Here is a 144,179-nt window from a genome sequence, read left to right on the forward strand (position 1 = left end):
AAAGATAAAGGGAAACACTAAGGAAGTGAAGAGCAAAAAACACTCATGCACACGAAACAAAACTACGGCACAACACCGTCCAAAGTGTGCGCGGAGAGACGAATGGTGTGATATAAACAATGAGGGGAATAAAAATGATCATGAGCCAAATTAGTGTCCGCTTCCCAAGGATTGTCTGCGGGTTTAGCAGGCAAAACTAAGACAAAAAAAAACTGGCGTGCCACTTGATGTAGGTAAAACCGTTCAGCCGTCAAAATAAAACCAAATTTATGGCACGTACCAGGTGGCCAGGTGACGAATGGGCCGCGAGAGAAAGCCGTGTCTGTGGATTTTGATTTCGTTTGGCACATCTACCGGAAATGGAAATAATTAAAATTAAAGATGTGATAAAACACGGGTGCAACAGTATGTTCTCCTATTGCTCTCTTAGTTCATACTCACTTATGGAGCTGCAATTGAAGTTAGTGTTTGTTTTAGTAGAAAACCCCATTTTGCTTACCGGATTATTATTTTTTATTACACTTTTGTCATTTCATACGAGTGTGTGCTGTTTTCTCTACTGCGCGAACCATAAGCGAACGCACTTTATCACTGTGCCTTTGGCTAAAAATCTGGCAACAGCCGCAAGTGGCTGTGCGCCCACATCCGGTGGCAGTAGAAATGGGAGAAAATGTTTCCTTGTTTTTATTCAAACAAGTTTGCAAAATATGCGCATTTTCATGCGTATTTATATACGGCGTGGGGATAAAGTGGGGATGAACAAGGGAAAACAAAAACCGTTTACCCTGGCTGTATGTTTATCACCGTTTTATCTGATTATACACGTAGAAGGAACGGTAGGACAAGCAAAGATTTACCTTTCCATTGCTACTGTCGCTCGGTTGTGCAGAAAATTATCTCTGCCAAGAAGTGAGTTGGGAGCCTTTATGGCTTCCCATTAAATGAAAACGAATGCCGTGGATGTTTTACCTCTTTATTCTCCTGTTTTCTTGTAGCATCTTCTTATTTCTGTAGCCATAAAAAAGACATCATAAACAACGGGGAAAATAATGAAAACATAAACATTATTAGCTTGCATCATTGATAGTTGGTAGAATTTGTTGCCTTTGCTTTTAATAAGTTTGTTGGTATTTTTAGAAAATAGTGAAAATAGTGCATGCTTCGTTTTCTATGTTTATATTTTTGTTTAGTTTGTTCGTTAACGGTCTAATAAATCTTATTTTTTTTATTTTGTGGTTTGATATTGTTCGTTACTAAACTTATATTTAATTTTAATGTACACTTTTAGTATTTATTCGTTGTTCTCGTTGTCTTCTATTTATTTTTAAATAACTTATTTTTCGTGTACCAGAAAATTAAGGCTAATACAATCATCTTCCAAATAGATCCAATAAAAAGAGCTTGGTTATGCAGCATGTAACGAATGGAAGGAAAATGCACTTAGTACACTACACTTACCTTCCGTTCTGCTAATACGCGCTCCTTAATGCAATCGTCCCGTTTATACGTCTTGTAATTTTCCTATTCAGATAAAAGCGCGAACAAGAAAAGAAGCTGATTGAAGCCACTTTGCGTCCCTTTTTTTTGCATTCAGAAATTCGTTTGAAAAAACGTACGCCACGCGAAAAAATTATCATTCTGCTAGGAGGTGGAAAAACATGGCAAACAAGTGAGGAGAAAAAATACACACACAAATGCACGATTTTCCCTACCACTTTATCCAGAACGCGCCCATCAATCCGCGATAGCGTTTGGCAGGGCAAAAAACAAGAAATCTCTGCCACTAAATTTAGCCCATTTGTATTCGAGGCACATCGACGTACAACCTCCGAACCGTTGGCGCGTTCCGCTGCCCTGTCCCACCGTCCCACACTGACTGTCTGTTTTTTTCCTACAGACGCTCGGTGGTAGAAATGGATGCTGCAATATGCCGCTTTATGTGGCCGCATAATATGCCGTATCTGGTTCTGGATGGCGCCTCACTGCGAGACGATATGAATCGAAACGAATCAACGCAATTTGTGCTGGCGCATCATCATCATCATCATTGCCGTGCTCGTCGTCAGTTGCAGTGCAGAAACCAACAGCCAGCAGCACTGGTACAGTTTGGTGCGTTTTTGGGAGGGGGGGTTTGGGTGCATAAGGAAAAACTACAATTTTGTGGGCAATATTCCCTAGGGAACGGTTGATAAAAACTGAAAGTAAAACATTTTCCCTGTTTTTCCGCTGTGCGTTGGAATGGGGCATTTTCTTGTTTGGGTCTAGTCGGTCTTATCACCGATATACTTCGCCCCGGAACGAACATCCATAAACATTTCCTGCGCTTTAAATTTAAGTTTTGTACGCTGAAATAGTCTTCCAGACAATGGAACACGTTGGGACAGGGCTCGGATATTTTGGGAAAAATCGATGCGAAAATCGAATAGAAAACATTGTGCAGTAAGCTGTATTAGATGAAAGTCCATTAAATAACCAACTTCAAAATATTATCAAGTGGGACAATTTGACTTTACTTACCGTCATTCTTCGTTTCCAACTAAATTCTTCCGTGAATTTCGTACCGTGCAAGTAATTTAAGTACGCTGCAGTGGCGCCATCTAGATGTCCAAGGGTCACAGACTAGAAATTTGAGGATATTTCCCAAAAATTGCAGTATCCGCTTATTTGTTCTGCGCTGTCCCACCGTTGTATGCGAATAGAGCATGGTTGGAAGTTTTGAGTGGCAAAAGTTTATCAGCTTTTTGGAAGGTAGATTATTTCTTTACTTTCATTCTTACTCCACGCGCTCCCTAGTTGGAAGGTGGCGTCGTTTATGTAATAAAGCCAAATAAGAAAGTCTCACGCTACGGCAGCGGCTCCATCTTTTTAAGCGTTTGATTAAGGGTTCACTTTTAAATTCATTTGAGAGCAAAACTTGTTCCACCAGTTGATGAACTTTCAGTTAGTTTAAGTGGTTTGGTTGGTAATAGTCACATACCGCACTGTACGATGCAACTTCTTTGAAAGGATATAAGGATCACGAAACGATCTGGGCAAGTACCTGCCACAAGAGTTAATCAAATAGGTTTTGTCTGCTTTCACAAAATAAGGTACTTTCAGCCATTTTATTTCAATGATACCGAGTGTTGGATCTAGCACCAAATAGTGTTACATTACGAATAACATTTTTGCAACACCGTGTGCAAAATCCTTCTTAAGTCATTTGATAGCTCAGTCATGCCGGAATGAAATCTAGCTCGTCCCCTGCTGCTTGAAGCCATCGAGTGTCATTCGGAAAGGCAAGTCCACTGGTTCGTATCATATCCCACCTTCCTCCCCAAATGGTTGATAAGCTAGATGTCTACGGTCGTCATCCAACCCGGACGGCTCGCTCTATTCCGTACGTTAATTGATACACTGCTTTCCCACACTCTCGCTGTGGGGCTGTGCATGGAGTTGACATCCCCGGCAAACCGGGCGCGCCACGCTCGAACGGTGTCTGTGGATGCTCCATTATCCTGCTGCAAAAAAAAAAACAAAATCGACACGCTACGACACCAGCACTTCAAATCCGATTAAAAGTAACGCTTCGATTGATTTAATTAAAGTATTACACCAGTGAATAAATCTTCGCACCGCTTCGTTTCGACTGGGCGCTGGCGATGATGGCGGCGGCGTGGGGTTAATTAATTTCGCCTACCAGTATAAGCCTCATCATAATAGGATGGCACACGGCGCATCTGAAGCAAGGACGGGAGGATTGGAGCAGTTTGTTTTCAGCTGAGGGTGTTGAAAAGGGTGCGATCTGTCTGTAACGACTACTACCGTAATGTCTCTGTTGGATGTCTTCTGGCAAGGGCTATGGCTTGTCGGAACTCGGATACAATGAAGTGCTACAAAGTATTTCTAGGACGCGTGCTAGTTACATCTTAATAAATGCATAAATAGAAAAATTCTTTCCTCTATTGTGCAGCCTACCGCAGCATGGTACAAAGCTTCGGCATGATTCTTTTCATTCCCCAGCACCTTTTGTTGGGCGCTCCTTGAAGCGAACGTAATTTCAGCATTACCGACAGGCTGATTCGTTCTGGCTAACTTCATCCGTCTTTCGTTGGGTTGGTGGGGAAATATTACATTATACTGAAAGCAGGATGGGTCTTCTGATGGCGAGCTATTTTTCGCGTAGTAACAGCTCATCCATAAGCACACGCGTCCTTCAAGCGGCATTATTAGCATTATTAGAGGCTTTGGACGACACGGACATTAGTCAACGGTTGAACGGTGGCACATCATGCACATCGTCACCACTATTCATCACTTTAATCATAGAGGAGATTGGGGTGGAGAAAGCTTATCATTCAACATGGTGTGAGGAATCTCACACCTTTGCGAAGCAGAGGATCTATCCAGGCACCTGGATCAAGTCAAGATCGTTGTTTTTTCTTTTTTCAATCTTTCAGGCCTATTTGGCATTTCGGAGGTTATTTTACACGTGAGGAAATCATTATACAAGGTGTTAGATAATAGGGAACATTTGATTCTGCTGGTGATGATGTATAGAGCCTCTTCAAACTGAATAAAGTGCTGATAAAATTATGAAGCCCTTAAATCAATCCACTTATCAGATGTTTTTCGTGGTACAAAACTAACAGGTGATCACCGAACTGGATCGATTTTTTGTGCTTCGATTTCGAGTGCCTGAGTTTGAGGTTTTTGTTTTGCATTCGATTTAGTGGGTCATTGCTTTGAAGTTCAACTTCCCCTTTTGCACAAAACCGGCAGATCGGAAGGTTCTCGCCGCAGGTTCGCAGATATGCAAATGGGAAAGGCAGTAAGCGCAAAAATAGTGAAAAAAAACCGTTTAAACCATTTCAACCACAATGCTATGGGACTCGAACCAGCAGAATAAGCGTTGAGACTCAATAAAATATCGGAACCGCAAGCATAATCCCTGCTGCCACTCCGTCTCGTTTCTGTCCCTTTTTCGATTCAACCCATTCGAAAGGATTTCCGTCTGTTTCTATCACATTGCCCCCCCCCCCCCCCCCCCACACACACACACACAGTCGATTGATTCGTCTATTCGCTTGTGGATGTGGTTAATTGCAAAATATTTGCATTTTAAATTGCACCCAGGGTGTCGCAGGACGGGATCGGGTGTTGGCACTGGCGTGGAGTGCAGATTAAAGGGAACGAGTTTACACCGATCGACGCCGGTGTGGTTCGGTACGGTTGGGTGGAGAAGAATCGCTGCGCCAATATTAGCCACGATTGGGGCTTGCACGAATGGGTCGCAATCGCGCATGAAGGCTCATCGATGGACAAACCGTAAATCAACATGGCGTGCAATAAAATCACCATCAACGGTGATGGGGGAGTGTTGGGTGGTTCATAAATTTAATTAAATCTAAATCTCACTTTTTTGTGTTTGTCAAATGTGGTAACAATTTCGAAAAAGCTCGTTTGATTGAGCTTTTAAGTGTCGCTGCTAATGGGAAAAAAAGCATTGGAAATAAACATAAAAACTGTTGATTTAGTGTCTTAATAAAAAAATTATGCAGATTAAAGAAATAGTTTGTAGTTTTTTGACAAAAAAAACTTGCGATGAAAATGAAGTTCTAATGTATTTATAATTGCTTTGTCAAAAGGTTGACAGATTTCGGCATATCATTACAACGGCATTACACAATAAATTATAATAATTTTTTTCTCATTACAACGACATTTCCCCACGTTCAAGACCACTGGCAATAACATATTTGAATTTTCTTTTCTCTTTACAGTCTTGGTGACATCGCTTGCTGATCTTTTTTTTTTCGTAAACGACCCTCCTTAGAAGGAACCAACAACAACGTGAAGGACATCGACAATTTCATCTCCGGATAGCTCCACAACCCAAAATCCGAAAGTTGCCCTCTCATAAAGATAAATTATTGGCTACGCATTCCCGGCATGTGGAAGCCGTGTGTACAGAAAAAAAAAAAATACAACAGTCGAACACTGAGGGACTATAAATACATGCCGGAACGTGTGCCATGATTTATGACCGGTTGCCCAATCGACGTTTGTGGTCGGCGTCATCTTGAAGGAACGCGTGAAGGAAGAATTTGTTACGGACGGCAAATTCTTCCCTTGACAGTCACGGGGAAGACGGGGGGGGGGGGGGGGGGGGGGTCAAGACGCTTCCGGGTGTTTGCGTCGATGCGTGACGGTGAAGGGAAAGTCAGACCGTTCTACTTTTATCGGCTGACGATTCCATTACTGAAGTCGAGTGGTGTACGTACCCATTGTGCATTGTGTTAGAATTGTGCAATAATTTATTAGTTGTAATGTAATGAAAGTATTGTGTGTCCATTTGAGTCAAAGGAAAATATGTTTCAAAGTGAATCATGTTGTGATGAAATGAATTTTAAAATTCAATCATTTATAAGAGGAAAAATATTGTTACTTAATCGGACGTTTTTTTTAATCATCTTTTAGGATCATCCAAATAGATCGTATTGTGCATAATTTTTCATTTTCTATCACCTTTCTCCAAAAGCATAACCGAAAGCGTCCCAATCGCTCTGCTGGGTTCGCATGCATAACAAGTGAATGTAGTAGTGTGTGTGTGCCTGTGTGTATGAAAAAAGTGCTATCCTAACAACAACGTAACGAAAAGAAGAGCAAAAATCTACATCGAAAGTGAAATCCATCCAGCTACCAGGTCTAGCGGTCGTCGGGCCGCATGATCGAAACGTACCGGAAGTGAACCGAAGTGAATCGAACGTTGGCGCTTGGTGCAGGAAACTGGCGCTTCACCCCACGGTTGCTGTGTGGGAAAAAGTTAATTAATCCAAATATTGGTTCGCTGGTTTGTCCAGCACAACGGTACGGAGCAGCACTGGCAGCGGTGTGGTCGAAGTTTTAGCACGAACGAAATCGATCCGTCCACGTTCCGGCAAGGGTTCGCAACGGAGGACGATCAAAGTTTCCGATCGGTCGGTGTTTAGTCGACTTCTCAACGGCCCAGCAGCAGCAGCACACCGGCAGCAAAATGGAAACGGAGGAAATCATCAAACTGGTAGACGGGATCTACAAGGTAAGCTTGTGATATTGAGGGAAAAACCATACCCAACGACCAAGCGTTGCATGGGAAATGAAAAATTTCCCTTTTAAAATGTTTCATTTTTCTAATTTTTATACGCTGGATGGTTAAAACTGTCCACAAAACAATCCTTTGGTAAAATTTCCTCCTCACAGTGAACCAATTTTGTGGTTATTGGTTATGGGTTAAACCACAGAGTTTGTGGAAAACTTTGGATAATACTTAAAAAAAATCGTACAATATTTCTACGCGAAATCCTTCCTCTGAACTTTGTAATTATTGAGCAACGAATTTAACGAATTAAATGAAAATTATTTTCTTTATAAAGCAATTACAAACATGCGTCTGACGTCACGTTATGGGACGATTGTGTTTCATACGTTATTTCATTCTTCCGGCATTCCTAGTGAAACGTTACGGGCTTGGTCTGTAAACGCGTTGGAATCCACTAGAGAAGACCATTCCCGTCTAACTCGTTCACACACCTTGGCGTCACATACGAGAGAGAAAGAGCAGTAACAGAACTAAACCAGTTAACCGGTTATGCTCCACGCTGCTCCACGTACCAGAACGCCAAGCATTGGACGAGCGTGCGGAATGTGGGTTAAAGTGGATCAAACCCGTCCCGTTTGCCTCCGGTCCGCCCGGCAAGATAGCGTGTCGAGGGCAATTGTATCGTTCGCTGCCCGGTTTTGGTGCACTACCAAGGGTGAAGGGTAGAGATCAGCCACGTCAGCGAACCTGACCTGCAGGATTACAGGTGTGGCTCGGTCCGTAGAGCGTAACTATTTATGGCGCAACAGTCCGGTGAACCGATTCCAGGGATTGATGAAGGACTGGACACCCATTCGCATGAGCGGGCATGAGGTGATGCTGTGGCGAGCGTAGCGTTAGATGCCTCTGGTGAAGACTTATCAAACAAATCCCGAGAAGGTAATGGTTCCGAGTTTGACGTACAATCAGTACCAACCACTAACGCGCTGGAAAGCTCCGGAAAGCTCAAGTACCTTGCAACGGCACCTGCGGACAATCTAAACAGTTTCAAAAACATTCTGATTTCACCTAGCGCACGTTGTTGCAGATGAGCATTAGAATGGCTTCCCGGTGCAACAAACGGCCGACTGTTTGGAGTTCAAGCTTTTGCATGGTTCCGTGCACCTTACTGGTACACACCATTGGGATAGCTGGTGCACTCAGCTTTCGGGACTGATGAATTGTGTCCGATTTGTTGTAACCGGTGTTACATCCCGTGTCCAGTTTGTTCTGCTCACACCCACCGGAGTCCTGTCCACGCTCTTGGTGAAGCTGGTCCCGGACCAGTTGCCTGGGAGTGACAATGTTGTGTAACATTTTCAACATGCAGCGTACACGGGATAACGCACACGGGATAGGTGCATGTGTTTGCATGGTGATTGTAGTTTTACGGGAGCTTATGCAAACGGTCGGACCCACGATGGTCGAGATAAAACGGCATGTCGGATGAGACGCATAAAAAAACGCTTGCAAGGAATTTATGCTGTCCGGTGCAGCTTACGCTTAAAGGCAGACGTTCTGGCGAACCATTGCCGTACTGTTGAGCACAATGGAATTTACGAACTGTGACAGCTTTGTGCGTTGATTTGGCTGTAAGTTGATCAGTTTTATAGCAGAAATAGCCTATTACAGATGTTTTTGTTTGTGTATTACTTTTAATGCAGATTATTACGATAAGATGTAGTGTTGAGAATTATGAAAGCATAGAAAGCGTTCGTTTAATGGAATTAATTTTAATGTTTTATCTTTTCTTCGGCTATCTGTTTTGCTATTCATCACAAGCAAAGTAGCCTAGTTGTCCTCAGCAAGCACATTGCTTGAAGAAATTGCCTACTTCGTTATCAGGCTGCCAGATTGCCTCTCGTACTGCAAGATACGTCTTAAAAGGCTAGTGCCATTCTAATGATGTGACCTGTCTTCTTAGCTTTAGCTAGTTCATTTCGTTCGAAGTCAAAAACCTTGACTTCCTTCGGTCCAAATTACATTTCATTTGTTTCATCAGATCATTTCTCCAATCAAGCAGAGTGTGTATCTTCGCGGAAGGTAAAGCTAAGGTTGACATGATGCGATTTGTGAACATTAAGGATGGTTCCATTTTCTTTGCACATTCCAAACAAGACATGACAATGTTAAAAAAGTGCTTACACTTTGCGAATTCCGAAACAATCGTTTAGCACGATTGCCGTTTAACTTTTCAGCTTGAAAAGTGAAGAAAGTGGCTGTATGTTTCACTCCTTGGTTGATGTTGTATTACCATTTCTTGTTCTGAGGGGTTGCGTTATGTCACGAGCGTTATTTAGACAAAGTTTATAGAACGATGATGCAAAAGACCAGAAATTTAATGTGAAAAAAGTCTTATCTATGACTTTGTTGTTTCACTCGCAAGAACTCGTGCAAAAGCTTCGCAATATTGCAAAAAAAAAGCGTCTCCGGTTTTTGTTCTTTCCAGCATCGGGTTTTTGTCTCAAACAAACGGTGGTTAACATTTTGGACGTGGTTTTCGACAGGCAGATGATTTTTTGTCTGTCCTCCGCGAGGCTTTTATCTGTCGGGAGCACAAAAAAAAAGAATCTACAAGACTAAACAGTGAAAAAGATTCAGTGGTCCTTGCACTAAACTGCGAGCTGCTTGATTGGGTAGATTATGCAACACACCGCGTTGGGAATTATGTCGTTGCTATCTTCATAAAACCGTTTTCTACTTGACCTAGATTTGGAAGAAAATGGATTAGAAAGGAGAATAAAACATGCGTCCTAGCACTATGTCTTGCTCATAACCTCACCAAGGCTGATTCGCTTTTGGGTGAATTTAAGCATTTTTAAAGTGAAAGTCGGTTTGATACTGTTGGAATTTCAAGGTTAAAGTTCACTAAGCCACTGTTTAACTATGCTTAAGTTGTATGAGCTCCGCGACATTCTGTCTACTGCGCATTGGGACTATCCGTAAAGGGATTAATTTTGCTTTTTTGAAGTTTGCTTCACGTTTACTAAGGTGTACGCTGTGTCAAAACAATCCATTACCAATTGACTCAATCAATTTCCCATACAGCCAAATTGTACCCAGTAAGAGCTCCAGATATCTTCGTACCATCAACGCGTTTTCGTGCCTCTCCATCATCACATCACTTACAGACTGCTTTTGCTAGTGAAATGAATGATGATGACTGCATCTGGCAGTATCGATTCACACATTCCCCCAAACTGTCTGCCAACCGTGCGCCAATCAAGTTTTCAACTCGCAAACCACTCCATCTGCGTGAAATTTTCCCAGTTCCCAGTACCGAGTAGTGCACATGTCACCTGCACACTGTACCCAGCGCCCATGGCTCGTTCGTTTACCCACGCGCCCACGGTGGTTCTGATGGTGTGAACTTATTCACATCACACTACGCCAGCACGACACCGTACCGTCTGACGGTGGCGCCAGACGCGAATCGGAAAGTTTTCCGAGTTCTTCATCGCGGCTACGAGATGCGTGTAACGTTGTGCTACTCACACATTTACTGTAGAAATACTTTTTGTTCCTCAGAGTGACTGAACGGAACACTGAAGCGGCTGACATACCAAAGTCAGCTAGACATCTGCAAATTATGAGGGTTTGGCTGCGAAAGCGAACGGGCTGCATGTGGCGGTGAAGTTGAAAGATAAACTAGCATACTTCAGACATCAGGACGCTGCCAGTATGCCAAGTTTGTCGTTCGCTGTGTCGTGTGATTTATGAAGCGTGTCTGTAGGCTGCAAGATGCCGCGGGCAGGGGTCGCATTTTTGAGATAAATATCTTTCAGTAGAAAATTAGCATATTCTTCATAGAATGTTGGCAAGTTTTGAAGTTGCACGTGCCTAACCGGTAACCGGCCTACTGGGTCTACTTGTGTCAAGGGAAAATTTGTACATGCACGCAGCTTCATGCATGTTGCACCACAAAGTTTAAGAAGACATCTTTGTTTCGGCAAAATAAATCAGGTGTAAAATGTTGTCCTGTTCGTCGCTCCGGAGCTCCTTTTCCCTTGGAATCCATTTACGTTTTTCTTCCCTTCCAACCGATGGCAACGTAATGTGATTATAGTAGTTCCTTCGAATCGCACAAAGAACCGTCTTGGTAAATCGTTTCTATTCTCGCTTACTTCCGGTGGAGGCTATCGATTTGACACTGAACTGAATGGAAAGCAAATGGAAACAGCAAACATGCTGTTTCCAAATCGTATTGTCACAATTGTCCCCCCTGTCTGGCGTGCCATCGGGACGGCCGTGTCGTTTTTGGGATGGTAAAACCTGGGGGGGGCGACTTAAGAAACAACAAGACACAACCGTGAATTCAACATGACCGAAATGGGACGTAACCGTGTCGGATGTTGGAAGCGTAAGTGTACGTATGTGCGATGTTATGCGACATGACAGAGGTCCGGAAGGAAAGATCCTATTTACTACACACTTCGAGTGAGCTACACCACGAAGCGTTGGCCTCACGTTTGACACCCCAACCCGGAAAAGCTTGGGCCCTCGACGGGTCACAGAAGGCAGACGTACGAGACAGTTTCCTGGTTGGTTTCATTCCTTTCCTGTGCTCGTGTTTTCTTCGGCATTCGAATGTTTTGCTGCAGGATATGCTCGGCAAGCACGTGACAGTCAATTGGAAGAATGTAGATAAAATTGTCAATAAAGTTGACAAGCATACACACACCATCTTGTTGGCAGTTTGCTTGTTCCTATTTGCGATTTCCTGTTGTCACCTTTGTGTTGGCAATAATCAACTCTCGGTGGTTTCGTTCAACAGGTTCTGGGAAACTTTACCGGACATCTCAACGCAGAAGTTGTAAATTCGGTATGTTTCGGTCTGGTAGATGTAAGGATTGCATGAAAGGCTTAATGATGATTTAGAAGATCGTTACTGGAATCTTTTACCACTTGGCTCTATAGTGGTAGCTTGTCCTAAATGAAGTTGATGGAAAAACTGGAAAATATTGAGGTTCTATAGTTTTAATCTGGGGCGACCCTGGGAGATGTATTGGAATCAGCACCGGTCTCCACACGACCGAACCGGACCGGTTATCCGAACTACGGGTAAATAAACAATTAAAGTATTTCTATCAGCACCAAACCTCTGAAAATGAGTTTTCCCAACAAACACACGAACGCTCACCGCCATGAAATCCCTGCGCGATGCGATAAAGCCCAATCACAATCGAGCAAGACAAAAAAAGCGAACTAATCCTCGAGTTATCGAGAGCAAACAAAAAAAAACAAACAAACAGAAATCCTTGCCACCGATGGTCAACCGCTCGGTAATCCGCTTTCGATCCTCGACGATGTCCAAAGCATCCAGGGGCACAGCTGGAAAATCCCAACCATGTCCCCGGTGTGCGGATTGCAGGAAAGCATTATGGTCGGTCGGTTGAACCGATTCGAAATGGTTTTTATTTGCACCCCGGCGCGAAAGCTGTGGTGATAGTCCTTGGGCAGAATCGGTTCACACAAACGGCCACACCAGAGCCTCCACAGGCGGGGGAAGGTACGTTTCTTTGGGCGTGAAAAGGAATGACCGCTTTTACGCCCCATCGCACTGTTTCGGTCTAGTTCCGGGTGCCAAAAAAAAAATCAGACCATTGTCGTCCGGCATGTGCTTCCTTTTGGTTTCGAGATTTATAGTTCTTGCGTGAGCTCGTGTGTGTGTGTGGGCTGCTGTGGGCTTGCGGCACTCTTGATAGGAACGACACTTGACACTGTTTCCGCTCGGACAACCCGCAGCGACATGGCAGTAATCCTTGCCTTCTTTTCCATTGCCCACTCCCGGGTAGGATGGGGATTAAACGCTCTTCATCTTACGATGTCGCCCTCCGTGTAATGTTGGTCGGTCATTCACATTTTGGCACGGGTACGGACGTACGATATGGTCGGTGCACCACAACACTAGCGCACTGGCAGGCCTTGCCAGAGCTGCACAGTTTTTCAAACCATTCCTAACCACCATTCGTGGATTTTTGTACAGTTTTTTTTTTCCTAGCCACCTTACACCAAGCTAAGCGCCTAGATTCTGGTTGCCAGTCAATGACTGCATCAGGTTGTAGAAGGTAAGCTTCCGACACCGAGTGTGAAGTTGCAACTTTATCCGACACCTGCTGGTTGAACACGGAACACATATTTCCCGGTGACGTACACGTTCAAGCTCAGCCCATGTGTGGCCGTAAATGGGGTTGGGTTGGTGGGGGTCTGTTCACAATTTCGGATGATCTGGACGTTAGAATTACATGTACGGTCGGCAAGTACAGCAAGAGATGATTTAATGCTCAATGTGTTACAGCCACAGTGCTGGAGAATTGTTGTGGGATTATGTGTGAAAAATGAATAGAGCTTAGCTAAAATTAATGAAGTTTGCCTTTTTGTGTGGCAGAAAAGTTTGAAGGCATTTTGAAAAGGGGGTACGAAGTTGTTGTTCAAACCTGTTTTTTTTATTGTTACGATCGCACATATCCAACCCGTGTCCTTCACACTGTTGTCATTTGAAAGGAACGGTTTAATTTTTATGGTTGCTCGTTTGCTTTGGCAGCATTTGAATGATAATGCGAAAGATTTAGATTATTTTTATATAAACGGCCTTTAGTAAATGCTCTACCAATATTTTTTTCCACAAAATAATAAGGCATTTTTGTAGTATTAAACGAACTGGTGGCTGAAAGCAATACTGGAACAATAACATATTTCCACGCATTAATGGATTACCTCCGCTCACAATGGGAATGAAGATGTTGAACCACGTTCATTAAAGCATAAAACATTGTAATTATTTTTGTTTTATAAACGATGTGTATTCATTACAGCAAGAGATGCAGCATGGTGGCCTTGGCCTGCTGTTAAGCTACTCCATCAACTCCATCCAACTCCATCACATGTATGTTCATTCGTGACCACCACGCCTACTCTGACTATGTGGATGGTCTGTAAAGTATATGCTGGCTAGATCGCCCGGAGTCATTTTAATGACGTGATGAACCTACCGGAACTTGAAATGATTATTTTGATCCATTTTTAGGACAACATAAAGCTCTTGGAGCTCGGCATTCTGACCGCATTCTGAAGTCAATGTATTTCAACCACAATTGAGTGGTTGTTTTTTGCATCAACCTACTTGAACGTTCCGGACACCTCCAAAGCAGTAATCATTCGATCACTGTGACAATAGTTGTAACATCGAAAAGCCGTTTAAACGTGATTAAATTAAAGTGTCACAAACAGTGGCAAAAACAAATGGCTTGTGAAGCTTTCCAATCATAACAAGCTTTCCGCAATAGTTTTGAACGATTCCACAAGTATGGAGTGAGATTATTCTATTCCTGGCTTTAAACCCGGTTACGACAAAAAGTGACAACTTTATTTATATACTCTCGCAGTGTTCACGCGGCAGGGATAACAGGGGCTTCGCTCCAAGAATCGAACCGTACGGGGAAGCTGATGTAACATATTTTTTTATTCTACGAAGTGCACAACAACAACCACCAACCATGGCCAGGACTCTTAATGCTATTAGAAGGTACCGATTGTTCACGAACCGTACCCAGTTTGTAATCCGTACAGCTGAACTAGGAAAGGTATGGTTGCTGCAGAACAGACCAAATCGTAAAATACTATTCGCGCACGTTTGCTTCTAACCGTGGTCAACTCAATTTCTCAGAAAAGCGCACGTTTTGTATGTTTCCCTTCGATGGCTTCCGATTTGTTTTTCCACACATGATGGACACCTTATACCGGTTGACGGGTGAGTTTATTCGATACACCCGGCCGGTAGCTTGACCGTGTCCCCCAGGGATAGCACGTGTGTCAAGTTTGACACTGTCCGACAATCCTGCTGTAACCCTTTAGCAAAAGCAAAAAAAATCACTCGTTTTTAGGGGTGGACGAGATTTTCATGCATATGTGGCTGCCCCAATGTTGTGGCAAGGCCCTGTGGATACTTTTTGCTTCTACAATTTACATTGTATGGTTGAGCGGAAATGATAATTGTGTGTGGGATGTGTGGAAAAAAAGGATTTTTTGTTCTGTTCAGTCGTGTTTTTCCCACTTTATTTGCAATGTCCAGCACATTTTCCGCCCACCGAAGGTGGAATGATTTGCACTGGGAATACGTAACGGCTCGAAAGCAATTTCTGATTTCGAATTTAAATAGTGTTTGCATAAAGCGTTACACGCTCGGAATAGGACGAACGCAGTGGGACAGCGTTACACGATGGCAGGTTCTTTAGAATCGCACATAATTCAATGCATTGAATTTGCATGGAAAGGAAACCCCTTTTATATTGCGTTTTAATTTTTTATTCCGAAAGTACAATACATTTTACGCCGAAATGGCATAAAATCTATTTTTAGCAACGGAAAAACATATTCATTGGATTTGTTTGTTAAACTATGTTTTCCTCCATTTTTTTTGTCCTCAATCCCTTCTCGACCCTATTAGCATAACAGGCTCACCCTCTTATCTTTGCCACACCACACCCCCGCACACCACCCAATCTGCGCCCAATCGCTGTTGCCTTTTTATGGGAATTATTATCATAACGATCATTACCGTCCCAGTCCCAAAATGGAAGTCGGCAACCCAACGGGGGTACGGAAAAGTTTTCCTAACGCTAATTACAATAATTTAGACAACTTGTAGCTCACGTTCCGCATCATCCAAAGCCCGAAACCGAACCCATCATCCGCTTATCATCTCTTCGATAAATAAGCATTATCAGCCCTAACGACGGGTGGGGGGATTGTATTGATGGCTTTTCCGTTTCCACGATCTGAACGGGGGGGGGGGGGGGGGGGACCGTTTTTTGTGAGGCTTCTTGAAAGGTTTCTCCGTCTCTGCTCCCTTTTTCACTTTGATGGCCTCCCCAAAAGGGGAGTGTCCCCTCCTATCCAACACGTCTTCTCTCGCCGGTTGGGGTCGGGTTAGGTTTTACCATTCGGTAGCACTTCCGGTCGTCGCTTTTCCTCACAAAACTCTATGGATTTTGTCTTTTTTTATTAGTAATTTTTCTTTAGGCAATCGATTGCAACCATTCGTTTCCACTTCATTCCATTTGGCGAAGAAAATGTTGGCCCAAAAGTGGTAAAAAAAATATGTGGCAACAAAATAAGTAAACACAAACACATCCTTCCGTGGCCGGCAGGCTACTTTTTCTACACTCGAAAGGGCGGCACAATCGGATTACTTTTGAGCTCAGCCGTCTTGCGCCTGCCGGTAGTGTCCTCCCAGGGGTAGCATAAAGCAAGGGGTTGCGTTGTGTTTTTTTTTCTGTCTGGGACGTCGTTGCCGTTGTGGCTCTGGATGAGCCTTTTTCTTGGTGGAAATTCTCGCAACACTTTTCACCGTGTACTGGTATGCATGGTGTGTGTGTGTGGTGCTGAAATAGAAATAAAGCACCTAAGGGGGATGTTCTCTTCCGTTGCTCTAGATATTTTCTGTGGACTTTGGTCTTGTGTACATTTTGACTTGTGTTTTTTTTGTACCTCTCATCATTCTCAGTATTGTTTCGTACTGCGGCAAGAGCGAAAGGTTCGACAGGTTTAAAATTACATTACAAAAGTTATCCCATTAAAAGTTGTTGGCAGTGTGTTGGAATGAGCGTTTCTAGCAGCAGATAGCTTTCAATATATGGAAAAGAAGGAACAAAAAATGTTATTTCGAGACATTCATTGTGGATCGAAGGGCAAGATAAACATAATGTACCAAAACATTTCAGTATTAAAACACCTATTATAAGTTGTATTATCTATTGTCCATCTAAGAATGCAGATTACTATTGAGTACAGTGTATTATCGAATACGTGCAACGTACCAATCAATCATTGAACATAATGAAATTAGGATTGAATCAAACGAGATACCCTTTGGTTCGAATTGTTCATCTATAAAAATTCTTTATTTCTTTTTTGAGCAATTTAAGATTGCGAGCTGTGATATATAAACGATTGGTCAGTTTTTTAATATCTATCATACATTTACAATAAATATATATGATTGATTTTTTTTTCATTCTGGTCTTTAATAAATTTGTGGACAAATTTTATATCTTTGTGAATCTAAAACATGAAAACATATAAAAATATTGGTAAAAAAAATAAAACAAAAGAACTTCATCTCTAATACACACTGTTGCATACAAAGACACTTTATGTTAAATATATTCTTGCTCCTTTCTACACGATAGAGTCCTCTGGAAGGTTATTTTTTCCCCTAACCGATAAGAGCAAACACAACTTGATTCCCTTCAACAGCATTGCGTTCCCCAAACACGCTCCAGCCATCCGCGCTACTTTGCATCTCGACCAAAGCTGGGCAAAAATGTCGTGAATGCCGGAAGAAGAACGACCATAAACGCTTGACACGAACCCGTGAGCCCCGTTGAGATGCTGTCGTCGACGTTGGTGGCGTTTGATTGATCGCGAAATCGTGCATTATGACAATTTCCATAAATTGTTCATGTCCATGGCGACCAAGCGCAGATCATGCGAAAGCCAGAAACGATGTGCAGTGACGTACGTGACTGATAGCATCGCATCTGAGTAGGGTAAAATAGCTAACGTTGATAAAATAAATACCTTTTGCAGTCGACTACAGCTTTGGCCATTGGCAAAGCTTATTTTGAATATAAAATTGAATAAAACGCGACACTGTCTGCAAGGTGCTGCTCAACATTTTGCATGGTTTCATAGTAAACGATCACGACTTTTACAAGCTTTACGTTTGAAAGTTATCAAGCTTATCGAAATGACTGCTGTGCAAAAGTTTATTGCGCCTCCGAAAGCCTTCCCAGAGCCCGCTTGTTTCGAGTCACGATTTCGATCTGAAGATTACTTCACACGACCTGTAAGCTTCGATCCTCGAAGATCCCGCAGCCGGGCTGTGAGTCACCCAGCCATAGATGATCTCCTCGGGCGCAAAGATGCCGCCCATTAGTATCGATATTAATGTCAGCGGTAATTGCAACTGACATCGACACTGTACACTGTTCGATTCGGTAACTTTTGCAAACTTACCTATCGACTAGTGGGAGTTTAAGTTTTCCCGGGTTGATGGACTTCACGGTGCACACAATCGTTAGTGGATGTTCATTAGCGCGTTTGGAAGTTTTGTGCTGAATGGCGATGCGTTTCGACGAACGATTCAACTGAGACGGAATGGTGGAGACTCTTTGCGAAGATGCTTGCCCAACAACCCAAAGCTCCACGCAACCCGTCGACGTAATAGCAACATAATCATATTTATTTACGATAGATAGCAACTGCCGTGCATTGATGATGATGCGTTTAACGTTATTGATTCTTGTCCGTTTCTTTGCAGAACATATTGGAAAAGTTCAATCCCGGAGCACGACAGTTGATCAGCGCTGGCAAGGCGTACCTGAAGGCACTGCATGGAGCGTCCACCGCATCGAACGTTTTCAACGAGGCGCTCGCCAAGATCGCCGTCAATGCACAGCAGGGAGGAACCATCGACATTGGTAAGTGCTCGCGGCACCCTCGTGGGCTGGCACCCATTTCAAACGGCCGGGTTGTGATTTGTTCACGCAATGAGATTTTATTGTACCGCGGCTGGAATTGGAGCTTGAAGTGGAACTCCACAATCAGACTTATTTGCCGATCATTAACGCATTGGTAACACATTGATTCGTCCATGGCCGGAACATGCGACGCAACTGCTTCGCTTCGTGTCGATCCCACCAGACGCATCACTCGGTTCGATTGAGTGCCGCTCAACCTTTTGATATTATCCCCCTTGCTGCTTAATGTGCTCGCTAATGTGCAGGTCTCGTTTGCGTGTCCTTGTGCACATGGAGGACCCGTTTATGCAAACATGCCCTCACATCGACGATCGCCACGAGCTGCGAACAGGTTGGTTGGGAAGGTTAGTCTTATACGTTCGCTCTTTTTTGCCTATAAACCCAACCTGAACGGCTCATGGAACTGGAAACAGATTATGCACCGCTGCTGACGCTTCCGGCAATACATTTTAATTGATCGAAAAGTCTGTTGGATTCGTTAGTTCACTTTGTGGGATGAGATACAAAATAAGCTTGAAATCTGTAAAGTGGTTTATACGTTTAAGATAATTCGAAGAAGTAAAGCTTACTGCTCGACGACCATTTGCAAACATTCGGAAGCTCTGAGAATCCAATATAACGATGCTGCATTTAAATGAAAAGAATTTCCAAGTAAAGCACATAAAAGATCGTACACATTTATGCTATTAGCATTTCATTAAAAAGATACATACATTTGCAAATATCTGCATCCCAATCATTCAGCTTCCAAAGATCACCTTCGAAGCAACGGGCAGCTGAATTCTGGGAAATGAATTCAATTTCACCACTGCAAATGGGATCACATCCCAACCGACAGTGCCCAATCCGGTACGGTGGAAATTAAATTCATTTAGAAATGGAAGAAAAAAAAACCAACATCCCGTTTGACGTCTAATCTCATATCAACCAATATCACGAACGTTGAGTCGTTCCCCATCCGTATCTTCTCGCATACGTCGATGAAAGAAATCCACTTTCCACGGTATCGCGCTATGCCTAGTAGCAAATTAAAAGTCACCTGGCAAGCTGATAAGAAAGGGAAGCAAAAAAAATAAACACACACACACACACTCCTGTTCTAAGAGGAATGCAAATCCCGCTCTCTTAGGCTTCACCGATTCAGGCGCCTTAAATTGAAAATGAAAAATTAACAACACTCCTACCATCGTTATGCACTCAGCATCCTGGCGATACCTGTAGAACTGAACTGTGTGGTGTGTGTGTGTGTGTGTTTTTTTGCTGTCACTTTCTGCTTCTTTGGCTTCGAATCGAGAACGTTTCCAAACATCCTTTCGAGCGCTGGTACGATTTGCCGTACATTTCTTTCCACTCGATCTATGTTTTCTTTCCATTTTCAGCTGCGTTTTCCCTCATCCACTGCTTATACTGCCGTTTGACTTCTTTTCTCATTCAATTTCCCCTCACTATATCCGATTGTGTGGTGCTGATGAGGTGGAAAATTCAATGAATCCTCACCTCGCATATGTCGGCCAGCTTGCTCCTGGCGCGCGATGCTCTCCCGCCAACCAGGAGGAAAAAAAAAGGAAAGAGCAAAAGCATAAGTATCCCCGGGAAAAAAATACCCTACGATAACCAAATATCACCTCGTACGATCTCGGTTCGATGCGGTAAGGTGTGTGTGTGTGTGTGCTTTGGTGATTTCGGTACACGCTAGCAGACCGACGGAAGAAAAATGGAGTGCAAATGAATGTTTGCTAGCGTTTGGGGTGGTTCGCCAAATGGGGGTTCGCTCCGTTTTTGGTGAATGAACGATTTAAGCATTATGCAGCTCGATTTGCTTTACCCCGGTGCATTTGGTACGAGATTTTCATCGTCGGCAGTCGTACCCGTGTGGTGTTGCTGACAATGCTACCGCGCTGATGTGCAGCGAGTAGTTAAATATATGCTCATGACTTCAGACTGCTGAAGTCAATGATGCAAAGAAGGAGGGAGTTTTTAGCATGCAAAATGCATTTTATTTACGTAGAGATCAAGAGAAATGCATTTTACAGGTTTTCTTTTTGCACATCCTATTTGCTTGGGTATCAGGATACACAAGGCAAATTAGAATATTTGCCAGGATTTTAATTCCAATCAATCCAATCAACGGAAGCGGGAAATTAGAATATTTGCCAGGATTTTAGTTCCAATCGTCAACGGAAGCGGGAATAAATTATATGTATTAGTGTAATTAGTGTAATCTTCTTTCCGTTCATCGACATTATTAGCCCCCTTGCCCCACGGTCCCATCACGGAAGAGCCCCATCCCATCTCTCTAATTGCCCTGCCTGGCAAGAAACAATCCACAAGCTTTCCCCGCTCCTCAAACGCCCGGTTATGATTTCATCAATTAGCTGCATCTGCTGCAATCGCTTGCATCGATATCATTTGCGCCGATATTATCGGACATCATGCACCGATTATCTCACCACCATCACTTTATTTACCCGCTTATCACATTGTGCTGGTGAGAGATGGCGCATCAAAAAGCTGCCCTCGGGGTGGCGGACGCGTGGAAGGGCGATAATTTGTAGTCTGTCATTAATGGGACGCCTAGTGCAGAGTGAGGTGTGGTTGTTTTTTCCCCCCATTCCGGAAGCGATGGCCCGCATACTGGATAGTGTTTGATAACCGTCGCTCAAGTGGACGATGTTTGTCTTGCCAGTTACCCTCCATCGGTGCAAAGTTTTCTCTTTCACTTCACGCGTACAGTGGGCAACATTCCCGGCCATCACCTCGATCGCTGGCTAATCCGTCCGATCGCGTACGATGTGCGTGACAGCATCGGCTGCCGGAGCATTCTACAACCGGCCCGAACGCACGTGGCTAACGGTGGTAAGCCGCTTCAATCAGTGTCCAATTACTGTCAACGGCCTAACAAACCCGGCCCGGGACTCGGCACGCAGTAAATACCGGGCGAGCGAAAGTGCAGCGTGTTTGTGGCGTGCCGTACTTGCAGAAGAATGCATCAAACCACTCTCACTTGTTCCGACTGCCGAGGACTGCCGATAGCGCTGATAGTGATTCCTGCAGAGGTTAACGCTTTTCGCTCCTTCGCCTGAATCATCCCTGTAGCGTTCGCTTAGAGCTTTTTTGTTTGCTTGCCGTGTTTGCAACCGATTCACGTCCCACCATCTCCCCGATCGGTGGATTTTGATTGATTGGCCAGTAAGCGTGGTGTAGGCAGCGAAAGGAACCAATCTGTGGGATTCAGCACGAACCGAATCGAATGCAAATCGATGGGATCGTAGGGATGAAATCGGAATTTTAGATTTGTTGTGTGCGGTGCGGTGGAGATATGGTGTATTTTTTATTACTATTATGTGTGCACTTGCAAATTTGCATCGCGGAGTATAAAAATGCACACCGCAAGCGCTTCCGATGGCGATAGTGTCACGGGCAAGCGCTAGGCGACGGATTGCATCCAACTGCATATAGGAAAGTGGTGTGTGTTTTTTTTTGTGTTGTCTGCTATCCGTTTGCACTCCCATTTGCTACGTGGTGCTGGTGGAGCCCGATGAATCGAACCGCACCGTCCCAAACGTCGGGTAAAGGGATGCAAAAATTTCACATTCATTTCCCGTACTCGTGCTCGATTGGTAACCCTTTGCCATGGAGCGGAATAAAAAAAGGGGAAGAAATACCATAAAACGGAGACTGTAGAGCAAAAAATAACACCCGGTGCCAGCTGTGCTTTTATAGCACGACAATAAAGAACCGTATTTACGGTAGCATAACCTCACGGGGTGCTAGCGAAATAAAGCGAGCTTATTTTTCCAACCTTGCTTCATTATTAAAAACCGCACTTTTTATCATTGAATAAACACAAAACCCGGTTTGGCGATGGGTTGGTGAAGTTTGTCACATACGAAAAAAAAGGGATGCTTGCATTGCGTACTCATCGATCCGTGTTTCGTACCGGTTGGAAGGAGTAGGAGTTTTTTTTGTTGTTGTTAATTTTTTATACACCTTCTCCGCACTTTGTTAACAAGTGCAGCACAGTTGTGTTATTAAATGCAGGTGGATCTTTGCTGATTGAATTTTTGCACAAGGTGTGGACGGAACTCTTCGCGGATGCTGAGCTACTCACGCATTTTGTGAAATATGTTGAGTCGGACGGATTTTATCTAAACTTTACCAATATTCTAATAGTTGTGATGGAATTATCTGATAATTTTTAGCATTTTATCTTATTTTTATAAACGTTAATTATTGATGTATTGTATAATAGGTTAATAATTCTAATCAAATAATTTAAAATAATATAACCTTGTATCTTGTGTTGGGTAAATTTGATTCAAATTCATTAATCTGAATGAATCTTTTAATTGAATAAATGAATCTGCATCTCTATTCAAAAGATTCACGAATCGCCAAGATTCATAGATTCAAGAATCTCGAGCATTCATCTCGGGATCGACTCCTCATTAAGGATTCATATGAATAACTCTTAGCAAAAGATTCATTAAGCACCCGACACTACTTCTGTCCATAACAGGAGTAACTTTTTTTTGAAAAGTTTTCCCCGAAGATACTCCAAACTGTAGGACATATCGACGTAGTGCCTCAATGCACGATAATTAAAATAAAACTGACATTTTTGGTGAATAATTTACGAACCACCACCAGCATCGTGCACGTTTGATGTGTTTCGTCGTCCCGTACATGTGTTTTTCCACTTGCAAGGTTAAAAAGAAATGTGATACAGTTCGAAAACTGTCCTTCCAGCGATGGAAAACCCTTGCGCATGAAAGTCCTTTGACGGTTCGATTGGAAAAGCAATGTGTGCTGTTGCGACAACAACCTGCGACAGGAAAAATAAATAAAATAAATGTGCCAAAAAAAAAAAACATTCCGATAATAATGATAATGATGATGCAAATTGGTGCATATTTGCATGTTGCTGTTTTATTTTCCATCCTTCATCACATGAAAAACCAAAAAAACAAAAACACACAGCCTCCCGCAAACGAACGCATCATCAATCAATTTTGGAGCAAGTTTTTCCGCCCGAAAATGGGAACTCAGCCGTCCTGAGTCATTAATTTTATTTATCCCCATTCCCAAATGCGTGTGTGGGTGTCATCGGTTGTGTATAATGCTGAATTTGGGGTGAAAAAAACCCGCCTTCCGCGCACAACCCATCGGGACGGAACGCGGGTGGATGGAAAATTTAAAATTTCCCCAACCAATATTTATCCGACAAGGCTGTCGGGAAGGGCACAACTGCAGTGCATGGTGGGAGTCAATTGAAAACCAAATAAATAATCAATTGTTGCACGTGGTTACAATTTCACGATAAGTGGAGGAGACGTTTTACGTACAAGTTGGTTACAAAGTTAATGTAAAGTATTGTGTGTTTTGTGTAGCTCATTGATATGTGAATGATATGTTGCACATTTACGTTTCAACAATACTTCAGGCACAGGAGAAAAATCGAGTTACACCATATGTAATTACAAAATAGGTGAAGTGTAATAGAAAGGAAAGCTTTATGCCTCTCTACTACCAACATCCTTGAGGCATTTTTCTAGCTCCCCAAACCGATTAAAGTAAAAGCAAACGCGGAAGCCAGCAAACCATACTTACACTCAGAATAGAATCACAAGAATCAACCATTTCAAATCGCCCGCCGCCAGCCCAAAACACAGGCGCACGGAACGCGGAACGCAACCTTCCATTTTCATAAATCAACGTTCCGCTCGGCACGGCACTACGATTAATCGGGCAAACGGCATACTGTGTGGTGCCAGTGGCAGTTGTTAACCTTCCATTTAATATCCACACCCCACCACGGCCGCGGTTGGTTGCAGGACACTAAAGCCCCTTTTCTTTTACGCTGATTACAGGTTCCGCCTTGATGAACATTGTCGGTGTGTACAAAGAGATCCAGGATCAGCACATGAATATCGTAAGTTTCGCCATCGAAGTAGATTAGAAATGGGTCGTGCGTTAACACCTTTTGGTTGTTTTCGTTCTCTGTGTGGTTTGCACGTGCAATTCCACAATTTCTCTCTTCCCGCCCACAGCTGAAAGCATTCTACGTCGATCTGCTGGTGCCGCTGGAAACGAATCTCGAGAAAGACACCAAAGTGGTACAGTTCGAGCAGAAGAAGTTTCTCCAGCAGCACAAGATGCGCTCGGACAGCTACAGCAAGGCGGCCGCTACGATGAAGAAGTACCGCAAGAAGAACTCGAAAAACACCCCCAAGGAGGCGGAGAAGGAAATCAAGAGCATCCAGGCGTTCGAGGAGGAAAAGCATAAGCTGGACCAGTTCTGCGAGCAGAGCCTCAAGAACGCAATGACACAGGAACGGCGCCGGTACGGGTTCGTGCTCGAGCGCCAGTGCTCGCTGGCGAAGCACTGGATGGCTTACCATCACTCCGGGCACATGATCATCGAGAAGTCGCTGGACAACTGGAACGATGTGGCGGCGACGCGCGAATTTTTGCCACCGAACGTGGAGAACATGTTCACCGCCAAGCAGGCGTTGCGCGACGTGGAGGATGACGATGACGATGATCGGGAGTCGATCGCGTCCCAGCTGCGCAAGACACGTTCCATCGATGCCTCCTGTCTCGATATGCGCTCGCTGGCGGACGTCGCCAACAGCACGCTGCAGATGCCGCGGGCCAAGTCGGAGTTTAATCTGAACAACAACACCGGCACACTGCTGGGTGGTCACCATCACCATCACCACCATCACGGGATGATGATGATGGGTGGGGGAGCGGGTAGTATGGTGGGCGGTGGTGGTGGCAGTAACGGCAAACCGGACATTTCACACTGGGAGCGGCCCACGGTGAAGGCACTGTATGCGTACCTGTCGTCGGGCGAGAACCAGCTGAGCTTTCTCGAGGGGGACCGTATCGCGCTGGTGGGCGATCGGGCCAAGGGCTGGCAGTTTGGGGAGAACCTACGCACGCAAAAGTTTGGCTGGTTCCCGATAGCCTACACCGAGACCGAGCGCGATGACAAGGAAAGGTAAGGGGCAGTAAGGGGGATCTATCCACCCTAGAAACGATACGAACTGGGCAAGTAATGAGCGTATGTTCTTGTTTACGTTTTAGCATCAGCGAGTGGGTTAAGGCTCCACCGAGCGACATTGAGCTGGACCATACGCCGGACACTTCGCTCGAGAGTACGCTGGTCGACGACAGTCTGACGAAGATGTCGGGATCGTACCACGGTGGGGAGGATGCATCTCCAACGCGCATGTTCGGCGACACGATCCAGTACCGGCAGTCGAAGCAGTTCCGTCGTCTGTCACGCGGTGAGAAGCCACCGAAGCCAGGACCACCGCCCCAGTTGCCGGCACCCGTACCGACACCGGTCGTACCGAACAGCTACAACAGTGGCAAACAGCAGCGCCACGACGGAGCCTCCGGATCCGGTGGTTCCGGTGGAATTCCACAGTCGAACAGCTTCTCGTCGGCAGGTGCACCACCGATGTCGTCGGACAAACGCAAATCGGGCTCGGCTACGATGAACTTCAGCAAACCGGTAAGATTTCCTTCGGAAACGACCCGAATAGACAATGGAGCTTCTAATGTTTTCACCCTTCATTGGTTGTGTGTAGCCATCGAGCAGCAATCCGAAGCAAAAACGGCAGAGCAACGGAATGGCCAGTGCCTCGCTGCATAGCAGCAATGACAGTGGATTCTCCAACGAGCCACAACCGCAACCGGAAGCCGATCTGTATTCGGACGAGGAACCAGTGAATCGAGTGCCAATAAGGTAGGCGTAGACAACTCTTTACTTTGATGGTTTCGGTGAAGGTGATCGCTATTGTTTGGTTTCACAGTACTATTACTAATCCATTTACTAGCCATTTGGTGTTTGAATGGGTTGGTTTTGTGGAGAGTGCCAATGGGATTTAACGGTGGCTGTTACTAATCTTAATCCTGAAAGTGTGTGGTGTTGAAACGTTATAACTCTAATAAACTAGCAAACCCCAATAACCTCGGTGGTGATAGAAACCGCATGTTGTACGTTCGAAACCCTCTGGCTCACACGAAAATATGCTCCCCAGATCTGCCCGCTCGGAGAAGAACTTGCTGAACGATCAGTCGACCATGACACGCCAAGGTGGGCGTGATAGCAGCGTACCTTCACCACGCTACCACGATGAGGATGACATCTACGGCACGATAGTGCCGCCCCGACCGCGGCACCAGAGCCAGATGATGATGCGGCAGGCCAACAGCTACGGCAACATTGCGGAAAGCAACTCGGGTACGCTCGAGTACGGGTATCGTTCACGCAACCGGATGTCCGCGGAAAACCATCCCAACCAGAGCGACTCGCAGAAGATAAAGCGCACGAAATCGTTCTGGAAGTTCTCCAAGTCCGAGGACCACATCCTGGAAGGGATGGCCATGTGGAAGCACAACGACATCATACCGACGGGGCGTGAAAAGCGCGAGATGGAGAAGAAGGAAGCCACGCTGAAGCGTAACATGCGCAAGAAGGAACAGATCGAGAAGCAGAAGCAGAAGGAAATGATTGCGGCCAAGGCAGAGGAGGAACAGCAGCAGCAGCAGCAGCAGCAGCAGCAGCGTCGTAAAGATAACTCCCGAGGTAACGCCAACGGCATGATGGACACCGAGAGCAACACAAGCACACTCGTTCGGAGCAATAATCGGGAGTCGCGTGAACGCGACCGAGATCTTCGTGAACCGGCACGCGAACGGCCGCATAGCATCGCACTGATGCCGGAGCAGGAAAAGTTCCCGATCACCAAATCGGACATCGACAAGCGCATCTCGAAGATTGACCAGGAGTTCCACCAGCAGCAGAAGAAGGCGAGCCGTGGTGGACAGGATGAGGAGCGTGGTGGCCGTACGGGTCGCGATCGGAGCGGTGGAGATCGCAAGCAGTCGAAGGGGGGTGGTAAAAATGACACCAACAACAACAACCGCCATAGTTACGCTGGGGAGCATCTGCACCGTCAGCACCAGGAGCAGGAACTGTACGGTGAGGCACCGATGGGTGGTAAGCAGGGCAAGCAGGACAAGTACCGGACGACGGAGCGCGAGACGAGCAAGAACCGGAACAATGATGCACTGAACAAGTACTACCAGGATCAGACCTTCGACGACTTCTCGATTATTCCGGCTGACTCGATCATGATGCAGGACACAAGCTTCTACGATGATGACGGCATGATGGATGACATGATGCTGATGAAGACGGTGCGGCGTAAGGAGATCCTGAAGCAGTACTACTCGAGCGGCACCGATACGGAGCGCAACTCGTCCAGCTCTGATCCGTACGATTGTATCGTCGTGGACGATCATCTGGTGGCAAAGTCTGGCCGGGACCGGAAAGCGAACGGTGCCGATGGTTCCATGATGCGCATGATGACTGACAGGCGCGGCGACAAGAAGGATCGCGGTATGTCCGATGATAAGATGGCGTTCTCCACATTCCGTGGCGGTGTTTCGGGTGGCAATGGAGGCCGGGGACAGTTGGACGACGATGACGATGATACGATGATGGCTTCGATGACACTGGATGACGAGCTGATGGAGGAGGAACAGCAACAACAGCAGCAGCAATCGCGCCAGCAGCAGACACGCGACCGTCGCACGAAGAGCTCCAAGGGTAATCTGTCCGAGGCGAAGTATGAGTCGGAGCAGGAGGCTCGCATCAGCGCCAAGATGCAGAACAACGGTCAGCAGCAGCAGCATCAGCAGCAACAGCAGAAGCGCAAGTCCACCAAATCGATCGCCTCGGACGGTAAGGCGTACGGGCCGTGGTATGACCTCTGGGGTGCGGATAGCTCAGTCCACAACCAGAAGCTGTAAAACCCGCGCCCCATCGTTTTTTCCCGTATGGTGAATCGATCTTTATCGCCGGTGTAAAGATCGCATTTCAGCCGAATAGCACAGCAACACAACGCACCCAATCAGAACAGCACTTCAAGCACTACCAAATCACCTTAACTCACCCTCATGCCACATTCTAGTGCTTGCGATTGCAACAGCACCACACCATGAAGACAACGGACACAGGACATGGTTAAAGTACGCCAAAAGCGATACACAGTTTCAGGAACACACTATTTCGGCAAAAAAAAACACATGACCACCACCGAGTCGTGACACCGGTAGTCGTTGGATCGATTTGGATGGACGGGACGGACGGACACGGATATGTAGACATGATTACCACCATGCAACCATTCCCAAATGCATGCAGCGAGCTGCGGTAGCAGTTGCGGTGCGATATTTTAGTCTTACTTAGTCGATATTTAAATCGTTTCGTTTTACCTTCACCTCAGCAGACGACCACGATCTAGCCACTCGGTAGATATGTTGTTAGGTTACGCTAGTTGTAAGCGATCAGTACCCGTTCGGTACGGTGGGTATCGCGCGCCCAGATGAAAGGTTTCAGTAAGGAATGTAGGATTAGACGGCTTTACACCCGTTAATGTTACTGTGGCTTTAGGCTCATTTCGTTTTGTTTTACACTTTTCACCTCGTTTTGCATGTATTATCAAATTTTATTAGTGGTTGCGGGATGTACTCCAATGTTATTGCTGTATTAGTTTTGTTTTTAATAGCGTACCGTATTATTTCGACCTTCTTCGTTTCTCCCCAAAATAGTCAGTATTGAGTTTTTACGTATTACCCATTTCCCGTACTTGAAACTCGTTGTGTACACAACACGTTCGCCGTTGCTGCAAAGCAGGGTGAATAAGGATTTCTGCTCAAATAATCGATGTTATGAAATGATGCGAACCAACTGGAGCTGTTGTATCGCATTATGCTAGGATAAGCTTTGTACTTTTACCGCAAAACGAAGAAGTTAATGTGCCAATAGTGAGAGGAATGGAAAGCGAAGTTAAAGCTTGAAGCGGAGCGCGGGCGTGAAAGAATGGGGAAGCAGTTTAATATTCGTCCATTAACATTAGAGCTAGCGTAGCACGATAGTCAACTATTTCATAACCTTATGAATGTGTAATTTAAAACTAGAAGCAGAAATGTTTGAACTTGTTCAAAGGAATCGGTAAACATCCGATCGTTTGCCGGCACGGATGGTTTTTGAAATGTTTTGTGTTTATGAATGTATTATCCATTACCGTCAATAAAGTTTATGCTAGTTTAGCAAGTGCGTTCTTGTTGTAAATTGTTGAATTGACGAATAAAACCGCGAGATCAATATTGATGATAAACCACTCAATGCGCCTGCAGTATATGCAATCAGCGAAACAAACGCGTGTATTCATATTGCATAACGAAAGGCGTTGAAAATTTAATGCTTCGTGCTGCTATGTGAATTTGTGCTTGTTTTTCCAGTTTTTACTCATGATAATACAATTTTATGTTTATTTCCGAGAGAACAGATAGGTCGTATAATTTAATACCAGAAAATTCCACTCAGTACATTGCGAATAAATGAATTTAAAATGAGGAAAGCAATTTTTGCTCGAAATTTTTAGTGGAGATTTAAGTTTTATAGGATCAATAGTTCATATTGATGTAACTTTTATCTCATGATATTACAATTGAACATTGAACAGATCTTTTTTATGCAAAATAAGTTTCCGATATGGCAGATGGATATGATGAGCTATGATTTTGCCATGCATTCAAACACGCCCGTGCCCGTGCCGTTCGCTGATAACGCGCAAACGAATCCTTCCAAGCATAACAAAAGCTAGAAAGGATCTCCCGGGGGTTAAGCGCTATCTCCGGCAAAAACAAACCTCGAACCAAATCATTACGGGAGCACAAACAGCAAATAAAAAAATCGTCTCAATATTGACTTCGCAATCATGGTTAAACAAATGGTTCGTCCTATCAGTAGTGCGTGCTGTCTCGGTCCAAGTCTGTCAGTGTAAATTTTAAAGTAAACTTCTATTTACAAACGGCAATACAAACAATTTATTTTTTTTTCTTTAGCTCTGTCGTGAATAAACATTCGAAAAAAAAACCTTCACCGAACTCGCATCAATTCCTCATACCCCAGCGTATCCTTATGGTAGCTAACGATTTTTATCTTATCTTTCGCAATGTTTGTGTTCGTAATGTCACCGGATGTCCTTCGGCGTGTTCGGTTTCACCCATCACACCCGGCCGGCCTGCTGCAGGGCTTCCCAGTTTGCGACGGTTAAACTGCGCACGACCAAGACGAATGACCGGTCGGCACCGATTATAAGATAATTAAAAGCCATCGGAGAGCTACCCTCTCCGGAGCCCATCGTCATCATCCGCCCATCCAGCCGGGGTCCGTCGGTAACGGCCGGGACCGGAATCCCATCCACCCTGCTCCCCGGCCAGTCCGCCCCATCGCCCTGCCACCCGTTGGACCATCAACCGTCGCTTCCCGTTGGGGTGGAGTGGCTGCATCAGGACGCGGTCGGTTCATTCGTTGTTCCACTGCAAACGCCCGATGGAAAGGAAGTTGATCCTGTGATGGTTGGTGGTAAGCAGACGGTAGGACACCAACCACCACCAACACCATCACTACCGGTCGCTGAACCTTGCACCGACGAAGGGATGCAGCATTAAATGCATCGATGCACATCGTAAGGAGTACCGACCGGTGTCTCGACCCGTTTGGCCAGTGATGTCCTTTTCGGTGGGGCGGACAGGAGCAAGACAGTTCGGTCCTTTTACTTCTCAAAACACACTTTCTCCCTTCCTTCTACTCTCTCACTTTCATCACACACTCCGTCCATTCCCGTCGAGTCCCGTCGCATACCGACGCAACGAAAGGCGGGAAGAATTGCCGGAATGTCCACGGTGACCTGAACCCGACACTGTCCAGAAGATCAACGCGAAATGTCCGGACGGGCTGCTGAAACGGTGAAGAATTTAATTGGAATGTTGTACCACTTTCAATCGTCGGTAGGACCACTTCTTCACTGCCGCAAACGACGAATCACACACACACGGACACGAGCAGCAAACAGCATCGATGATGATTGACTTTCGGGGCAATTAAGTGTCCGGGGAGGGAGCGATATAATTAAATCGAGCCGCTGCTGCTCGTTCGACCGTTTCGGGAACGATTAATCTGCTCTACTTCGTCCTGTGCACCGCTACCGATCGATCAGACGGATCAGACGTTAAAAACACACTCACCCAGACATCAATGAAACAACGATGCGTAGTTAATATTCGGTCGAGACACGGGTATTCGGAAAGGATAGTTTTATGTAAACATGAAACGAAAATCGACGGAAAGGCCGGTGAAAACAATTTTTCGGCGACGAAGCACGATTATTATGGCACGCTAGTCAGTGCAGGGTGGTTTAAGCGATTGTGCCGGGTATGATTTTTTTTTTTTTGTTAACTCGATTCCCTTATCTTCCCGTACCCGTCCGCCTTTCCAGCGCATTTGGTCCGTTTGTTATGTAGAGACTGGATTTTAATTCTTTCACCAAAGACAACAGCAATCGAACAAAATCGATTGCGACAGTGGGGGCTAATTGAGTCGGATTAGTCACGGTTTTACATAAATATGGACGGTGCAGGTGGAATCAAATAATCAAACTGATTGAAAACATATGTTAACAAATAAAGATAAAGTATGAACAACATCGTGTGTTATTTGTTTGCATATTGTACAAACCATCTATTGTTTAATGCAAGGTAAGCAATGTTTCTTAATAAAAATCGAACTGCAAGATGCAGTGGCAGATCAATCCCCCAGGAGGATTTGGGATGGTTGGGTCCCCTATTTAAAAAAAAAATCCCGAGTGGGGTGGTCATGAGCCAGTTTGAGCTTAGCTTTGAGGCCTCTTTTGGGCCCATTTCTGGTATAATTCATACATTTTTTTCCTATTAAACAGCTTTTTCGGGGCTTCCACACCCTTGGCGGTCGCCTACTTCGCCCACCGTTAGACCCGCCACTGTCAAGATGTTTCGAAGTGTGACTTGACTAGTAGCTTTACCAATTCCCACGATAAGCTATTTGATTATATTATAATATAATTTTATTTTATTTTATTTTATGATTTTCGACCGTGTTGGACTTAAGATCACATAAATCTTTTCTTCTATAATTCAACATTCGAAAACCATACCGAAATGAGGACTGTTGGTATCATCTCATCTACTTTCAAGATAGGCTCCCATAACTAGGATGAACCCATAAATCCAACAGGCAAAGTGAAAAAACAAGAACATTTAATTTAAAAACTTCATTTATTTATATTGTCCCTTACGAATTGCTGGCTCAGTACGACCCTCTGAAAGAGAATATTGAGATAGTCCAACTTTTGGCTGGCTAAATTTTACTTTCATTGACTCTGAGTTCGTCCAATGTATGAGAATTAACAGAATTGTACAACATTGCTTTGGCAAACATTAACTTACTGTACATTTTGAGGACTTTAATCCAGATTCGTACAACAAGCTCTATGAGCTGTAAGGCGAACTTACTGTCGTACAGCGGATTAGACTCGCCAGGTGGACTGGTCAAGTCATGAGAATGACACCGGGCGACCCAGCTCCTTTAAGGTCGTACATATGGACAGAAGAGGCGTGGTAGGCCCAAATTGAGATGGCGTGATGGCGTTGATGCTTCCAGGCCGGGATAATGGATTGGTAGTCGAAGGCGCTCGACCGTGAGCGGTAATTCCGGAAGAGGACTCCTGCAACAAGCCAAGATCGCGAAGCGTTTGTATCGCCGGATAAGTAAGTCTCAACCCAGATTTAGTAGTGACATTAACCGAGAAGACAAATCAATTCCTATCACCAAATTCATTTAGATGCGAAAAAGAAACCTTCTTCACCAGCGGCACAACAACCTCAAGCAGTCTAGGACTGATGTTTCTGGTTTTCCTTGACTTTATTTCCCGCTATTTGGATAGTCAGTCCGGTGTAGGATCCTGATCGCTTTCTGATCAAGTGTTTTCATTAATTTTGAAACTATGAGATGCTTGTAAACTCAGCTCGAATACTGTCAACAATTGAACAGTTTTTTTTTGGTCATTATTCACGAAGAACGGCCAGACCATCATTTATTTGATGTATGTCCTCAAACGAAATTTTAGTACTTTAATTACTCACACAAAAGTAATAAATACAAACGAGAAAGAAAACAGTCGGAAGCCGCTGAATATTGAATTTTAACAGTTAATTGGAAGGATATGCCAAAGATGGTCGTAAGTAATAGCAACGATCATGCAGTAGAGTTCACAGAGCTGAGTTCATTCAGTTCCAACCTGAGAACTGATTGGTTTCAATATTAACCTGATAATCAAAAGGTGAGATCGATTACTATCACAAGATCTTTCTTTTTATTTCGATTTAAACAGGTTAATACCATAGCCAACACAGTCTTCCTCCACATCCGATGACTTGCATTAGGATGGGGAGAAAGATTATAAAAAACAAAACAAAACATCAAACGGATGCTTTTAATTTTTACGGTTTCTTACCAGGTTATTGGTGAGGTTAAGACCCTTCCGTTCACAACCCGTTGAGTCAATTGGTTCGCATTAAAATTAGTGATGTGCGGTTCGATCCGAACCTACCGGGTCGAAGTCATCCGTAAGGGACCCGAGTAGGTTCGGACGAGCGACCCATAGGTACAAGTAGGTTCGTTGCTTTGAGTGACTCCAATCCGTAGGTGCAGCGAGTTCTGGTCGAAGTCGGGTCGGGAATAGGTTCAGTAGATAATGGGCGGCCCGATGGCATGATGGCAGCGGCGCCGGTCTTAACACGAACGGACCGAACCAAAATCCCATCCGGACCCATCCCTCGTAGTAAGGACTGAAAACTTCAGTAGGTAAAGTAGGTGTAACAACTCCGGTAGGAGCAATCTGCCATAAGGGACCGACCCGTAGGGGCAGCGAGTTCTGGTCGAAGTCGGGAAGGGAAAAGGGTTCAATAGGTCCAGTAGGTGCAAGATGCCATAAGCGATTTCGACCCGTTTGGCGCAGATATTCTAGCAAGGTTCTTTGAGTTTTGTTCAAGCTTTCCTGCAGGAAACTTAAATGTGCTGCCTTTTTCTTTATTCCCCGTAGCTGTCATTGGAAATTTGTCTGTTTTACTTGTTGTACGACCACACCTTCCCGCTACCCCCACCTTCCTGACTCTCCAATACTCGCTTAAAAGTCCTGGAGTTGATCCACAGTTAACCGTTTACCTGCTGCACCCGCGGGTTCGAATCGATCCCGATCGGTTCGCACCCTAATCCGGATCGCATCTTCGAACCGTATTGCACCGTATGGCACATCACTAGCCATTACACAACCCCCTTGAGGACACACACAGCTTGCCCGGTTGTTTGTGGGTCGTAATTAGCGCACCCGGGCTAACTTCTGAACTGATTTCCAGATCCTGAGATCCTGGTCACGATTCGGTAATTCACCGCTGAAACAGGCGTCCGGATCGGATCGTTTCCTTCCAGCCGAAGCCATCGAGATGGCCATCAGTGCATCATCCCTCGTTTCCATGTGTTCCATCTTATTAGGGGTTTTTTTTTCACGTGAGCGTTTCGTTCTGCACCGCTTGTTGCAGGTTGTTGCACTAAAAACATCGAGACTCCACCAACATGCCCAGAACTGGTTCTTGTGGTCCACCACCCGACTAGCTGTCTCGTTCGTTCTTTATTGTGTTCTTGGTGTTGGCTACCTTCGCGTTCGCAGCAGTAGCAGCAGCGACTGCCTCGAACGTTAATCCGCGCCTGTATCAAACACCACTCACCACTCACAACTCCACCAGCGAGAAAGCCCAGAAAGGAGGTTGTTGTGTTACGGACTGCAGATGATAGGTTATTGAAAAGAGATCCCTCCCTTCCTGCCTTTCACCACGCGGCTGTCTCGACAGTAACCGTCCGCCTGAGTGCACTGATCCCGGGACCTGAAACCTTTCCACCCTCCCGGGGTTCCAGGTTCCCGGTGCGGGCCGTTTGCGTTGTAGCGTTGTCTGGGCAGCGTCTGGTACGACGACGACGCAACCAACAACCGTGCCGTGAGTGTGTGTGTGTGTGTGTGTGTGTTGTTTCTTCAATATTATTTGTCATCAAATGTGAAGCCCCCGTGTTAAAAATGGGTCCAGAACTGGATGGTTTTGCCTCCGAGTTTGATCCTTCGAGCCAGCGTATCTGTGCGGTAATGGTTGCCGTGGTTGTCGAGATCGCGGGACCATGGAGGCATGGCAGCGCTCCGGCATGGACAATTAGGTCGGATCGGAGGCTTCGATCGCGGTGCCCCTGGACACGGGACGGGGTTGGATGATACGGAAGGCAATGATTTGTTTGCGTTGCGTCCGGTCGGTCCATCTCACTCACCCGCACGCGTGTCTTGATTTATGCCGCGTTGCAGCTCTTACTTAGGGTCCAATTTTACCAAAACCGTCTCCCTTGAAGGGTCCGGGACTGATATCTTGGTCTGCGTCTGCGTTCGTTTCGTTACGGCCGGCCCTTCCCAGGCAGGGCCCTGTGTGTGAGATTGTTTTCGTGCCATCTCGTTTTGGGCCACTGGTTGATCGTGCGCTCGGCATTCGACGTTCCCTTTTGGCGTGTCATCGTAGCTTCGAGTAAAGCGAGGGTACCTTGATAAATCCATTTGTCCAGACCCATTTGTACTGGTTCGTTTCTTCCCTTTGCTGCCCTTCGCGTTGGATTGGATTTTCCTTTTGGTTAGTTTTAGTCACATTATCATCATAATTGCACAGTAGGTATCGGAGCGAGACCCCGCACAGTATGACTTCCTCTTCCTGACGCGCATACGAAACAGGAGGGATCCCAAACGAACGTGTACCTAGATCATTATGCAACGCTTCAACCCGAGCAGCATTAGGATACATATTGTCTAAATGTGTTGGTGCTGTTCTCCAACACATCCTTTTTCGACACTGGCAGGATTTCGCTGCGTTGGTGTCACTGGAAACAATTAGTCCACTCGTACTGCAACTGCATTTTTTTTTGCTCTCCATCTAATGCACCCCTACCCCCCATCCGGCTATTGTTTTAAGCTTTCGGTCAACACTCTGCCCAGCGCCGTATCAATTGAGAACATACACATTGTGACCGGGCAGATAAAAAAAAAATGGAGAAAGTAGTTCAGCCGGACGGTGAAATAGCGACAAAACCACAAAACCATGTCACGCGAGGGATGAATCACTTTGTTCTAGGTTTTTGCCTCAGTTTCGGTACCCACAGGAGTTCGTTGTTGTAAAGCGAGAATTGGTTTTGTATAAACGTGTTTTCGGTTTCTGCCTACGGTTCATCACGCTAACTCCACGAACAAAGTTTGAACGTAAATAGACAAAACCATAAATTCGTGAAGATTTTCGTACCTTGTATTTTTATGTATTTACTTTTGTTTAGTACTTCGAAGTACTAGTAAAGCCTCATTTCTTAATAATAAATAAAATATATAAATAAATAAAATTAATTAAGTGTGTAAATAATATTCAAATTAAATATTTCAAGTTTCATTTTTAATTAAAACACAACGACACAAGCAGCTATGGATCGTATGACGTGTGGGAAAGAATATGGGAACTCATTAAAAATAATCAAATGAGCAAAACAAACATTTGATAAAAAGTTAAATAAAAATGGTAATTTTTCTTCTTTTCTGGATATTATTTTACGGAGATTACATACATTTTTCCGGAGAAGATATTATTTTACATGCAAGATTTACTGGACAGCACTGATAAAAATATGTTATTTTTGGTTGATGTTGATGTTGCAAGCATGTAAACTTTACCGAAAAAAGTATGATTTTTTCCGAAATTCATAATATATTAATCAAGATGTAAAGAGCATTCGCAAGCGTACACTAACTATCTCTTAACTTAGCGGAACTTCTAGTTTGATATGTTAATGTAAATATATGGCCTAACTGCATAGATAACTGATAATAACCAGATGACAGATAAGATACCAGATGACTGTTGATGAAAAAATGAATTATTTAAATCTTGTGGTATACACTAATTTACCTTCACTAGGTTCTTTAACGTAGTGAATCTGTCGTACAAAAGGAATTTAAACATTATTGATAATATTTTCGATAATTTTATTTACATAATTTTTTTTTTTTATTTTATGTAAATAAAATTATCGAAAACATTATCAATAATATTTAAGTTCCTTTTGTGCGACAGTTTCACTACGTTAAAGAATAAATAAATCTCCTTTGCTACTTTTGATTCGAAACAGTTTAAAGAGGCACTCAAAATCCCCACAAATCTGTATGTTATTTTTGTTTTCTTTCTAGGGAGCAAAACTAATTGATTATACTTGTTATACTTTTAAAAACAGTTTCCTTAAAAACCAATTTCGGATCATTCAACAGGTCAACTGTAGGAACAGGTGTCTGTTGAATGTAATGATATTGTGTTCTTTTATAATTATTGGAATAAATAACCCTCAAATGTATGGCTCATTCCTAAAAATTAAATATTGCCTTTAGTGCCAGACAGCTTCACGAAACAACTTCAGCCCGTCTTTTACCGCGTGCACTTATCAGTCCATCAGTAAACCAATTAATGTGTGCCTAGTGATTCGGTGACTCAAGCGTGGCATTGAATAATTGCTTTATCGCAAATCCAGTGTGGCCAAAACCGCCGTACAGTAGGTCTCAAACGCTACCCCGTTTGGCACCCTACAGTCCCCATTCCTCCCATGCTTCATTCAATCGAACCCCAACAATAGTCAATCCGATTGCATTCAAAAAAATCATTGTAAAAACTGCGCAAATTGCGGACCCCGTGAACCGACGGAGGAACGTACTGATAAGGGTGACACACGAATCGGAATCTACCGGCGTGGGAAAGTAATGTACGTGCTGGAAATGTAGTTTACAAGTGGGAGTTAGTTTCGTTACATGAAGAGCAAAATAGTTGTAACGCAAGTACCTACAGCTCAAGTTCACACGGGGGGAAAGTCCGTTGGACTTCTACTGGCTTAAGGACTCCCGTCTTAAACCCGTACCGGAAGATGGGTTTTGCTTCCGCTCACGCGAACATTAATTACTACGCAGCTATTTATCGCTAGTGAAGAAGGAAGGAGTCGCTTGTTGTACACCTCCCTTACACTCTCCAGTTCCTAACCCTTCCTAAGGAGCGGATTCCAAACGTTGATAAGCGCAACTGATGGCACGTTTGGCTGGTCGTGCTAACCGCAACTGTTTTGCTTTACTTCACACCAACAGTAATTGGACGGTGAATCAAGTGTGCAATCTGTAGCAAGTATGAGTATGAGTTTTGCGAGTACAAATATTTGCTTATTTTTTACAGTCGTTCGATGCAGGCACGACATTCTACCACAACGGACGAATTGATTAGACGCGGAAGCTACAATATGAGGCATTAATTGCAAGAAAAAGGTCTGCACTACAGGATGATGAAATTAGCTGTGCTATTAAAATAAACACAAGAATGCTGTGACATGCGACAAACGAAATGGTACGATATCAAATATGACCTTAAACCCGCGGCATGACTACTTGTTTACATGATGCAGTGTAACACTTTTTACAGCAACGCCGCCGCCATTTCTCTACGGCCGGATTTTCTCACAACCGCAGTTCAATTGCGCGCGCGCGACAGACTGACCTCGAAACTATGTGTTGTGCTCTGAGCGGCAAGCGAAACACAGCTGTAGTACCATAATCTCCTGGAAGACAGGCATCAGGTTTCCCTGCCCTTATCAGATGTTTGTTGACGGAAGGCCGTTAAATTCGTGGCGTGTGATTTGGACCGGTTGTGGTTTTTGGGACAATCCATATACAATTGCGCAGTGAATGTTGGGTATTTTCAAAATGTGCTAAATAGTAGCACTTCGTTGTATGTGTATTTGTGTTGGGGGTACATCTGAAGATTGAGCTCTCCTTGAGAATCCTTGAGGTCGTCGGAATTTCTGATGATACATGCTTTCACACATTTTGTTAATGTTCGGCCTCTGCTGTGTTGGGAACATGACTAATTCCGCTATTTAATTGCAAACTTTCATAACAATTGGACAAAAAAGTCACCAACGTTTCGGACGATCACTGTAATTTCCTTATTCGATAATTCGGATAACTCTTCCGTGAAAATTCAAATAACTGGCACTTCTAGAAAAGCAGCAAACCATATTGCCATGTTGGTGAAAGTGTTAATTGCTTGTTGGTATTAAGGGTATCCAAATCGAAAAAATAAATGTACAGCAAAGCAGCAAATAGAGTTAGTCAAATAGTCTGAGCTTATAATCTACAAAATCCTGAATGCTAAGACATATTGGAGCGGCCTTAAAAAAACTAAGAGAATTTATTTGAATGGTTTTTTTTTTCGAAATAAAGCTGACCCATATCTTTTGAATATGGATCACATTGCGTAAAAAAGCATAAACATCCAAGAGAATGTGAAAAATATAAAGAGTAAGTGTACTAATAGTGGTGTTAGTACCGATAGAGGTAGTAGTCGAATAAAATACCATGACTACGATAAGCTAAACGAAATAACGATATATATATATTAATACGAAATGTTATCTGGTCTCATCATCATCTCAAGGAAATTCATCTTTTTCTTAAAGCTATAACTGACAGGAAAATCAATAATCAATCGTATGAAATCTTCACAAATATGGCAAAAAAGGTTGATTTTTGCAAATAAACGATCAGTGAGTGAAATTTCATCGTTTTTTTTTATATTTTGGCCATTGTGCCACTATAAGAACCAAAAACCAGGTATGTGCCTATTGTGATCGTAGTACCAATTGCATAGAAATCTCCTGTCAAACAAAACGAAGCGACAAGAGTAGGCTATTAGGATTGAACGTAATATACAAATCAATGGATGGGATAGGTTTTACGGGATGAAACAGTCTCGCGTTTCTTGCCATTTGAGGGACAAATTGACCTCAAGAGTTAGGAACATAGTGCACACAGGACCTACGGAAGATGAAGAACGAATCTGGTGTTAGTGATATAGTGATGAACAAAAAATAGCACCACAATTGTTGTACAATACCACTACAAAAGGACGAACCATATCACCATCATAAGTACAATAGAACATGTACAAAAAAGAGATTACTTTAAATTAATTTAATTAATTTCTTTAAATTCACTATGTTTAATGGTGGTTATGGTTGATTCCTAAAAGTGAAACATATTTTCTGTCATATTTCGTTGAAATAACTAAATTTGCTCCTTCCAAACAGCTTCAACAAGTTCCAATCTTGCGTATGCAGACTAATTGCACCACTTTTGGTACACTTTCCCTGTTCAAAACGTGGACGAAGTGGACGTATTCTAAGACCTTTATCCAAATCGCTGTCAAAACATCAAATTCTAGATACTCATGATCCTTGCGTCAATCATTTTATGATTCAAAAAGCTAAATTCAAAAGAAAGCATACTTAAATCTAATACTAAATAAACCTGAGTGTACGTTTAAATTAAACAATATTAAACAATAATAGTATTAGCATTAGAATTAGAAGACAATCAATTAACAAGAGCTCTTTTGGGACGTTGTATAACACGTTCTAAAATTTGCAAATTTGGAATATTTCAAGATAAATAAATCGCATAGGGATGCCAACCCTTTGGTCCATAGCTTAATTACTGGCCATTGTGTTGATTTGAATAACTTTATCAGATATACTTGTAAGATGGTGTGTTTCAATAGAATCACAAACACGTTTTCTTGTTAAATACTAAGACTACATCACTCTTTAATTTAACTTTAATTTGACGCATGTGTTCTTATATTCACCATCGTAATCTTTAGCAACATTGCCCTAGATAAGGATTTAGCTAATCATCACCGGCCTTCGCGAATATGAGCTCATTTGAAAGATTTCATCATCATAAAAACCCACAACAAAACCGTTCAGGTGAGTGGTGATAATGTGTGTGTATTATCAATGAAGTCACATGATCGTTCTGTCAGCCTCGAACAAAACACTCCACTATCGAGGATTCACTATCGCCTCCCAGGAATAGATAAACAGCGTTAGATTTGCGTCACAAAATTATATATCCTCGTGCGTATCAACATTGTGCTGACATACCTCTAATCTATACTCGGTATCACAACGGTGAATAAAATACAATGTTCCATAAAGATGCCGCCACGTAATGCTCGACGAGAACTTTAACGCCCATACGTTACCCCAGTGCGTTGTAATTCGATCCGAAAGGTTCACCAACCGATCCCCCGGTACGCACTCGCATAAAAATGCATCGCAAAGCAAGTTGCAGGCCACCTGCAGCCATGGCATCACCGTACGCTGCATCGCATAAAGCTAAACCGCCCGTCCATCCGACCGACGCATCGGAACGACAACAACGAAAAGGGGTTTTCGCAGCCAGCGAACGATACGATCCCTTACAGGGGGTGATTTCATCAAAACTCTGCGCTGGGTTTCGGGGACTTTGCGTTCCAGCGGACTAAGTTTCAATCCACTCGATGTGCACAATTCATCACCGTAAACTATTAACCTAATTTTTGAGAACCCTTCTTTAAGGTACAGTTTTCTTTTCTCCGTTCTTCGATGGGAACTGGTTTTTCACAATTGCACAATAGCATTTTTACCTTAAATGCCAAATGAATATTTTTATTATTAAAAATTCGTTATATTTTATTATTTACCCTTATTCTAATCAGGGTTTATTAATTAGGGCTTATTCACAAAGGTTTTATTAATGTACTTTAGTGTCCAATTTTGAATAAATGACTTTTGGCAACGTAGAGTCCACCGTTCCACTCGTCACAGCACAAACTACATCTGCTAATATTGAAATCGAACCGTTCGGCAAGTGCTACCGAACCGTGCGCTGCACAGCGGCCAATGATGCGATGATTTGTTTAATGTTGTCGGCACCTCCCAAGAAGCGAAACAGCCCTCCCGCCTTGGTGGTTTGAGATTTTTCGGCTGAATTATTGCTTCCTTACCGCCGATGGAAAAAATAATACCCGCTCACACAAATGCCGACCAACCTCAAGCGAATTGTAAACGCACCGTCGAAACATTCAACCAGCATCATCATAACGATAGCTCAATGGGGTAAAGAATCTCTCCCCAAAAAACGGTGGGGAGGGGCGGGGGGGGGGGGGGGGTGTAGAAATGGCCTGATGCTGTCGTTGAAAGTGATCCTCAACAGAAGCCAAACCGAGCAGATTGAAACGCGCATAGCGGGCTGGAATGGAAAATGCTGCTCGTGCTCGATCGCGAATCCGATCCTTCACTCATGCGAACGACATGGCGCTAATACGTCACTTTCATTGCGGTTATGCTGTGTGTGTGCTTTATTTTTTTATTTTTGGTGAATTCTGTTGGTTTCGGTTCTGCGTGGCCATCCGTGCCGCTTGGTGCTGGTTGATGCAGCCGGATCACTTCATCATCTGGGCAGAGATTCGGGCGGCCATCCAAGCACACACATATGGTTACCATTTGACGGGACTGTCATTTAAATTATCATAAATCGGATCGAATTTCTGTTCCCACTCTGCGCAGGGGCAGGGAACCATCGTGGTAAAAACTCGGACCAACCGAAACGGATGCATATATGCTTCGAGTGTATGTGTGTTTTCTTTTTGTGTTGCTTCACTTGTGCTGTTTTATTATGCATGCCCTAAACTCTACTGCCCAAGCATAAAAAAATAAAGGACCTACCGATTTTTTTTGCCCATTTCAATTGCATGAAAAGTAGCAAACATTTGGTGTTTCGGGTTTGCTTTCCTGGCCTGGCTAAGCTGCCGGTTTTTTGGGTGTGCTTTTGTCCCTTTTTTCCCCCTTTGCACACAAGTGCACTTCAGTTTTGCAAATAAAGCATCACGATCGACGGCAATCGATCCGCAATGGGCAGTGCGCACGGAAGTAGCAAAGACAGCGAAAGATAGAAAATGATGTGGAAGAACCAACAAAGCCTAAAAGTAAAGGCATGAAGGGCAAGAAGAAACGAAAAGTACACACACACACACGCACAGCAAATAAAATCCAAATTATTTTGCCGTCCTGCGGACTGGAAGGATCGTTCGGGAAGAAGGTACGAAGCAGTAAACGAAGGAAGAAAACAAAGCAAAACAGTGCTGAAACGAACAACCCACATGATGGTTGATTGTCAGTGCGAAAGCGTATATGTGTACACGCTTTGCATTGGTAGAAAGAAGTACGGAAATGAGGAAATAAAAATTAATACAAGGAAAAGCGAACGAAAAGATGAGTAAAAGAACCATAAGACCGTCGGGAAGGAAAAAGGAAAGAATAAAACAACACAAAAAAAAAATCATACGAAATTGCACAAAAAAGGCAAAATCAAATTATCAAAAATATAAAATCGAACGAAACGAACTAAGGAAAAGAGAAGGAACGAGCAAGATAATGCTTTAAGTCGAAAAAATAGAAATGAAACATCTTATAGCAGTGGTCGTCAAAGTTCGGTACCGTGTGCAGCTCTTTAGTTTTTTGAGTTTGTAGTTTTTGGTCGATTCGTTTTTACGACTTTTATCACGTATTTTTGCTACAATTGAACTACATTTCTCATTCGTGAGAATAGTTGATAATTACTAGCATTTTTCTCGGGAGCAATGGGGACTAGGGATCATTGATATTGTTTGACTGTCTCTGTTATCTAGGGGTTGTGCCTTACTGCAAGTTTGATAACATATTGCAAGGGTTTACGTCATTACGTCTTCTAAATAATTATTATTTGGAAGGATTAAGCTCCTTGAGATTATGCTTTGATAGGAACAAACATTCCAAGAGTTGGTAATACCTGTTGCCTGTTGTCTGACAGGAGTTACGAACAGGAGATCGACCTTCTATCAATTCGTCAACATTTGTCAGTAGGATATTGTGACAGGCATTTGCACTTGATATACACTCAGAAGCTCGAAAACATACCATTACAATATAAACTTCCGCATACATTGGAACAAGAGTACGTGTTTTTATAAAATATTTATTGAACACAATATTAGAAGATTTTTTTTTGATTTTCTTTATGTGTTTTTTGGCTTCACCTTTGGCGGCAACAACATCGCATAGTTTGAAAAGTCTAAATATTTTTTTGAATTTTTGCGTTACTTACATCATTTTCGTTTTTATTATTAACAAAATGTATGCCTCAAGGGCTGAAAAACGAACTAAACTAAACTTGTAAACTAGGACCAAGCTTAGCTTATCTATTGTATTAATTTAGGACTAAATAGCAGACTTTCCACGCTCAAAAGGTCTGTTTTTGGCTGTAAGTTTGAGATTGCTTTGTCTCTAAGGCATAGACATTGATTTTTATTAATCTAATCCTTCGAATAGTACTAGTAAATTGAATTCCAAGTACAATGTAGGAATTCCAGAACATGGTTTACAGGTCTGTAAAAAAATTTTGATTTAGCCAAAATAAATCGGAATTGAAATCCTTAAGCTTCGAGGAGATGCAATAAAAAACCAATAGAAGTTTTCAAACATAATGATTGTATATTTCCCTATAACTACCAACCTCCTTAAGTACCAAAAATTAGGCTCCTTCCTCCGGAAAGTTTGCTCACCACTGTCTTAAGAGGAAGTTGTTGGTCAAATTACTCCCACCTTATCTTCGCTGCCACTCGCTGCAATGAATTCGCGTCGCAAAGTGCAGCCGCACGATGCAGTCGAATGCAAAACTCGATCCACACATCCACACAATGCCGCTCGTTCTTGGTTGGCTTTGTACCATGGCTACCCCCCAAAAGCGAACGCCAAAGGGAAAAGGACACGCGGGAAGACAATCTGCCGGTCGCCGGAGCGAAGGAAGGAAGAAGGAAAGCTGCGGGAGGATGATTTGATGAGCTGGGCCGTGTACCCAAAAATCGTTCCCTCCTGTGCCACGAGGCTTGCTTCCAACACCCTTCCCAGATCGGAACAAAAAACCGCACGCACACAGACGCGATCGATCGGGCGAGGGTTGGGTTTTTTTTTCCTGAAGCAAAACGATCGAATTCATCAAACGTGGATGGAAAACTCCGAATCGTTACAGGTTTAGGGTGTGTGTTTGTGATTGTTTTTTTTTTTCGGGCCAGCTCAAGATCTTCTCTTTCATCCACAATCGAGGGCAATTTTCGTTCTGCCTTCTCGGAGCCTGCCAGCGATGGCTCCCTTCACGCGAGGGGATGAAACCCCCCCCCATCCCCCTCCCGTCACCATTGCCTGTGTCACTTGGCCCGTTTCAGTTCGCTTCCCTTTTATCCATTTATCTTCGTCTCATCCCGTCCCGTTTGAGTCTTCCGTTTCGTAGTGGGAGAAGGTTTGTTTTGTTCCCTTTTTATGTTGTTGTCTACTAGTGCGTTTTGCGTCTTGCACCTTCTTGCACTGGCGTACGGAAGAGGACGTGTGTGTGTGTGTGTGTGTGTGTATGCATTTCATGGGCACACACATATGATGCCACATGATGTGCCCAGTTCGCAACGGTTCCCGGTGCATCATCATCCCACCGCACCAAGGAACCGACCCATCGGATCCCGTTCTGGATGTGAAATAAATGAAGCCGGCCGCAAGAGGAAGAATACAAGCGAAAACCAAACCCAGTTCGGCGTGCTAAGGAAGCGGACCAGCGAACCAGGGGAAATGAATCTGTCTTTTCTCGAAACGATTCCGTTTTTTTTCCTGTTTCGTTTGCGTATGTTTTTATTCCACCCTTTTTGGTGTCTCCCTAACAGCAGGCTGTGTTTCGCACTGTTCCTGGTTTATTTTTATCCACCCAAAAAAACTAAAAAAAAAAAACCCAAAACGCAACACTTCATTCTGCATGCGAATAGCGCTGCCCGCATTCGCCCATGTTTGTAAACATTATGATTCGTTCGCGTTTGGAGCATCGTCTTTTTGCTCCCTGCCGTACGGGAGTGCACGCAGATTCCGTTGCGGAAACCTCGACTGACCTGGAATTATGGCACATTGCGCGTAAATATAAATATCCCTTCCATCAGACACATCGCATCCTCAGCGTGCAGCAGGTTCATCCCTCAGTGCTGGTGTTTCCTTTATTGTTACGCATGCGAAAGATGAACGTGATGGCCCGAACCGCGCTGCGAGCTAATTGTCATCGGGCGTATTATGGGCTGTGCAGCAAGATCACTCTGCACTGCCTTTAAAGCCGATGCCGATCGGTTGGAATTATTTTTGCACATCGTTGCAAGAATGTACCAGCTTCCCTGCGGGATAGTGCAGATGCTTCCGCCTCGTACTCGTATGCCGGGGACAGAGCATGGCATAAATTATGGGACTCTATTCGTTCGTGTTTGTGTGATGTAATGGGCATAAATTTAGCACCGGGGACACCACAACACTGTCCGTACAACTTCTTTTGTAATATATTAGGCTAGTAGTTCTCTTTTTAATTTCTTTTGAGGGTTGTTTTATTTACTTGGTTGCTTATTTATCGATGCATTGCTCTAAATATTGCCCGACACTAATTGACGGATGGGATAAGCGAATGGTCATTACTCATTGCGCATGTTCCCTTAGAATCATTTTTATTGTTAAACCTTTTCGTTTGTACTTGCTTCATAAAACATCTCCCATTTCAAAATATGTTCCTAACTGACACTTTAGCATAAATCATATTTTCGGATATCGAATGCTATCATCTTCCAAAGGATCGGCTACGGCAAGGAGTTTCCACTCCTAGAAGCAGTTTACGATCGCGACATTAGAAATATTATTTTTCAATCGTTAATACGCGCCTAATAGGATTATGTTTCCTCCCATAAACGGGGGCATTATGTTTATGGGGGTTTCCTGTCTTGTTACTTGAGCCACCGTTCTGGCCGACCTTTACCAACCCTTAACAGCCACTCGCTTCTCCATTAAAGTTTTATTGGCCGGTGTGCTAGGGATGAACCAAACCAAAGGGTCCATCGTTATCGATGCCGGATCATCTAGTACAGTTCGAAGGTTAAACGAACTGCGCATGAAAACTGTGCGTACGAGGCTTTTTTCTTTAGTAAATAAAACCCTATCATTCCCTAGGGTGCGTGGGGAAGCTCTACACACCCGCCGAGGGAATAAGTTCTCGAGGTTCTTATCTTACACCGTACGCAAACAGTGGCCGCGCTGAAGACAAGCCTCCGCCTTGATGGTCCTGACCAGCCTCGCGCAATCGTGTAACGACAGGAACGGACCGTATTGCATCATCTCGCGGCCCGCCGGTGGGGTTTGTTTGTGTGGGGCTCTTACACACAGAGTCACATTCGCGCACACAGAAGCATAATCGCGATTTTAGCTGTTCCATGCTCCGGATATGCTTCGACTGGGGTGGATAAAGCATCTCAACGGAGAGCAAATACACGATAGGGGTTGCATCTCACCATAGTGAGCAGGGCGCGGTGAGAAGGTACGGTTCACTTGCGAGCGAAACGATCAAGTGCGTTCTCACTCGCTCTCATCCGCTTTGCACCGTACGTCACCGTTTCTTTGTTATCCGTGATCGGGGCATTAAAATGTGATGCGTTTTATTCACACCCATACAGATAGACCCCCCGCTACATGCATACAGCACGGTATCGATGAAATCAGATAAACTGTATGCGGTCGCGCGCGGTAGTGTGCGCGCGCGTACAGTGATGTACATGCAAGTAGCCGATAGGATTTGTTGGATGGTGTACGAACGAAGTGAAATACACTCCTAATAACATTAAAAAAATGTTCACTGCCCTAAATTATATTCAAAACAGAAATATTTTAAAAAGAAAGAGTGAAGCGATTTCCGTATGAAATTACTATTCTTATCTGTGTTATTTTTTGTTTTATTTTATGGCTTCAGTCAACAAAGTATTACATAAGCAAATTAGACAAAAAATGTCTATTTTCAATTCAACTGATTGTTTTTATATAACAACATTATATTTAAATAATAACACTAATTCAAAGTGTTTGAATTCATACCAAATTAAATTATAATTTTTACAGAACAGAACCTTAAGTTTAAATATTGTTCATAATTCAAGCACGCCGCACATGTTTCGAGAGCTGCTGTACGCATGTCGCACGATCAGGTTTTGTTTGGTAAAGTGCGCTACCGTGAGATGAAAAGCAGTCATGCAAGCGAGAGCGAGTAGGAAGCCACCACCGCCCCTCCATCTCACTCACACTCGCACTCACTTACGATTTGTTGTTGTGCGTTCTCCCTTGCACACGGTCGATCATGCGAGCATCTTATCTGGTCGCGGTATGTGTGTGTTGCAGCAGAACGCGCTCAAGCAAGCGAAGTGCGACGTTTGCCCGTTCTATCGTTGTGTTGCTTTTTTATCTCTCTGTCTCCCACACGCTCGGGCGGCGTACAGGCTCCCGTGTGTGTTTTTTTTGTTCTTGCTTGCGTGTGAGTGGTGCTTTTTTTTACATCCCTCGCTTCTTGCTGTGTGCGATCGCAGCGACCAGCGCAACTGAATGCAGCAAGCAGAGCAGTGCCGCATTTGTATAGGAGTTGCACAGCGCGTCGGACGCACAACCGGAGAGACAGCGCACCATACCTGGCTGCCTAAGAAGGGACTCAACACAACACAGCTCGCATTTGGACGCCGCATCACCAACGTTACTGCGTGTTCCGTGGGCACAGAGCCAAACAGTGTGTGTGTGTGTGTGTTGCGTAGCCTGTAGAGCCTAGCCTGGTGTTTTGGGGCAGTACCGTCTTCGAAACGTCTTCCAGAAGATTGTGCGAAACGAACCAAACGAAGAACGATCGAATATCGAATGAAAAGCTATGTTGCATGCGTGTTCTAAATCGTGTCTCGTTACGAAACATAACTACCGGTGTGGCAGGTGCCAAGTGTACGCCGAAACGAAAGCCAAGTGAGACGAAAATCTGACCCTTTGACACCTTTCCTCCACGCGAAAAAGGAGGGTGTTAATCGTGCATTGCGTCAGTGTGAAATTGTTACGAGTGTGACCGGAGCCCTAGTGCCGAACCCGCGACCCACTAATAAACATCAATTGAGGGGTGCAACAGCCGCTTGTTGCAAGTGCAATCAACAATTGACAGCAATTGAAAGTGGCCTGCAGGGTGCAACCAGTGCGGATAAGCCAACGTGTACCGTGCGGGACGACTCGCTACCGATGAAGATGCCATTTTTGTCGATCTTTCTCGAGAGTCCTGATTGATATGCGCTTTTGTGCCGTGCGTGAGAATAAGATAGAGCGCGAGAAAAGGTGCAAGATTGTGTGTTTGTGGCAAACGTACTGAACAACACAACCGGTGCAGAAGGTGATTTTTTTTGTGTGTGTTAATCTCAAACATACTACTGCCAATCACCGTGGCCAAAGTGTTACAAGTGTTCAACCTAACGATTCAGTGATTTGAGGGAGACCAAAGACAACGAAAGCGACCCGGGAACAAAAAAAACATCCAACCTCGAAGGTGCTCCCATTTCCAGTGCCGGTGTTGCGTGTAGTTCGTAATGGCCAAACCGTTTATGCTGCCGGAATCCGGCCCAGGCGGAGGATCTTCTTCGTCCGGTGCGGGTCCTCCTTCAAATGCGCCGTCTAGCGCCAACGCGGCTGCTGGCAACACTGCGCCAAGCACTCCCGCTCCGATTGGACCGGGCAGTGCGGCCACTGTGCACGGTTCCGGTGCTCCCGGCCATATACCGTCGGCTCCAATCCCGGTGGTCGGTGCGAACTCGTCCCAGCAGTACCATCTGCAGCAGCTGCACCATCATCACCAGCAGCTGCAGCAGCACTACCAATCCTACCAAGGATCGCACGGGCCGCTGATGACCGTGCCGGGACCATCGATCGGTGGTAGCCTGCCGGTCGAGTCCCACCTGATGCTGCCAATGACACCACCGGCCAGTGGTTTTGCGACAGCCGTCCAGACACCTCAGATGGCACCCGTCAATGAGCAGCTCGTGCAGGCCCTGTACGAGGCCATCTACCGCTGTTCCCTGGGAGGTAAGTGTCCGATCTTGATCCGACGATGCTGTCCTTTAGATTGTTCCCAAACCGTGGTTCGCATCCTCTCGCGACTCAGCTGCGTTGTCCGCGAGGGCGAAACGAATCGTTCGTGCGGTATACGAACGAAAGTGAAAAACAAAGTTGTTTGATTCGCGGCGTGACGAAGCTGTGGGTCGTTGCCTGTTGTCTGTGGTCGATGCGGTGAGACTCAATGTCGACTGATGGATGGTTTGACGATGACGTACTAGCATTGCGCATACCGTGGCAAACGCTTGTTAGATTAGCTCCCGATAATCCGCGGATTGTTGTATGTTGCCACAGATAAGCTTCCGATTAGGAGTGTGTCAAGAGTACTTTTTTTCTGGACTTAAACGTTTGTAAAAAGTCCAATGGGGGCACCCAGAGCTTACTTAATTGGCACAGATAAACCGCAAGTAATGATAAGAAATGTGTGCTGTTCTACATCTAATACCTCAGTTGACTCTAAAAGAAGTTAAAAATTAAAAAGATAAGGAGTTGGGAAATATAGGGAAGTAGTCTTCAGAAATAGACATCAGAACATCCGGAGGGTGAGGTTATTTATTTGGGCGCTTAAACGTGTCATCTATACAAAGACTTTGTTGACTAATGTATACCATCCAGTCTAATAGTTTGTCTTTCCTAAAGAGTTACAAATGAATCGAATATTGTTGAGAGTTAATTCAAAACTTCACTTCAAACTTCAAAAATTCACCAAAAGACCAAAGAATTGTCCTTTTCAGATATTCCGACAGATTTAACTTGCATCATAAACTGTTTCCCTATCTCTATCATCAACATTGAGGTGACTTGTACTAATTAATGCGTAATGCGTGTACATGGAAATTCAATTTCGACACAAAAAAAAACTCCCATTCGATTTCGTAATGCTAAGCAATCGATAAGTGATTACAATTCTCCCCGCTTGCAAGCAACATCTAATCGCTTACCTGCTTCAAATGACGCTCATTACACAACCGTCGGTACTGCTTGGTTCTACCAACATTTTATGAAACCTCGTTTTTACGTCTCGATCCCGGCCCGGCCATCCCAATTGCACGCGCGATGGTGCATCGGGTCCGTGGAACGAATGCATTTTCCATCGCTTCCCCCACCAGAAGCTGGTGGAATTAATCATATTTTGCGTTATTTCTAAATATGCCACCCAAACACGCAAACGGAAGCGCATGTAGTTCCGGTATGTGGGTCGCTTTATGACTGATTGGTTACCGTTCGACCGTTCGATGGTTTGATAAATTAATCATCGAAATGTGTGCGTCTAGGACGCGCGCGTTCCGATGACCGATGGTAATTTTGGGTGATAGTTTTATTTGTCCTCCGTGTGACTGCCATCCCTCCATCCCCCACCCCATCTGGAGGCGTAATCGGATTTTTACGAGTCCGCCGGACTCGCTGCTTTAAGTGATTAGAGTTGCAATAATGGTACCGTTCCCCAATGCAAACACACCGCACCGCTGTCTGGCCGTGTAAGATGCAAATCCGTCCGCTAAACGAAAGCGGGGGAGGGGTTGTAACGAATGGGTTTTGCGAGCTTCAAGCTCCATTCAACCAGTTCACACTGGATGGTGATGCGTGACGGGGGGGCTAGCTAAGGGTGGGGGCGGGTGTACTACGTACCACACTCACACACCAAGCTCATAATATGCTAATTTATTCGCCTTTGTCCTGCCCGCGTACAGGATCAGTTTCATTCTGGCTTCTAGCTGGTCGTGTGATGTTTTACGACTAATTTAACGTTGCGCTTGCGTGCCCGTGTTCACGCGCGAAAGCCCGGGGTTGGAAAAGGCATCACAACATCATCATACCCGTTACATAAATATTTATATTAGCCTATCAATCTTCTATTAACTAATTGAACACTCGACGACTTTTTGTGCTCGATGTGACGTCGCGCAGGCGCCCCGTGCCAGGCGGGCATTTTTGGGACGGTTTTTGGAGCTGTTTTCGTTGCTTGCTCCGGTAATTCGAATTTTGTTCCCCGCCCGGCCGAAGCAGCATTTTGTTTCGTGTTTTACGATCGTTTCTGAAAGGACGGCGAATGTGTTGAAGGCTGTCCTGTACGGTTTGCTCGCCATTGGCCTTAAGGGAACGATTTTTTATAGCTCTTTTATCGCTCCCTTCAAGAGTTTGGTGCGTCTTGCATTTCTGAGGGGTTCACGAGTGTCATTAAGCCACCCGTTACGGTGTCTTTTGTTTCCGTTACGATCTGGCGCATGTCAAAAGCTTACGGAACACCAATGCCGGTGTCGGCCACGGTGGGGTTATCGCGTCTAACAGCGATAGATCGGATTACGCTCTGCTAGCGCACCAACACAGCAACCTGCCGTCGAGCTGTCTGTCTTTCGATTGTAACGCATGCGGTAACGCTGGTGCGGGCACCATTTTCAAGGCTAACCGGCATCGATCAGGTTTTTGCAAAACATAACTTTGTATACCTGCGCACACCAGAACTCCGCACCCAAGAACTGGATGCATTTTCTTTCCTTCCTTCCGGAGTGTGTGTTGCATTTCCCATTTGCATTTCCCGTGCCGTAATCGCCCCGTCGTAGACGAGTTGATGGAAATTAATTTTCGATAACCATACGGGTCGAGATGACGTAAAATGGCTCGCTTTGTTGCAGTCCGGTGCACTTACCCCACCCTCGACCACGTGCCGGACGGTGGCGTCGGGTCGGTCTACGGCTTTGTTTGCGCTCCGCATGCATGTTGCGAAATCGAATCGCAAACGCGAAGTGTCGACGGTAACGCCCCCGGTTGATGGTCGATGACGCTCGCGATCTCAAGTGGAATGTCGCAGGGTTACTGTTAAACGCGGTTGAAAGTGAAGAACCGTTTGCTATGGTGGCTGCAACGGAAGCGTGTTCTGTTTGCTTCCGTGTGGAATGAGCGGTCGGAAGTGTTTTTTTGTTTGTGGTTTGAATTTTAAAGTGCTTGTGGAATTTCGGCTGAAAGGAAGATTCTTAAGGTCAGCAAAGTGATCCAATATCATTAGGAATGGCTTAATGGTGGACCTTGACCTGCAGCAAAAAGAGTAAATTTGTGGACAAACTTCAAGTGGCTAATATAAGCTGCAAGATCGCCACAACCGAATCTCACTGCTAGACTCATGATTTGCCTCCTGCCGTTCTTTATTCTGCGCACAATAAATGACTCAAAAGCGTACGGCAAATTCCTGACCCAATGCCAGCAACCCACCCAAAGAGGTTGAGGTTGGTTGTTTTGGGAGAAAATAAACATGAATATACATATTCATGTCGAGCGGAGTTCGATAAACAAACCGATTGGCGAGCGCAATGCAAACAAAAAAGCAAAACCACACTGCACACAGAATCAATCATCCAGCATCGAACCGAGTCAGTCGGTCAGACTGTTGCGCGAGACAAATTTGCTTGCCGGTTCCCGGTGGGGGAACGTTTCAGTCATCGTGTGCCCCCGGGTTTGGCACACGCCCGGCAAGATCCGGTGCCAACAAGTCCGCCGGCGAGTTCGCTACTCGCGCTACTTGGCTAAACATTGCGTGCGGTGAAAGGAGAAAATATTTATTTACGTTTGTTCCATCCATCCGTCCATCTGCGATCAAGGGTATCGTGATGTTCTGGTGCAAAATGTGCTGTTACGGTGCTGTGTGCGCATCGGTTTCGCCTGCTCCTTTGTGAATTGTATCGGAACGTTCCCTAGCGACAAGTGTCATGGGCCGGGAGTAAACGGATGCTTCGGCGTTGAAGATTAATGATTCAATCAAGACACAGCATGATCGGTACAAAAGAGCAAAGAGGACGATGTTTTCTTCTAATATTTGCTTTGGGATCTTCGGTTTTGCTTCGGTTTTTTTTTTTGCTGTTGTTTGCATTGAATATTCTATTCTTTAATACCAACACATCTTGAGCTGGGTGCTCGTGGGGATGGACCAAAAAAAAAATGGGAAAAGAATTACATCCTCCGTTAACAAAAATCCCTCGGTCAGATAATGTATTGGAATATGCCAAAATGTATACACCCAACCATCGAGAACGCATCGATCCGCATCATCTGCACCGTAGAACGTAAAGCATGATTGAAGGGATTTTCCCCGGAAATGCCTCGGTCCCGTGTCTTGCTGTCACTCATCGGTTTTGGACGTATGGCTATTTGTTTTTGTTTTTGCATGTTCAACGTTCTTCAACACCCCTTCGGCTGGGTGTGAAATGTGAGCCATTAGTTTAGATTTGTTCCTGGTCGGTGTAAGATGGTGCGGTGGCCTGCACAAGAGACTCGAGGGCAAACCTTCTGCACTCTCCCGTACGGGAATGGCTTTCGTGCGTGACGGCGAGAAAGGAAAACAAATCAATAACTAGATGCTGTATGTAGCGACACACCAAACTACATGGCTGCCGGAAGGGGGGGGGAGGTTCTTCACACCACCGCGTGGAGCCAGAAAGTTAAATTTTAATGATTTTCATTCATTACCAAAGCTTCGTCAGCCGCGGCGACATGGTTGTTTAGCGTTGATGAGGTGCGGGAAATGGGATTTAAAAGACACGCTCGTGATCAATTGTTGTTTCTTCACGGTGACATTGGTGAGTGGTCGGGTCGGGTAAAGCAGATCCCGCAGGCGTTGTTTTTCGCCTTCGCACATTACGATAATTAACGCATAAATTATCTAAGAAAAGCAACAAATTGATCTGTTTATAACGAGCGTGTGCCGGTGAGCGCAACAAATGGGTCCTCCCGTCCATATGAACCCCTTTTTCTCAGACAACCCCCGTGTGATTGGGTGTGTGTGTGGGGGGGAAATCAATTCGTGCAACGGTCAATTTAAATTAACAACAAGCACACGAGTCCCGATTGCTACCGAGGCGTGGCGATCTGCTGCCTCGACGTTGTAGCTGTAAATGAATACGTTAATTTCCATCCCATCACCCAGCACAAAGACATCTCTCATCGCTTCTTCGAGCACTAATCCATTCCTGTGTGAGGGCACGTACACCGCATCACAGGACGCTAATCGATTTCTCACAAACACACACACAGACACTTCGTGCCAAGAAGGAAGAGAAAAGTCTCACCAGAAAATGGTTCCAAAAAATTCAATTTCCAGCTCCATTGAGTGTCGAAAATGTAATCGTTCCCTGGTTTTCCATGCACCGGAGTGTGGAAGCTTTCCGAAGCCGGTGAGTCCCTCCCTTGCCTCTGTTTTCCGCTCGTGCATCCGAACGGGCTTCGGTTTGTAGTGGTTTCGAAGGAAACGAAAACTTACACCGTCACCGTGTCAAAATTTCGTCTACGAAATCAAGCAATCATCGTTGGTTCTGTGCGGATGCTGCGTCATTCCGATGGCGAGGAAAGTGTAGCCGGGCACGTTCTGCCGCGTATACTAAGAACCGGTGTAACGCAAAACCGAGCCCCCTTTAGCAACCTGTACCATTCCATTTTTCCCGTTGCAGTTTTGGCAGGCTCAAACTTACAAGTTCACTGGTTCCATTTAAAGAGTTTAGTCGATTCTTTACCGAAGACTATTCTGCTCACGCTTTCAGCTCGAAAAACTCATTTACCGGTCGATGTTCACCTTTCCCTGCGTTGCAGAGAGCGCGGTGAAAAACATGCCTACGTCATGTTATACTTTTCCTTTAACGTATCTTCACAAACACCCGCCTTGGGGGTGAAATAAATTCTGCCTCCGTTTGGTTAATATTTTCAATTTTTAAGCTCACTGCACTAGTTCGATGCAGCCTCGTTGTTATGGGAGCAAGTTGAAACGAACGGCACGTGCACGTGAGTCAGAAAGCTGTTGCAAGCTCATCTCACCCCTGTTCTTCGAGGTGTTCGCAAATGAGCAGGAAAAACTGCTCACTGATGAGCGTCGCCGCTCACACGCTGCCATCGTACTTTCATCGAGCAAAGACAAGGGACTTGCATCGCGCACAAGCGACAAGACTTGGCTGTTGTTCTTGGACAAACATCTTCTGGACCTGTCGTATCTTCTACCCCCGTTTTGCTTCCTCCCCTCACGATTCGATCCCCAACTACCCAACTGTGACTCATCTCTTGTCGAGTGACGCGCGTGTTTCATTGCTACGTTCCCGATCCAAGCCCTGTTCCCCGATCGACGCTAAAGATCGTTCGATTTAGTTTCCTGCACTCTCGATGAACTTTAGTTTTTTTTCCCACCGATGCACCCCCCCCCCCCCCCCCCCCCCCTCCCCCTCAAGACCCCCGAGGTTCATGCGCTACATTGCACCTTATTGTGCATGCACTGCTTATTGCGTTGTTCTGTGGCGATGGCGATCTAGTGGAGTGGTTTGTTTTTTTATTACTCATCGCTCCTCTGCTCAGCTTCCAATCGGTCCAGCGTACAGGTTTTGCCAAACGGGGAAAAAGGAATGATTCTTTTTTATTTTTTGAGCCACCTTTTTACGAGTGGTATGAGATGGGTGGAATGCGAAAAATTAAGCGTCCATCTTTATGCGCGCCGGAATAAATTAAACACTCAAATCTGTCCGGCCATGTGCACCGGGGGCTGCCCTTTCACCATGGTGAATCTGCACCACAGCAAAGCCGGGCGAACAGCCAGCACCAGCTCGTCGGTTCGGATTATCAACTCGTTGGCCGGCAGTGGGGTATGAATCACTTCAAACCGACGGTACTGGGAGCGACGGCAATCAATACAACGGTGCCGATTTGATCCACACATCCGCTTTTTTTGTTTCCCTGCACCGGTCGAAGGTACATCAAAACACGCAAAGCTAGCCGCGTTCCGCACGCCAATAACACCAACAAAAGACACATTTATTGCACTACCGCTCCTGCCAGTGCATCTGGCGAGCAAATCTGGAAAGATGTTGCAATGAAGCGTAAAATTAACAAATGATGGCACCTTGAAGTGAGGGCGAGGGACTTGGGCTAAGGGCACCCTTTTCTGGCAATAAAGCGCGTGCGATGTACGGCTTGTTTCCCACGAGTTCGATTAGCATTGACCGTGCTGCTGGTAGAAAGGGTGAAATATTTGTGTGCAATAAATTTAATTTTACAGCACCGCAAGAAATGCCGCCCGAAAGCTGTTTAACGCTCGCACGTTCTAATTGCTAAGCGGGAAGAACGGTTCTCGCGCAGCCCGGACACCTCTTAACCGGTTCGGACGTCAACCACCAATAATCGCTCAAACAAACATCATCTCCGTGGGCGCTCGAATGTAACCTTCACGCATCCGTGCACTTGCACTTGAAACGTTAACGGCGGAGAAATGGCGTACACTATGGACGAGTCACCCACGGCGTGCCGGGTGCCGTACGAGGCGGCCAATGTCAATGCAATTGCGCTTATCTGGCCAACGCCAGCCCGCACTCAGCACCATTGCCCACACCGGCACGGCCGTGTCGGTGCTAATTAAAACGCACCCGCGGCCAACCGTTGCAATGGAAGTGCATTTTGCGAACGGCGATACCGTCGGGGTACGGTTATCTTAATTAATTTCTATGCCCGGTGGAGGATGTGTTAATGACCGGCCGGCCATAAAAGGAATTCTTTTGTCCACGGTTCGTTGGGACAGTGGTTTTATGTGGTTCGGGTTTGCAACGGTCGAAGCAAGGTGCGAGAATTCTTCCAGCAGATTTAAACTATATTTGTGAAGTGAGGGAAATCGGCAAAAGCAGTTCAAGAATGATCTTTTCCTCCAGAGGAATAGTTGTGAAGTCGGCCATTTTTGGTTTTTGCATATATTATGAAGAATGGATTTATTCAACAATTAAAGAGTGGAGCAAGTACTTGCATGATTTATTACCATTGCTCACCGCTAATTAGCTGGCAGTATAGCACCACACCGAGGCGAATACGTCGTTCCATATGCGTGCGGACTGGGGATCAAACAAAGGATCAATCAGTCATTTGCTAAAGCTTCTGTCGGTTCCACATTTACCTTTTCCATCGCGTCACAAACAGCCCTAATCTACTGCGAACTACCCGGTTTTTGACGAGTGATTAGTGCGGATTTCCTTCGCATAGTGTGACCGGTCAGCGAAAACCATTCTCACACACCGAGAACCCACGTTCCCATGTTAAGCTTTCGATGGCTGGTGGAATGCGTTCATGCGTCAGCATGCCAGCCCAGAAACTTCCGCATTTCCATGGCCATTCGTGGCTAATCCTTCGGCAGCCAATGCCTAAACTGATCGAACCCGCCATTTGACGCCATGCTAACGCCATCGGGGTCCGGTAACGGTGTTTCCCTTCACGCGGCCAAACATGCCAAGCACCATAAACAACCGAACATAACCCGCGCTCGGACGTACGCGTGCATGGATCGAACTTGACATTGACAACTCTTTCTATGCTGCGGCCACCCCAGCACGGGTCACTCACGCCGTGGCACTATCGTGGATGTGCGGCATCGTGTGTTTTTTTTTTTTAATTCAGCGCTGTTGTACGAAGCGCAATATCTCCACCTTGAAGATCAATCAGTCGGGTGCATCCTTACATGGTGTCGGGTGCATGGTGTGGTATCCATTTTTGCCTCTGTTTCGATCGTTGCCATCGGTGCACGCTTATCGGATCGGTTTGTTGCACCGTTAATGGCGGTGTAAAAACCGTTTTAATTAACCAACATGGTGCGATCGGGTGATGTTGGTGCCGTTCCATGTGTCCCCGAAAAAGGGGTCCGTGCGGACGTCCGTTTCAAGATTCGTTTCGACCTCAAACACTTGACCCGCAGTGACCCTGTTGCCTCCACCATTGGAGACAATCCTTCCGTGACAGATTTAAAGGGTTCATTAGTGGAGTGCAGTTAGATATTCGTTCGTAGGTAAGGGTAAGGTAAGGTAAGGTGATCTTGCCGGCTGGTTATGTTGGTGATTCACGGTATGAAGCGTGAATCATAAGCTACGTGTGGTCGGAGTTTATAGTGTGGGCATCGTTTGACTGCGGTGCTTTCCCAAAGAAGCGTAGCCTTGTCTAGTTTTTGGACAACATGAAACAACTCCAGAGCAATCCTTCACATTTTTAAATCACGTCAATTTAATTTTGACGCAAGTTGTCAACGAAAACTCCAAACTTATTTGTTCTTTGGACCATTCTTGTTTGTTTTCTTACATCTTCAAAAAGCTTTAATTTAATGCACATTTGTTCCTTCAATCGCATAAAAGTTTAATGGCAATCGTTCGACTTTAAAGATCGCTGCACAACATACAGACAGTCGGAAGTGAATGCTGCATTAACATCAGTTGCATCAGCGCACCAAGTGCAGTACACTTTAAACAGGACGCAATCAAACAGAAAGGACCGTGCTCGGGTGGCAAATATGATTCACCCCGATGGATGCGCTGCGGACGGTGGTTGCATCAATTATTTACAGTTGCCAGCACGTAGCAACAACCACACGGTACATCAACCCCTTGACACCGCGACACCCGCCCCCACACCTACCTCCACCATCAACAAAGCAAGAAAACGCATGCAACCATCGGAAGGGAAACCAATCTTCTAATGCTTCCGGTACGCCTGTCCAGGCGTCAGTCCGTCTGATCGGGCCGCGTTGGGCAGCCAGCTCTTCGAACAGGCGTAAATGATGTGGTGGATGCTACGAGGCTTGCATTCAGCGAACATGTTAATTACCTAATTAATTGCCACCCTTTTGCGGAGGGAGGTGGCTACCGAATGCAGTGATAAGAAGAGGTCTCGCGCGTAGGAATCCTTGGGGAAATACAGCTTCTGCTCGACAATTCACGCAGCAACACAGCATCACGCGCCAGGTTTAAGGTGTTAAATCATATTTAACGAGCGTCCATCGAGTTCGGGCCAGCACACTTCCACCCGGTTGGCCACATCCGCATCGTCGTGAAATCGAGCGGGTTAGGTGAATTATGACACCGTGGGCATCGGTTCGATTAGCAAAATGAAGTCCGCACGGTTGGGCACTTTGAGTCAGTAAACAAAGCTCACACCGGGGGCGGCAACATAGCGGAAGAACCTGCCTGCGGAAGGGGTCAGGAAATGACAATTTAAACGGTGCATGATCTATGACCGAAGCGCGACTCGGACGAATCGAACCGAGAATTAAACCACCACTTGCATGTATGCGTGTGTGTGTGTGTGGAAATATGACTCACAGTGACTCCGTTCGCGGTTTGCCTACACGCTGCGCCACGCTGCAGACCATCTCCCTTCAACCCGACCCGAGCACCATCCACCACGATTGGAAGTAACACTTGCACCGTTGCGTTGGTTCCGCACTAACGTTTCTTTGTTGCACCGGTTTGTCGGTTTTGGTGAGGAATTTGTTCATTTTTTCTCTCTCTCCGCCGCTCTGCAGTGCCCCAGCGACTTTATCCGCCACGGGCTGTGTTGGGTGCCGTACCGGTTGCTGCGGTGGAACTATTTTTCCGCACAACTAGGCTCGGAACACCCGGTTAAACACTCGGCGGATCGTTTGCGTGGTGCGCAAAGTTAATTGTGGAACCCACCACAAAGCAAAGCGTTTTCGATTCCCCCGTCTTTTTTAACACCCCATTTTTTGATAGCCGTACCGCAAGGGCTGCTAGTCGTGCGGGGATTCGTGTACACGCGGTGAAATAACACAACCCGTTGTGATAGTTGCTGGAATGGATAAACTGCACCGTATGCAGCTTAGAATGGACGGATAGGCTGTGTTAGAGCTTCCAAAAACAATGCTTAACGTGAGTGGTCTAACCACTGTTGAATTATTACTGCAGGGAAACGCTTCGTTTTGCTTACTGGACTTTATTAGAGTTGAGATATTTACTCGTCGATATAACGAGGAAGAAATTAACTACGCTTTGCTTTATTTTTGATTTGTTTTCAAAACATTTTGTTTAATGATGGACTCTGAACCATTATGAACTATGTCCAATTGGAATTTTGTTTTGTTATTATAATTGTACTATTAATCAAAGATCGATCGACAAAGATCGAACTATGCTTATCCAGTCCGATCTCCGGCAGCCCTGTATTACCATACGGTGGCGGTGGCAAATAATTGAATTATTTGCTGTTCCTCTTTTACATAAATGATGCATGTGATGTGCTCTCTTTTACAATTGCTAGCTCTACTAGTTAAGACACCTGGAGAATGTTAAAACATATTGTATCATTTAAAAAAAATGTTGTATAAAAAAATTTTAATTGTTGTATCATTGTAAAAAGGTTGAAAACTTACTCGTAGGCCACACCTGACCTGGGCAGTAGTAATTGATCACAGAAACAGAACACTAGTTGTAAAAGTTGAGTAGTTCAAAGACTTTGAAGATCTTCTTTTCTTCTTCTTTTTCTTCTTCTTCTTCATTCTCTTGCTTGCTGATTAGATGTATTTGACCTCTTAGCTGGAAAGTCAGTCAGTTAAATTTAAATATTTTAATATTATATAATAAATATTTTAATATTAATATTATTAAATATCATGCAATATACTTTAATATTAGATTATATTGCAGTTCAGATATACTGTATCTAAACGGCTCAAATTATGGCTCTTTTGTTTAGAGCCCATCCATGAGCACAAAGATAACAGATTATGATAATTCAAAACTTGGCGAAACCTAAACAATTTACCCCATAAAAACTGCTTTCATGGTACTTTCCTAAAATTATGATAAAAAATCAAAGGGACCAAATTTAACATCTCGACAATTAAGAATATTCAGTGAGCCTTGAAGTAGAACATACCTGTAAGTTTAATGCCGTGACAAGCATTCAAGCTTACTTTGACTTTACTCTACGTACTAGCGACTTGAAGGACTATGTTCATGGAGAACTAACTATCGGATAGAATTGAAATATGTATCCTGGTACTCTCGAAAAGTCTGCTTTGCATATGGGAAACAAGTTTTTTCATCAAGAAACAATAATAACCATCGAACCGCACGTGTAATCAATGGCAGCACTAAAAATAACCCATAACCTTAATCGAACGTTATTAGCATACTGCAATCCACCCATGATTGATGAGCATACGGTACAAATTGGAAAACATGCTTGGAGATGATACATTTCGATTAAAGAGCTTGCAAAAAAAAATATCGAACGAAGGTTTGATAAATACGTATCCAATCGTTGCCATTCCATTACTAACCATCATTGCTGCATGCATCGGTCCATCTAAATGCGCACTGACCGAGTCCAGTGGTAATAGTGTAAAGCTTTGGCTGATATCATTTTTACCACTTCATCGCAGCAATGATAAGCAATAAACATTTCGCATCCCATCACTCCGGATGGAACAGAATTTCGTAGGAATCGATCAATTTCGTACGGTTAATCGTTTGCTTTACCCACAACAGGGTGCGGAGATGTATTATTTATGCTGCTTGCATTCGTTCTCAATGCTGGTAGAAAAAGTCCCGTACCATTCAATCGGCTGTTGCTAATCGGTTTGGGTTTCCTCAGCGGTCAGCAACTAGTCAGCGGGAATGATTGGTTATGGTTAAAGCGTAGTCTTGCCATGGGCACTAGTTGAAGCGCATAGAATTGGGCCTTATTGATGCTTTGTACCCCGTTGGTTAAAGATGTGCAGAATCGTGGATTTTATCGTACCAAAGAACACACAGCCAGCGGCGAAGCGAAGAAAGCGAACAAATCTGGCACGAGCCATGAAATAAAAGATGTTATCGCGGGGTCGGGAGAAAGGTGCGTTTGTAACTAAAGGGGAGGCATTAAAGTGCCCAACGCGAGGCGGGAGCTATGATTCATTTATTTATTTCTTTCTTTCACTATGGAAGTTGCTCACCTACCTGTCGAATAGACGACATCGAATCGGATTGATTGTTGCTGCACTCACTGCTGAAGGGTGGGAAGGTATTTACAAAAAACCGAGCAAGCGACGAACCTTCCATAACCGCAACACCAGTAGCTCAATTTATGTTAAAACATGTTTATTCCGTTTGCGTTTTTTTGTTTTTATCTCCTTCACCCGCGTTCTCACGCGTGCCCAACGAGTTGCTGAAGGTTCAGAAGCGCGCGCGTGTGTGTGTGTGTGTGCACGCTTGTTGGTTTCTTCTTCTTGTTTATCTTTTTGTTTTTCTTACCATTTTCCATTCGGTTCGAATGTTGCTTTCGGTCGGACGATTTATCTTGTTCATTGCTTACTTTGCCACGGTTGCCACCCAGGCCCGGCCACCGTCGGGAGGCTCTTTCACCTGAACCAGCTCAAAACTCACGGATCGCATCATCGCCGGCCGATTTATTCTTGGTTCTTTCACTTCTGCACGTCCTACGCTACGCAAATCTCACAGCGATGGGTTTTATTTTTCCTGCTGGTGGTTGCTTTCTCGCAAGCGCAAAACGGTAGCCGATATCATGATCGGTAAGCTACCCAATAGGCCAACCCCCCTGGGAGGTTGCGTACCGCGAGTGGGAAAGATAATGGACGATGGCCGTCCCGTGGAGCGGCCGTTCTTCCCGCACGCTTGGTGGAGCCCTGTCCACCGCGGTGTGTATAAACGGCGCTGTACAGACGGCCGACGATTATCAACCGTCGTGGATGGATAATCATCGCAAAAGCTTCGGCAGCGTACTGCGGCAAGAAACGTCTACAAGAACGAATTGTGGCGATGGATTGGATATGGTGTAGAAGAGAAGAAAAAAAAAACACAAGCGGAAAGCAAAGATCCAGATGCTGCCCGACACAAAAGATTCGCTGTTGAATGCTGAAGAACGAATGCAGAAGCTGCTACCGTTGGGGCTGCTGGCTACCATCGAAAAAGGGATTTAATGTACATATTTTTTCTTATAATGCTGCTCACCTTTTGCCACCCGGTTATACCCCCCCTTTTGTTCCGACGCATAATGATTCATGCTGCGAACATGACGCTCGTTGGCAGGTTCATATCCATGAAGCCTGCCGAACGAAACGTCATTAGTGGGAAGCGAGCATGAAATTGAATTCTGCGAACTATGCGAGTTTTGGAGTACTTTTTTTTTGGTTTTGTTTCTGGATCAGAAAACCATATCGACAGCCCAAAGAGATAAGTTTCACCAGACTAAGCAGGTTTCAGGGAGTATGGGTAGAAAGGGACCTTGTAGGAAACTCAAACCATATCTGCTTTCATCACGCACATCTTGGTTTCAATCACGGGCAGATGAATTCAATAATAACCAAGAACAGATGTTACAGACATGCTGACATTCGTGAGGGGCAGGTAGGGTGGATGCCAAACTTTGAAGCAGTAAAATACGTTCATGTAGCTTTTGCTCCTTAATCCGAAGAAGATCTCCCCTAACCTTCAACTCCCAGTGAAGATGGGAATTATCCAACTGATGGGCGTGATGAAGAAGCACGTGCCAATTGTACCTTTTAGAAAGGAATGATCTGGTACGATCAGACATATCGGAAACCCGGTGGAATTGCAATTGAATTGAGCTGATGTAAATGCTTTGGATAGATCAACTACTTTTCCTGCTTTTCCTTTCCTTTCCCTTCTCGATGCAAACGGTCCCATTTGTGCAAAGAGCTTAATTGCAATGTAAAACATCTACATCCACTCAACAGAGCAGATTTTGCCACACAAAAAAAAATCATCTACATGTGCACCATTAGTCACGCATCGCACACTGTCCCGCGTTCGTTGCCTAATCATCCAAAGGACCACAACAAAACCAACGAACGGTACCGGTGGAATGTGTCATCCGACAAACAGGTTCTCTGATTCGGCCTGGTGCTTTGGACTCTTTTAAAAGTAACGAAGTCGGAAAGGTGTGACTCACTGCACCGAGTGCAAACAGACGCATCCAGGCGAAAGCAAACAGACGGACGAAACAAAACGAAATGTTAATCCCAAACCCCGCGCCGTGGGGTAGGTTAGTGACCATACACACAGCCACCGTCTAGTGGGGCTGTATGATGGATCCCCTATCTGGCGAATGTGATGGGCACGGCTAATGTTTCGCATCGCTTACTTTTCACACTGCCAAACGCGGCACCATTATTTGTGCGCATGTTGAGTAAGATCAGTAATTTTAGGTAAATAAAGGCAGACAATGGCGATCCCTAACATTAATCCCGCGTGTCAATGGAAGCAATGGAAGCACCTCATCCGTGTCATTGCCATGCCGCTATAAATGACTTTAAAGGGATTAAGCTTTATTGCGCTTCTTGCCGTACACCGCATGGCTCAGGTCCTTTGATGGGGCTGATCGTGAGTAAAATGGTTGAAATAACAGACAGCACGCGCCAGCAAGCACTGCGTATTGAGCTATCGCGCAAAGCACGAATCCTTGGTGAAATGTTTCCGGGTGACCATTCACGCCGCTTCACCCAAAAACGGTCACCCCGAGGTCTCGGAGACAATCCTTTAAAAGGATCATTAAAAATGATGCCCATTCTTGGCGCGCACCATCCCATTGGCGGGTGGCTGGGTGGAAGATAATAATTAAAGCGATAGTATTATTCGCTTCGCAGCGCGCGGTCATGCACCTGGGGACGCGCTTTTCCTTCCGGCCCATCGGGTGTGGGAAGAATTTTCCAAGAAGCAACCTCCCCTCCGAACGCTTTCATTCTGGCCGACACCACACTTTCGATTATTTAATTACCCACCCATGCTCCAAATGCTTGACGAACCCGGGGTTTTGTTCCAACGCTTCGCCACCAGCATCGGTCATTAAATTAGCTAAGAAAATGTTTCCTTTTCTGTGTCCGTCCAACACCGAGCATCTTGCCTTCGTTCTGTGGTCATAATTGTGCGGTAAATCCGCTTCTTTTGTCGTTTTTGTTTCGTTCGTTGTTTTTGTTTCGTTCGCTTTTGCGCTTCGAGTGGAGCTGGGTGCACCGAATTAAATGTCCGTTTCGCGTGCGTTCGACGAGTCGTTCGTGTCGCCAAGTGCATCGACCGTGCGTTGGAGTTACTGTTTTTTTTTGCGCGCGTTTTTCTTTCGCTTTCGTGGTTGGATGAACGGAAGTGAGCTGTGTTATAGTGTAATTTGTGCCCGTTGGGATCTCGTGGGACAATTAAGGTGGGTTATTTAATTTTGTAACGCAGCGCAGCTGGTGTACTGTTGAATAATTGTTGATTTTGTCGAGCGTCGGTTGAAGAAATCCTTCTTGAGATGATAATTTATTATTCATGGACTGATGGAAACAAAAACGCGTTCCGTTTGGGTTTTCCATAAAGCCTTTTCCTTATCTCATTTCCATTTCGTTTCTGTTCCGACCATTGTTACGTCAACGGTTTGCGGGTGCGTTGTCTGAAAATTGATACGGCCTGTTTCACTGACACGATTCTAGCTGATGAGTGATGGTTTCGATAGCACCTTGATTTGCCTTGCATTGCCCCGGGGGCACCATTCGCTCTGGTTGACAGATTCAACCGAAATTGAACGATATGATGACACGTTTACATCACCTTTAACCCGATCTCCGAACCCCAAAAACCTTTCCCATAGAAAAGCGGAAAAATGAAGTATTGAGTTGCTCTTTCTTTTCGTTCTTTTATGAGATTTATCTCACACATAGTAATTCCTTACCTTTGCGTGCTCCACTTTGTGAGCACCCACAGGCGAAAGGGAAAAAGTATCATTATTACGGACGCCCTGGGAAAGGAAACATGGCTATCGATAGTCAGATACTCAACTCAGCACCCTCAGTGACACGAACACTGGCAGCAATGGCAACATGTTCGGCCGAAGAAAGCTCATCAAATGTAATCAAGTCTAATGTAATTGAACACCGAACACCATGGCGATGTGAATCCTGAGAAAGGCCGCGAGCAGTGGCTCGTGAAAATAGGAAGAAAAAAACATAAAACAAGTGTATCCTCCTCATTTCCATACGGTTCGGTTCGTGTGCCGGATATATATGCGGGCCAGCGAATCGATACTTGTGTCGAGAAGGGATCGTATGGCTTCCGTTAGTGATAGGGTTGTGTACCTTTACGTACCTTTAGGTACCAGTTTATCGTAAGGCTTTGACGTTAAAAAATCACTGGCGGCTCTTTGGGGAAGAAGTTATCTAAGGTGTCTAAGAGGACTAAGGTTAAAAGAATATTTGAGGATTTATGTCATGAACTTGGATGTAAAAATTACTCAACCACTTTACTCTGTCTGATTTTAGATTATTTACTTAAATTTGATGTGAATTTAAATGATATTTTTGTGAAGTACTAAGGATCGAATATTACAGAAATAGAATCTCTCTGCTTTACATCTTAGAATTTTCTTCGCGCCTAATTTTAGTACAGCTATTCATCAAAATTATTGAAGTCCCTGGCATGAACCTTACCATGTACTTGCAATCCATATGCATACTTTTCTTAATTTCCCTTCGCATTACCCGCCTACAGCACGCCTCGAGCTCAATATCGTGAAACATGAAACCATCCTTCGCTATCAAATTCTCCGCTCGTACGACAAACAGAACAGCGCACACAAACCTTCCACGGTGCAGCCCAACAGGTACGAACCTGCTGAAGCTTGCTCCGCTTCGGGCCGTACCCGGGGTGGAGCCGTAAAGCGCGAGGTACGATTAAACATACAAGCATAATCATCCCGTTTTGTCCAAAACCCTTCACCCCACCAAACTTCACCACCTCACCGAAGGCAGCAGCAGCAAAAGGAAGAGGAAGAAAACGGACCAGAAATCATAACCTCGAAAACCTCTTTGCGTGATCACTGCCAACCGAAAGCACGAGTGTTTCTGCCTTCCCGGCAGTTGCTGTTCTGCTGGTGGAGGAGATTCTTATCGATGCTTGTGTGGTGCATCTCGTGTCGTGATGGTTGTTACCATCCGTACATGTTACATCGGTATACTTCCACGAATGCATTAACGCTTGAATTTGTTATCATTGCTACTGTGCTCGGGTGCAGAAGTTTATGCGAAAGTACTTTCTTCGGGGCGGTGCGCGCTGCTACCCTTCACTCATAAACCTTCTCCCAAAACTACCCGGTACGAAACAAGATTTTTTTTGTTCTCCCTTGTTTGCATTTATTTTTTTTTTTTCGCTCACCATCCAACCCCGCGCTGCTCGTAAAATAAACAGAAAATAAAAGGAACGGACAAGAACACCAAAAGGCGGCTGAGCAACATGAAACTTAAGCCCAACCAACCCTTGGCAATTGGCTGGTTGTAAAGTGAACGATAGTAACATTTTAATTCGTCATTTGAATAAATAAAGACGTGCCTCTTTCGGTTCGCCATATCGCGGGCTCCAAGCGGTGGGGGGGGGGGGGGGCTACTCATCGGCCCGAATCACCGATGAAGCGCGAACATAACGCATAACGCGATAGCGAGCATACACCAACATACACACAGACCGATTAACTATCGGGCGCAAGCAGGCAGAACAAGGGACGCCATTGACATGCGGTGGTGATGGTGGATGCAAACGGTCATCAAATCACGGTGCCCATTTGGCGCTGGTTTTAGTGCCCAACCGTTTTAGTGGAAGACATTGCCCTTATTCTCCCTTTTTCCCAATGTTCCACTGCTTGCAGTTCGGGGAGCTGCCCCGGGACGCTTTCTTAGCCAGGGGCCCAAGAACAACGGCGCGTCCAGTCGCACCATGTTGGGCTTGGCCCGGTTCGGTGACGGGGACGCCCTAGTACCGTTAGACTTTAAAATCAATTAAGCTTTTAAGCTGCACAGTCTATAGGTGTCTACGCATCAACAGTGTGTGGTGCATTAGCGTACACGTGCTGCTTTCGGTGAAGTTTTCCCCGTACCACCGTGATGCTTTATCTTGACGAATCCATCGGGGTCCGGTTCGTCGATCGGCTGGGGACGGTGAGTGGAGTTGTTAGAAGGCTGGAGAGGCAAAGCTGCCAAACACGTGTTACGCATTTAAGTGAATTTCTGTAACCTTTTCGGTTGCTTACAGGAGGTGGGTAAAGCCCGCGAGCTGGCATTGTGAGAGAGAACGAAGCGTGGATGGCTTTTTCATGGCGTTACCAAGGTTTGCCAATTCTGGGAAGCATAGGGTTTAATGAACTGTCCGTATAAGGAAACACGGGTGAAGACGATATGCGGATTACCTGTTGCACAATTTAGGCCCTTTTATACCTATCTACTTCCTGTCTCTTTGTTTATCGTGATTTAATAATGATATTACAGTGATGATCTACAGTGTGCAACAAAACAATACCAAGACAATACAATTAATAATACAAGACAATACAATTTAATATCAAATGGTTAATGGGGAATTAATAGATATATAATGTTAGTCATTTGAAAACATAACTTTTTACAATTCAAACACAAATCTTAGAATTTGTTCATAAATATAATAAGTATGAGTGAAGGAGATATGATTACTAGTATTGGTATACTCCAAGGATATTGTTACATCCGCAAATACAAGTGTCCATGCAGTTATGTTTCATGCGAAAAACATGTCATAATTAGCTATTTCAATTGAAGAATTTTGTTTCTATAGCAAGCTTTGTATTTATTCTTGGAGAATGAGCTTAATTCGATAACAAAACCATAAACTCGTCCTACAGTGCTTCGCTGTATGTCTTCCTACTCCAGGAGCAACATTCATACTCACTCCACTGTCGTATCCAATCCTTTGTTTTCAATTATGATATTTACTGCTAGCTACGTACGCACAGCATCACTACAATTTACCTCACAATAAGCGTCCTATTATTAATCTCCACACAGCGACAATCTTGCATCGCAGTCAAGCATCTCTGAGCGGACTTTCTTCTGCCGCAATTAAGTAACACATATTATCCAACGCAAACCCCAACGGCCCCCTGACCCTCTGCCAGCGCTGCAAAGATAATCTGCTTTCGCCTTAAGACGAACCCCGGCGAAGATGGCCCCAACCGACCATTATCATTAAACGAGACGGACAAATTGCATCCCAAGAACACACCATTGCGTCTTCTCGCATGACGTCGCCTCACTAGCCGGCATTGTGGCAGCACTGTTTAGCGGCTTGTCCGTGCAAGCTACCCACCCTCGCCGATAACTATGTTTTAATAAGCGATATAACAATCAAGTGAAAACGTTATAAACGATTTATGTTGCGCAAAACGGCTGTGGCAGGGCTCGGCGGATGGATCACTTCGCCAGGCTCTCCCGAAGACTGGTGCGCAGGAGAAGGCCACCGTAATTGTCACTATTTGGTTGTCGTTTTGCATGATGTTACGAACACGACACCACCAGATCAAAGACCGGTATGTAAACACGGGATGTTTAAGCTCCACTTCCAGCACCGGGCTCAAGCGTTACCATCAGTTCGGATGTCAGTTACAAGTGTATACACAACACCAACAAAAAAAAACCTATAAACACACTGGAACACAACGTACGAAAACAAAAAACAAAAAAACAACAAGAGCAAAGGCTTGGTTTTGTGATTTTCAGTGGGCTCGTGCCTGTGCTCGCGGTGCACCATTTCCGCTCGTGCAGCCAATTCTAAAACTCGTCGTTGACTTCGGCCAAACGGCAGTGCCCTTCGAGAATTGTGCCACGTTTGTGTGCCCGCGAACAAATTATTATTATATCTGTGTCAAACACACGTATTACAATTATAATAAAAAACCGGTCCCACCTACCCTACCGAAAAGGGGATGCATATTCCACCCGACCAGGGGAAACGGAACTTGCACAGCGCACTGTGCACGTTTTGTTCAGTGATTTTGTTCTTTTCCCGTTCTCGCTGGCACAGGATAATGTAGTGTTTGCGGGTATGCTGGCGTGCGCCACACCAACACCCGAGGTTGCATATTGTGCTTGTGGTGACTGTGCAGTGCTGTTTGGGGTGCTGTTTTTATTAATGCCTCTCTGCCGCAATCATTTATTTATAATCTTTTGCCAGTTCAAGCCGGTGCAGATAGTTTTGCTTTGCGCGCATTCATTGTGTCTTTTATGCGGTTTGATGTTTTCGTATGCCGGGGCTGTTATTTGTTTTTTTTTTTTCAATTTTTTTTCTTGATTGGATTGTACTAAAATGTTATCACTTTTAAAAACTTAACTTCCCTGTAAAGCAGACGTAAGAAATCCGATGTTATGTATGAGAAATAAAAACATCACAGTATTAATTTACATGTCATGAGGTTCTCGTCTAGTTTTCCATTCATTCATCTCTAATAATTACTTTTCGTCATTTTAATCCTCTGGTTTATATTGTCACATTTGAATTGATTAATTACAACAACAACAAAAATACTAATATGTTACGTTTTATAAAGTTTTCTGATATTTTAATTTTGTTGTTGTTTTAACTGTACCTTCAATCACTTGAAAACTAATAATTGACGCACTAAAAATACATCATTTGTCTGCTCTTAAACTTTTTTCTAGCCATTTTTGGTAGAGATCACTTGATAGCACAATTGTACCACATGATATCACGAAGCCAGTAAGGAGACGATGCATGTTTTAAGCAAATGATTATTTTTTATGTATTTAGTGCATTGAATAGAATGTATTGTAACAAAAATTGTAACACATATTTCTTCAATTCAAATCATTAATAGTCTCACTGTCAAAGTGTACCCTGAAAACAAATGTTCACTTCACTGACACCACCTTAGTGGCATCGTGTGCTATCATGTGCTGCGAACGTGTTATGTCTGATGCGCTTTCCATGTCATCCGGCGGCCATTAAACTGTCATCTGCTGCCATTGTTTGCTCAGTCGCTTGCTTTGTTCTAACATTTGCAAAACTCCTGTAATAATTCCACTCCTTACGACACCGGATCGAATCGCTCATCCGGGGTGATCTGTATCATTCGGCACACAGGCGTACAAAAACGAGGGTGAAACATGGCGAAAGTACACCGGTGCTAAAAAAAACAGCAAAAGAGCGAACGAATCCGGAACACACGGAACGGAAAATCAAAGGACCGATCTTTTAGCAAGTTGTTTGGGATGATGTTATTAGATTCGAATGGCAATGTGCCGTTTTGTTTTCTCTCGTTCCACAGCCAGAAAACGCAATGTCAGTGAACTTTGGCACGTTCCAACTGCGCCTCATTTCGTGTGGTTTCCAGCAGAACGGATGAATGTTAGGGGCGTGAAATGATATGCTTAATTTTCCATTTCCTGCCCTTAACAGCTAATAATCAATTCCGATCGGATTTGTGTTGTTTTGGAATTGGGTTGTTGGCTTGTCGTTGTACAGAGCGTTACAGCAAGCGGGATGGATTTGTACGCATGGCTCGAAAGATAGGTGATACTTAACCTCTCTACGGGATAGGATAGTTGGAACACAAAACCAGCCAAGCTTGGTTTGTACAAACCCTTGACCCTTGTGCAAACCACAAAGGAAGCGTCACAAAAATCTACCAACATGGCTTTTTTTTTACATACAGTGCGCGGTAACACCAACGGTGATCACCATCGGTGGCATCATCTGTTCGAAGGAGGGGAAACATGTCCGTGACATTTGAAATCATAGCACGAGTGCTAAAATGCAACAAGCGAACCATCTGAAAACAGCAGCAAAAAAATAGTACAACCGTCAAATAGGGCCGCGCGGTATCGCATCGTGATGCAGTTCGAAGGATGCTTGCTGCACGTGTTGCATCCACCGTTTAACACTTGCAATCCCTCCGCAAAACAGGACATGGCTGGGTGTATTGCACTTTCCTTCCCAACGCGACCATCTTCCATCTGGTTCGGATCGCGAGGAAGCAAAGGAAGATCAGTAACACAAGAAAAGGGCAGATTCCTTGCACGATCAATTTAAGCCATCCCCTCACTGTGTGGCACCTGGTGCCCGAGGAACTCCAAATTCATCGGATTCATTCAGTGCACCGATAAGGGCATGCATTTGAAAAGCAGAGCTCCCTGCATGCAAGCTGCATCGCAACAAACACACCCTCAAGGAAGGGGAAACGAACTGCAACGGGCGGAGTTTTATTTCTATCGCGAATATCCCGTCGTAATAGGATGTAGTTTCTATTTTGGATGATGTTTCGGTGCGTAACATTTCCGAGGGCCCCCCCGTCAAGTTTATTCTGAGCTTCCTGGTGTGGTTTCGGTCGTTGCACGGCATGTGCCCCCCTCCCCTTTGCCCTAGCGCTGGAAATGTACCACGCGTACGGGTTGTGACGGATGCCACTGGAATGAAGATGCTCCTCCCATGTTTCGCTTTCAGTTGCTATTTCTGGTAACCGCCAATCTACCGGATACGATCTGCACCGTCCGAAGTGTGCATCACGAAACACTCGCCCGCCTGTGTCAGCTTCCATGCGGAGGAACCTCCTCGTCCACATCCGAACACGGCCGTTGTGATGTGTTGTTTTTCTTTGGGTTGAATTTAATTTACTGTGACAAAATTGCAAATAGCACACTAGGCTGCTGGCTGGATGGGAAGCGGCAAGAAGCAGTGGCGTCGGGCTGGGCTGGGTTTGATTTACGATCGTGGAAGGTGAGGGGGTGATGGGGTGGTTGGCTATGGGTCGGCGGGTGAGCCGCTAGTGACTTCATTGGAGTACCGTCAAGAACCGTTTCAGCAGCAACAGCAGAAGGCATTAAACAACTTCGTACAGCGTTCGCCCCTGGGGCTCGGGTTAGCTGCAGTTAACCCTTGCCACCTTTCGGGGTGTGCGAGGGTTAATTAAACCGTAACCGAGTCCGAGGAGGGAGAGGAACCTGCACTCGAAGCACGGAACAGCGCAAGGACTAGGATAGGGAGGTTTTCCAGTTGTGGCTGTATTTTTTTTCCCCTTTTCTTTTTCGAAATAATGTTTCACTTTCTTGAAGGCTGTTGATATGCAGGCGAGTGCATACTTTTCGGGGTGACATAAAACGTACTGCTGCGCACAGCAAATAGTGCAGAAACAGGCGAGAACGTGGAAAGTGGAATGTGTAAAAGCCGCAGATAATAAATCACCCATAGTCAAAGGCAGCGTTGAGAGACGGTAACGATACCGTTTTCAATGCGAACGCAGCTATTATCCAACGCTACAACAGTGCGATCTTTGGCGTAAAGTCTTTCTTTGACCGTGTGTTTGTGCTTGTAGTACACCACCAACCGGGTGTGCAGATTAGTGTAGGGGTGGGCACTGCTATTTTCCGACATCCTCCAAACGTAACGTTTTATCGAACAAGCGGAGCCGATCGCTTGCTGCTAAAATAATACAACAAACCCACCAACCCCCACCCGGGTTGCCATCTTTCCGGGGTGTCACACGTGCCTTCCAGCTGCATTGACCGGATCGCAAACAGATCCGCAACGCACGGTACTAAGTTCTGCATGCGATTCCATGCGTCCTGTGCGCGCACGCCTCGCTGTACATGAATGGGTGTCACGGTTGCATCCGAATGCGACGGTGGTGATGGTGGGTTGGTTGGTGGGTGATTAAAAATAAATGTGTGTTTTATGCGTTTTTCGTCGTTCTTTGTTTGCGCGTAGGCACGGAAGACGCTGCACAAACACACGCTGCTCTAGGAATGCTGGTGCTCGGTGTGGTGTATGCACTTGCAATAATGTGCAGCATACGGGTACTGCAACACCCGGCACGGAAGATGTGGCGGATATATTGATTGCGCACCGAGATAGCGATGTTTGTTTATTTATATTTTGTCAATATTGCAGCAGTTATTGTTCTTCCATTGCGTTTCAGAAGGGAAATGGAAGATACGTACTTCAAAGTGGACTTGCATGTGTTGAGCGGTAGTTTCATTTGAAGATGTGGGGAATTTCATATCGAAATTAGAAACATGAGTACTGTTTTATTGAAAGTTACCATGCGTCTCCATAAACAGACCCAACATCTAATGATCTTGTGCGTGAGCTTGAACCGACGATTAACAATGGGAAAATGGATATTATCCCCTCTATTTCATTTAATATTGCTATTAACATTCTTCTTTTACTGTATAGAGTACCCGCAGATTTGACCGCAACTTCATATAATGGTAGAAAACCTCTACACATTGGGGACATTTTATGATTTAATAGCTCAATAAAAATTAGGGTTTTAAGCTATTATGTTATGATGAATTTTAGTATGAAATAAAAATATTATATTCATTTATTATTTATATTTATTTTTTTTATTCGGCCCTCAGCCATATTTTCAGTCCCATAATGCCTGCATGGAGTACAAACTCCTCAAGGCATTTCCTCTTTGTCTACTGCCTTATCCCGGGCATGCTCAGTTAAATAAAAATATTAGATACACTTCATTTTTATCAAATTAAATTTTGAGGTTAATAAATTGTGCCGTATCTAGCTGTTACATATCTTTTCTGTACTAAGAACCCCTAGAAATATGTAAAAATATTCAATGAAAAACGCCTTTGGTCTTCAAGATTCGAATCATCTTCGCTACTTAATTTTAAATGAGTGCCAATTATAAATGTGTTCCAATCTCGTGGTACAGTGCAAAAGAACAAATCACACAATCACACTCGGTCGGCAGTGTGTATCGACGAAAAGTCGTTCTCCAAAACTCGATTCCAACGACTCCCTGCTTGCGTACCGACACCTACCACCTGAAACGATCCAGCACTAGCGGACGAATATCTAGCCCCCGTTTTCCCCTGTTCACAATTACCTCACACCGTCCGTCCGCACCAATCACGTTAAGCAACGCGCAACAGATGAAACCGAACGCAAGTGTGCAAGTGCTCCGTTTGCAAGAGTTTCCCCGTTTAACAACCGACCGAAAAACGGTCGTACACACGATCCGTGCACGGTTCGATGGCGCGTTGCAATGAAGAAAGAAACACTCGCAACTTGTCACTCGCCGTCATTAATCACTTCGCTTAAGATTGGCCGCAAACACACACACACACACCGCACAAGACTCCAGGGAGGACGGTTTTTGCACCGCGTCCACGAAACACTTCGCTCCTCGCACACATGTGTGATTGGCTATGATGAGGTTATTTTTCTGCAGTTTATAGCGCCCCCTGCCGGCCAATCCTTCCAATCCTTCCCCGCCACTTCCAAACGGACATTGTCCCGCGCTGTAGGGCGCGTGGATATGGTGGCGACGCGGATAATGGTGTGGAGGGTGTCCCGGGTGATCGTTAGCGTCGGGTGTGTCTCGATTCCGCGCGTGGTACGATTTAATCGTCGGTTCATCTCGCTGGAAAAACGGCCGGGAAAGCGGGTGTCGCGGATGCGCGGTGTCCAGGATTGGCGGAGGATGCTAATAACCGTCCGAGCGCGGTGGACCAGTTTTCCGTTTGCCGTTTTGTTTAGACTTCTGGCGGTGAAACATTGTGCGCGGAACCGATCAGGGATAGCGAAAATCCCTGTCCGCTCTTTGTCTAGCGTGCACATCGGCGTGGTGCACCAAGCGAGGGCAAGCTATCGAGTCGCATGACGGAGACGACTGCAGTGTGGCGTGGCTGACGCTGTTCCCTCCCGCCCATCGAAAGCCCGAAGCCTAGAAGTTTGAATTCTACGACGCAGTTTCTTGACTGCCCCCAAGAATACCCCCCTCCCCAGCCCTTCCCCCTTTCCGAAGGGGTCTTCGAGTCCGCGTGTCGCGAATATTCCAGCCGTCTTACACAGCGGACGGACAGCGCGCAGTGCGAACGTGCAATTCTGGTTTTCTGGTGTTTAATATACACTACACACACACACCCACCCACTCGCGCACACAACCAACCCCCTGTGAGTGTGTGTGAGTGGTTGTATGCATTTCATAAATTATTCCCGCTGTAAACATATGCTTATTATAGGTCTGTTTTTGCTCACTGCTTCTCTTTCGCGCCCGGCATGCTCTCGCTCACCGTGAGGACTCGAGGGCTTCGAGGCATCATCGTTCCAAACCCTGACCACCCGGTTTCCCGGTTACTCCCCTCGGTTACCCCCCCTCGGTCACCGCGCGTTGTCGGTGGGGTGCAGTTTGCAAGCCACAGTTGCAGCGACCGATCACTCGCGGTTTTTTTTCGCCATCTGATTCGCGTTTCTTGGATAGCGTACGTATGGTTGGACCATCGTCAAGGCCTGTTTAGCGTCGCGTTCGCGTTATTGTGTTCGCTGATTGCACCCTGCCCTCCACCAGCTCGTTCGCTCCCTAGCACACCCCCGTACGTTCCTTTTTTCCCTCCCTGCCCGTGCTGTGCTGTTCAAACCGTACGAATTGATGTATTAATCGGACGAGATGGGTCGCCTACCATTGCGCTCCTCGGATGTGTGTTTATGTTCGAAGACTTTTTTTTGCCCTCCTGTCGATCCTCTCCCAATGATCACGAATTGATCGAACGATGGTCGGGCAGACGGGAAGCCTCCTGTATGGGGGTTTTGTTTTGCTTCCTCATCTCCAATCGATCAATCGTTCATGGTGGCTGTTTTTCTTTTCAACAGAATCCAACAATCAACCCTCAATTCACCCTCATCAGGGCGCCCTTCGGTCTATCCCGCCGGTCGTCCCAATAAAGTCACTCATTCTTTCCTGCTCTCGCGAGCTTAAGAGCAGCAAATTTCCACCAATTTGCCACCTGATTTGTAGGCCAACGCTCAAACCCACCGCTCCGCGCCCTATTTAACAAGGTGTAGTAAGGCGTGCGTCGGCACGCGGGATGCTGAGACAGATCATATTGATCACCCGCACTTACGCGGATGGCTTTGGGTTGGAAGCGAAATTAATGGCCATTTGCGTTGTGTGTGTGTGGTGCCGCGCAGATTGTTTTACAGTGCGTCGGGCATCAGGTTTCGTAATATGGGCAATAAATGCCAGTTACAACCCTAAACAAAGGTGTCGGTGGGTAAGAAATGGATCGTATAATTTGTAACACTGACCGACAGTGGTTTTCCATGGGTGTTTATGAGTGTATGGGTCGGTGTTTAGGCACCAAGATTGATGGGTGCCTGTTTCGATTGGGCTTTCTTCTGCGTATAGGTGGATGTGGAAACAAAAAAAAAACCGCCAGTGGGATAAACAGTTTATCCTCCACAAACAAATAGCACACCACGATTGCTGTCGATTGATTTTCTACCAAGCGCACGCCGATACGGCGTACCTGTCGATAGTCAACGGCCGACTACCACCGTGTCCTATTCTTATTGCATAAGTTCACGCTGCAAGAGTTCTGCGAATAGTACAGCGCCCCAACCGCACCAAACGCGGTGGCGAAACGATGGTTGAGATGAAATTAGTTTAATTTTTCTCACCCTCCGCACTCGGTTCCTTCGCGCGGACTACCCACCAACGCGGAAGAACGCAATGTGAAAGTGGTGTTGGGGTGTACGCGTCGGTGGACATCCCGGCGGTTGTGGAGATTGGCCAAATCACTAGCATTAACAGCCGGCCGTACCGGTGCAGCAGGGAAGTCGAGATCGGCTCATTATGCTGGCACTCGTTTGCTTTGCACTGCACCCTTTAGCTGGTTTTTTTTTTCTTGCGTCGAACGCCCAAACGATCGCCACGGTGCGTCGTAGTCCGCGTGCTGGGTTTCATAATTTCGTCTAATAATATTAATTACCCGTCGATTTTCGCCACCACAAAACCGGAGCGACCGCGTTATCCGGCAGGGTGCACTGCAGTACGGCGATTGGAACGGAAGAATCGGAAAAGTTAAAACAAACTTTCGCGAAAATTAGACCAGAATGGTAGTTTGTCGGTTTGATATTAGAAACGCAAGAGAGCGAAGTCAACGAAAAAAAAAAATACGGAAAACCGGTAGCGAAACACTGCTAGCCGTCGATCGATTAATTAATCAGTTTCACCCGGCTCGCTTCATACCGCGAGTATTAACTGTAGCCCCATCGGTAAGCTAATCTGCATGCATTATTCATTGCATTTTATTCCTTTTGCGTGTTTGTGATGGTTCGCCCGGGGAAGGTGAATGGGGCGAGATGTTTTGTAAATCCTTACATCGAGTTTACATCGTCGTTGGGCCTTTCTTGGAGTATTCCATTTTGCTACTATTGTTGTCACGTTTTGTTCCACGCCGGTATCTAAAGAACTATCGGTGGCAGTGCGATTTGCTTTCCGTTGTTTTTGTTTTAATCGATGCAATAACTGATTTTAGCGGTGACATAACATGATTGAGGGATTAAAGTTCGTCGCTTATATGAATTATAAATTTGAAGTAAATTAATAACTATAATTAGAAGACTTTTTTATGAGCTCTGTTTTTGATAATATACGCCCAATACTCGATATGTTAATTAGAAGAATGATCTAAATTTAATTATAAAACTCGCTTCCCGACATGCAGCATTGTGCAAACGAAATTTTCTAAACCCACGCCAACCACGCCATAATCATTAGGACCCGTTCGCTTAGGAAAAATCCAACCCAACCCAGCATCGCTTTCGGACTGGGTACCAGAACGCCGGTTTGATCTGCGTTGGTTGATTAGAATGAAAAATTAACCGCGCGGCCAGTATCGTGATGTCCTCGGCGGAGAGAACCCACTTACAAGCCGGAGCTCATGTTACTGCTGCACACATAATCCGTTTCTGGTGCGCTTCAGCGGTACGAGTTGCCGCTGCACTTGCACCGCCACTTCGCCTCCTTCTCCGGCCAACCATTTCACACCCGGTGCGTCAAACCGTGTCAAACGGTAACCTCCCCCGTAGCAAGTTCTCGAGCAATAAAACCCAACCCACCAACTAATGGTGGCCCGGAACAGAAGCCCATATGGTCGGGAACTCGTCCGGACGGTCTAGTTCGGTTACATTTTTTCTCGCTTCTTACACTTAATTGTGATGCCAAAAAAAAAAGGGAAAATGTCCCAAACAGATCCTGTAACTGTACGCCCGTGTGTCGTCTGTACGGGAGAGATGTAAAGTATGAGAAATTACACGCGCGTGCATCGTAAAACCCGAAAGTTGCTCAGTGAACTAATCGAACTGTCCCACTGTAGGAAAGGATCGTACGCACCAAGGACACGCGTGTTTCGATGCGTAGAGAGTTTCACTACGAACAACACCAACAACAACAAAAGTGGTCCTCAATCATCTCCAGTCACGTTCGGCAATCGGCAGTCGAGGCTTCCGTACGTTCACGGACGTATGATGGGTTTTTTGTTTCACGCTCATCCTTTTTTTCATCATCCTCTTCGCTTTGGTTGGCTTTTATGGTAAAAGTGTTCCACAAGAAAAAAAAACACACACGGATGATGAGCATAGATAAGAAAGGCTCCCAAAGGCGAGATTCTGTGATTCAGGTCGCTGTAATATGAGAGTGCCCTCGGGCATGCTTGGTGCGCTTGAGCTGTTGCATCCAGCAAACGGATAGCACAAGGATTCTGGGCCTATTTTGGGTGCTGTACCCGACAACCGGGCAGGACCTGCCACGCCAAGTGAAGTGCGTTTTCCAAGTGGCAGTAAATTAGGGGTTCAATGCTCAACGCTGTGCGGATTGGTACGGCGATGCGGAACATCTGGTTCAGGTTTTTTTTTTTTTGGAAGCCACATTCGCTCGTTTGCTTGTGCTGATGGTTCCTTTAACGCGTTTATCAAGCGTGTTTCGTTTGTAGCCTGTTCGTTTCTTTCTATCGCCGTACGGTTTTCCAAATGGATGGTTTTGAGGACCTAGTTCACACATGGGTGGACCGTGCGCTGCGTTTTGCGTGTACGCTTCGATATAGGAAGTGAAGGTTACGGGAGGATTAAAAAATACAACCTCATGTATGTTCACCTGATTCTGATTCCCGCCGGCTGTATTATTGTGTAGACTTTTGGGTTGCATCCATCTGCTTCGTTGAAACTTTCCATGGGGTATTCAGACAAAAAGGACTGTATGGATAGATTTGATGCTAATCAATTTATGTTTGCTCTTTCTTTCGTTACAGGTACGTACCACTTCACAGTTTCTCCGACGTGGAAAAAAACACGATTGAGTTAGGTGATGTCGTTGGTAACAACAAATTCAAATATCCTCGAATGTAATGAATTGCTTCTTAAAAGTTTTGAAGGCTTGAAGGTAAATAGTCGATTATGTGTAGTTTTTATTTGTTTTGTAAAATGGACAACCTAAGCGATGGCAGTAACCAAATTACATGACATCTGATGAATGCGAATTCGTAGATATACGGAATTTGAATTTTGATTATGGTAATTTCAAATAATGATAATGAAAATGGCGTTGAGCTCGATCCTCGGGTGAATAAGAATCAGATTCAGCAATCTGAATGCGTCTTTGAACCTAATAAAAGAATCAGCGCAGAGGAATTATAGGATGAAACAGAGAAAAGAATCAGCGCGTCCAACTTCCAATCCGCTTAAAGCCTCAAAGGAGCAAGATCCGCGTCTGCCTTGTAGATTCATCAATATATTGAGAGTCGATTCCTGATTTGAATGGCTCCTTACTAAAGATTCATATGAATGACTCTTCTGAAAAGATTCATTAAGCACAACACTAGAGCAAACAATAGAAGTTGACTCCATAATTGAATTTATAATTCTATTATTAAGGTTTTATTTACGCGCAAACCAAAGAAGTTGATTCTTTTCAAGTATCGATTAGTAATGGGAAAGAAGGAACGAACCTGATTGAACGGTTCCGCTACTTACCTGGAGTGAACGACACCAGGTGCAAATAATTTCGCTCTGCAATTTCTTTCTGATACTGCTCCAAATATCGCTCGACGCTTCAAATATCGTATCTTTGGAACTCCGCTCCAAATGTTGCTCCTTGGAACTGCGCTCCAAATATCGCTCATGGGAACTGCGCTCTAAAAATCGTTACTTCGAATGATGTTCCAATAATCGCATTCTTGAAACGACGTTCCAAATATGGAATGACGCTCAAACTATTGCTCTTTGGAATGATACTCAAGCTATCGCTCTTTCGAATGACGCTCAAGCTATCGCTCTTTGAAATGACGCTCAAAATATCGCTCTTCCATAAGTTCACTGCTTTCAAAGAGTGAACGGATTCGCTCCGCTCCTGATTTTCGGAACTTTTCCCATCACTAGTATCGACATTGCACCTTATGCCGAGGTAATGCTCCGGTATTCACTGTTTACCGAGTGCATCTCGAGGACTACATGTAGTTTAATTATGATTTTACAGCATCGAAAAGCTGCAAACGCTTTATCAAACAATATTTACATCGCGGGCCCACTTAATCACGCAGCAAGTGGTGTGAATAATAGTGCTTGACTAACAAACTGTTTCTAAGTTGCAATTTGAATGGGTCAGGATGGTAATAAATTAAATCCGCACAGTGCAAACAGCAGACAATGCAGCTCGTGCCAGAGACACTGTGGCGGGGTGCTACCGTTTCCGCCGGGGCCATTTAGCTAAAGTACACCCTTGTTGGTTGAATTTCGTTTGTTTTTTGAACGCCTTCCAACGTTGGATGTGGAACTGCAAGCAGAGGGACACCAGCCAACCCACCCAGTCTAGTTGAGGTGGTCAAATATTCAATTAGATCAAATTCGTTACCTTCTCCCGAAGTTCGCTACGGTCTAAACCGGACGCAGCAGTTACGGGAGAGTACAGCCAGGATCGAGCATATGGATTCGGCACAGAAAAAACCCTCACCTTGAAGCAAAAATTGTTTCTCGCCGTGCTGTGGGACACACCCACGATGTCATGCGGCACGGGTCATAACGAATTTTAATGCACGAACCGATCGGACCGCGGTTCGCTGGGTTCGGTTGCGAAAAGATTGGCCTCCAATCCAGGGTGCTGCCGTCTCGCTTACCGCCGTCGGGTCGGGTGTTATTGTGGCTAAGAAATTGGTTGGTTGTGGTTACGGGCACTTAGGGAATTGGTCAATAATCGATTATGTCTTTTCGTCCACGCGATTCGAACGATTTTTGCGTGATTTAACCGCGCTTCAACGTTGACCTTAGCTGGCAGGATGCAGGGAAAGATCTGCCCGTTTGTTTGTGCTGGCACGGAACTCTTGCGGTCTAATATGACGCAAGGAAGTAATAGGGATTTCTATTATTTTCATTAATCGAAATAGAGTGTAGATAATGCTTTAAAATTGTAAACCTATGAATAAATTGATTTCGTTTGATTGAAATGTTCGTTAAGCGGTTAGTGAATGATTCTACAATTATCGACCCGAATGAAAACAAATCCTTGAAAGATGAAATTTCTTTATCGAGGCCGATGTATCGTTTTATTGCACGCGACTGCTACCGCTTTGTTGACGGAAGCCAGTACTGTTCGCTTGGTTGCTGACCCGTACCGTTTACGATACGGGTTACAAAATGTGGCCGAAGGGCTTACGGCGTACGGCCTGCTGCGTACACGAACCAAACCAGCATTGATTATTTCTTTGTGCAATTTTATGCAAACCGGCTACCCCTAAAACCGCAAGTTCTGTGGCCCTTTGGTCTGCAGCGATCGCGGCGCGAGACGGTACGGGTGACGGGTAACCCTCCCTCCACCCCACCAAATCGTAAACAACAAAACCTCGCCGCTTGCCAACACGCGCCGCAAACAGCTGGCAACCCTGGACACTGGTCACGAACGCTCGAACGCGCCACGGTGGTGGGTGCATTTGCGCGCCAAATGTACGATGCCCCCTAACGCCTCGATGGAGGGCTTTTGAAAGAAGTAAACAAAACAAAAAAAAAAAAAACGGGCAAACGGCAACGCCATAGCTTAAAGACCCACGCCACACGTCACACGGTACGCGAGTAATCGCAGCGTCGAGATGCTACTACGCAAGCCACCATTTCCAAGAGCCTTCCCGCCGGTGGATGTGTGCAGCCTATGGCCGAGCACTGTGCAGGAGCCGGTTTTTCCTTCCTCTTGTCTTTTTGTTTTTTTGCATCACAACTCCCGCTGTTTGCTGCCGTTGATGTAAGGAACTTGTGTGGATGTAAATTTGTGTGTGGAGCGCGCGCAAAAAAACCAGTTTCCGATCGTCACCACCGATCGTCGTTAGAATATCGCGCGCTGTTAGAATATCACGATTTCTTTGCCTTGCCTCAGCAACTGATCGCTCGGAAGAAACCAAGCCACCGAACTGTGTATACAACTTCCCGTTGCACCATCTTCAAGGATCATCGCGGTGAGCGGTGGGGCTAGCGGAACCGTTTAAGACGACGGGATATAACGGCTGGGCAAAAGCATCATACGAAGCTTACGTACGCTTTAACAAAAACACAGCTGTAGGGATCCCGTTCTGCGGCAGGAAGTTCTAAACGTGAATGTCGCCCAAGGGACACAACGCTAGGGTGCGATCGTGCAACACAGTATCACCCTGCTGCAGCTCACCGATCCACCGAAACATTGTAACCAACGAGGTTCCTCTGTTCGGCTACTGACAAACATTCGCGCGGGACTCGAAATGTTGGGAAGGTCTAGAAGCACCCGGGGAGATCTCGCAAATGATGTCAAACGGTCGGTTCTCGCACACAGCCACGCTCCATACGGTTAAATAGCACACGACCTGGACCTGGCCTTCCATTTGCGACCAGATCGATATAGGACAAACGGAGAAATCTCATCAATAGGGATGTAATTACGCTTTATCGTAAGTATCCCTTCCTTCAAAACCGACACATGCAAGGCAAGATCGCGTGTCGGAAAGCCAAGCAAATCCATCCACCACCATGAGTGATACGGGATTAATGGTAACCCAGCGCAGGTTGCAGATGCATCAGCATTGATTGGCTAGCAAATTATCAGCTACTCGATGAGTTAATACCGTCCTGATGGTCCGTCGCATACTCATGCGACCCTTCCCCGGTTGCAATAAAATCATCCGCCCAGGTTACGATGTTTGCATAATTATTGGCCAAGCCCTACGGGTAATGTGTTGGTTGTGCGTGTGGTAAAGTAGTTGTGCTCGTAAAAGTCTGTGAAAAGACTTTATAGGCGTTATAGGCGCGGGTTCTTGGTGAGCTTGTTTATTGCAAGATAAAAAGGGATGTTTTATGATGAGCGTATGATGCGATCTTATTACGTATGATTTATGACGAAGACAGGAGCGTATTACCAACAAGTTGTTGATGTTCTTGCATTTCGTAGCAAATGATCATTTATTTTGTTTTTATCTGTACGCTACTGAATTCGACAGTTGTTTCACATATGGATCACTTTTGACTTTTGATCACTTTGAGTTCTTCAATTCATTCAAAAACAATTCTCGTCCATTTCACATATCGGCCACGGTGCGCCTCCGTCTGCGACGAGTTCTGGCATGTTCTCTCGCACACAGCAAAACAACTCGCCGTGCCGAGTTGTTCCATCACCCGTACGGTTCTGCTGCGACCCTTTTCCCTTTCCCGCAAACCGAGAACCGTTTGCCCGGGGGCAAGTGTTTGTGATTATAATAATAAAATATTTACACTTGTACACAGTGCCGCGACCGATTGCATAACATCAGCACTTGCACAAGCCACACATGCACATCGCGGCGTCCGAACGATAATGGAGACTGCAACGATGGCTTGAGCGCGAACCATAAATTAACCATCCGTTTCAATTGGGACCCCACGGGTCAGCGGCACGGTCTGGTCGGGGATGGTGGCGGATCGGGGGCCGGGAAAGGGACCTGCACACTAGAACGAGTTGTACTGCGGGAGGTGTCGTTAGATGCGGTGTAACGCACATGCTGATGCACATGCACGTACACAGTCCCGCAAGATCGACCCCCGTCCCCAATCCTTTTGCTTCGCTTCAGCTCCGCATTGCGCGTAGTGCACACTTGGAGTGTCGTTTCTTGTCTTACTGCTTTCAGGCTAGAAAACTCTGCTCTTACATCTCCTTCCCCTTGCCTGCTTCCACAACCTGGTCCAACCGTTTGCTCACCCTCCTTCTCTACTCTCGGCAAATGCGATCGCGAGTGCATCGGGCAATGGTTTCCGTAAACAAATCGTATCCCCCCTACGCTAACGTTTCCACATCGGGCGACACGCGATACGATCGCACGATGCGTACTGACCCCGACTTGCATACGCAATGCATCCGAGAGGCACGGGCGTATCTTGCGCACCAACCGGAGTCGGTGCTATTTTCGGAGCGCGCTTGAACTTCAAACTCAAACACGCTTTGTGAGTTCCGCGAAGGCGTACGGCAGGCGATGGCGCTTATCATGTTTCACCGATAGCCGTCGAGAATTCGAACCCGGCCAGTTTCGTTTGCTTGGTGCCGCTTATCGGGTGAGCCACACCTAACCTTTTTCTCTCGGGTGGGGGCAGGCGATTGAAGATATCGCTGCGTCGGTTCAAGTGCGTTGCTGATGGTTAATTTGGCTTTTGATCGCAACGGGTACGTGCGGTATGATTTTACTCTTTCGATCGATGATTTTATGATTCTGAAGAAATGTTTTTTTACGATCATTTGTATGCGGTGGGAGAGTTCTGGTAAGAGGAGGATTTTGTCGAAACTCAGTCATTTACACTATCAATATTCCTACAGATACTTGACGTTGTCATTTTTCGATTGATAAAAACGTAACAATATGGGCATTTTGTAGGTTCTTGAAACATAAAAAATATTAATAAATTAGAAGATGGTAAATTACTCACTTACTTCCTTATCCGGCGCTACAAACGCTACGCGGTCTTGGCCTGCTGCGCCGCCGTCAACCGACCCATAATCCCGGCCTTTATGGCGGACGCTTCAACGCCATCATTCCATCTCAAATTGAACCTACGCCACCTCGTCCCGTTCATGTGGAGGACCTTAAAGCATTTTATAGGCTGGACCGTCCAGTGTCATTCTCATGACGTGACCAGCCCACCGGAGCCTGGTGGTTATAATCTGCTCTACAACAGTGCGTTCGCCGTACAACTCATAGAGGTCGCCATAGTATCGGCTCCTCCATTGTCTTTTCACACCTACGGGGACAAAAATCCTTCTGAGGAACTTCCTCTCGAACGCGGCTAAGAAAGTTTCGTCAGTTTTGGACGGTAGAAACTGTGATCCGTACGCAGGACTGATTATCCAGCTATGGGTGAATAAAGTCTAACAAAGCCATGAACGGCACACCTAGTCCTCTTAAGGTTGTTGTGCCGATAAAGATGAAATCAATATTCGTTTCATGCTTATTCAAAGTTTTGAAACAAAAAACCAATAAAAAAAAAATATTAAAATAAAAACAACTGATATAATATCGTATAAATATTAAATAAAAAGTAGCAATCGCCACTCTAATGGATCATACTGATAATGTCAATCAGATTTAAAAAAAAATAGGAAGAAATACATAAAGTCACACTAATTACATAAAGTCATCATAATTACCCACAGCTAACATGAATTATGCACATGTTTAGTAGAAAATCGTTCTGTTCGGTCGTGGCATTCATTTGCTCTGCCACTTCTCGGAGGCAAACTTTAACCTTTTATTTATGACTGATCATTCCACACTCATCATGATCCACTTTATCCCCGCGTGCGCTGTATGTTTTTCCTGCCAACCTGTAACCTGTTTACTTCTACCCCGAGCTAACCGGGGCACTGTAATTTTTCCGATCATTACACCAACCTTGACAATAGCGAACAATTCCAGTACGTGTGTGTCTATGTTGTATTTTTTTAATGATTCGTTGTTTAATTTTCCTATGCTTTTATCCGATCACCTCCCGCCAAAGCCAGCTGCAGTACCAATAATGCACTCGCTGCAGTGTAATCATTCCGGTCTCCAGATCACTCACGTATCGATCGATTCGTCTCCGCTCGCAGCCCGCCGTGCATCGAGTGGACGGCGACAAACGTGCACATATTAATAAAAATTTTATGCTGCAATATTGCTCGCCCCGGCCACATGTCACGGTCGGCGTCCACAGCTGGGAGTGGAGTAATTTCGCGATAGTTCAGGCGTGAGCTGTACTGCCGAGCCTTATGCTCACGGTTCGCTCGAAGTGGACGTGACGTCCGTTTGGTTCTGATTTGAAGAGGAACTGAATAAAAAAAAAAAAATCAAACAAACCGGCCTCATCCGTAGAGGTAATGGGCAGCATCCTGCAAACGCCGTGTAAGCGCGATGGTTATGCATCGCGAAAGATCGCACGATCGGTTCCCGGGGCAGTGGGGAGCATGGTACGAACAAAATGGCTTTAAATAAACATGATATTGCGAACCACTTTGCGAGCTACCGGGCTAAGATGATTATCGTTTTGCAAGGCGTGCGGAGAAGCCGCAGCATGGCAGACGAAAAATGACACTAGATAAATAACAATGAATGCACATATCATTTAATGATCGTTCAAATTGCCTCCCCTCGGACCGATCGGAACACCCGAAGGATACCCGTTTGGCGGTGAGCGATGAGTTGCAGATTAATGCAAGAACCTCCTCGGTGTATCGGCACATAAGTGCGGCAAGAGGCCGCCTAAGATGGGAAGCGTGAGCGTGATTATTGTAACAGAAAAAAATAGACCCCCTTGACCACGGGCATACACGCTCGTGTTGTGTTTGAAAAGCATGAAAATTACACTAAAACCCGCAGACCACGTGTGGATGTTTTATTCTATTTCTTTCCATTTTTTTTTTCTCTCTGCTTCTGTGTCAAAGCAACGATCTCCAACGTCTGCGATCGGTTGTTTTTTTTTTAGTATTGCACTGCCGCACTGGCTCTTAGGAAATGGTCCGCAATGCACCGAGTCTTTTGACACTTTGATGAATTAAAAAAGGAACAGCGAATACCCGCCCCACTCTAGACGATCGGTTTTAATGGATGCTTTTTGTTGGCTAGTTGGACCATCTTAAGCTGCAACACACACACACTAATGGTAAATGTATTGCAGGCAAGCAAAAGCAAAAGAAGCGAAAAAAATCTCTCATTCAGCCAACTAAAATGGGGTTGACATGTTGTTGGGGTGCTCGGCACACTCGCCAAACGATTTGCAGCTCGTTTGAAGTGCTGACGGTGCTGAGCTTTAATGATAATGTGTCAACAGCACGGAACAAGACGTTCACGTGCAGTGAAACAATTAAATGCATCTGTGACCGTCAAGAGGGACACGGGCTCGCCGGTCGTGTGACATTGGTCCAATTGCAGAGCTGTGTTGCACCAGCAGTAACGTAAGCAGTAATGGGGGAATGAATATTACATAACTTAAAGCGCATTTGTTAATCTAAATATTAAAATTTGATTATTTAAAAATGTTCTCACACATATATTTTTCTTAAATATCCTCTTACCACTAACAATATTTTTGTAATACATTGTAAAGTGTACTGAACTGTTGGTAAGATTAAATTTTGTAGAACTCAAGTGATTCCACTAAACACACATTTCAATTCTTTGTAGTTCGTTTAAGCTAATTTTTACACAGGAATTTTTACAAATTCATTTATTCAAGACAAGGATTATGATGAATTGAGGTTAAAAAGTTACCCCAATTTTATTTTTTGTAGCCAAGATAATACAGGGCGGCCCGCTGGTGTATTGGTAGTGGCGCCGGTCTTCACACGGCAGGACCAATCCAAAAACTCATCGGGGGCAATCTTTCGTACGCAGTCCTGACTATCAAGCAAAGAGCAAATAAAGTAAAGCAAAGCCAAAAATGGCAGGCCTAGGAACCTCTTAAGGTTGTTGTAACGATTCCAACACACCAGGTCCAACTGTGTTTACCCAACATTAATGTTTTGTACGCTTTGGAAAGATAGCTTTTGAGAATTAATATTTTGTCAGAGACAGGAATGGTCGTTTCGCTCCTCAGGCTTGGCATCCACGGATGTATTTATATATATTTCTATCATTTAAGTTGTGACTCCGAGTTCGACAATTTGAACAGTATCAACGACTCAGAAAGCCAAAGAAAAAGAATGCCAGATAGCCTTCGTCTTCAGTCCGGCCTCTATTTTTATAATGTAATATAACATAGTTTAAGATATTTGATATGCATGGCCAACACAGATTCCCGAGTGTGCAGGATGTTATCGTTATAGGCGTTCCCGCTGCCCTTATCGCTGACAACGAATAAATAGGGAACTCTTTACCGCTAGTTCAGTTTATTTGTTATGCAGTTGATAAATCAATTAAAGGTTCATGAAAAATCAGAAGTTAACAGTTGAACTTTCGCATTATTCATTATATTGCCATTTTAAAAAAAGCGTCGACCATAACCTAACTTAATGCAACGCAATGCATAAAATCCGCTCACAACGTTCTTGACGTATTGTTGTTTTCATCACATGCATAAAAGCACCAATTAAACGTGAACCTGTCATGTTCATGCGGAGAGACAAACCAAGTGTGGTACACATTAGCACATCTGCAAACATCACGGAGCGTAGCGTACGGCTAGGCAATGTAATAAAAAAAAAATACCACAAATAACCCCGACGACGTTTAGCGATTGTAATCACAAATGATGAAGCGATGCACCCAAGGGTAGCAGCGATCGAAGGGACGCGCTGTTGCAAGATGCACAGCGGCAAGACGCAAGCTGCAGCATAAACGGCCGACCACAGTGCGGTAGCATAATATCAAAGACTATCGTCAACCTTCGCGGTCGAGTTTTGATGCACGTAATAGCATCTCTGCTGCCCGCTAGCAGATGAAATGATCGACTCTCGGGGCATGGTGGGTGGGCATGTGGGCATTGCAACAAAAAAAAAAAGTGAAACATTTGAAACCCAACGCACATTACTAACCGATCACAAATTACCGACAAATACGTGCACTATTTGTGGCCACCGGTGGTGGTACCCTTAGACACTTCGGCACAAAGCGTCGGCTCGCGAAAAGTAGCCCAGGAAATACCCGCTCCGCGTATCGTATCATACGTGTTTGCCGGCGTACGCTGCTAACCTTGAAGCGTTGCCTGATTGCATAAGCCCGATCGCACAACGGACCGATCGAGCGACAAGACAAGACGGTGTTCCGTATGCCACCGCTCGCTCGGTGCAGTCGCATCGGGTGCAGTCAGCTTCATTAGATGGCGCAGGCTCTCCAGCGCGTCCGTCCGCCGTACCGTCGGCTGCAACTTTATTTGCACCCGCTGCCGTCCCTTCGGCCACCCTTCGGTCCGCCCGGTTCCTGCGTTCTGCATCCTTACCGTTTGCTTGATCCACGTCTAACCTTTGCTCTCTATCGCCGTCTTTTTCCTCCCCGTACGATGCCTCCCTCACTTGCTATGGGACGGCCACGGGGTACGGGGAGATTTGCAGTAAATGAATTATTCTAAGTGCACATGTGCAATTATTCACTGCTCGACGTTCTATTCACCGATCAATTGTTGCCCATCACAGTTGTCTTCAGCTACACTTCACACACACACACAAACACCCGTACCCACCCCTCTGATCGTCCGATTAGGGCTGCAGAGGGAGTCTGGCGAGTTCGAACTTAAGGCGCCTGATGCAACGACTTCGGTTGCTAATAATAACGTTGACAATGGCGTCAAAAAGCCACGACATAAAAGCGGTCCAATATGCAAATGGAGCTACCTGTAGGGGATGCACTTTGCCTGCATCTGGAGGGAAATCGACACAAATGTTGTTTTTTTTTCATTACGAGTTGCAAAATCAACTCTTTCATTTCGGTAAAAAAAAGACAAGCAATTGGCGACAATTTGTTGATATGCAGGGGTACTTTGTTATCTTCAAATGTTAGTCAAGTTTTAGTGTTTTGAAGCAAGCGTAATTCGTCTTTATAGTGCATATTCACAAGACGAGATAAAAGTTTTCCATAAACCGAAGGCTACCGCTTGATTGCAGCAGGAAACGCTGCAATAGGAAATGCATCTCTAAATGCAAGATTAATAAACAATTGCATCAATCTTTGTACAAAACGAAGATGCCTTCGATGAGGTCGCAGCGAAAATCAATGTCACGCTGGGCCGATGCAGATAGATTGCCCCAGCGCGGAAAGCGGAAAACAGAGCCCTCGAAACAGATCCGATAATCAAACGAAACAATTAAAGGCAGGAAATGTTCTTTCCATATGTGCGATTGTTTGAGCTGCATTTTTCCAACCGATTTGCTTATTTTAAGCGTGTTTTCGCATTTGCATCCGCGCTAGAGCAGTGTATCGCGAGAAGGTGAACAAAAAAAACTCCTTCCTCACATGAGGTTTTGTTCTTTCTTTGCAATTCATTGCTATCCTCCCGTCCCTGAGGGCCTCGGTTGGGTTGTTCTACTGCGTTACTTCTACTGCTAGAGTATGATTTAATCATTCTAGGTCCCCTTGCTGTTCTACCCGGTTTCAATACGTTAGCCATCCATGGCGTAATTGGCCCTAATTCGACCGTCCAGTGTCCAGTAGCCCAAGTGCGCTGAAGCCATTGGTAGTGAAAAAGGGTTTCGCACTCCAAAAGGATGTTACCGGCAAGAGGATGGGCAGCGTGTGTGTGTGTGTGGCGTAGTATTGTAGCCCCCTATTCTCCGTCTTGCCCCATCCCAGCCATGATTTCAAATCGTTTGCAAACGTTAATCCAATCAACGTTCATTTAGCCGTTCTCTGATGCTGTATGCTCGCGTCACTCCCCCTCTCTCTCTCTCTCTCTCTCTCTCTCCCTTCGTTCCCTCTGTTACAAGGGGGGTACACATTCGGGAAACGTGGCCTATTTTTCTTTCCCATTGTAGATGGAAAAATTGGCTCCCGTTCCTTTACAGTCTGCACTGTTTTTCACCACAGCAAAGGGAAGAGATCGCAATTAGTCAATTAAGCTTTGCACAAAACCCCCTCCCAACGGCCAGAGGGCGTAAAATCAAACAAATGCTCCAACGCTCCAAGTGCAAATGCCGAAGTTCACAGCATTTTATCATGCGTTTGGGAGCGCGCCCACTTCCGGGCAGGGGCCCGGGTGCGACGGTATTAATGAATGAGTGCGCATGCAATATTGCACTGTGCTGCTTCGGAATGGTCAGTAAGCGTAATAGCGGCGCACTATCGGCACGGTCGACCGCCGTTTCGGTCGTTTCGATGGCATCCTGCGTCAATTAGTGTCTTCCATCCAAGGACATCGTATGACGGGTCGCGCGGTGGCAAACACTTGTTTATGTGTGTGTTTGTGTACTTGTGTGCTTTTCCTAATGACGACACCTAACGTGATTACTAATGATTCGTGCGCAAATGAAGTAGTCTTGCCATGCAAGCGGTAGGATGATTGACACAGGCGGTGCGACACCAGGTGTGATTGATCGTGCCTGAGATTGTGCACCACGTACAGCAATCGATCATCATAGTTCTGTGATGCTTTCGGCGATTATTTGCATGAGTTGAGTTAATAAACTAAATGATTAAATGTGATGAAAAAAAAAGAAATCTGCATCGTAATGTACTTGTTTTTACTAAGAAACTTAAGGCTTTTTTGATAAATGATTATTTGTATCAGCATCCAAGTGTCCAGTAGGGAGCGTTAGATGAGTCACACAATAAATTGCCAACCGTAACATATCATACCACCGCAGCACAAAGCAACTCAAACGCCCAAAGATTAGTCACCCTTGTTGGCTGTTGGCTGTTCCCGGAATTCAATCCGCCATTGGACGGCATTCGGTAGGATTCCTTTGCCCAGTTTTGGCACATGCAGGTGGCTGGAACCGGTCTCATAGCGAACGGTTTGCTCATCGCTTTCGCCCAACTTGGGGCACCACAAAACAAAGGTTAATTTTTCGAAGCGAAACAAACCCTCGGGGAATGTTATGATTTTTGTACGAAAACGTTTTGCGCTTCAGTTTGAAGTTCTGGCAAGACATGGTTCCGATAAACAAGGGATTTAGAACGTCTTCCACCAACGTTTTCATTGGTTTCCCTGAAGCGTAATCTTGCTTGATGTCTGCGAGGGCACGTTAGTACGCCTCCCAAAAAAAAAAACCCGTCTCGTAATAGCTGGCGGAACCCTTTTTCCAACCGAAGGGCAGACACATAAAAGCGCGTCTAGAATTAAAAACCTGTTGCGATTGTTTCCGTACAGTCGGTAAGTGAGGACCTTCCTGGAAAACGGTTCTAAATCGATCTTCAAGATAGTTTTGTTCGTAAAAAGTCGTAATTTTTATATCTGATGCCGTTCGACGTTTTTGCAATTTTATGAGACGAGAATTCATTATGTGTCACGGTTGTCTCGAGCCTGTGCTACTCGGTATATTGATTTTAGCTTTACTCCACTTCAACAGTTGCCATTTTTGTGGCTGGAACGAAAATTCATCCGCGTTTTACAATAATACCCATAATATACATGGGACCATAAATCATGCTTACTCTCGGGCAAGTAAATTGCATCCCGCAAATAACACTTCGCAACGTAAATGAGTACATTCGTTCTGTTTGAAATATCAATCCCGTTTGACCTCCAGCAAGGTTCGTATGGTGATCAGAAATTTGCCAAAAATAATAAAACTTCACCAACCAAAGGAGTTTGAAGCGTTGTTAGCTCATTAGAAGATGTTACTTCACCAGGGCATGCGAGACGAGGACTGCGCTTTTTTCCAATTATTATTATAATTTTGTTCCCTAAAGCTCACGAACAAGCAAAGACCTGGAGCAGCATATCAGCACAACCGACACGTGAAGACACGAATGATTTTGATGGTCAGTAATAACAAAGATTATTGCACCGGTCATTACCATCCCAGCATAGTCTGCCGTTGCCATTCGTGATGAATCTCTTAAGCCATGTGCCAGCTACATTTGCACAGGTTGACCGGACCCGCTCGGTGCCGATCGTTGGCTGAGCCTTTTTGGGGGTTTGGGGGGAGTTTTTTTTTATTGCCCCATCCGAAAAACGATAGGGCTCTCCGTCCGCGCACTGGCCAGGCTCATTCTTCTGGCTTGTTTACACCCTTTCGTATATTTACGATCGTGGATTAATAACAATAAATAAGCACGACCGAAGGGAAACAAAGCAACGTACAGAAATAAAAATAAAACTAAAACACATCTCACACGCATCGGTCGCAACCGCAAAAAAAGACCCAAAAAAAACCCCCAACGGCATTATTCGCGCACACCACCACGCAACCAAGCTGAAATCCCATTTAGCTACCGGTTTGGGGATAGTTTTCGTTTGTCCGGCAGGCAGGCAACACCGAAACAGAACGAAAAAGTAAGTGGAAAGACAAATTTAACGACGAAAGATTTCGATGCGCATCAGCACAGGAACCCACTGGCCAGCGCTCGGTTAGCGGATAAGGTGCCAAATAAATCTTCACCTTCAAAAGCCAACCCCATTGGGCGGGTTGGTGCATCGTACCGATTCGTTGCGGTTTTAGCTTGTGGTTGCTTTAGTTTTGTGGCTTGCAAACGGTGGCTCTTTGCCGGGGTGCAAACAGAACGGTTGTGCATTTGTTATGCTTCATTTAGTAGCCTTATTTTTGGTTTTGTGGAATATTCGTGAAAATAGTTTATGCTCTGTCTTCTTTATTGTTAAACGAGCACATTATTCTCTTAGTACAACAATCTGTTTTCTTCCCTCGAAAAGGTGTATACTTGTGTTGGCTTCCGTACATCGTTGAGGTGAGCAACGTGAGGGATTTTAAATGCACCCGTTGCGCATCATTAGTGAATCTCTGTTAAGATACACTTCTCATTATATATTTTTTTTTCGTGAATCGACCACAGACAGACAGACAGACAGACAAGTGGCATCAAACAATCTCCATGAATCCGTTTTAATAATTTCTGTATCTTCGTGTCGATAATGACACCCCTGAAGGTGCATCAATATCCCACACACAAAGGGGACCTTCCTTGAGCACCTTGGTACGCTTTATTTTTTACGTCAAACAATGTTGCACATTTGGATATGACAATGGTGTGTTAAAAGAAAAAAAGAAGATCTTGTTGAAAAAAAAAGCTCATCCGATCATCAGTCAGCAGCAATTCGGTAGCTTCGAAAAACTGCGTAACAAACCCAGAAAACGTGTGCATGTCCCACCTCCCCCACTGAACAGATGGGCCAGAAACGTGACGGTGCACCACGCAGCAGGATTAATATTGGCCAGCGTGTGCACCATGGGCAGATTAGCTGCACCAGTTCGGTAGCTGCATGGTCCGGTCAGCGCAATGTATCTGCGTGGAGTTCTTTCTCCTCTTCTACCGACCACATCGGGTAACCCTTTGGGTTCGATGACTCTGGACGCAGAACGGTAGTTCAGTGTGGTAGCTGCAGGCTTTTCGCTCCTTTAAATGGGATTTAAATCTTCTTCTTGAGGTCGCCTTTGCTCCCGCTTTGCCCTTCGCTTGGTTGAGACGCAAATTGGGGAAATGAGAATTGAGCAACCGATTACGCTTCAGTAGTCAAACCACATGCAGTCAAACACACACACCCGTACACTCCAAAGCGCGTGAGGGACGATGCCAAAGCTGCGTGACTCTCGTCAGGCTTTTCGTTCGGGCGGATAAGGCCGGTGTGGTGATGGTGTGTTGCGGGGTGTAAGACGAAACAGGCCAAGAACAATAAATCCATTTTGGAAGCTGCAATAAAACCCTTCGATGGAAAGAAAGTCCATCGCAAGACGAGGCTTCAGATTGACGTGCCATCCCGCGGTTCACCACCTACCAGTGTCCGTACCGTCGATAACACATGGGGGACGAACCGTACAAGCACTGGACGCGGCAAAATACACCGCACACGGCCAACGTTCAGCGTGGCCGTGAGGTTTCGTTGCCTGTACGCTCGTTGAAATCCGCGCCCGAGAGTGGTGCGGGGTGTGTAACGGTGGGCAGGTTGCGTGGCAAAACAAATGATCGCTCGCAGAACCGGGAACCGAGCAGAACACCTGGGCCCGCTTGGTAAACGCTCGGTTTCAACGACCCCAAAACGGGGTGGACAAACAAAGAAGAACGAACACGCCATGTTGGTGGGACAGTGAGGGTAAGGGGAGGTTGGGTTGCGGGATGGGATGGGGATGGGGTTCTTTCCACACCCTTGGGGTTGGGCGTCATTTATCCGTCCGCTTCATCCCAACCAGGAGCGTTGCAGCGATACACGATGCAGCATCTCATCTCACGCCATGACCGCGCGCGACACCCCCTTCTCACTGCATGTTACGCCACGAGGAGGATTGTTTGTTGTTGAGGTAGATTTTGAGCGGGAAATCATCACAATCGTCCTTTCGATTCTGCTCTGAGCAGCTCTTCTCCATTGCATCGCGGACGACGCTGGGTCAAAACAAATGTACGTGCGCGTTAAATCTCATCCTAACGCTAGCACCCGGGGTTATAAACGAATGAACTGTTCATTTTATTCACCTCTCGTTCACTTTTAGTTTGTTTTTTTTTTTTGGCGCAAACCGGTAAGGCTTTTCGATCGGTGCGTCATGATCATCGTTAATGTTGATTTTCTCGTTGCTTTATTATACGTTTCCCATCTCGTTCGTCACAAAACTCGGTGCTCGGTGCAGTGTTGTTTTGGATCTCGTTTGCTTTCCATCCTGCTTTACACCGCCACCAGCGCTGGCAGTGATTCCTGCGGGTCCGCACCACACCTGCCCATAGTGATATTCTACTCTAAATGCACACGCAGACACACACACACACACACAAACATGCGATTAATCCATCCACGATCGAGAAAGACTCACTACCACCAGTTTTCAGATTGTCTGAACACCGCTTCGCCCAAGAATTATTCTGCCCGCGCCACAGCACGTTTCCCGTTTGCCTCTTTGCGCGTCCTGCCCCGTTTGCTTCCACCACATCAACCCCGATCCAATAATTACAATCGTACTTTCTTTTTTATCCTTTCTTTTACATCTCCTTGCCTTCTTCTTTGCTTGGCCCTTCGCCCTTTCCTTCGCTGCTGATCGAGCTCAGTTTTACGCTAACGTTTTTACGTTTTTGTTTTGTTCCGCAGCTTCGCCCCGTACTACGGTGTGTCCTCTTATTGGTTTCAGGCTCGTCTTCTTGACGCTCGCTGTCCGTCGCATCGTACGGTACGCGATGGCGCACACGCAAGTGCATGCACACAGCGCGTCTTTATCTTTTCCCATTTTCTTTCTCCCATTTATTTTCAATAGCCGATCTTCTGCTTGTTCTTCCCACTGCGACGATTAAGAACCCACGGCACAGACGCACAGGTCAACCAGCACACACACACACACACACGTACACAACACCACAAAATCAGGTTCTCTCTTTTGCATCCCTCGCACACCGCGCCCACCCCACCCCCGGCCACCTGTCTTCCGTCGCTGCCCTTAGCAGCTTTTTTTATTTATTTATCGCTTTTATTTATTTATTATTCACGCTTTTCTTCATTCGGGACGGCCGTGGACGCGCAGTGTGCGCACCGTTTCGTGCGTGTGTGTCTGCGTTGGGTCACAGTTTCAGGATCACCATCGCGTGTGCTGATGATGGTGGTGTGTGCGCTGGTCAAAAACCAGGGAGACTATCGCCCGACTGCAACTGGCTGGATGCACTTTGGGTGCGAACTGCAACACGGGGATACGGCAGTGAACGGATTTCTGTTTTTTTTTTGTTTACAATCGAGCCCTGTTCTTGGGCTCGATTTTCCTCATCCGTTCTATGCTGCACTTTGCCTTACTCCGTCTCTCGCGCGTTTTCTTGTCAGTTTTATCCATCGTCTTCTGCTTCGGCTTGTTCTTCCCAGCCTACGGTACGCTTCATCGGTTACGATTTTTCCTTAATGTTTTACTTTTTTTTTCAGCCTAACCTTTTTTTTTTTCTCCTCTTGTTGTTGTTTGAAGGCAGCAGTCGTTTCGTTGTTGCTGCTGTTGCCACACTCTTCTGTTCTGCGTTTGATGTTACGTTTGTGCCTTCGGTTCGTTTTTTTTTTACGGCACTGTACCTTTACTGTGCTGGTTCTCGGTCCGCGCGCGAGTGTCCGAAAAGGGGCCCGTCATTCGATCGTACCGAAAGACGCGATCACTTTTGTGGGTCTCGCTGCTTGTTTGCTCGGACGCATCGTCCATTTTCAAAGTTGTCATTCTGCGCTACTCTTTCTACTCTACTTGCTTACGCTATGGTAGTTTATGTTTTCCAAAGCGAATCTTGCCCCTAGCACGGATTCGGATGTATTCGTATGGATGTGTCTACTTGTTTTTTTTTTTTACAGTTCCTTCCAAACCATCTTCAGCTATTTGTAACTAGTTTTAATGGCTGAGGTAAATTATTTTTGAGGCAGTGTTGCTATCTAGACGAGGGTTGTGCCTAATGAATTAGAGTCATTCATATGGACTTACTTTCGTGAAGAGCCAGATGAGTTGACCCCAAAAGCATCATAGATCTCAAAAGGTTCTGAAGAAAATCACTGTAGATAGCTGAATTTCTGAAGATTTGTGACTTTATGGATATTATGCAATATCCCAAATATTACTAGTCTTCGATTTAATAGATCAATTCAGATAACTATTTCCTAGACAATTATTCTAGTTATCAGTTCGGAAAAAGAAGGAAACCCCCAGCAGAGTTGGGCTAAGCAATCGAAGGCTAGAAAGGCTTCCTTTTATGTTTAAATTCATTATTTTGACCCCAAGGTAGAAGGTGTAAAGTCAAGATATGTAAAAGATGCGATTTAAATTTATATTCAGATTCACAGGTTTCAGTAACATTATCCATACTAGACGAATTATTATAAATCAATCTAATTAACACAGAGAAAATGTTATAATGCATCTCAAAGTTACTGAGATTGTGTTAATCATTTCATCCTTCCCTACTGCTATCATTTAAAATTTAGCTTATTCTTTATTTTTCTATACTTTTTCATAATTATTTAGATTTTTCGTGATTTAATTCCTCCACCGTATCATTTTTAAATGATTTGTTGTTAGATACATCAATTTTATCAAAAATTACAAGTTGTTTAGAAGTTCTTTTTTACTGCTTCTAGTTTGTTATCATCCTGAACGTTGCATCTTCCGAATTGATTCTCCTGAGCATCCAATTTTATTGCCCAATTCAATTGACGTACGTGCATACTAATATCGGGTTTTTACTGCTACTCATCTAACGCAACGATGCATCTGCACGTCCATTTGTGCTTCTCCTCGCGGGCAACTTGCTCACGCCCAGCCACGCGCAGTTTGTTTGTGTACGTATTGGGAGCGTCTTTTCATGTTTTCTCCACGTGCACTTAATGCAATCAACCTTCTAACAACCATTTGCCAGCGGACCATCGCGAGAGTACAACGACTTTTCATCTTCCCTTTACTCCCTTGCCCAACCGATTGGTATGGTTTGGTGTTTTGTTTTTGTTTGGTTTGTTTTTCTTTCAATCTTTCGGGGATTGACGCGTTTTTGGCGCGCTTTTCAACTTGGGATGCAATTACGTTTTTATTGGTTTTTTAGCTAACTTCAATGTGTGGGTTTCTAAAACACGGTTTTATATTATCTAATATATCATGTTCTATTCAGCTCCTTCCAATTCTTCGCACGTTTAATGCATAACGACCGATTTATTGATGCAACGATCCACGAATGCTACCATGGCCACAATGTTCGTAGTGCGCGAGCGTTATCGAAACGGGTTTAACCCACCGTCTCGTCGCTCCTTTACGATTTTTGATATCGAATCCGTTCCGTTGCCCACTCGGAAATTGTCCTTCTTCTGGTGTCGCTGCACGAAACCACCTCGCCCGAGATGTGGTGCGAAGGCGTCACATGAGATAAGTAGGCCACGCCACGGAACTGGTTTTTCTTTTCACTTCTACACCCCCACCCGCTCCCCCTCGCGCCCTTACAACTGCGCCAGAACGCGAGAGGGCCATTTTTTCCCTCGCCGTGTTCTTGCGCGCTGCGGTGGCTCCAACTGGGTCCCCCCGAGGCACCACCGGGAGTGCATTGACACGGGAGTGAACGAGTTCTTGATTGCAGCTACCGTATGCATCGCATGCAGCCAGGAGTTACAGGATGAATCTTGGACTTTTTTTTTTTCATATTCAAATGAGGTGAACCATATCAGCCGCCCGTGTCGAGTTTCGGTATACCGGTGCTGACCTCTGGCGTGGCCCTGGTTTTATATTTTATCCCTTTTAGTCGATGTTTGTTGTGGTGTTCGTTCGCTCATTCGCGCGCGAAGCCTTTCGGGAAGGAATTGGATAGGGCCTTTTTTCCGGTGCTCGGGCTGAGGTTTGTTGTCCGCTGCATCGGCAGACGAACATGGGCCCCGTTGGACAGTGGAGAGGTTCCATCGTACGAATGGAGCGCATAATCCGTGCTACGGCGGGTAGCGCGAGTAGCTCGTATAATAAATGTTTTATTTTCATTCCTGCTGCCCATGGTGCCCTGGTGATCCATTATGCTTTTATTCGTCTTCTGGCAGGATTTGGTAAACCGTTTGCGATAAATCATTCCGCGCTGTTGTTGGTTGCTCGAAAATGAACCTGCACCTTTTATTCGCAGCGTAGTTTCGTTTGGGGTCGTAATAAAACAGGGACAATACGCATAGACTTCACAAGCGTTGTGCGTAGATGATGGCTTAACATAAATTTAATCCATTTATTTTAAGATTTATCCGAAGTCAATTTGGGTAATTTATTTCCCCATTTTAGACAACCAAGCGTGATGCGTACAATTTCTCCAACACATCTTCTGCTGCCGGTGTCGGAGCTGATCGCCCAATGAACACCTTGGCTGTGCTTTGCTAACCATGCAAACACAAAAGGGTAGCAACTCCTTCTATCCACTCACTCCGATGCCGTTCCAGATCGGCACACCTTACCCAGCTTACAACATCACGATTGGCATGATGAGCACAACAACAGCAAAAAACGCCACTACAAACCGGTGGCACGCGTTTTGTTGAACCGACAATTTAACGCCGCGATCGCTATCGCACCGGGCGATAATGCAAACGATCACACGGTGGCAAAAAAAGCAAACTGAAACGAATCTCGTGCTCATGAGAAACGAGTGAGCTTAGATCGAAGAATGCGATCGTCCAAATGCGATAAGAAAGTGTAACTAAGTAGCATCCACCTTGTCTGCGTTGCCCCATCCATTCGCTGCTAATGGGCGATTATATGAGTGATAAATAAAGTCACCACAGCTTGTTGGGATTTTATCGACAACGAACCAAAAAAAACACAACCGACAGAATACAACATAAAGGTTTGGTCCCTTTGGTTGGGAAATTGAGACACGCGAGCGGAAAAGTTTCAAGTAACACACTTACAAACAAAAAAAAACAAAAAGAAAACCCATCCCGAGAACATCCGGAAGCTGCCGCCGTGTAACGAAACACCGAGCAAAGAGGGTAACGGCGGAAGCCCACTGGTGAGCTCGCCGCAGACAGTATGGCACCGTCGACGTCGCTAACCGCGAGACAAAACAATGCTCCCATTAGCGTGTGAGCTCGGCGCGAGAAAAACCCAACACCGCTATGGGGGCTGGGGTGGAAAAAAAAAAACAACCCTCCCCGCAGGTTCACATTTGCGCGCCCCGATGGAGACACAGATGGACGATAGCAGCACACAACAAAAAAAAAAAAACCAACAAAGTTCTGACGCCTATTAGTCAATCAGTGGTCAATCATGATGTCACACGCTGCTTAGGTCTCTCGGTGTGTGTATGTCTGATTGCTCCCCTCTCCCCCCTTTCCGTTGTCGAGATGTTTTGCCCTTTTTTGCCGACCATCGTGTGCATCGTTTAAATCGTCATCAAGCATACCGGGCGGACTCTTTCTTCTTTCGCAAAACGAGCGTCACGATGCTGTTGCCCGTTTGTTTGGTGCGATCATGCGAAACATCATTATGATTATTGCTACCGCTGATCGCCCATCCATCGATGATTCCACCGTGGCTGATGAACGGACAGACATGCACACACACACACACGTGAGAATTTTAATTATTCTCGGGCCGCTTGGTCGCTTGGAGACCTGCGCCTTGTGTGTGCCTTAAATGGGAGAGGGCCTACGCTTGCGGTGGAATGTTCCTTGTTCGATTCGATATCCTGTTTCGGCTTGGTTTATTGTATTACCACACGGTAGGGAAAAGTTTTTGCCTCTGTTTTGTTTTGTTGCTGCTGATTTCATTCAGTTTACTTCGCAACCAATCGCATGTGCAGGACGTTTTCGCGTGAGAAAGGCAAATGCAATTAAAGACCTTTGAATGCGGGTCACTTCACTGTTGCGTCGGTGCGAGAGGAAGTTGGGGTGTTCTTATTGAGATTATAATTGCCACTTAATCGATTTATCCTTGAGGTATTTTGTGTTTTATAAATTGAGTTTTTTTTGTAAAAGAAAACTTAATTGGAAACACGTTAAAGATTCAATTCAATTATTACTTTACGCACCCCTTTAATATGATTGAAGTTTATTCATTAAACTTTAAAATATAACTTTTCATATTAATATAATTATTGCTGTAAAAAAACATCTAACGGTAAAGTAAGTCATTCATTCATATCCCTTTCGAGTGCCTTTGTTTGAAGGACTTCTCATGTATGACCAAGCGAAAACCAACTCCTTCTACCCCCGAACAGCCTTAGAACCTAACTAACGGCTACTTCACTGACGGCGACCGTTCTGCCCCATCATTTCCACCAGCAGTACCAGCGCTCAAGTATCCGGGGGTTGCGCTTGAGTCACCTGGGTGAGAATTTTAATTGAACCCAGGAAAAAGGTTCGATACGCGAGATACGCGTGGTAGACGGTAGCGCTTTATATATCACGCAGCCCATATAGTTGGGTCGTTGAAGTGCCGCTATCGCGGAAGGAGTGTTGGGTACGCAACAAAGGCTTTTGTTACTGGAGCACTTGCGCCCGAAAGCGCTTCCGGGCTTGGGCCGGTGTTCTTTATTCGGAAGTAGCGGTATTTTAGAGTGGATTCGCGAAAGGGCTGATGTACTATGAGTCAACTTAAACAATCGGTCACAGCGAGTTGCAGATGTATATTAAATATTAAATAAACTCGGCATGTTTAGAATTCTATTCCGATACATGCATCTTACGGATGGAAAGCGTTGAATTAAATAATACTAATTGCTCCTTCTGTTATCTCCACCCCACACAGATGGACCCCCGACGCCATTGTCCCAGTCACCGCCGAGCGCTTCCTGCAGTCCGTTCACCAACGGAGGCTACTACGGCTCGGGGCAGGTGTTCTTCCCACGCACTCCTGCGCCCACCAACGGTGGACGCAATGGTGCACGTGTGTTCTTCCAGCAGACTCCGGCCCATCCGTACACGCAGATGCCCCAGTCCCAGCCGACACCCGGGTCAGCAACAAGCCATTCCAGTAGCAGCGGTGTTAGCAGCTCCCTGGACACCCCGTCGTGTTCATCCGGCACACCGCACTAGTAAGTACCGGCACAGTGATATCGTTCCAAAACCCTCAATGACCGCCGGTTTTCGCGCTCCTTCACAGCCACCAAGGTCACCAGCTCCAGCCGATCCAGTTCAACTGGCAGGACGATGGAGACTCGAGCGAATCGGAAGGATCCTCCTCGCAGGCCACCTCCTCGTCCGGCTGCAGCCCGCACTGTTTGGGGATGGACGGTGGGGCCAGCAGTTCGTTCAGCAGCATGCCATCGTCGACCACCCTCATCAGCCCGTCCTCGTCCGGTGGTACACTGTACGCTGCCGTGCCACCGCATCTCGACTACATGGCGGGCCGGGAACAGTTGCAGGAGTTCCCGGGCAAGATACCGCAGCGCAAACGGAAACCGCGCACACCAAAGCCGAAAAAAGCGGGTGTAAGTATGATTGTTTTAATGCACAGATATTGGTTTGGAACTGTTTATGGTAAAATGGACGATTAGAATTTGAATTCACAATTTAAAAAAAAACCTCGGTGACTATTTCGACATGCCGACCTAATTATTGGAGATATATTTACATATGTCTGTTGATTGCAAGTCATCCACATGAAGTGAGTCATGACCCGAAAGTGTGCTAAAAGTTTTTGGAATCTTTTTTTATACCCTACAAACTGTCTAAACGAAGAATTAAATTTTACTTTTCAAATCATAAAATCTGATCGGAAATAATTCAAAATAGTCCAAATGTTCCAATAGGATGGTAGCGGCGCCGGTCTTCACACGAACGGACCGGACCAAAATCCCATCCGGGCCAATCCCCCATAGCAAGCAATGACTATCCGGCTACGTGGTAAAATAAGTCGATAGGGCCAGGCCTTTCTATCGAAAAAAACCCTCGCAATTTGAACAGATGAATGAAGATCCTATGCTTCATTTACACCAAAACGTTTGTTAACACTAGAACTACCGGACCAGTTATGGAACGCTTCATTTTCATTACATTAATTTTTGGGGTAAAACAATTCTACCATAGCTGATCATGCATCATATCATCATATCATAGATCATATTACATATCTTTTCTGTAGAATGAACTCAAAAACGTATGCAGGACATCGACATTTTTTTTTTAAAGTGACCATCAATGAAAAACGCTTAAAACGCTTGGTAATTCTGGTGTTAATAATTCGCACGATCAGTTATTTTGACATCCAACCGTTCAAATGCTAAATAACGGCTTTTGCCTGATGCCAATACAGTCAGAACGGACATTAATGAGATTCCGATACACGATGCACTGTTAGGGTGCGTAAAAAAAACACAAACCGTTCCCTTGAGGGTTTTTTTTCTCTCTCTCTCGCTTTTTCAAACCTGATGTTTTGCTGCCCCTTCGGGCAAACACTTCACTCGTTATGCTGGCACTCATTATGCCATTATGCGCTACCCCACGGACAGTGTCGACCTGAACCCATCAAGAGTGCGCTCCACATTTTCTTCCCGATTCCCGGACGCGAACGTTTCCTTTGCTCCACGGATTGCACGGTAGCCGCGACCGTTTGCCACCCGAACAATTACTTAACATGTCCACGTACGCTGGGCGTCGATGATGGTTTCGTTTATAATTAGCTGGACGCAGCAACAACCTCCCCACCCTTCCCCATTTGCAATCCCGCACAGATGGGCCGGTAAACAAGCAGCACCACCACCGTGGATGCACTTTGTGTTTACGTTAACAGTACCGTCTGGCTGGGCCGGTTCGGCACGGACCGCTGAACTACTCACGGTGAATCCCGGACTGGGCCACGGTACGAAGCGTCCTGCAGCGTTATGATCGATGCTGCTCCATTGATGTGTACACGCGCGATATGGGTGTGTGTGTGTGTGTTTATGTACACGATCACAATGCCCCTGGGTTGGTGCTTTTTTGTATATTTCCCTCCTCACGCTTTCCTTACCGAGCCGCTCTGCCGGGTTGCGGCTTCCACACAATGCGGAATGCTTCATTTTCGTAAATAAACAATTGTCCGCCACGCTACCGGACGGTGAAAATGTGTATGTGTGATGGGTCGGTTTTGTTAACGCTACTGCACATTATGCCGAATGTCGGAGCATGTTGAACAAACAGCGTCGAACCGTCGTATGACGTATGAAAGGCAATCCCATAATGATGTTCTTTCAACTTTGGCAGTTCTTTATGTTCATTCTCAAAAACCATCTTGCAACACAACGAAAAAAAAAAGATCTTCCACCCGTAGCAGGGCAAGAAGGAGGGGATTTGTGGAGCAATGATTTTCCCGCACGCGAGAAAACCTTCGCAGTTCGATCCGTACGGAAAGGAACGATCACGAGCTAGCAGCGTGATGCAGTTGCCCGGCCGATCATAACCGGCGTTGAAGGGAGTATCACTGTTGACCCAGCTTCGCAGCAGGGGAGCAAAAATCTCTGTTGTTTATTTGATCGCTGCAACGAGCATTGGCGCGGGGTGCGCGTGTGTTTATTGTTCCGTCCTCTGCCCTCGCTCGTTTGGAAGCGTACGGTAGCGCACGTGCGTTGCTCTCGTTGCCCGTAATTCGGGTAGCGCACTTTTCCCTTAATCTTTCACCCCGCCTAGATGACACGTGTGCGTGAGTGTGTGTGTGTGTGCATGACGTGTGGCGTGACGTGTGTGGGGTGGGGTGTGATATCCCATCGGGCGTTAGCCACACGTAGCCGACCGGGCCTATTGATTACCATCGCGCGATGAGGGATTTACTGTGGGAAATTAGGCCCGCGCATCGATCGACGGAAAATCCCGGGGGGGTTGGGGGAGGGCGGGAGGTAAGCACTGTAATGCTTCTCAATCTGAAACTACAAACAAACAGGAAAATGATGACGAGCCATTGCGCTGGGTGCAATTTGATTTGGTTAAAAAAACCTACCCGTATCGGTGGGAGGCCTGTTCGTTGACCCATCCATATGATAGCGGAGACCATGCGCCTCCATCTATATTGTTTAAATCGAGTACGGGTGTGTGTGTGTCTCCATCGCTTCGCGTGGATGGTGCGCGAGATTGTTTGTTTGTGCCGTGCTGGTTGAGAAAACTGCTACCAGATGATCGGAAAGTGATCGTAATTTGGATCGTAACACAAACAAAGCTGATAATGTCTGACTGTTGTTTGATGCATCCAATAAGGGGTGGCATAAAAGCGATGATTATATTTCGCTGTACTTACGTCAAAATATTTTACCAAATTTCATAATGGAACGTGTGAATTTATAAATTAACGATTTTATTTTCAACTTTACAATTAATGTGTAATCCTTTTGTATAACTTGTATAACGTAAATTGTATAACCACCCGGAAAATTCAACTGGAAACAAATCTAGCGGAAAAATATGTTCCCAATTCATTTAAATTTGTTGCGAAACGAAATCTCCGCGTATAACACCAACCGTTCTTTTCGACAGATTAATCGTAGATAACAAAATTGGTGTTATACACGCGATACTATGGTACTTTATTGTTATATTGTAAAGAAAACTGAGAAATACTCATACTATTTTATGAATATTGAGGGAATTCATATTTCTACGCAGTATAATGATGTGTTTTCTTTTATCTCTGCGTATAAACTCCACATCATATAGAAACACAGCAATGCACAATGCGCCGATATGTATCACCTACGTGATCACTCAATACTAAACTGAGCGCGGGAGTGCATTCATCGCACGTATCGGATTACAAAATCGTATTAACGCGTGTACACAGCTCGAGCGTAATAAATGTTGCTAGAATGGGCTCTATTTTTGTATTCCCACACAGAGTGACCCACTTTTCAGTGCTACTCCCATCGCCAACTCTACGCAATATAACTATTTCTGCCATACAAAAAAATGAAATAGCAATCCAGTTCAAGTGCAGAAAAATGATCTCGCGCTGCGTACTCGTGAGCGGAAGCTCGAACACAGTTGATAATATGCATCGCGCAATCGAACACAATCAAATCACGTCTCGCACCGGCACGTGTCGTGTCGCGAGTGCATTACGGTGCAGAACGGTGCGTGTGCAAAATAGACCATCTCGCATCGCAATGCTGGGAAAAGGGACGATGGGGAGATAAAAAAAACAGAGGTAGAACCTCCTTTTCATTTCCCCATCGTCCCGTTTTCTACCGCCGCCTCAAGCACGACGACACGATAAGAACGACTAATAATTGCACTTGCAAATCGTCATCGTCTATCTGCGGTTAGCAGGAGCTCGATGTAGGTTACGCGGTGCCTATCGTGGTCTGCATTCGCCCCGTCCATATCTTGCGAATGCTGTCGCTTCCTCCCGTACGGCGAGCTATTAAGCGAGAGGGGTTAAATTACTGATAATACTTGGCTGGAAGTCAATCCCGATGCACGACCGCTACGATGTTTGTTGAGCTGGCGTATCCTTTCACCCAACCCTTGCATCATGACTGTCGTGACCCACATCCCGTGTCCGCACAGTAACCGCACCACAATCGTATGCTTCCCTGCAGGTGTGACGATTGTTTTGCTTTTCTGAGAAAACTCCCAAGTGTCCACACGATTAAGCGAGGTGCCAGAATAAATTGATGACGTCGGATAATTAAAATGGGAGTCTTGGGTTCAACATTGCCAGAGTGTGGGGAGGGTATAGAAATGGGATAGCAGGTGACCCCATTATGGCATGATTGATCGATAGATCTACCGCAATCTTGTACATTTTCTTTTGTTCTTATTTTCATCTTCTAATTTTCGTAGAATCAAAATGTTTCGTAGATCCGATCATGAAAGAAATTCACCTCAGAAAAATGTTTCAGATATTATTTACCTTTTTAAGTCTTGTAATATAGTTCATGTTATTCTTCACTAATTATTACCATTTTCGTTCTCTTTCCCGTACAGCTCTTGGAGCAACCTCTAATGTGGCAAATGGCTGTTACTGCGGCGGCACTGATTGTGCTCGGATGTGGCTATCTTGCGGCAAGGTGAACCCCGATAGCAGGATACAGCTTCGCCGACTTCCGAACCAGTGTGCCAGCGTTTGTCCCATGTTTTGTTCATAGAGCACGGGGACAAACCCCACCCGGGAAGCATCGTGAAACACACCGGCTCAATCCGTGTGCTGGTGGAAATCTGCGGGAAACAAAACATCGTAAACACAGTTGTTAATGTGTGGAACCAGTTTTTATATGCGTAGTTATAATGAAACATTTCATTTAAATTAGCTAAGACATGCGGAGAGAGAGAGAGAAAGAGAAAGAAAACAAGTGTCGGAAGATAGGAAAGCGTTCGGTTAGGACCTCTCACAATTAGGAACAACGTGATAAAAAGACATAAAATAATTAACTTTATTGGAACGCCAATTGTAGTAGCGGAATGTCGGTAGCGGAACAAGATATAAGAAGAAGAAGAAGAATAAGAAGACAACAAAAAAAACTCTCGTATTGGTCTCAACTTGCTGCGTGCAAGTAATTTAACCAAATAGCGTTAGGGAGCAGCATTTCTCTCCGTTCCGAAGGTGTCCACTGGCATGTTTACCCTTTCGTTCGTAGTCCCTCCCGTTCTGACGATCAGAACTGCTCAGTCGGAAGTGGAACACGCTGACGGCAACCGGAAGGCGGGAATTGATCGTAATAAACGGCGTCGTGGTACACGAGGAGAGGGTCTTCGAAGGATAGCAACTTAACCGATAAGGTTCGATACTCAGTGCGTCCCGGCCCGGTACGCTATCGGACGTGGATCGTTCACCTGTTTATGTTGCATTTTCCTGCTGTCCACTGCAAGCGGAGAACACTTACCATCATTAATTTACATACTGTTTACCATGTAGAGTTAACGATATCGATTCTGGGACTAGTGCATAGTAAAGGTGGCGGTAATCCCCGACGTGGGTAGTGCGTAGCGTAATGTGTAGTTTTACACCCGTTCGATGTAAGCGTAGCAGTATTATCCAGGCAGACGACGAACCCCCGGAGTTAGCGGGGGGTTGGAAGCTTTTACGGATCACCCTGTGGCGGTTGCATTTGCGTTACGTTCTGTATTGAGTTAATTTTTGTAGCACAGTTTGAGGTAGGTTTTACATGACGTTGGATCTCTTTGTTTGTACTTGTTGATACCTTTCTCAGAACCGATGGTTCATTAACGTGAAACACAAATATCTCCTTCCTTCTGCCATTTTGAAAACGTTTTTTTTTCCGTGGATGGTCGCACCGTTGTTGGTTTACGCGACACGACGACGTTCTTTTGCATCTCATTTTTTTAAATACAAATATTAATATGTTTTTTTAAATATATTTTATTTAAATATAGCTTGAACATGTAAAACGTATTCCAACAATTTATGATTCAAACATTTGTTAAAGAACAAAAGAACAAACATTTTCAATCGTATCATTTGGCGAAAGGAAGTATGTAGTATGGGCAATACTTTTAACAAACATAAGATGGTAATTAATTGCGCTAGCATTATCGTAGAGCTTATTTGGGTAATTTCCACTAAAACAAACAGTTAGCAACGCGAAAGTAGAACTGTTGCACGGAATGGAAACAAGCGCCGTAAAAGTGATGAATTGGAAAGCATTTGCCATAGAGACGAACGGAGCGCAACGCAAAAATCGAAGAAACGAATAATATTTAGCATCAATTCGTTGCAAGCCTATCATTTAACCGACAGCATTTTGCATTTTTTTTCTTCACATTAACTAACGAAAAGGAAATGCGGCAAGAATGCGAGAACATATCCAGGAAATAAATTCCTCAATATAACATATAAATCATGAACATCGAAACCACTCTCGGTGGCGATATAACGTGAAGGAACAGTGCCAACGCGTCCGGACGGAGATGCAGCAGCGCATAACACTTAGCCTAATTTTTGTACTATTAAGCGCTTCGATAGAAACGATAGATGCGATGCCCGGTGCTGCATGTGAGACGCGCGAAACGATGTGCCTTCAGACAGGCTGTCCAGTGCTTACGATACAATTAAGATCTCTAAGCTAAGCATGGCGTGAAAGACAGTGAGCGTTAATAGCTAAAAGTGTAGCTCGGTGTTTAGAAAAATTGCGCAATGGTGGCGCAGCATGTAACGATAGTGTATAAACCAGCGAACGATAAGCATGTAAAGGCCACCGCGCAACAAAGCTTTAGGGACGGGGAATAGTGTGTGCAGTTTACAGTGCGATGCAACCAACATCGCACACCAACCGCTGTGAGTAGTTCGTGAGCAGGAGGAAAAAAAAAGAAAAGCAAACGAGAAGATAAACCAATCCTAGAATCCAAATATGCACGAAAAGGAAATTGTCACTGTGTTAGGTGCCCAAAGATTTTTAACCTTCGTTTCGCTAATACTTGCTATTACTGTTTTGTTTTGCTACCGTTTCCATCCTCCTCGGTGTGCACTTGGCTGTCGACTGCAGTATTTGCTTTTGCTTTCTGTTTTATTTTTGTTTAGTTTTGATTTGCGAGTTTCACACTACCTTCTACACTGCTACTAGAGCATGCAATAGACGAAGAAAAGGAGCAACTAAAGATTTGTGTTAACATGGGCGGACGGCTACGACAAGATTGATCTCAGTATCGGTACTCGATGGTGTTGGTTTTACTAGCGCTTTGGTGCTCGTGTTAGGTTTTACTATTTCTGGCACATTTTTTTTTTATTATTTCTCGAGCGGTAGCGACAAGAACATTCAAGTCGAGAAGCAAATGGCGCATCAACGCTACGAACGCTAGGGGCAGACGGTTCAGTTCCAAACGGAGCCGTTTTTGGTGATTATTTAATAATTGGCCTCTGGGGGGCGGGAACAAAAAAAAGATTTACATTTTGCACAACATTGAACTCATGAAATGCACTCGAAAAAAGAGAAAATCTGCACGCCTGTACATTTAAAAGTAGCTAAATGTGTGTGTGTTTTTTTTTTTACTTTTCGATATTTTTAACAAAAAAAAACCTGCACAAGAAAGAAGCAACCTTGTTTTATTAGGTGAAAATAAATAGCTAAAGAAGAATACAATTCGGATCCAGAACATATTCGGAACATATCTTTTAAATTGAAGTTAGGATACCGGGACCGATACGGCCTCCGAACCGAGAAGAAAGAGAGACGGAGAGAGGAATTTTAAAGTTTCATTCTTTTTACGTTGTGCTTTTGGCGTACAGATAGGGCTGTGATGTAGATTTTTGATCTCATTTTATTATTTTTTGTTTGCAAGATGAGAAGCGCACAGGGATCGTGGGTCGTTCAGGAAGGGGTCCGGTGACAAGCAAAATTTTTATCAAATCAGGTTTCTCGCGAAGTAAAAGAAGAATAGAAAGGTTACATTTTAGAGAAACAAACCAACAGATATGCTAGCAAATAGCCGTGCATCCTTTTGCACGCAGGCCGTTTGACGAGGAGGTGCGCGATAGTCCTCGGAAAAACTGTTTGCTGCGTGCAGCGTAACGTTGCGAGGCATTTAATATTTCTTTAGCATTTTTTTATATTTTTCTTTGTTTTATTTGTTTATTTGTAAGACATTTAATTGTAGATCGTGTCTAAAACATATCGAGCGATGCCGAACAGTGCATTTTTAAGCGTTATTCAAGTGCCCTTACGCGTTAGGCTAACCCTCCCGGCATGATCGGCTCGTCCGCTGCTGGCACGCGATCGTAACTGTAGCTCCGTTGAGTCTTATGCGACTCCCGGTAGAAGAATATATAGCGAATAGAAGCGTACATATTACATAGTTGTTGGAAACTGTATCTTTCTTGTACGATCGATAATAAAATATGAGATAATGTAAAGCATAGGTGGTTGTATTGCAAAAAAAAAAACACAGAAATATTTCTTTTGAAAAGTATCACATGATTTCTATCCCCCAGTTGGAAGAAGAGAGAAGAGAAGAGAGAAGAACTAATTTTACAAGATTAAATTCGCACAATTTTTCAAGTAAATACAAACAATAAATGTACTACGTATATGTCCACCACTGTACATCTGAATATGTTCAAATGAATGTTGCAGCTAGTCCCCGCTAGGTAGCGCTACTATGTTCTTGAATTGCACTATGGTCACGGAATAATCCAGATTAATTCAATTTTGGCTGCAATGAAAAACTGATTGTTCTATGTAATACTCAATTTTCAGATTACTTTATTAATAAAAACATAAACTATCTGATTTATAAATAAGCTCTTCAATTATTTCCCTCTTCCCACATAATCTTTACGCATATAGGTAGTTTTGTGAGATTTTGACCATCGAATTGGTACAACCGGAATTTTAAATCAAGTTTTAATGCTTATGTTTTGAAGCACGTTATCAACACAAATTTACATGTCTTATAAAACCTACTATCCTTTAAATTTAATAAAAAAAAAGCACATCAAATTCCTCGATTCGCTAACCGTTGTTGAATGACTTTCCTCAGATGTTTGCGTGCTTTCAATCATTGATGTAGACATTACATTGTGTAAACAAATATTGTAATGAGCAAATGATCAACTAAGCATATTTGTCCTGAAGTGTAAAAATTGCAATTTAGTGTCAAAAGTACCATTGATCACTTTCAGTTTCATATTTACACACCCAACTAGTCGCATGTTCGTGAGTCAAGCCGAAGTTGGCACGACGCGAATGATTGGCTATTTTTCGTTCATCGAGGAGGTTGAGGAAGGAGAAGGAAGGAACGTGGAAAGGCCACGAAGCGAAATATTGGTCATTTTCGGGTCGAATAGTGGGTCAAATAACCTGATTGTTCGGCTCATCGAGGTGATGCGATAGGAATGAGGAAGGGGCCGGACACCAAGTAACAGCCAGCAAAAAATATTGGCAATCTGTGAGAAGTAAGCTAATAAACTGAATAAACATTAAAATATTGGTAAAATTTTTATAATTTTCAGTCATAAAAAAATATTAATCGTTGGCGAAAGCCAATAATCCAATATTCAATGCACTGAAAACCGTTATCAACGAATAATACAAAATATCGAACTTTGACAGGCAGAATGACAGCTCAAACTGTCCACATGAAAACAGCACAATTGGTGCTTTTCGGGTGTCTTTTTCCTTTCCGAAATGATGTAAAAGCAATGTTCACACACAATGTTTAAAAAATCACATTAGTTATGCCAACATTTTCCAAAATTTTGCAAGGATATTCTTTGTATCATCCGCACGAGCACGCACACTTGTTCTTCACACCTTTTTTTGACAGCTGCGCGTCAACATAACAATATTTTGTCCAAGTCCCGGATGAGCGAGCAGGCACGAAATGTAACAAATATGTCAGAAAGAGAAGGGCAAACATTCGCATTGCGCGTTAGGTCTTGGACGTTAGCACATGGAATCAGCCGGTGTGGCATGAAGTTAGCCGGAAAGAGAGAGGGTGACGGGTTTGTTGCTTGGGAATTGGGGGGACCGTTCTCTCGAAAAACACTCTCTCGCGACAGCGGCAGCAGATTCCTCAGTCGTGTTCGGAAGCTCGGACGTAACGTGTTCGCAGTGAAGTGGGTTATTCCGTGCGGCATAACGATTCCGGCCGTGCCGTGACGTGTGTTTTTTGTTACTGCAGCATAAGCAAAAAAGAGGCGTACAAAAGCGGCATTCTTTCGCTGCGTGTGTTTCATTGTGTAAGTGAGCTGATTCGCGAGCGGCAAGGGATTGGTTGTGTTGGAAAATGTGAATTGTAGCGAGAAGAAGAAGCAAAGGAAAACATTCAACCGGTCAATTTCCTTTTTGTATGCCATTGTTTTGGCATGATATGTCATCAGCTGACTATGAGTGGCATGAACCACTGCAAAAGAATCTTCAATTTGCAAGCAACACTTTAAAGACCGATCTGGCCATTTGAAGTTCCTTCGGTGGGACAAACACCGATTCATGAAATTCTAATGCCGGCTCTAGTGTGCCATGAAGCTGCCAGGTTGTTCGCCCATCTTGCGGGAGCGTTTTTTGTTGTGGCAAAGCGTTTAAGCTCCATAACAACGCAGCAACATCCTCAGTCGATGCTACCGCAGCGTTCCGTGCCTACAACAAATGCTCCACCAACGGAAGAAATGGTCCTGCCGGAACAAGTGTGCGTTGCGTTGATTAGAGCGTGTGTACGGGTGTGTGCGTTTTGATTCGTCGTCGGGTGCATCGCCATCGACTGCAGCAAGTGTTGTTGTGTTTGCCCCGTTTGTTTTCGTTCACGTCCCTTTTGCCGTGCCGTGTTTTGGTTGCGTGCACGCCGCTTCCTTTACCTGCGTTGGGTGCATTTGTGTATTTGTTCAGTTCGGTTAATGCAACCGTACACGGCATATCGGTGTTACCTGTTTTAAAGAGCATATCATACCGGAAAGAAGGCGAATAGCTGGTCTGGGCTAGCCTCGTCTACCTTCCCATCGCTTTACTGCGTTCAGGTGTGTTTGTGTGAGTGTGTGTTTACGTGTGCGAGAAGAAGAGGAGAAGAAAAAGGAGGCGATGCCCTTCTCATACATGGCATAGGTGTGTGAGTTAACGTGTGTACATAGGTGTTTTGGGTTCTTTGATCGTCTCGAAATAAAAAGGTGATCGAGGGTTGAGGTGCTTTTATATCGTAAAATCTCAAGTGTGATCGATCTGTCAAAATAGTGTTGCAAGAGAAAATTTATGTTTTATCGTTTGATTTTTTCTTTCTATCTATTTCCCTTAAGAGTGTTTCAACCAACAGCAACAAATTATAAATTCATGTAAGGAGGCAAATATTCATGTTTAAAAAGCGTATTTAAACCGTGTTGTTCTTGAGTGTGCAATTTATCATGTGAATCATCGCTGCTCCCGGTGTTTGTTTGTGTATAGTACAGTGTTGTGCATTGTGTTTTATTACCCGGTTTAAGCGCAACATTAGATTAAAAATCCGGTTAAAACAACTCTTCATGGTGCTGTAAATTTACGTACCGCAAAAGGTTTGTTTCTTTCAATTAAACTCATATATTATCATAAAATGCAATGCATAAGTTATGAAAACTTAAAAGTGGTTTGAAGAACAAAAAATTTCTTAGAGTAAAATTAGTCGCACATCGAGCAGCTATTACAATGATAATTTAACTAAAAACAAAAGTTATTGGAATTGACAATAATTCTTTTGGACGGGTCAAAATTACTTATCAATGTTAAAATAACAAAATGAAGTGCCTATATTGTTATGTTAGGGTCCACAATCAGTTTTTTTTTTTGCTAAATCTCAGCCAATAATGAGAGAAACAATATACAAAGATGTGATAATTTATATCTATCTCCTCAAGATTGCATGAAAGTCGCAAAGAACGAGTGTTTATATAGTTCTAGAACACTCTGTTTATACTTTTTTTTGTAGCTTGTACAAAATATTTTAATAATATATGGTCACTGTCATGTATTAAAAACAACTTAAGTTTACGAAGGTAGTCGAAATATCTGATCTCAAATGTGACAAATCATTTCGACCCAAAGTGACACTGTTCATAGCTAGTCCTGAGCTTCATAGCGTTAATCGTATTGTTTGTTTCAAAATTTAATTTAAAAACAAACATGCCTCTATTTGCTCGCCTTCGGTGGCCCGTAACCGTTCATAAGCGCTACAGTTCATATTTGATCGGGCGAATAATTGCCATTTTATAGCATCTTTCGTCGTGATCGTGAGCATCGAATTTTCTCCAAATTTATGCTCTCCACCGTACATGCATGGGGTGGCATTTTTGTTTTTTGTTTGTTTCATGTTCCAGGCGACTCTAGCGACCAAGCGGCAGTAAATGCTGAGCCACGTAAATAATAAACGTTACCCTGTGACATACATAAAACAGGCACAAAGGAGGTAGTGGGAGGGGGTGGGGTGGCGATGTGGTGACTAGTTTGCAGGGAGCGACGTTTTTTTTTCGCCAATTTCGATGCAAAAACGATACGCCATTTCGACAGCCGATGGAAGATTTTCGCGTCCAGTTAGTCTTGTCTGTTTCCGTCCCTCTTGCACGCGCTGTATTTGCTCCACCAAGTCGTTACCGTTGTTTCTTCGTGGTGTTTGGTTCTACGCGTTGCCTGGCGTGCACATTATCGCGCACCGATATAAAATCTGTATTTTTTTTTTCATGTATCTTCGCGCTCTATACTGCCCCAGTCTGCCCTTGTATGCGTGTACGCGACGCGACCAACGCGCGGCTGCTGTTGGTGTGTTTGCTTAAACAGTTTATCCGCGAATAAAATAAAACTGCGCGAGACGACTGTCGATACACGCACACACACACACATAGAGCTTGCGGGGAGGCTTTTGGGGGATCTAACATCCACCTTTATGTGTGTGTGTTTTCGTCGATGGAGATCCACGCGAAACGCGAGTCAGAAAGCCATCGATTCCACCGTCATCACGGTGGCCACCCCCTCGCCACCGATGGGTGGCCTGGCTTGCATTTTTTGGGCATCAAACAGTGGCCATTCGCCGGCATTCCGCCGCTCCTTTCCCCGCTCCACCCGAAAGGAGGTGAACCTTCCGCCCTCTTTCGAAAGCAAGCAAAACACGCGGAAAGGGCACACGTGTATGTGTGTTGGTGGTGGTGATGGTGAATGAAGATGGTGGGGACGATCAGGGGAGGGAAAGCCCGCGTCGTCATGGAGAGCTTCTATTATTCTCGAACAACAGAAGCTGTCGTGTTGCGTTGTTTTGCGCCATATTCTGTTTTTAATTTACATTCACCACACAACAAAACACACCTACACACGTGCCGGTGGGATGCTAGATTGTTGTTTTTTTTTGTTGTATATTGTTATATATTTTCTACACCTTATTTTGGTCAGTGTCTGACGTGCGGCTGTTTGTTTCAGCAGCTCGATTTCATTTCGTTACGTTTTTCTTCATCCCCCACAATCACACGCACACTTATGTCCATGCGCGCACACATCTACTGGCGAGTAGTTGGTTGCGTCGACCAGCCTCGACTGCATTCCACGGTCCCGGGGTAGGTTAGACAGAACACGAACGAATGAACCGTGAAAGCGCAGAATGGAAAAGGGTGGCGGCAACCAACCGAAAGCCCACCACCAACAACGGAGACGCACAAAGTTGGCCCTTGTGGCATAAAAGGGACTGCAAATGGAGAAACAGGTCGAAGGGATGCTTGAATCAACCGTTGGATCGGTTTCTCGCATGGATCTTAAGGAGGCAGTACACTCTGGCCGTTCGGCAAGAAAAAGGTGATATTCGGGATTTGTTTTTAAAAGGAACCTTTAAGTGCTTAACCATGGAATGTATATGCTTATTTTGCCAGTTTCCGGTTAGAAAAAACTATGTTTTAACCTATATGAGACTGCTTTTTCGACCGCTGCAACGGTGGGCATCGTAGAAGAAGGAAAAAGGAAACATTTTTCCCTCAATTTCTGATAAATTCCAATCATCGTACGTAGAATTTTTAGATGTTTGTTGCAACATGTAAACATTGTTATGTTTTGAAGGGTAAAAGGGGTTGTTGGTACTGTAGAATACATCAATTTTCCGGTGATCGCTGTTCCAACGATCAACCTGTTTTTAAGTAATGATGTCTGGCAACTTTGAAAGCAAAATTTTAAGGTGATTCGTTCTATTGGCTCATAGAAATTTTACTGTAAGTACAGCATACACTAACATAGAGATAAACAAGGATTTTTTAATCCAAAAATCATTTCTAAGGAATTTGCAGTGTGTGCTATCCCCCATTAATTTCTATCGGAAATGCTTAAACGCACGATAAAACCAAGAACTGACATGGTCACATGAGAAGAACTTAGTCTTACTAATTATGAATTATAATCGAATTAGAAGTAAGAGAAAAAATTATGTTCCAAGTAGTAACGAAATTATGCTGTCCATCAGGTTGTACTGATCCGTACCACCGTGTCCTAGTGGCACGCCAACAGAGACCCCAATCGAAAGAACTCGTCTGGGTCCGGTTACGGTTTGTGCAGACCGAAGGGTTGAAGAAGAACTGGAAGGAGATATTAAACTTGCATGCGTAGCAGCAGTACACACGAATGTGTGAGTGTTGCCTTGACTGGTCTTGACTACATGAAGCATAAGCTGTTTGGGGGAGGGGAGGGAGGACTATTGGCGTTTTATTTTTGTTTTGCACGCCGTTCGTCCGTGCCGTAACGTACTTCACGTCATCCGTTACGATGCGTTACACGGTGTGGAATTTATCACGTTTTTGACGTGTGAAGTTTTGTTTTGCACTGTAGAATGGCCGTATAATGGCTAATGCAATGTACATTTGGAGTATTGTTGATAAGCGATCACCTAGGGGTGACCGTCGTTATTTTCGGACGACGCCTTCCGAGGATTACCTTTCCGCTTGGCTAGATGAAAGACGTCTTTGCACACACACACACACGCACGCACTGGTCCGGGTACACCTGTTTTGCAACGTAACACCCAAAACACACCACCATGCTGCCGTCGAAGCAGCACCGACATCAAAGGGCAGAACGATTTGATGTTTCCATCGAGCCCACAAACACAACTTCTGCTCACGAAAGGATCTCGACCGCTAGCTGCAATGAAGCGCAAAGGAAATTTGTTTATTGCGGTCGTTGCTACGCGCCACCGAGTTGAATGAGGGGGAGTCGGAAAGAAAATAAAATACCAACTGCACGCTATCGCCGTGAACCATTTCGCCACCGAGTCCCACGGTCATACCAAAGGGCTGTCGATCAAGTGAACGGAAAACAACAACATGCCACTCCACAAGACGCACTCTGTTGCTGTGGGGAGAGGGGGAGGGGGGGGGGGGGTCTTTTTTGATTCGGTGTATGTCTGCTAATCAAACCCTCCGGATCGATTGGCGGTTAGAAAATTCAAAACATCCGGATCGAAATCGTAGCACTGGCGACCGCTTTCCCAGCTGCTTCTTTATGCCGATGCCACGGGTTACGGTTTTTGGAGCGCGGTTCGCTTTCACCATGGTGACGAAAATCAACAGCAGATCCGGTGGAAGGCCGACAGCACCATTGCCATTAGCATTAATCAGCGTACCATCGGCAAGTTTCGATGTCACCGTGTGGAGCGGACGCAGCGCAACCGGGCCCGGCACAAACCTTACAAAATGAAGGCGTAAAACATGTGGCGAACAGAGAAACCCTAGAGGAAACAGAAACCTGCAATCAACGGCAAGAAAACAGAAAACTTTCTTCTGCCGCTGGTAAGAAATCTTAATGCATTAACATATTCGAACGATTACAGACGATGACAAATTGGTAGAGTTATGTATGTACGATGTTGTGGGAATTCTACACATAAAATTATATTACAAAACACTTCGCAGGCTCCAACTTCCGCAATGAGTCGTAATTGTGAAGCACCGGGAAGAACAAGGGCAAGGGATGCGATAGCACCAGTCAGACCAGTGTATTTACACCATAAATGCCACACCATAAACAGTATATACTGTCCATTTATTCACTTCCAATAGTATGATTCAACTTTCGCTCAATTCACTACTTTCGGAATAGAGTCAATCCAACATAAATTTACAAGGGTATTTAACAACTCGTTCGAACACTTCGTCTTTGACGGGCATCATTAAGGGAACGACTACGTTTTCTTCGGTAGAGTATCGGTCAAATATAATTTTTTAACTTTCGTCCTGTTAAGTCGATCAACGGCGGATTTGAATTTTAAATAAGTAAAGTCAAGTCTCGCTGACCTGTAAGCTGAAGGGACCGCTAGCCATTTATGTATGGCAAAAGGCTTCAGCCATACTCTGTAAACGTAGCCATCACTAAACCTAAGGTAGCCGTAATAGGGAGCCATTGGTGTACTAACATCCTGTGCAGCTTAGAGAATGCCATATTGGGGAGACTTTGCAGTTCTTAGAGACTTTAAATGTATTGAAAATTAACTTGCGACTAGACTAGACTGAGACTTGAACTGGAGAGACTTGCTATCTTTGAGAGATACTACCTTGGGGAGACTTGATTGTATTATTGAATATTACTCTTCTCAATGTCTGCCCGCTGCTAGAAGCGTAAGACTTCGCAACATTGAAACTACTTCTCCTAACTTCTAGTAGATAGTGAAAATTTGATCGTCAGTCGCCGACAGAGTATCCCTTTTTCTTTCGACCCAGCTGTTGAATGTTTTAATTGTAAACGTTTATTTATGACTTGACCTTTATTTACAGGAGAGGTTTTTAATAGCTTTTAGTTATGGGATAAAGGCGGATTGTTCCTCACATTCCTGAACATGCAATGAATCTTCTCAGGCTGTGTTCTGGTCCAATTCTTTCCTTCTTTATGTTTGATACCGTATCGTGTGCGTGGATTTCGTCAACGAATGTAATATTGTCTACTACTGTAAGACGTTTTTATCATTTCACAAAAGCTTTCTTAATTGATTTCCAAATGAATTCCAGTGCTATGTTAATCGATATTTATTAAAAAAAAGATCAATGTTCAAAAGGTCATGAACTCCAAAGTAGTAATAATGGTAACTCTAACGTCCTGTAAACAATGTTATCACCTAGCTAAGCATTTTGCACTAATAAAAAGGGTTTCAATCAGCAAAGTCAATCGAAGAATTTAAGTTTCGCTCGCTTATTTCAGCTTAAATTTGGCGTTGGTTCTCGAAGAGATTCTTTTGACAGGTCTCCTCAAGGAAGAATCATTCAAATAATGATTAGAAAGTAACCAAATGCTGCCTACTGGAGTTGAATATGAGACAAATACATGCAATAGAAATACATTTTTTCAATATGTCTGCTAAGAATTATACTTGCTGGACGCCCTACGCTGTCGCTATGTCATCAGTAATGTTTTCAACAAAGTGGAATTTATCAAGTTTTAATGTTTTGTTGTCCAATAAAAAAAAACCCCCGGAGCGCTTGTAGACCCCGCGTATCCCTTAGAGAAGCATCAATGTAACTCACGTTGTAAAAAAGCTGCACCATTAATGAAGCAATTATGTTACTTAATCCATGAACGTATAATTCAATTACAACGCTGCAGACATTCAAAAGGAACAGGATGAAAAGAAACACATTCAAACACCCATTGACTACAAATCCTTTTTCCGCTCATCGCGCAATTCACCGGGCATGCAATCTATCTCATTGGATTAGTCACGGGAGGACAATAATCCGTCTATTAACGGCCTTGTTTCAATGATGCGTCACCTCCATTTCCCCTCATTCCGCACACCTCCCATTGCCCTTGGAAGGGTGGTGGTGGGGGGGAGGGGGGGATTTTTAAAAGTTGAATCATAACATTTTACGCACCCTTCAATCAGGCTGGCTGCTCAGTCCGGGTGCGGGCGCAGTAAGTAAAACATAAGTCCATTAGTGTCACCCGTGCGGGCCTGCCCAAAATTCTGGTCACGTTTGCACCTTCGTGCCACCTTTCTTTTCTGCGTTGTGTGATGGTGCCTTTGACTCCTTGTGAGTGAGTGTTTTGTTTTGTTTCACTGTTGAAAGACGAATTGGGTTGGTTTGAAAAAAAAAACATTGTTTCGAGGCACATTCCTAACTCTGGCCACTCGCACCGTTTCGGGTGTGGTCTCAAGTCTCAGCATATCGAGTCACCCACCTCAGGGGACTCATTTTCCTTTAATGTCCGTGGCGGCGGTAAGCTTACGAATTTCGTTTTATAAATGGCCACTCTAGCCGCTGGAAGGTATGGTCACATACTTAAGTACCCAAACCTTTTCGTTGCACGAGCAGCTTCGGATCGAGGCCAGCCAGCGACCAACGCGACCAGTTTATGTCCCGCGGGAAATAACTTAAATGTTACCGAACCTCCAAACCTGACCGGGACGCAACTGTGCTCCCCGTAGCGGTCGGTATGGAAGCACGCGCGCCTGTGTTTGTGCGATGTGGAGAGTTATGCTGCTTCAACACACGCCACGTGCGGGCACTTTTCATCGGCCCAACCAAATGTACCCAACGGCAACGGTAGGTTTGTCGGAGCATGGTCGACACAATCGGGGCATTCGCTTCCTGCATGGCTCGATTCGGTGCAACATGACGCCATTGCCCGGTTGTGCTAACGTGTTAATGTTGTTTGGTGACTTGCTTCCAAAAGGATATAGTTTTTGGTCCCTGGTTCACTTTCTACGGCTTCATGCCATCAACTGAATTACCCTGTGGGCGGTAGTTTGCCAGATTGTTAGCATAGTTGTTAGAAGGCTTTCAGTGGTCAAATTTGTTCCCGGCTAAGTGCGTTCAATGGAAAGGGGAAGGTTCAACGGCACTCAGAAATGTATCGGAATGGATTGAGTTTGAAAAGAACTGTGTTTACTCGCTTGAATTGAAGTCAAAATAGTAAATACTATTCTACTTAAACAACTTCAATAACTATTCAGCTATAACTACTTAAATAACTATTCAGAATTAAATCACAGACTGGGTTTTCCTACCCTATCACTTCCAACATAAAGCCAACCTTTAAACTTACCACCCACAAAGCTGCTTTGCAGGTGATTCATTCCATGTCCTATGTGGTTTTTGCCATTTTGCCGGAACATGGCTAGGCCCGAGGTACAAAACATAAATTTGCACTCATCAGTGCTAGATTCTGCTTTGTTCAGTGTATGGAAAAACCACTGACCGTGACCGGAATGAATGAAAATTAAAAAGGCACACAAAATGAAAATGAATGACAAGAGTGTTCCAGAAAAAAAAAACACACACACACACACACAAACCAAGTATATTGCATGCGAATATGTACAACAACACGAAAGCAGCTTTGAACGGCATCGAAAGCGATCGATCCGTACGAAACTATGCTCTGTGACCTTGTCCTTGGAAGGTATCTAATATTTGTGTCTGCCGTGTTGAAACCTGGACGCCTAAAGGCAGGTGCCTCCAGTTCACTTTTCGTTTGTGGACAGTTATGATGGCGATTGCGAGTGCCGTGTCCCCATGCAATCGGTTATGATACGTCCCCGCCCCGGAACGAAGAATTCGTAAAGAAGGTCGAACTCATTTTATGACCGCACTTCGCTGCCGACAGAAGGGAAAAACAAACAAAAACAAAACAAAAAACTGTTTCGCTCGCAGCCGGTGTATTTGATGGAAATAATAGATTATTGGTCGGGCAGTGGATGGGCATAGATTGACAGGACACGATTGAATGTCCGGTCCGGGCGCCCAACGCTGGGATGAATATTAATTTCCCATACATCATCATAGCTGCAGGCAAACTTTTTCATCTATCGAGCCGGGAAGCTTCGGAGTACTTCAATGTGCGCTTCTCGTTGCAGCAGTGGAGCATTATTTGCTTCGTATAAACCGCAGTAAGTTTCTATTTTTATTCGACAGTGCATACCGATGGTGTTCCATTTTGTTCTTTATGTGGAATTTTCCGTATGTGGAATTTATGTCTACGAATTGTAAAACTTTTGCATCTTTGCTTTTGGTACACATCGATGTAACGCTAATATATCTAAGCTTTTTCTTCATTTGCGCATTTTCCCACTACATCTGAACAGTGCTACAATATTTACTTCTCATTGCCTCCCACTTGGATCGCCACGTTCAGCAACAGTATTGGCGAGGGAAAAATGGATTGATTTAAAACATGCCGCCTTTTTTATCGGCGTCCTGGGTGATTTTTCTCTCACTTTCGTTCATTTCGTATTTTTTTTCCGCGCCATCTTCCGTTTCGTGCACCGTGCGGAAACTTTGGACGCGATATTTTATGCGTCACTGGGTGCTACGGTGGAAAAAGAGGGAGACGCGCTGTAAAGAAAAGGGGCAAAATGGATGGTGTCGGTGAGATGCGTCTTCCGTTTGATTATGGTTTATGCTCGAAGCAAGCCGCTCAGTAGCAGTGTGAGAAGTGGTATCGAAGACATTCGCTTCCGGAAGACGACGGGATACGGCGAGAGACAGCAAAAAAATTGCGCGTAACCCAAGTTCAGTGATTGATTCGGTGAGACGATGGTGTAAGTGATACGGGAAGGCGTTATCTTCCCGTCGGCCATAAGCCAACCGTACCGGCGAACAGAGTATGGGAGGGTGTACGATCGACAGAGACGAGCGAAAATAACTGTCACCCAAAGATGGATGGATTTCGCTTCCGATTCCGCGTGGTGGGTTTGCTGCTTCCTGCAAGCCTGCTAGACGGACCAGCAACCATTTGATGTTGGCATCGGTTGTGCAGTGTTGTGACGTTGTGCTGAAACATTGACGATGGATATTTTAATGATACAGTCAGCTATGATGGGACAGAAACGTTGATATTGATACACTGCAACCCGGACCTAATCGATCAATTAATGTTGTCATTCGATGTGTCCTAATGGGTTTAGTATTTCAATTAATTATTGTGCCCCGGAGTGTCTCGTTATAGAATTTTAGTCCGGTCGCGGGAGTTAATTATGAAGAGTGACTGAATCTTACACCGATGATAAGATTAGTTGATAATTATCCAATTTTTGGTGACGAGGAATCTTTGATAGTAGAAAAAACCTAATTTGATGAGAACATTATAAAACAATAAAGATAACATTCGAATAATGGCAATACAAACAGTCGAATGGTACAATTAAGCAAAACTAAGGAAAAGGCTTATTAAAAAAAATATTTCAAAGGAACTGGTGACTGGAGTAACTGGGCACCATAAAAAAATGTTAATTTTTTGCTTAAAAATATCTTAGTTACACTTCGTTGAGGACTCTACCTGGAGCGTATGAAACATTCAGTGACATACGAAATTGTCATATTAAAGTTGAACATCAAATATACATTTTTCAACACTACACCAATTGCTGTCATCATATTTTTTCAATTTATTCTATTTTTCAATTAATTAAAAAAAAACGTTTGCAATTCTACATAGAATGTATTGGAATTCAAATTTGTTATAGTGTAAGGGCAAAAATCGGGCAAGTTTATCCCATAAGCTAGAAAGCTTTAGTTTTCAACCCCTATCTGTCAAATAATGACATGAAGAATGACATAAGGTATCATTTTTGGGGAACTAAAATTTGAGAAAAAAATCGATTAAAGTTTAGAAAATGAACTTTAATTCTATAACCATTGGAAACAATACATAAATATGGTTATTAAAATAATATTTTTTTTATGTTCAATAGAAATGTTTTTTACATTTTAAGCACACGGAAACAATTTCCTACCCTGGTTCAGACCGGCCAGCAAAACGGTTTGTTTTGCCATTTGTTCAGCAGCTGACCGAAGCATTCATTAAGAAAACAATCTAATCCTTTTTTCTTGGGCTTATCTTGGCTTACCATTTGAATTAGGAGCTGTGCGCGGTTAAGTCTGGAAACGTCAAAACGCATACATAAAAACTGGCTTAGAGTATGATTCAGGCCAATACCGTTTTAGTTCGAGCTTCTTTCTTTATAAAACCTCTAAACATCACTTTTTTATCAGGCCGCAAAGGTGTACTAACACCATTAAAAATATAAAACCTTTGCTATTTGTCAACAAAAACAGTTAGACTTAATAACTTTAGTCATCCGTCGACGGTAGAGCACAACAAACTGTAAACGACGATCGATTATCAGGGAGGTAATTAAGTAAAATATTCCAAAAACAGCGCACAATCCTACCCATATAATCAGTTGCCTAAATTATCCGACTTAATTAAATGCCATTTTAGACGGAAGCTTAATTTTATTCATTCCACGAAAAAAAAGCTCACGGCTCACAAAATAATCAATTTCATTGGACTTTTTTTTAACGGTTTTCCTCCACCGATGGCCTTATCCCTGCCGCTCGGTCACGTTCGGGATCGTCTTTGCAGTTTAATGAATTGTTTGACGACAAAAAAAAAACACGAGAAAGTATCTTCTAATGCCCACAAACGCCTTTGCCAAACTTCACGCACAAGCTGACGCAGCCCGATGAAAAGTTTGGTTAGTCCTGTTTCTTCCGCGCACAAACTGTCACTCAAATGTAAATCGCGCGTGCCTTTTTCCGCAAGGCGTTGGCTCATGGGAGAAACGGAACGGTTTCTGGTCATCTTACCCGTCGTTCATCATTGTGCTTTCGGGTGTAGGGTTGGTGGGGTGAAGTTAGCTGTGGCAAAAAAACAGCAACAACAGCGTGCCTCCGGGTTTACGACAACTTTTGTCCTTTCTTACCGAAACCAATAAAACAAATCCGATTAGCAATTTAGTGTATAATTGGGACGAGCCTTATTGAAGTGTCGTGGGCTCGCACATAATCTGTTGTTGTTTTGTTTTCGGCACTGTATGTAAAGCTCCACAAAAGAGGCGTTATTGTGTAGGAGTAGGAAAAGTGTAGAAGATGGTGTAATTGTGTGATAAAGTTGAAAAAAGGAAGATGTACCAGTTGGAGCCAGTTGGAGTTTTCTGCTTACGTTGCTATTGGTATGCCCAGAAGTTGTGTCGTCTAATTGGAGCACAGCTGATCCATCATCAGGCTCGACCATGTCCCGAGGCTCGTTCCCAATGTTTGGCGCGCTATGCTTGGTGTTTATTTTTATGCTTTGATCCACGCTCCAGTCTACCCACAGGCGGTACAGTTTGATGGTTTAACGCTTTACCGCGACCGGCAGTTGACTTTCGCTCTGAAGTCTGAACCAGTGAACAACTCTTTCGTCCGAATACCGTAGCACTTTCCTTCACCCTTCGGACTTTAAAGCGCGGGAGAAATTTACAATTCTGCACGCGGTGGGCGAAATGCCTTTTTCGACCTTCAGACTGTACCGCAAAGACGGATGACAAATAGAGACCGGTCACGTGCTTGCGAGTTTGGTCGCAAAGTTTCACGACGTTCAGACGGAGACGCAGGCGTTCGCTCCGATGCTCGGTTGCTTATGTGGGGAGTGTGGGAGCAAGCCTATTTGTCACCGAATTTGTTTCCCATCGTGGTAAACGCTTTTCCCAGCGGCAGATATTTTACGCCCGATTGGGCTTTATGCTTGCTCAAGTAGACTGATCGGTTTAGTTACTCTTTTTTGCTTCGTTGGAAACGAAAGGACCGGCCGCCATCCCCCGCAGTGGGCAAATATTTGTATAAATCGTCGCACTCGCACTAATAGAGTGGTAATGAATATTAAAGAGATACTTAAAAACCGAAGGCACGGCGTGGAGACCGCCATCTCGCCCGTTCGGCGTATATTTTACCGCGCAAATCGAATCCATTATCCTTCTGTTTTCTACCAGCACGTGTGGGTAAGTGTGCGTTCGTGACCTCATAGAGTGTCATTTTAGTTTCTCTTTAAGCGGGTAGGATTGTTTCGCATTTTGTTCTCCGTCCGTGTGTCCGGAGTGGAAAAGGCTTACGGCTTCGATCGATGGGAAACACAGGAAACGAACAATTTCTACCGTCAACAAATGCTCAACAGGAGCGGTTTTCTCTGGCCAAACTTCGTCCACTAATCAGAGTTGGTGCAAGCAAACACCGATGGAGTAAATCACGAAAAAGGAAAGGATTCTACTGCGGGAGGATAAATCAATTCCACCAGCGGTCCTGCCGGAAAGGTAAACAGGTTACCCGATGGATCGAGCGAGTAAAAATGAACGCCACGTTCAGCCTATACGATCCATGTGCCCGAGAATCTGTTTTGCGGTATTTCCCTTGTCCACTGGCCAAAAACTGGCAAGTAGCAACATTTTTTTCCAAACCGTATCAGGAAGTTCCGGAAGTACGGTAGGTCTTCCTAAATAAAAACGAAACGAAAGTCCCCTAACCCGTTCACGTCCGTATCTGATTTTCTCGCAATAAACATCCACCCGGAAGTTTGCTCCCAATTGTCACTGGCGTTTGTTTGCCGTTTCCGCTGCGCAACACACACAACAACGAAGTCACCCCTTAACGGCAGTCAATTGCCGTTCGCATCAAAGCCACGGATGAAATTCGAACGGGAGCTCAATATTCACTCGAGCCGAAGCCTTGATATCGATCGACTGGTGTGACATTATTCGCACATTTTCTTTGCCTTGGGGTGTGCGCTATCAGTTGCACGGTTAGCTCGGTGGAGTGGGTGTGTTTTTTATGCTTTATTTAGTCGAAAGAGGATAAAAAAAAAACATCACATCCTTACCGGTCCTTGTTTTGTGTGGCCGGAATTCTTGGGAACGTGTTGCTGCTGGTGCGAAAAATATTGACAAACCAATGCGGGGAACTTCAATGACGGATACTTGCCGTGAAGGGTGGAAAAGTTGGGGAAGGAAAAGTTATTGAACGAAAAATAGAATCAGTACATCAGCTCAATGATTTTAGGGTGGAGTGGGCTGAAAATGCGATCCTTTAACGTCCTTTCAGTACAGGCGCGAACGGTGCGAATGGGAAAAGTCATGAAAAACACCCATCGCTTTGAGGTGGCATGTGAGCCTTTTCCCTTACTGAATCTATTCAAGAATATGCATATTTTAAAAAGGGTGGCATGTTCTGAACGGCTCTGAAATGTGAATGTGACTGAAGCATTCTTAGCTTACCTACTGCTCACACTGCTTCCGTGGGTGACTGTCTATCGCACAGTGAAACACGAGTGGCGCGATTTGGCATTCTAATAGAATATTTATTCGCCCCGCTCGTGACATTGTTTCGCACACTGTGCAAATGGTACTTTACTGGTCTCGCGTGTGACGTTTTCCACCGGCAGGCAGAGGAAGGAATCGTTTTCCACTTTGGTGTATCATTTTCACAATCGAGAGCAGGGTGCAATCAAGTGCGCTGATGTGTTCGTGTTACATTGATTTTACACAACCCGTACGAGGACGCAACATATGTCGGGACGATGGTTCGTTGATGTTCGCTAACGGTGGGTGGATTGTGCTCATCTTATGCTGTTTTCTTTATTTGACAGCTCAAGATGAAATGTGGCGATGTGTGCGATTAAGCGATTAAAGCTAGCGATACTACACTCGAGTGGAGGGTCACCATGTGCCGGTGTTTGCATTGTTTTGGGTGTTGTGTGCAGGGTGTTAGGAAAAAAAAGGTTAATTAAGATTGTCTGATGTTTGCTCCACCTCTGTAGTGTCTCTTGAGATGAGGAGGCATTCAACCATCGAATGATGGTGGAGTTTCCTCTGTAAAGTGGTATTGTAAAGCTTAATGCAGGCACGCCTACCGCCTATAGGGAACTTCATTGCAGTCAAACGGGATATCGCTGATGGTGTATGAAAAAGCTTCATTCACACTGAATTCCCTTCGCTGTCAAAAGAAACCCCCATTGCCATCGATTACCCCAGCACCATTCCCGGGTGACATTGCTCGAAGGAAAAGTGCGCAAATATCAATTGATTGCTGCCATTCTTCGGTTCGATCGACATCGATTCGTGTAACACCTGCGACCTGAGAAACGACTGCACAATTCTACGATTGAAGCAAAAGAGCTCAATGCTTCCGTACGACCTCGGCGACGGCAACGACTTCAGCGCCATATGCTATGCAAAGCCGTGCAACTACGAAACTCTTTCGTGGGGCAAAGAATACGAGAAACGGGTGTGTAAGTAGGGCTTAAAAGGATGGGAAGTTAAGGTAAATCCTTTTACCAAATCACTCACTCACCCCGTTCACGCCGCACGTTTCCATGTGCGAATGCTCGGGGCACTTGTGTTTCGCCTCCCGTTTCCCATTATGTTGATTTCATTTCGTCCGGATTGGCTTTCTGGTGTTGGCAGCGCAGGGAAGGCGCTGCGAACAACGTTCCGTGGATAAAGTCCTGAGGAAAACAACAGCTTTTACACCATTGTTTTAGCATTTAGTACCCACACACCGGTATGGGACCGGTTTCTGGCAGGACCGGACCCGTACGGTGAGATTGCGAGAGGAAAATTGTAATTGCAAATCAACTCTAATGCCATTCAGACGTCCTTACGCTTCGTTCGCTTCCATTGGCGATGATGCAGCTGCTGTTTTTAGGTGACGAGACAAATAGAGCGCTGGTCGGCTCAACGCAATCTGCGATTCGGACCTTATGGTCTAACGGTTTAGAGGTCATTTTGGGGCTAGGATGAATTTCCGGAAGATATCGTTTATGGTGAACGATTGATGATGATGCTGTTGGGATGATGAGAACAGAGATGTAGCGTACCAAACGCTGCCCCATGACGTCCAGTCCACCGGAACGAACATGGTGACGAAAATCCTTTTGATGTCCGGGTGATGTCCACTTGATCAAAGGGCAAGTGGTCTTTTAGACGATTGGACATCTTATCCGGCAGTTGTGTGCAGTTTCCGCAATGGCAATCGTAACAAATTAGTTGCATCCATTCGGGAGTGCATGTAAGATGAATTAGGAAATTGGATTCTGTTCGTAACCGTCTGTATCTTTACTAAGAACAGTGTGTTCAACTTTCTCTTGAATCCAAATAAAACAATTTAATTAATGTGCTAGGCATGGATATCCTTCATGTTTTAAGTACCACAACCGTTTAGTGGTCTTTGTCTATCGTAGGAGATCTTTAACTGCTGTTAACTAGGACCGTCTATTATCAACAAGCGTTTTGTGCTTTTCTGTGGGACGCATCCAACAGATCATTCCACCTGAATTGGTGCCAATATGAGCTGAGTTGTCGGGTGTCATTTATGTAACATGATCAGCATCCAGAAGCCAAACGAATCAAATTCGTTGCACATTAGGGAGTTCATCCTACAATTCGTAATGCCCACAATGTAGATATTCCAATGTCCTTATACACATATGAGTGCGGATATCCTTCTGAGGATCATCACTAGCCTTTAAAAAATGGTCTCCGCCTGACTTTCTTCCTATCTGTCAATGCCGGTCAATCTGTCAATTTATTTGATGATACTGACTCCGGTAGTAATTTTAATAAATTATTTATTTAACGATAGTTGCGTTAAAATTATTCATTTAGTAGAATATATCAAATAATTAAAATTAAAAAAAAAAAACAATTTAACCCGAAACAATATGGCAAAATAGCTACACCTTTAATTGAACAATGAATCATATTATTGTGTTGTATAAATTATGATCCCCAACAATACTCAACAACGTTTGCCGCCGGTTGGGAGGTTTAATAGCGAAATGCTTTATTTTTTTCTTTTATTGCTTCGAGCACTGACCGTTTGTCGCAGTTCCGTGACGCCGGCAATTTTCCACACCGCAATGCAGTTTTACCGTTGAGTCGTTCACTGACATGACTACATTCTTCTACCGCAGCTATCTTTCACGCTTAACCACAGGGCCCCTGCATGACGGACCGCCCTAAGCAGTTCGCGGTCAGCACTCTTTACGGTTCATTGCGTGCCAGTAGTAGAGACACAGTGGTGACTATCCAATTCAATTTCACCCATCGTCTCGGTTTCCCGGCTCGCATTCGGTTCGTTCGTTCGAGTGGATGATTTTCGTACTATTCATTCCTATTTCTTTCCCATTCGGGTATGCCCCACCATTTGGCGGTTTTATTTCTGCCAACGCTCCCCCGGTGCGACAAGCGCGCGTGAAATGTTACATGGGGAATGCTTCGATTATGAACAATTTGGCGAGAGAATTCATTTAATGAAATGTAGCATTTGGAGTTAATCGTCTAATCGAGTGAAGGCTGCGTTGCTCTAATGGTTTGAGAGAAAGTGAATAGTTTTTGAAAATGCGGTTGATAAACTCGTCTAAACGTCATTTCGCTATTAAGGTGCGTAAATCGCCATGCTATACAATTATGAGCTATTGTAAGTTAAAATTAAAAACAAAATAATCATGGTAAATCCACTATTTTAATGTAATTTCCGAAATCTATTCGCAAATCTATTATTCAATTCATTTAAATGGTACATATAAGAGTTTCACTGTATTTCATACTCAATATAAAACGTATTGTTTTAATGCAACTTTTCTATGCAGTTAAAATAACGTCCACAATTTCCAAACTGAACAATCCTCTTATGTGGAAATCGCCACTGTACCGATGAGATATACTCTCCCACGTTTAATAGTATTGTTAGAAATGGAATGATGTTTTGTTGTATGCAAAATAAGCTCACTATAGAAACTAAAAGCAACACAAGCCACACTGCCGGCATCAAACTAGGTCAATGCCAGACCCAAATATTATTGTGCACCGTTCCATTTGAGTGATTATTTAAGTCTACACCACTGCTCGATCTCACATTGCCGGTGGAGAAAGAAAAGGCTTGAGGAAGCGAAGTACTGCATTTGCTGTCTCGTTCTGCAACTACATAACCAAATCCAGCAGTTATGTACGTAAGCAGCCAAACATAGCGCGGGGTAGCATGACGGTGACGAAGTCACAATCAATGGTTCATTCGGATGGTCATTAAAGCACAATAATTGAATTTATGTTGATTCGAACGGCATAAAGCAGTGTCGAAAGGTAAATTGTGTTGAATAACTATAACGATTTATTTGTGTTGACATTTACCACGTCGAAGCAGTATGCGTTAGTAGTTTCATATGGGCAGTATTAGATACATATTTTATGTGAATTAATGAAAAACAAATTTTCTTTACCTCACGTTGCGTCGTTCTTCTCTGTTACGCAACGATAATGTATTATGAAACGTATTTCCATATTTCGATTTTACTTGCATTGCCCCATCGGAGTAAAACGTCTTACGAAGCACAAATTGCTTTCGTTGCGCCCAGAGTGAGAAATCTCGTTCCGACACCGGACAGTGCTGCCAAAGCCAAGCGCCGCAGTTGCCGAGCAAAAGGTTCATGCAAATTTTCGATAATGTAAGTCCAACACTTTCACACCGACGGCATTGTCAGGGCTGATCGATAGGAAAGGATCGATTGTTCGGCTATAATTAAAATGAGACTCCGTCCATGGTTCGTCCTGGATGAGGATAGCAGTTTTGCGATGAATAATGTAATGCCGCTGCTATCGCCAAGTTGTGCACAATGGAAGGGTTTTCCGAAAACTTTCCTTTGATTGGTCTAAGAATGCATAACCATGTGCGTGTGGTATGTGGAAGGTTCTAGACAAAAGCGATGTTTGTGTTTCATTTTGTTAGTAGCCGAAATGAAATTGGTGTTTCAGGCATGTTTAAACATTAGTGAATATTTTATCGTTATTTTTAGTCTCATTCGTATTCTTTACTTAATGTTTTTAAATATTGTCTATTGTACCAGTAAGTTTGAAACGTTTTTTTTATCCTTTATTTAACTAAAATAAATATAAATAGTTAATATCTTTTATGGAAAAACTTGAAACAAATTTACATTTTTTTCCGACTTCAATTATGCTTTGAATAAGTAGGGTTAAGTTTTTTAATAAGTTTTTCGTGACTAAATACGTTTGGTCTTGGCCTTTTTTATGGGTTACCTTAATATGTGCCATATAAATTGCTTGGAACAGTCGTCAATTTTGGACGGGGGATTTTTTTTTATCCGCAAATAAAGCTTTTTTGGCTGAAAATTTTCTTTAAATTCGATAAATAATTCAATTCGATATAAAGTAACACCAATCAGAATGGTGGATTACTTTTAACGTATCAACAGATACATCATGTTAAAAGATAAACAGACGAGATCTGATCTTTCTCTCGGTAATGTCCCGGAAGCGTCATCTGTCGTAAAACGCTGAAAAATTGTAGACTCAATATTCCAAAAATTTGTTTTTTATCACTAGTTAAATGGGAATTCCAAGTCTCTGATGGGAAAAACGAAAATACTCTGATGTTCAATGTACCAAAACCAAAAAAAAAATAAACTGAAACTTCGAAACGATCGATACACAGCGATACATGCTAGGTGAATGGAACAGAAACAAACTCTTAAAGTGAGCTGAAGTTGAGTCTTTACTGGAGGAATATTTTCATTCCAATTAGTGAAATTTGTGACAGAAATCTGTCATCTTGGCCCTTCGTAATACGTGGTACCCAATGTCCCTATATAGATAAATTTCTTCCATCATTTTGCGGTCAATTTTATGCGTGGATGTTTCTGGTACGTTACAAAAAGCAATGATAAAAATAACATCGTCTTCATTGTCATTGTTTTAGTAACTTTGAAACCCTTCAGTGTTTCATTCATTCGGAGTTTTTTTTCCTATATTTAGTCCATTAGATTATTAATAAAATGTGCTGCTTTCTCCACACCCCAATTATACACACATCACGCGGCATAATTGGACCAAATTTAATATCCCTTGCCGAGGAAAAGTTTTGCAAAAAACTGGTGCGCCCTTTCTAGTTCGATGTAGCACATCAGCACCGTGTTCATGTGTGGCGTGACGATGGCATTAGCACATGCTCATTGCGGTAAGGAATCCTTTCGCCGATAAAACCGCTAACTAGCCAAAAACCAAAACGGCTTTATCCTCCGGAACCATTTGCCCCGAGAACCTGTGGGAGATGGGAATGAAAATGGGCCGACAATCTCCATGTTGGTGCGGGATTTTCTCCACACGGCAAGGTTAGAGCAGCAACCGCACCTTCCAGCTGCGGTGTTTGTGTGCGTGTTTCTTAATGTGGCCGACGTTTCAAGCGACTTCTTATGCAGAGAATTTGCGTATGAGAAAAAGGAAAAGCAAACACTATGAGGAGCGCTTAGTAGGGCACCTTTAGACCAGGGATGAATGTAAGCAAGAAGCGGACCAAAACTAACTGCCAACAAAGCCAATCCGTCCACGCTCGGTTGTACTGTGTGCGTAATACGCTACGAGCACATCATTCTCACGAAAGAATTTACGCTGTGTCAGCACCATCAGTCGCACCGTTTTCTTGCCGGTCTTTACGATACAGGTGAGCTTCTTCACCGGCTTGTGGGCGATTTAATCTTCGTGGAAGGATTGAATTGTGGATTTACATCATCACAATCAACCCCATGCGGTGGGAGAAAATTGAATCCCTTTTCTTATTGCGTACATTGATCAACGAGCATATTCATCCTGTCGTAATGCTTACGCGCCAGCAAGTCAACATCCAACTCCATTTTCTTCGTAAACTTTCCACACGACGTTAGACGTCATACCGAAACATCGATTAGCATCGTTACTAGATGCGCACGGTTACATTCTTCTGCAGTCTAGAACATTTCGCTTCATTTGTCGTATCGGTTTGGGGTGGGGGTTGAAAAAAGTAGCAACAAGAAAAAAAAAACGTTATCGAAATGCGATCTTTTGATATTCAACTTGCAAATATATGTTCCACTTCATTTCAGCCGGGCGAGGAAAACTCCTCATGCTTCTTGCGAACAAACACACACCGCTAGGATGCTTCGCATTCGCAAGTGGATAACAGGACCGCTGTTCATTTTCCTTTTACCAGCAGCGAAATTAACCGGCTTGCGAAACGCCTTGGGGATGGATTTATTTCCATTCGAATTAAGATTATGTTTTTAGCTGCAGACGACGCTTTTGCGATTGCGAATGGTGGCAGCATCACAATACGGCGTACGGTTGATGAATTCACATAGCATAAATGAATATTCAATTGCTCGAGAAATGAAGCAAACGAAAATCGGCCACAATTGGAAAGAAATGTGCGTGGTTGTATTGGTTTTGCCGGGTTTTGAATATGCTTATGATATCTGTAAGCCTAGCTGGATGCCAATATTGTATTCATTTTACTGTTTTACTGGTAGATTTGTGGAAGAATTTTTGCTAAACATTTTTCATTAATTCGTATGTTTTGTACGCTTCGTTCTGCCATCAGCGAACTTTACTGACGTTTCATGGGTCTTGTCCCAATCTACCGAATTGTGATGATTTTTTTAAACAGCTACAAAGTATATAAATTTATGGAAACGATTTCTGATAGTGGATGTCACACTGATAGTTAATCAATGATGGATAATTTTTTTTACCCATAATGAATGAAGAATTCGTTGATCGAAACTGATGGAAAAGTCTGATTTTCTGCCGAATTAATTTCTTTATTTTTAAGGTCCATTTCACTGAAAAGCTGCTCAATGGAACATAATGAGACCAAAGGCCGTATTAACGACCCGCCAATCTCACCAAATATATTTTGATCTTTAATTATGATCCTTCTACCCTTTGTGCCGTTTCGAAATCAAAGGATCACCATAGTGTTCAGTAGCGTTCCACCAACAAAAAAAACTGAAACAAAGGTTTAACAGTGGTTCCACGGAATAAGAGACCGCTCGTTACTGTTTAATGCTTTTGTTTCATTTTAATCATGCAAAACAGTACCATTCCTTTTCGGTGAAACACGGATAGGTGCTGCAACGGTGGCTAAACCACAATAGTGTGTGCCTTAAGTAATTCATTCCGAAGAACCCCAGCGGAGGGGTTTTGCTTGCCCGAGCAACCTTTGCCCTAACGCTGCCAACAATTTGACCTTAATACAGAGCTTCTAAATTCCAATTGCGGTTCGCGGTCCATTTGGAGGGTGAGTGTTGTCCTTAGTACAGCTGAGCACGCTAAATTAGCATAAGCTTAGGAAAGTCATCAAAACATCAGAGCACGCTGCCTGTGAAACTCTCGCTTCCTCCCTATGCTTACCTGCGGCCGAATGCGACGTCGCACCCGGACGTCCTGTCGTGGCCAAACAAAAAAAAGAAAAGGATCCAATGATGAAACAACGCTTTGACCGGTCCATCCGTCGCATTCATGAAAAGCTGTCGCTTGCCTGCCAACGGCACATTTTGGCTGCTTTTTTGCTCCTGCTGCTTTTGAAGTTTTCCCACCGATAGTCGGTGTGTGCGATAGAGTGGTTTGTACGGTGGTAAGGTTTTTCGGTTAGTTATAAGCCAATCCGGTCAACCGCCCTGTTACCGTCAACCACTTCATCGGAACGGAGCGACGGAGCAGAGAAATTCGTTCGAATGTTCATGTTAACATGCTGTTACAAGTGAGTTATGTTTCTAATTCGACGAAACTGTGTTGTATAGTTCGCAGTTCATGCGTGTACGGAATGACGATGGGAGTGGCGAGCACTGTGAATATTGCACATTGATCGATAAGCGGATTAGTCACATTAAATGCATGTTTTGTGAGATTGTTCCAATCAATAGTGTTACATTTGAACTAACCACTGTTAGCCACTGTTTTCGGTAGTGAAATGAGCTTCAATTTTAGTATTGTTACTGGAAGCAGATGAATTTCAGCCTTTTACAACTAGTATTTATCTATCCTTTATCAAAACTTCCAAAAAGCACTAGACTTCACACACACCGCCCGACATAAGCGTACTACCTCCTATTACGTGCGGTCATTATATCCACTGTTTTCCACTTATCATGCCTTGCCAGAGCAACTCGAACGCGAACGCTCAAAGGCTCGAGTAAGATTTCACCATGCTTACCACTTTCCATCGCCATCGGTGCAAAGTTTTCCTTTTTGTCTCCCGCCAACAACAAAAGACATTAGCAATTGTCATGCCAACATCCAGCAGGTTGGATGGGTGGGTGTGTGTGTCCTGTGCAACCGGGTAAGCAATCACCGTTGTCGTTATCCTGCACGTTTGCTCGTTTTAATGACATCCAACCGGGTCGGCCATATGACAACGGCGGCGATGGACTGCACACGCGTAATGGCGGGAGCGTACTCGACAAGAGTTTCCCACCCAAGGGCACTGGCTTTTCCACGAGTTTAGTTTGCTGCCGGTTTAATTTGAGCTGCAGCCCAACGGCGTCCGCGTCGGAAGTACAGTACTGGAAATGAAAGTGGACCGACCGCAACCGACCCGGTGGAGCACCTGGTTGCAATGAACTGACTAGTTTCAGCAGCGCTGAAGATGATGACGATAATGATGACAGGTTGGCTGAAGTAATCGCCGCCCGCGTCACACGGTGGGGCCACCTGAGTGGATCGAACAAACGGTTTACCGCCAGGTTGGTGCGGTGCCGAGAAGATGGTGATAACCTCACGCTGGAAGTGAATAGTGAATCGTTCATTCTTGGGACGTTTCTCAACGCACGGATAGAACGCACAATTAGTGTCCCTTAGGTCTATCTAGACGTGCCATCAGAATACTTCAAGTTTCGCGTCATGAGCATGAACGGGATGAGAAACACATTCAAAGTTAAGCGCTACTACTTCTGACGGCTCAGATTTGAACATCCACCCGTCAATCCAGCATGGCCAGGAACCAAATCTCATTTAATTAGTTTCCTTGCATTGCCAAACGTATCTTAGATATTGCGACGCTACTGCCTCAGACAACGAATGCTAAAGAAGCGGATCGTTTGTTGCGGAGTTCCGCATAATGTGTGTGTGTGTGTGTGGGTTAGCAAATTTGCGCAGGACACAACACAACATCCTTCCCAACGTTGGTCAGCGGTAAGGCATCGCATTCAACAAACCCATTTATTTAAGCTTTCCCCAAATATGCTCTAGAAGTTACAGTTTTTCTACAGCTCTGTCCAGTATAATGAGGCATTGGTGGTGTTCTTTCGCTATGCGCGGCTATCTATTTCTATTCTGCCGACTTTAACACAAGCGTGGCTGCTTGTTTCCCTTGATTAGTGTGAGGGTGTATGTTACTTCCCTCGCAAAAGCACAATGAACCCAACAGCCACACACATCAGCCGCACAACTGGAAAGGTGATACCTAGCAACCTTTCGCCACGTGCGCCCTCCATCGCAGTCGGAGTGGTGTGGTTGGCGTTGGCCGCCTGCAGAAGTTTGTTCTACCGGAAGAAGAGCACTGAAATTGACTTCGTCTCGTTGAAAGACGGCACACGCATGCTGTCTCGTGTTGGTTGCCTGTAGCAAGGTCTGTAAGGTTGGTTCTCCGCAGCATCACCCAAAACGTTTGTTCCATGTGTTGCGCTTAAGCCGAAGTAACTTTTCGTCACTCGCGAAAGCTTTCCCCCACTTTCGGGTGTGAGTGTGTGTGTGTGCGGTGAGTTGTGGAACAATTTGTTTCGCCACCGGGAGAGCAATGGGTTTTTTGGGCAAAAGTTTTCCACCTGCTGCTATCCTGCAGTGGGAAGCAAAATGAATCTTTACGCTCAAAACATACAAATTGGAGGAAAGGAAGAATGGAAAGAGACAGTGAGATGGAGAGGGATAGTGAAACAAAAAGAGGCTGGCCCTTTAGGATGAAAATTTGGTACCGATGCTGAGAAACTGAAACCATTTCGTGAAAGTGTGGAAGACTGTTGTGCGTGGGTCTGACCCATTTCTGTATATTAACACCGGTTAGCAAACGCAGTAATAGCACTAGGAAGATAAAGATCCCCGGCTAGACGACCCTTTTACCCTTTCACCACACAATGTATGACTACCATATGCTGTTTTTTCTCTCCTTTCTTCAACCAACTCAGTCGCACACCGTGACTTTTCCCGAGCCTCACTGGCTCGTTGGTCACAGACGATAGAAACGTTGGTTTCGTTCTTTCTACGCCCAGCCCGTAACGAACGAACCCACCCTTTTTCTCCCCATACATATGCAAGCTTCACACCTTGGCAGTGGCACTGTTTCTTTTGCAAATTTCCCACCAGTTCGTTTCGGGTGCCTTCCACCCGCAGCATCAACAGTGTCAGTCGCAAATCCTCTTGTTATTGTCATCATTCTGTCGCTCCGTTTGAGATTTGAATCGTACAATGCGCTTCTCCGCACACGACACCACCATTATGGTGCTCGCAATTTATCAGCATAAAACCCATCGCGACGATGGTTGGGGGGAGGAGGGAGGGGGGTGGGTGAATTAGGTAGTGGGCACAGGAAGTGGCGCTCACATACACACAAACAGCGGATCGTGATCTCCGATCCTTGTGCATCCACGTGGAAAGCCGGTATGCGCACCGACGGTAGGAAGCGGTACTGTCTGTGTGGGTACCACATTGTTGCCATTAAACTGTACCGTACCGATGGCGGAACATACAACGTTCGCCGCCCCTTCTGCCGACTGCAAAAAGGTGCACGTTTGGCAGGGAAAATTGCGTTCGAGTATGGCGCTTGTTTTCTCTCGGTCGGTGGAGTTGTTTCATTATTTTTACCATCCATCACGACGGTACCCACTCGGCAGAAGCTTCTCATCGCTAGATTATCTACGAACCCGTAAAGGGTTGGGATAATGGTATTGGGGGAGAGGGTCGGGGGAGTACAGGGCAAAACTTTTCCGTCTGTCAACCGTCGGAAAACAGTGCCTTCCGGTGGTTGCAATTGCACCCAGCGAGGAATGTTTTGTGTGACAACTGCCGGCGTGTGTATGCTCTGCATGGAGATGATGATTATATCCGTCGTGCTTGCGTTACGGACTGGAGGAATCTGTGTTTCCAGGCGTGGTATCGCTCCAGGTTTGGGTATCACAAGTCAAATGGGGTCACAGCTAATACGGTGTGTAAAGTCGGTGGTTCCCGGTAGCTGCTGCAGTTGTTGCATGCGCATCAGTGACGTTTGGTGCGGTTCGGTTGAAGGTAGCTCGTTGGTAAATGTTTTCTGAAGCGTCTTAAACTTGAGTAACTTTCAGTTGCTCGGTGCACCCAAAGAAATGGCACTTGTGCATCTGTTGTCGTGCGAGTGGATATGTAACAACAGGACATATCAGCAGCAGTGAGCGATTTTTATTTTAGCAACCTAAACGTTTTTACGTATTACATCACAGGAATAATATAATAATAATAATAATAATAGAATAATGTAAAAAAAGGATTCAGGATGGGTCTGAGTCTGTTTAGTTTGGACATTTGGAGTCGTAAAGAGTATCAGCTACGAGCATAAACTACCTAAATTAAATAGTCACTGAAAGTTTACAATCATTACTGAAAATGAATCTTACACGAGTTTATGAAGATATCAGAACAAAAGATAAATGCAATTGTTTAACTAACTTTGCTCATGTTTCGTGTTTCCCTAAAAATGAGAACAAATGTTTAATTATACGAACATTGCAATTCACTAAGACGTGCTGCAAATTTTGATGACATAATGAGAATGTATTCATGAAATTGATAGGTTTGGTTATCGATACAAAGAATTCATTCAGGATTACGCATCCTGGTTTCAATGTATCTTTTGATATTTGCACAGTTGTTCCACGGATGTCGTCTTAAACTTTCTTAATTTCTTATTTCTTACTAAACCAATATCCCATACGAGTCTTATGCCAGATGATGGCAATCAATAAGAGTCGTTTACTAATAAGCGTTCAAAAGTCCATTACTTTAAACAGTACAATTACGACACCTATATCATACAGTTCCATACAAAGTTTCAATTCGATTGGTAATATGTCAAGATCCACGTAGGCCATAGCGCTTACTTTCTATACAATCTCCATGAGATAGTATTAAAAAGGGTCATCGAAGAATCACTCACAAAAACAGGAACACAATATACTGCAAATAGTCCAGAAGAGTGGATCAAAATATAAATAATGTAACCATATACCACCCTCATATCGGTAAGCACTTTTATCGCATACCAACGAATTTCCCGATGCCATTATTTGTCCTCCGCAAGCAGCGCTTCGTATAAATGTTAAGGCATCGTCGTTAAACTCTGCGCCATAATGATAACGCACCGAGATAAGCAGCTGCCATCGACGAAAAAAGTCGCAAAGTGAATTAGCACAGCATCAGCAGGCCCGGGCGCAATTTCAAGCAGGCGTCAATATTCAATCAACTTTCATCAAACAGCAACATGGTCGTTGCAGGGGCAGTTATAGGGGGATAAGGCATGATGTCACCGACCATATGATGATAAGCACACACACACACACGCGCGGTTTGGCTTTGGTTCCGAAATGATACGGTGTGTTTAGCCATCACTTTCTAGGGCTGACGAAAGGAATGAATATTGGTTGTGCGATGTTACTATCTTTTTTTTCCCCGCCGGTAAGCTTCGACAAATCTCAAACCCTAGTAGATTTGTGGTAGTGGGTAGTCTAGCCTGAACAAAGTCGATAAAAGTAACTATGCAGCAAGAGTGTTGATGTTGATTCATAGGAGCCAAAACCATCCTTCGCAGTTGATCTCTTGCCAGACCAGGCGGGAGAAGTGATGGAGCCAGCCTGCGTAGTCGTGGCACGGATGGATGAATGGATAGATAAAACACATGTCTCCTTTTTCATCCGTTCGGCCGTGCGTCCGCTACTACCTTTTGGAGCTTTGCGAATACTTCCTTGGCGTGGGTCAAATTTCATCACGGGTGTCAACGTTGGGTTGGCCCTCCGTACGATGATATAAGCATTTTAACCCAAGCAGCATGATTTAGAGCAGTGAAAGAAATGCTTTTACCTCCCTAGTAACGGTTCCAAAGCAGACCGTGTAAAGTGGTTGTGCTATGATGCCAGCCAATTTATGAAGTCCACTGTGTTCCAGCATCAGCAACAGGGGACTACGATGTGGTCAGCTTTCTCTGGTTTGGTTTCCCACTATCATTCCGTATGCCCTTTTGGACCGTGATGGCAAAAGTTTTTCGTCCCACCCGGTTTTTTTTACGCCCCATCCAAAGTGATCCTCTGTGTGTTCGAATGCACGCGTATGCAAACCCAGAGGCCCAGAGAGAGAGAGAGAGGGAAACGTACGTGCTTTTGTGTGCAGAATCAATTATCACTCGTCGTTGATACCGGACGACCCTGGCAAAAGTATGTACCATATTAATTTCAAGCCGGGTTTCTCCATTTTCGTACTATGTTTGGGTGTGTCCGTGCATTGGCCAATATCCACCCCCTGTGGTGTAACAGCATAGCATTTCTTATGTTTCCTTTTTTCCCACCCTGGACAGCTCTTGTTCGGTAACTGTTTGGATTTCGAATGAAATATGCATACTGCACATGTTAGAGTTGTACATTCCTGCTCATCGTTCGTTTTTTTTTTTGCGCCTTACCACCAGTCAAAACCGGGATGATATCATGAATAAGGCATTGCTGCTGTTTGGGGCTGAGATTTTTTCGTTATTGAAACAAACGTACCGGTTTCTGTGCGATAGTACGGCACTGTGGCTATTATCTCCGTCAGTTCAGTTGTTCTGTGTGTTCTGCATGTGTCAT

General features: G+C 44.6%; 2 protein-coding genes across 2 annotated transcripts; both read left to right on the plus strand.

Annotated features, from left to right (window-relative positions):
* Positions 1-7,015: 7,015 nt before the first annotated feature.
* Positions 7,016-28,473, plus strand: LOC128719368 (uncharacterized). The gene is made up of 7 exons (XM_053812992.1): positions 7,016-7,060; positions 18,423-18,582; positions 24,513-24,574; positions 24,693-25,648; positions 25,735-26,167; positions 26,244-26,401; positions 26,697-28,473. The coding sequence occupies exons 1-7, from the start codon at positions 7,016-7,018 to the stop codon at positions 28,471-28,473; spliced, it is 3,591 nt and encodes a 1,196-aa protein (XP_053668967.1).
* A 21,528-nt stretch (positions 28,474-50,001) lies between these two features.
* LOC128709164 (serine/arginine repetitive matrix protein 2) lies at positions 50,002-109,398 on the plus strand. Its single transcript, XM_053804148.1, has 4 exons — positions 50,002-50,494; positions 104,168-104,453; positions 104,522-104,849; positions 109,312-109,398. Exons 1-4 carry the CDS (start codon positions 50,002-50,004, stop codon positions 109,396-109,398), a joined length of 1,194 nt encoding a protein of 397 aa, XP_053660123.1.
* The last annotated feature ends 34,781 nt before the right edge of the window (positions 109,399-144,179 follow it).

Source organism: Anopheles marshallii, chromosome 2 (genome assembly GCF_943734725.1).
Source record: "Anopheles marshallii chromosome 2, idAnoMarsDA_429_01, whole genome shotgun sequence".
In the NCBI taxonomy this organism is placed as follows: Eukaryota; Metazoa; Arthropoda; class Insecta; order Diptera; family Culicidae; genus Anopheles; species Anopheles marshallii.

Excerpts from the sequence above, each read along its gene's own strand:
- LOC128719368 (XM_053812992.1), top strand. The coding sequence starts at position 7,016 with ATGGAAACGGAGGAAATCATCAAACTGGTAGACGGGATCTACAAG. Across the intron at positions 18,583-24,512 it reads GGGAGGAACCATCGACATTG|GTTCCGCCTTGATGAACATT; the intron begins GTAAGTGCTCGC and ends CGCTGATTACAG. Across the intron at positions 25,649-25,734 it reads GAGCGCGATGACAAGGAAAG|CATCAGCGAGTGGGTTAAGG; the intron begins GTAAGGGGCAGT and ends TTTACGTTTTAG.
- LOC128709164 (XM_053804148.1), top strand. The coding sequence starts at position 50,002 with ATGGCCAAACCGTTTATGCTGCCGGAATCCGGCCCAGGCGGAGGATCT. Across the intron at positions 50,495-104,167 it reads CTACCGCTGTTCCCTGGGAG|ATGGACCCCCGACGCCATTG; the intron begins GTAAGTGTCCGA and ends CACCCCACACAG. Across the intron at positions 104,454-104,521 it reads TCATCCGGCACACCGCACTA|CCACCAAGGTCACCAGCTCC; the intron begins GTAAGTACCGGC and ends GCTCCTTCACAG.